The following is a 144,179-nucleotide window of genomic DNA, read 5'->3' as shown; positions in this document are numbered from 1 at the left end:
CATCCAAAATCAATACCTCGTTCCAGCTTTTTCCACATATCCCTTGATTCCGTAAGCCCTAAGAGCTTTATTATTACAAAATACTTCCAATGTTTAAGTGGGGTCTTGCTAAGAAAAGGGTTGGAAAGTTTTGAGTTGGGCGTTGTGACTATACGTTTAAATTCAAATAATCTCAAAGGATGACATCTCATTTGCTTATCATTTGCTTACGTGGGTTATTGGTGGGGTGGGTACCACTCTCGGTACAGTCAGAAACCTTTGGGTTCTCAGTCCACTCCAGGCAAAACTCTAGGGCTGGTGTCTCATTGCAATAGCAAGCCATTGGAAGTGCCACTATTTTTAAGCAGAGGCTGTAAATGATTTGTTGTATTATTCCATAGAAGAGTTGGCATGCAATGAGAAAATAAGATATATAACAATGCGGTTGTTCCTTGTCAAAGATAATTATGGGTAGGCGTTTTTAAGCTTGTCCTGGCCTGAGAGCAAAAAAAATGTTACTGAGCCACATTCTTCGTTACATTGAGTAACCGAAAGCCATTCTTGTAACAAAGTGTGTGACATCAATGGTCTATTACTGTAAATTTGCAGCAAATTAGATGTGGAAAAAGACAGTTTATCACCATTGTCGATCACTACACTTAATAAACAAGGGGAAGGGCAGTGAAATGCCTCAAACTCTTTCATAAAGGTTTGTAAAGAATGGGTGACGCCTGATGAGTCTGATGATGGAATGTGTAGGAAGGAACTGCAGTAGACACAAAATGCTGGGGTAACTCAGCGGGGCAGGCAGCATCTCTGGAGAGAAAGAATGTGTGACGTTTCGGGTCGAGACCCTTCTTCAGATCCAGGCCTGATGGAATGTTTTGAAGGGATGATAAAAGTAACAGACAGGAAATGTCCACAGATGTTATACGTGTAGACTTGCAATGACTTTGATATTGTCCCCCATAGGAGACGGTTTGCTAAAGCTGACTTACATTAAATTGGAGGCATGTTAATGATGAGGGAAACCGACTGAAAGGTAAAAGAAAGGCTGCAGGGACAATCTGCAGTCTGAAGAGAGGTTCCAACTGAAACATCACCTTGTAGTGGCGCCTGCTGGCGCATACAGGTATCGAACCCGGCGTTCGGAAGCCGCGGTCACGTGACTCGGGAGGGGCTGCTAGTTTTCGCGCGGTTTTGCTTTCGCGCGGCAGTTGAGTGGTGGCCAAATGAGTTGTAAGAACCTGTGAGCTAAGAAACTATTTTGAGAATAAAATACGTTACAAAACTTAGTTGTCGTTCTTGCGACCACCAAAACCTATTATTTTTCTCCAGAGATGCTGCCTGACCTGCTGAGTTACTCCAACATTTTGTAATAATAATAATAATAATACATTTTATTTATGGGCGCCTTTCAAGAGTCTCAAGGACACCTTACAAAAATTTAGCAGGTAGAGGAAAAACATGTAAGGAGAATGAAATAAATAGTAGAGACATGACTAGTACACAAAGTAAAGACAGAATTCAATACAAAACACAATATGAGACACAATATTTTGTGTCTATCTTCTGTAGGGATAATGGCCAGGTAACCAAATTGATGGGATGTGACCTGTTTCCTGAATGGATCTGTGTTGATGGAACTATCCACTCAATTAATAAACAGTTTAGATGCCAAGATGGAAAGCCATTGTTCTAAGTTTAAGTTTAGGTTTATTATTGTCACGTGTACTGAGGTGCAATGAAAAGCTTTATTTTACATGCTAGCCAACCATGCCAGTTATTAGTAGACATAAAGACAATCAAGCCAAATCAAGTACTATTGATAGTGAAAGGAAAGATAGAGTGCAGAATACAATTCTCAGCATTGCAGCACAACAGTTCCAAAGACAAAGTGTAATGTCTGTAGTGAGGTAAAGGAGCATTGGACTGTACCCTAGCTTGGGGAAGAAGGCTGATAACGGATGGGAAGGAGCAGTCCTTAGCTGGTGGTATGTGCTTTGAAGCTTCTGTATCTTATTAATCATAATCATTATCATAAACATAATAGTACTTTATTAGCCAAATATATTTTGCAGCAAACAAGGAATTTGATTTGCCATACAGTCATACCATTAAAGGGCAACAAGACACCCAAATAAATTTTAACATGAACCACAGCAACTCCCCCACATTCCTCACTGTGAGGGAAGGCAAAAAAAGTTCAAACTTCTTCCTTTCTTTGTTCTCCTGCGGTTGGGGCACTCAAACCTTCCGTTGTCAGGGCGATCTTGGCTCCCGCAACCGGCGGTCAAGCCCTCCGCACCGGGGCAATCAAGCTCCCGCATCGGGGAGATCTCAGCTCCCCCGCTCCGGGTGATCGGACCCCGGGTCGGGGCTAGTTGAACCTCGTGTGGCTTGGAGCTTCCTGACATCGGTCTCCACACTAGTTCACACCCATCACAACTCTCCAAGTTCACCCTCATGTCTCACAATTTGCATTCACTTGCTGCTATTCATCTGTAGCAGGCACTTTGGTCAAAGTCATTGCAAGGCATTTACTTCTCCGCTTGTGGAGTGTAAACACACTCGACACAATCAGTGTGGGAAGCGGTAGACTGGTGGAGGGGGAACTCTCCTCGGGTTTTGAGCCCAGGATCGGGCCCTTCAGCCCACCTAGTCTGCACTGACCAGCAATCCCCACATTTAAACACACACACTAGGGACAAATTTACATTTATACAATTATACCAAGTTAATTAATCTACAACCCTGTACTACTTTGGAGTGTGGGATGAAACCGAAGATCTCGGTGAAAACCCACGCACGTCAGGGTGAGAACGTGTAAACTCCATGCAGGCAGCACTCGTAGTCAGGCTAGAACCCGGGTCTCTGGCACTGTAAGGCAGTAGCTCTACCGCTACACCCCCGTGGCAGTAGTTGTCCTTCACCCTGACAATACACTCTGACCTACAAACAGTTGACGCTTTCAGTCGTTGCATTATCATAAGTTGCTACACCTCTTACATCCTTCCATTTGTTGGTGTTCACAAGTGGTTCAATTTCATCATCTTCTATCTTTTTATCAAAATGTCTATACATAACTAAAACTCTGATCTTGGTATCTCCCGGTTTGGCGGTCATTCTATTTGCGCAAAAACGGTACGTGATAGCGCTACGATTTTTCGCCAGCTTACTCACCGTTCTCCTGCACTGCGATTGCTCTGATCGGTGGAAGCTGGTAAGAGTTATCGAGGTTTCAAAATCTTAAAAACCGCGGGTTCGCAGATCGATTGCCTGTCCTGCCATTCAGCGGCGCGCGGATTGGTCCCTTCTACTGTCACTCCGTGGTCCGCCCCTTCCTGCGCCATCGCATCTTTACTGCCGCTGCAGGAGGCTCTGAGATGGCCGTTGGAGGTCTCCAAACAGACACAATTTTCGGAGGGAGGGACCGGAAACGGCCCGACCAAGCCCGACACGCAGTCGGAGATGGCGCCGAAGTCGCCAAACGGAAAGCAGAGATTCTGATCCCGGCGGAGGAGTGCGACGAGCGACCAGCGGCCAGCGATCAGCGACCGCTGTGAGCACCCATCATATCGCCAACCCCTTCCCCTCTGGTCCCCCTCGCTGGCTCCTGCCCCCCTCCACCGTGATGCTGCACTCTTCCCCCATGGCTCTTCCCACGTCTTTTCTCCAGGCTCTCTCCCCCATTCCCCCACACCCCTCCACCCCACCCACACACCACTCCCCCCTCTTCCCCCCACCCACACACCACTCTCCCCCACAATGCTGCCCCCACACCGCTCCCCCCCTGCTCCCTCCACACCCCTCCCTCCACACCCCTCCCCCCACACCCCTCCCCCCACACCACTCCCCCTCCACAACTCCCCTGCCCACACACACACTCCTGCCCACACAATCCCCCTCGCACACACCCCTCCCTCACACACACCCCTCAAAACCCTCCCTCTGCCGACACACACCCCTCTCCCACACACCCCTCCCCCACAACCCCCCTGCCCACACAACCCCCCCTGTCCCCCACAACCCCCTCCACAACCCTCCCCTCCCCCCCACAACCCACCCCTCCCCCCCACAACCCACCCCTCCCCCCACACACCCCTCCCCCCCACACACCCCTCTCTCTCACACACCCCTCCCTCACCCACAAACCCTTCCTCCACAACACCCCCTGCCCACCCTCCCTGCCCACAACCCCCATCCCACATCCTCCCTCCCTCCCACACCCCACCCAAATACACCCCCTCCACTGTCCCCCACATCCCTCCTCCCCCCCTCGCAAACCCCTCCTGCCCACATACACACCTCACCTCCCACCCCACACACCCCCTAAGTATAACAGTGCTTAGTCAAGTTCAGTATAATAGTGCCCATAGCAGTGAACTTGCATGCAGAATGTCATTGCAATTCAAACTATTTCTTAATAGAAACTGCCAGCATTTCAACATAAAATGCTGACAAGTGTGCATTCCCACTTCAACAAAAAGTTTGCAAGATGTTTTGATTGTCAGATAATCCTCCCTCCCAGGGCCTGGTTGCCACTAGCTGCTGCTCTTTGTAGCATTGTTGAACCTGTAGTTTAGCAACTGGACCTGTGATGTTCCACAGTTAAATCATCAGCTTCAGCCTCCTGAAACTCCTCAGCTGATGCCTGTACCTGTGATAGGTAACACCATCCACTTCTTCACCTCACAGGACATAGGTGGCAACAGCTGTCTGATTTCAACCATTTTTCTTGCTGGTTTTGTGGTTGATCAACCATTGAAAGAGTCATAGAACCATAGATTCGTACAGCATGGAAACAGGCCCTTCAGCCCAACTTGCCTCAGGAGCCAACCTGTCCCATCTACACTAGTCCCACCTGCCTGCGATTGGCCCATATCCCTCGAAACCTGTGATATCTATGCACCTGTCTAAATCTATCGATCTTCTTTATATATATATATATATATATATATATAATCTATCTATATACTATTCAAAGTCATGTTGTGTGTGTGTATGTCTGTGTGTGTATGTGTGTGTACGTGTTATTGTATCTTCACCCAAACGGTACATGGTAGCGCTGAAATGTTTGCAGAACCTTACTCAGATTTTTCCCATCGTCGATCTGATCAAGTTTACTTCAGATTTGAAGTTATATTTCAAAAGTTATTGATATTTAAAGTTTTTAAAAAGCCAACTTTGAAAAAAATAACTGCCTTTGACACGGGGACTCTTCCAGCAGCTTCCAGTGATGATGTCACAATGCCACCTCATAGTCGTCCAATCACAATGGGATCTCATTTACACAAGCTGCCGTGAAGATTCCGAAAATTGGAAATGACATCATGATATGATGTCTGCTGCTCTCTGCTGCTGATCTCTTGTGTAAGGAGAGGGATGTAGTGGGGGAGATTTAAACATTTAAAAGTGTAATATAAAAGTTGGATTTCTTCAAATCTGCACTGGCAGTTAGGCATTTATGATGTCACAATACCCTACCAGCTACAATGTTTCTATCCCAGTATACTGAATCCTTCACAGCAAATGTCCTTCAGACCACCCCCCCCCCCCCCCCGCATTGTGGGACGGGTCCAACGGTTCGCACTTGGTCTAGCATATCTATATTATTACTAAAAGTCTCATCTTGACCACTTCCTGTCTAGATTGTAAATACATTTTAGAATAAATGCTACCCTATATCGCTATGATCTTTTCGCCATCTTACTTACCGTCCTCCTCTCCTCCAACCGCCCCAAGGATTTTTCCGATCGGTGAAATTAAAAAAAAATGTTTTCAAAAATCGTGAGATCAGCATTGGTCTTCTCGCCTGTCAGTCACCATGATGAAGATAATCCCCCTTCCGGGGGCCAGGAGAATAATGCCCCAGAGGCCGGACGTGAGTCAGTCACCCCGGAAGACTGTGAATGAGAGTTGAGTCCAGAACTGTGAGTCTACGCCATGAGTGAACTGAACTGTGAGTCTGCACTGTGCTGCTTGAACTGAATTGAAGGGTTGGTCTGCACTGTGCTGCTTGAACTGAATGTCGCACTCAGAGGAGAGGCCGCGCTCAACCGCATGAGTAGATTCAACATTGAAACATAGAAATTAGGTGCAGGAGTAGGCCATTCGGCCCTTCGAGCCTGCACCACCATTCAATATGATCATGGCTGATCATACAACTCAGTATCTTGTACCTGCCTTCTCTCCATACCCCCTGATCCCTTTAGCCACAAGGGCCACATCTAACTCCCTCTTATATATAGCCAATGAACTGGCCTCAACTACTTTCTGTGGCAGAGAATTCCACAGATTCACCACTCTCTGTGTGAAAGAAAATGTTCTCATCTCGGTCCTAAAAGACTTCCCCCTTATCCTTAAACTGTGACCCCTTGTTCTGGACTTCCCCAACGTCGGGAACATTCTTCCTGCATCTAGCCTGTCCAACCCCTTAAGAATTTTGAAAAGATCCCCCCTCAATCTTCTAAATACTAGCGAGTACAAGCCGAGTCTATCCAGTCTTTCTTCATATGAAAGTCCTGCCATCCCAGGAATCAGTCTGGTGAACCTGCTCTGTACTCCCTCTATGGCAAGAATGTCTTTCCACAGATTAGGAGGCCAAAACTGTACGCAATACTCCAGGTGTGGTCTCACCAAGGCCCTGTACAACTGCAGTAGAACCTCCCTGCTCCTATACTCAAATCCGTTTGCTATGAATGCTAAAATACCATTCGCTTTCTTCACTGCCTGCTGCACCTGCATGCCTACTTTCAATGATTGGTGTACCATGACACCCAGGTCTCGTTGCATCTCCCCTTTTCCTAATCGGCCACCATTCAGGTAATAGTCTACTTTCCTGTTCATGCCACCAAAGTGGGTAATCTCACATTTATCCACATTATACTGCATCTGCCATGCATTTGCCCACTCACCCAACCTATTCAAGTCACCTTGCAGCCTCCTAGCATCCTTCTCACAGATAACATTGCCCCCCAGCTTCGTGTCATCCGCAAACTTGGAGATATTGCATTCAATTCCCTCGTCCAAATCATTAATATATATTGTAAATAGCTGGGGTCCCAGCACTGAGCCTTGCGGTACCCCACTAGTCACTGCCTGCCATTCTGAAAAAGACCCGTTTATTCCTACTCTTTGTTTCTTGTCTGCCAGCCAATTCTCTATCCACATCTATCCACATCAAATATAAGACATCCACTGGTTCTCCCTTACCCACTCTTCTAGTTACATCCTCGAAAAATTCTATAAGATTCATCAGACATGATTTACCTTTTGTCCAATGATTTCACCACTTTCCAAATGTGCTGCTATCCCATCTTTAATAACTGACTCTTGTATTTTCCCCACTACCGATGTTAGACTAACTGGTCTGTAATTCCCTGTTTTCTCTCTCCCTCCCTTTTTAAAAAGTGGGGTTACATTAGCTACCCTCCAATCCTCAGGAACTACTCCAGAATCTAAAGAGTTTTGAAAAATTATCACTAATGCATCCACTATTTCTGGGGCTACTTCCTTAAGCACTCTGGGATGCAGCCTATCAGGCCCTGGGGATTTATCAGCCTTTAATCCATTCAATTTACCTAACACCACTTCCCGACTAACCTGGATTTCACTCAGTTCCTCCATCTTATTTGATCCCGGTCCCCTGCTATTTCCGGCAGATTATTTATGTCTTCCTTAGTGAAGACAGAATCTCCTTCGCTCCATAGATGCTGCTGCACCCACTGAGTTTCTCCAGCATTTTTGTGTACCTTAGTTATTCAATTGGTCTGCCATGTCCTTGTTCCCCATGATCGATTCATCTGTTTCTGACTGCAAGGGACCTACATTTGTTTTAACTAATCTTTTTCTCTTCATTTGTTTTAACTAATCTTTTACTCTTCAAGAGAATTTTACTGTCATATATATGGTGTGTGGGAGTGTGTGATGAATGGTGTGAGTGTGTGTGTGATGAATGGTGTGAGTGTGTGTGTGTGAGAGATGATGTGTGTGTGTGTGTGTGTGTGTGTGTGTGTGTGTGTGTGTGTGTGTGTGTGTGTGTGTGTGTGTGTGTGTGTGTGTGTGTGTGTGTGTGTGAGATGGTGTGTGTGTGAGATGGTGTGTGTGTGTGTGAGATGGTGTGTGTGTGAGATGGTGTGTGTGTGTGTGAGATGGAGGGTGTGTGTGTGTGTGTGTGTGTGTGTGTGTGTGTGTGTGTGTGTGTGTGTGTGTGTGTGTGTGAGTGTGTGTGTGTGAGTGTGTGTGTGTGTGTGTGTGTGTGTGTGTGTGTGTGTGTGTGTGTGTGTGTGTGTGTGTGTGTGTGTGTGTGTGTGTGTGTGTGTGTGTGTGTGTGTGTGTGTGTCTGTGAGATGGAGTATGGATGTGTGATGGAGGGTGTGTGCGTGATGGAGGGTGTGTGTGTGATGGAGGGTGTGTGTGTCAGCTCACCAGCCATGAGTGAGTCAACTGCCAACCCACCAGCCGTGAGTGAGTCAACTGCCAGCCCACCAGGCCCAAGTGGCTGAGCTGCCAGCCCACCAGGCCCGAGTGAATGAGCTGCCAGTCCACCGGGCCTGAGTGACTGAGCTGCCAGCCCACCAGGCCAGAGTGACTGCCAGCCCACCAGGCCAGAGTGACTGCCAGCCCAAGAATCCATTCAGCCCACAATGTCCATACTAGCCATCTAGAAACCAGTCCTTTCGGCCCACAACAACCATACTAGTGCTCCAGAAAGCCCCAACCCCCCCCCCCCCCCGCCCACCCCCACTGGCCACCAATATTGGAATTGGTGGAGAGGTGGAATATTACATTGGGGGACCAGCCCTCCTGTGTGAACATGGGACCCAACGGATCCCACTTAGTCTAGTATATAAATAAAACTCTGATCTTGTTTTCTTCCGGAGGTAGACAAAAATGCTGGAGAAACTCAGCAGGTGCAGCAGCATCTATGGAGCGAAGGAGATAGGCAATGTTTCGGACTGAAACTCTTCTTCAGGGTTTTGGCTCGATACTTTGCCTATTTCCTTCGCTCCATAGATGCCGCTGCACCCACTGAGTTTCTACAGCAATTTTGTCTACCTTCGATTTTCCAGCATCTGCAGTTCCTTCTTAAACACATTGTTATCTTCCGGTTTGCATGCTTTTTCTATTTGGACAAAAATTGTACACGATAGCACTATGATTTTTCGCCACCTTACTCACCATTCTTCTGTGCTGCAAGCACACCAAGGTTTGTTCTGATCAATGGTATATTTCAAAAGTTATTAAGGTTTAAAAATCATTTAAAAAAACGCACACGCACAGATTGGTCTCCTCTCCTGTCAGTCACTGCCACGGCCGGGACTGCGATGCCCCTTCTTGCACCATCACCGCACTGATTTGCCATGTCCGGTGTCAGTCACCGGCAGCGCCCACCTCGCCCGGAGCCACTGGAGGACATGGCCAGCAGCGAGGAGAGTATTCCAATGTAAAAGGGAAAGGCGGCACCCGCCTCGCCCATCGTTTCAGTCGGTCAGCAGCAGCCGGAGGGGATAATTACAGTTACTGGAGGGCACGGCCACAGCCACAGCCGCAGCCGCCGGAGGACGCGGCTCGCAGCGAGGAGAGGGATAGTTGAGCGAGGGATTGGGAGAGGGGAAGAAGAGGACGGGTGAAGAGGAGGGGGGAGGGAGTACTAGGGGAGGAGGGTGAATATAGGGAGAGGAGGGGGGAGTGGGGGAGGTAGGTAGTAGAGAATAGAGGGAGAGGAGGGCAGTGGGGAGGTGATGAGGGATAGTGGGGGGGAAAGGGGGAGGTGAGGTGTGGGGGAGGTGGGGGATAGAGGGACGGGGGGGTTAGGGAGGCGAGAGGAGTTTTAGATGGAGGGAGGGCGGGAGGGAGGGAGGGGAGGGAGGGAGGGAGGGACTGAGGGTAGGGGAAAGGAGGGAGGGATTGGGGGAGGGGAGGTGGAGAGGTGAAAGAAGAGGGAGGGTGAATAGGAGGGGGGAGTGCTGGGGAAGGAGGGAGAATAGAGGGAGAGGAGGGGGGGAGTGGGGGAAGTAGGGAGTGGGGAATAAAGGGACAGTAGGCAATGGGGGAGGTCAGGAGAGATAGTGGGAGGCGTAGGGGAGGTGAGGAATGAGGGATAGAGGAATAGGAAGGGGTAGGGAGGGGAGAGGAGGGAGGGTGATTGAGGGTAGGGGAAAGGTGATGGGGGGAGAGGTGAGGGAGGGATTGGGGAGGGGTGGAGGAGAGGGAGGATTAAGAAAAGGGAGGATTAAGAGGAGGGGGAGGGAGTGCTGGGGGTTGAGGGTAAATGAGCCACGCCTGCACAGTTGGAAGCTATGGGTGAGTGGTGGAATATTGTGTTGGGGGAACTAGTTGCGTTGGGGGAACGGGTGAATGGTGGAATATTGCATTGGGGAACAGGTTGTGTTGGGGGACAAGGCCTCCCATGTGACAGGGATCCTACATAGTGTTTCTTAAACATTGAGATAGTACCTGCCACAACTACATCCTCTGGCAGCTCGTTCCGTACACCTACCACACCTTTGTGTGAAAATGTTACACTTCAGACACCTATTAAATCTTTGCCCGCGTCACCTTAAACCTATGTCCTCTGATTCTCAATTCCCCTACTCTGGGCAAGAGACTCTGTGCGTCCACCCTATCTATTCCTCTCATGATTATATACACCCCTATAAGATGACCCCTCATCCTCCTGCGCTCCAAGCAATAGAGTCCTAGACCGCTCCCTAGAGCTCAGGGCCTAGAGTCCGGGCAACATCCTCGTAAATCTTCTTTGCACCATTTCCAGCTTGACAGCATCTTTCCTCTAACATGGTGCCCAAAACTGGACACAATACTCTAAATGCGGCCTCACCAACGTCTTATTGAACTGCAACATGACCTCCCAACTTCTATACTCAATGCTCTGACTGATGAAGACCAATGTGCCAAAAGCCTTTCAAGAGAGAGTTACAATGCCCTCCATAATGTTTGGGACAAAGACCCATCAATTATTTATCTGCCTCTGTATTCCACAATTTGAGATTTGTAATAGAAAATATCACATGTGGTTAAAGTGCACATTGTCAGATTTTATTAAAGGCCATTTTTATACATTTTGGTTTCACCATGTAGAAATTACAGCTGTGTTTAGCGCAAAGTATGGAGGAGTGGAGGAACTGCCCAAGATCCAAAGCATACCACCTCATCTGTGACACACAGTGGTGGGGGTGTTATGGCCTGGGCATATATGGCTGCTGAAGGTACTGGCTCACTTATCTTCATTGATGATACATTGATGATGCTATTGATGGTAGTAGCATAATGAATTCTGAAGTATATAAACAAATCCTAGCTGCTCAAGTTCAAACAGATGCCTCAAAACCCATTGGCCGGCAGTTCATTCTACAGCAAGACAATGATCCCAAACATACTTCTAAAGCAACAAAGGAGTTTTTCAAAGCTAAATAATGGTCAATTCTTGAGTTGCCAAGTCAATCACCGGATCTGAACCCAATTGAGCATGCCTTTTATATGCTGAAGAGAAAACTGAAGGGGACTAGCCCCCAAAACAAGCATAAGCTAAAGATGGCTGCAATACAGGCCTGGCAGAGCATCACCAGAGAAGACACCCAGCAACTGGTGATGTCCATGAATCGCAGACATCAAGCAGTCATTGCATGCAAAGGGTATGCAACAACGTACTAAACATTACTTTCATTTACATGACATTGCTGTGTTCCAAACATTATGGTGCCCTGAAATGGGGGGGACTATGTATAAACACTGCTGTCATTTCTACATGGTGAAACCAAAATGTATAAAAATGGCCTTTATTAAAATGTGCACTTTAACCACATGTGATTTTTTTTTTTTCTCTTACAAATCTCAAATTATGGGTCTTTGTCCCAAACATTATGGAGGGCACTGTGGATTTAGCTCTTAGGGCTAAAGGAATGAAGGGATATGGGGAAAAAGCAGGAACAGGATACTGATTTTGGATGATCAGCTAGATGATTCGGCTCCAATGGCCGAATGGCCTACTCCTGCACCTATTTTCTATGTTTCTACGACCACCCTATCTAACTGTGATGCCACTTTCAACAAACTATGCACTTGCACGCCTAGATTCCTCTGTTCTACAGCACGCCCCAGAACCTGTATAGGTGCTGCCCATGTTAGTGCTCCCAAAATGCAATACCTCACATTTCTCTGAAAAACATGACAGTCGTAAGGCAATGGCTAACACTAAGGGTATGAATGTTAGAAGCAGCAGCAGTAATATGTGCTACTAACAGTCTGCAAGTTCAGTACAGTCAAGTATGTGCTAATTTCTTCCCATTTCCCTGAAGTCGATTAAAAACTTGAATCTGTCCATTTTCTTTCCATGAAGGGTTCAAGCAGGTCCCAAAGGCTTTGACAACCTTTTTCATTGTCTCATCAAAAGACAAATTGAAAGACTTCAGTGTCACATTGTTAAACCGGTTAAAATAGCATCTTAAATTCTACTTACTGCTCTTTCAATATTCCTTCTTCCAATATTATCACTCATTTGGTGAGTTACTTGCATCTATGGCCCTGGCCCTTAACTCCAAGAAGACCAAGGAGCTCATTGTAGACTTCAGGAAGTCCAGGGGCGGCATGCACACCCCCATCCACATTAACGGGACGGAGGTGGAACGTGTTTCTAGCTTCAGGTTCCTGGGAGTCAACATCTCCGATGACCTCTCTTGGACCCACAATACCTCAACTCTGATCAAGAAGGCTCACCAGCGTCTCTTCTTCCTGAGGAGACTGAAGAAGGTCCATCTGTCTCCTCAGATCCTGGTGAACTTCTACCGCTGCACCATCGAGAGCATCCTTACCAACTGCATCACAGTATGGTATGGCAACTGCTCTGTCTCCGACCGGAAGGCATTGCAGAGGGTGGTGAAAATTGCCCAACGCATCACCGGTTCCTCGCTCCCCTCCATTGAGTCTGTCCAAAGCAAGCGTTGTCTGCGGAGGGCGCTCAGCATCGCCAAGGACTGATCTCACCCCAACCATGGACTGTTTACCCTCCTACCATCCGGGAGGCGCTACAGGTCTCTCCGTTGCCGAACCAGCAGGTCCAGGAACAGCTTCTTCCCGGCGGCTGTCACTCTACTCAACAACGTACCTCGGTGACTGCCAATCACCCCCCCCACCCCCCGGACACTTATTATCACTTATTATTATTTATTCAAATCATTTGCTATGTCGCTCTTCCAGGGAGATGCTAAATGCATTTCGTTGTCTCTGTACTGTACACTGACAATGACAATTAAAATTGAATCTGAATCTGAATCTGAATCTATCCTACAGATCATTGATAGACAATAGGTGCAGGAGTAGGCCATTCAGCCCTTCGAGCCAGCACCGCCATTCAATGTGATTATGGCTGATCATCCCCATGATGAACTAACTAATGGAATAAAACCCACATTGTTGTTGGCTGCCTGTCTACAATGGACTACCTAGCTCTTATACCTCGGCTGCCAGTTCCTTCCTCTCGCACAAGAAACCTAAAATGTGTTTCTTTCAAGCTTCCACAAATGCCATTTTTTCCCACAAGAGTGATCCATGTCTCAGAGGCAAGGCAGTGTTCTGAGAAAAAAACATAAAGTGTTTAGGCCCTTTCAGACACCACACTGCATTATGTCGCCATCAGTAGCGCAGCCTTCACAAATTCCTCATCGTCATCTATGCCACGTATAAATGTATGAACTTGTGAACTGATGAATGTGGCCAAGATACAGGCTAGTCTGTCCAAACAGACTATGCTGGGATTTATTCTCCACTCAAACCTCCTCCTGTCTTGTCTAAATGGGATTAGCATAGGATTTGTGTAAATGGGCAGCTGAGAGTGCGCATGGACTGGAGGGGTCATGGAGCCTATTTCTCTGTCTCTTGACTATATATCTATCACTATCTCAATCTCTTCAATTCACCCTCACATGTTTTGTATGTCATTGGAATGTGGGAGGAAAACAAAGCTTTCGGAGAAAACTCACGCCGGTCAGGGGGAGAACGTGCAAACTCCATACAGACAGCACCCATAGTCAGGATCAAACCCAGGTCTCTGGCGCTGTAAGGCAGCAGCTCTACCACTACGCCACCGTGCCAGTAGTTGTCTCTGGCGTACAAACAGTTTACGCTTACAGACGTTGCAATTATCATGAGATGTTGCATTATGAGAAGTTGCAACACCTCTTACATCCTTCCTTTTGTTGTTGTTCCCAAATGGTCCAATTTCATCATTCAATATAACAGTGTCAATAACAGTATTCCAATAAACCCCAATGAACTTACATGCAGAAAGTCAATGCAATTCCAACTATTTCATAATAGAAACTGCCAGGCATTCAACATAAAATGTTGACAAACGTGCATTCCCACTTCAACAAAAAGTCTGCAAGATGTTTTGATTGTCAGATAACCCTCCCACCCAGGGCCTGGTCGCCACTAGCTGCTGCTCTTTGTAGCATTATTGAACCTGTAGTTTTGCAAATGCTGGAGAAACTCAGCGGGTGAGTCAGCATCTATGGAGCGAAGGAAATAGGGAACGTTTCGGGTCGAAACCCTTCTTCAGACTGATGTGAGGGTGGAGGGGGCGGTAAGAAGAAAGGAAGAGGTGGAGCCAGTGGGCTGAGGGAGAGCTGAGAAGGGGAGAAGAAAGTAGGGACACCCTGAAATTAGAGAAGTCAATGTTCATACCGCTGGGGTGCAAACTGCTCAAGCGAAATATGAGGTGCTGCTCCTCCAATTTACGGTGGTCCTCACTCTGGCCATGGAGGAGGCCCAGGGCAGAAAGGTCTGATTCAGAATGGGAGGGGGAGCTGAAGTGCTGAGCCACCAGGAGATCAGGTTGGTTATTGCGAACCGAGCGGAGGTGTTCGGCGAAGCAATCGCCAAGCCTATGCTTGGTCTCACCGATGTAGATCAGCTGACATCTAGAGCAGCGGATGCAATAGATGAGGTTGGAGGAGGTGCAGGTGAACGTCTGCTGCACCTGGAAAGACTGCTTGGTCCTCGAGGGAGTCAAGGGGGGAGGTATCTGCAGTTCCTTCTTAAACGTTTTGCAACTGGGCCTGTGATGTTCCCTCTGTTAAACCATCAGCTTCAGCCTCCTGAAACTCCTCAGCTGATGCCTGTTCCTGGGACAGTTAACATCATCCACTTCTTCACCTGACAGGATTATAGGTGGCAACAACTGTTTGATGACTGAAGATTTCAACCATTTTTCTTGCTCGTCTTGTTTTTCAATCTCCATTTATATGTGTCTATACTACTCACCTCAACTACTCCCTGCCACAAGAAATCCCTCCTTCTCAATGTTCTTTGCGTAAAAAAGCTTCTGCCGAGTTCATTGTTGGATTTGTTGCTGACTATTCCATAGTGACGTTGTCACAAGTAGAAACATATATGTCTACTCATTCTGAGCAAAACCATTCATAAAATGGGGCAGAATAAAAACTAATTGTTTCTTAAATTTCATTGATCAGTAATTGTTTCGTAATTTTGCAAATACACTGTACATTATAACAGCAGATCCCCCAACCCAGAATGTGATATTACAATACGAGACGCAGCGTAGGTTCTAATGTATTAAACAAAGTGCATTTATATCTGATAATGACCTGAGCAGACTGAAAGAACACGGTGAAAGTCTCAGTCTGCCCGACTATTATATTGAGAGATAAGCAATTCAACAATCAGGAGGGCTAGGCTGTGGAACGTTGTGCTGTCCATTTAATACGGCTTGGCATTCAGAAACAAGAAGAGGGATAAACACTGTTCCAGGGATAAATACTGTTAGAAAGTGCTGGACACCAACACCACATGAGGATCAAGCAAAGAGCTGTGAAGTTGAGCAATGCTAATTACACATCAGTGTTCTTTGTTGAAAGGCATGTGCCCTGATATCTAACTGTGGTCAAGAAGTATTCAGCATGTTTATTTCCAGTGACATCCATTAGTCAGGGGTATTAATTATCTTTACACAGATAACATTCACAGAAGAACAACATAATTCATCAGAAGCGTCAGAAGAATTGAGTTAAATATTTTGTGGGTTAGTATAAATTCAGACATTGAATGTAATATTTTATAAGCTCACAGTGCCCGCTGGACACCCCATTAGCAAGGAAAGAAGAATCCATGCTATTTGAATACCAATAATGCCGATAGCTGGAATTTGTTCATGTCAAAATTCTTCTCCATAAATAGCACTCTGTTGTTATATGATTTTGGATTAGGCACCAGTAACTTCAAGGCCTGTGTATTTCAGGCCTCAGGTCCTGCTTATTCTGAGAGGGACGGTGATGAGGAAAAGGACAGATCCTGGTAACGCTCCACTCCAATGCCAGTGGTCTTTTAGTAGAAGAGTCCATGAAGTTTTTGTTTTCAGTTGGAACAACAATGATGCAGGCAGGCAGCTATCCAGCTATTTCTTTAACCCCAACCTTTCTTTTATGCGTTGTTATCAGCTGGGACGATGCGATTTGGCCAAAACTGGGACAACGGTGGTGTCTTGGGCTGGGATCACCGGGACAACAGTCATGAAGACAGAGTTAATTATGGGCTTGGAGTTTGATCGTTCAAATCTCGATTGCATCTAACTGAAGCATCTAAATTATTTTTTCCTACATTTCTTTTGTAACTCTGAATGAATTAATACTTTATTGTCACATGTGACAAGTCACAGTGCTATTCTTTGTTTTGCTTACCCAAGGTATGCAAAGAGTCACCACATAAAGGACGTCGACAAAGTTACAAAGTATCCCGCCCCGGATACTCCTTTGTTCTTCCTGCCCCCCACTCATGGCAGCTCCCCCACGCCAGGTTCCGCCACATCATTTATCCACATCAGCACATTCTTCAGATTCATGCTGCTTCATGCTCCTTCGGCAGCGTATTGGCGCAGCAAAAGAATTGCTGTATCACAATGCCAGACCCGGTTTGATCCTCACCTTGGGAACTCTTGAACTAGTGAGAACAGGTGATCGATGTTTGGCATGGACTCAGTGGGCCGAAGAACCTGTTTCCATGCTGTACCTCTAAACTAAACTAATTAAATATGCACGAGCCCTGGGGCGGGACCAAGCACCCTGACAACGAGCAATTTCTGCCCGCGATGCTCCTCCCCCAAACTTCCCCCAAACACCCAGCAAAAACTCGGCACTGAAACAGGTTCCTGATGGCTGTGACCTTGCACTGTGCTGTCCATCCTGCAGGAAGCACCATGCCCTGCTCCCAAAAATGCTTTGACATTCAGCGGAGCTACACATCCTCAGGCATATGGGCTGTCAAAGATATATAGATAGACACAAAGCGCTGGAGCAACTCAGTGGGTCAGGCAGCATCTGAAACATATGGTCGTAAGGAATAGTAGAATTAGGCCAAGGTACACAAAAATGCTGGAGAAACTCAGCGGGTGCAGCAGCATCTATGGAGCGAAGGCGATAGGCAACATTTCTGGCCGAAACCCTTCTTCAGACCATTAGGCCATTCGGCCCATTGTCTACTCCGCCATTCAATCATAGTTGATCTATCTCTCCCTCCTAACCCCATTCTCCTGCCTTCTCCCTGTAACCTCTAATAAATGTTACGTATTTACATATTTTACTTCCCTACCCCTGTTCCTCCACCCTAGTTGTCTAACCAGTTCCACTGTTCACCACATAATCCCTCTTGAGATCACACCCATCCCTAGCCAACAATGGGTTACTGGGGCGCCACCCTGTCTGAGGTCATTTGTTGCAAACCTGAATGCTCCTGGTCTCTTCTCGCCTCCAGTTCTTCACACTTGAACATTATTACAAAACTATTATAGTGTAAACCTTCAGAAAAATCACAAAAATTAAATTTATAAAATCCAGTTAAAGAAAATTAAACATCAAAACAAAATTAAACACAAAATCATGTAAATATGTTTAAATGGATTCAACTAATACAAAAATTATGACATAGGAGGGTGATTCTTCAGTAAGGGGCCTGTCCCACGAGCATGCGGCAAGCGCGACCAAACCGGAAGCGGGGTCCGCGCCGGTGCCGTGCGGAGGTCGTGTGATCCCCGTATAGGGCCTGTCCCACCAGCATGCCATTGCATGCGGCGAGCGCGACCAAACTGGAAGCGGGGGCCGCGTGGAGGTCGAATGATCCCGTACGAGTTAACGTGAAGTTCGAACAAAGTCCGCGATAAGTTTGCTCTAGGCCTACGCCTTCAAGACGCTGCGTACGGCGTCGAGACAGTGCATATGGCGTCGAGGCGGTGCGTACGGTCTCAATGCGGCTGCAGGCCTGCAGGCCGTGGAATGTGTGGAATTTTTGAACAGTGTCAGTTTTTCGGAGCCCCGCGTCATGTCGGGACAGCTCAGCACAACTCCATACGGCTCCAGCGATCGAAGTGGGACCGGCCCCGCGAGGCCGTACGGCTCAAGCGACCACGTTAGGTCGCGCTTGCCGCATGCAGTCGCATGCTCGTGGGACAGGCCCTTTAGTGTCTACTTTGGTGTCCTGCTACTTTGATGCTGTATATAAGGAAAATCCGTAATTCTATCCCATTTCTTCTTTTTCTATATTGTTAATAAACATTATCCTCATAAATAAAGATTAAACCCAAAATTAATAAAGTGTTATTTTTTTATTTTTACCCGATGTTCAATCCCACCCCCCGAAAACCAAATAGTAACCCGATGGTTACTATTGAAATTTCAAGTCGGCCTATTTATTTAATGGGTGATCTAACTGAAATGAAAATACTTTTAAACGTTAGGTATTAATAATGAAAATATTAATCATCCTTAACAAAATTCCTCTATTCTTGACAAAATTATAAATCTTAACGTTTTTTTCAAAACTTTCTTCTCCCGACAATTGCAGTCATTTACCATCACGCACCTTTGTTGAGCCGTCCCACATGGCTATAATAGAATAGACGAGAACTACCGACCTGTAAAGTCCGCGGAATTCGAAAGTTACCCACTTTGTGATTCGCGGGACGAGAAGCGTGTGTAAACTCTGCTTTTTGCTGCATAGCGGGTACATACTTTTAATCAGCACCACCTCCGAACGGTGCTGATCTCTTAGAAAATAAAGAAATATCGGTCTTTTTTGATTTGTTCTGGAGAACAAATCGTGCCAAGTGCCATTCGTCCAAACTATATGGCCAGGCATGGCCTTCCATTGAGGCCATCCTGGGCCACCATGCCCGTCACAGCCACCTCCATAAGTTAACCCCCGATCTCCATCTAGCTCCAGCTCCAGCTCCATCTCCGGACACAAAGGCCCGTTGCAGCCGTCGCCTCTTCCCATGACCCGATGTCCCTCTCCACGCCCGGCCCTCTTCAGCCCTTGCTCCCCGGTGGGGGCTGGGAACAAGGGCTGAAGAGGGCCTTTGTGTCTGGCTGGAGCTGCCAGAGATGGAGCTGGAATCCAGGAGATCGAGGGTAAGTGATGATACCTCCCACAGCCGGCCTCGATGGCACGGATGATAAGATCCCCGGGTCTTCTCACCGGGCCCTTGTGCAGCATCTGCCTCCGTCCATTTCTGCCTCCGTCCTAACCCTAAACCTAGCCCTAGCCCTAACCCTAACCCTAACCCTAACCCTAGCCCTAGCCCTAACCCTAACCCTAACCCTAACCCTAGCCCTAACCATCAGGTTACCAATCTCACCTTCCCATAAAGGTGAGGGGGGGGAAGATTTAATAGGAGCCTGAGAGGTAACCTTTTTGCACAAAGGGTGGTAGATATATGGAACGAGCTATCAGAGGAGGTAGTTGAGGCAAGAACTATCACAACGTTTAAGAAAAGTTTAGACAGCAACATGGATAGGACAGGGTTAGAGGGATGTGGGCCAAACGCGGGCAGGTGGGACTAGTGTAGCTGGGACATGTTGGTCAGCGTGGGCAAGCTGGGCAGAAGCAGTGCCGGATTTACGTATAAGTTAAACAAGCTATAGCTTAGGGCCCCCACTTTCTAGGGGGGCCCCCCGAAAAAATTGGAAAAAACAGGGTGTACATTTCCAAAATATAAGATAAAAAGGAACTAAAATCAGGGCCGGATTTACCTATAAGGTAGACAAGCTTAAGCTTAGGGCCTCGAGGTCTAGGGGGCCTCCGGCCAAGGCAGAACACCTACCGTTCAACTCTGGGCGGCCCCCCTCTCTATCTCTCTATCTCCATCTCCCCCCACTATCCGTGTCCGGGCCGCCGGGCTCCGCTCGCTCCTCATCCGCCGGCACGGCAGGCCGCCTTGCACATGCGCACAACCACGGCCAGCGCATCATCGGCCGCCCTGCGCATGCGCACTGCAACGGCAACTGGTCGGCGCTGGGCACTTTCTCCCTCGCTTTGAATTGTGGGAGATTTGGCCGCCATGGCTGTCCGGTCGCTGGGGGCCTCACAAGTGGAACAGCTTAGGGCCTCTCTTCATCTAAATCCGGCACTGGGCAGAAGGGCCTGTTTCCACACTGTATGACTATGACTCTAAATAAATGAGATGTCTGGTACAGGTAGGTGACATTTCCCTCACACATTCTGTGTGAAGATACAGGTTACAAATAACTTTTGGGCAGTTGTGTAAAGAGGCAACACCTTCGCATTTTGCATTCAATCCCTAATTTTATTTTACAACTATGCTGCTTTCCAAAATTAAATCTATGCTCATGTTTGCTGTGCTGTCCAATCTCACAGCCCAATGTCGGCGAATGGGGAGAAATCCTCGGTGAGAAAAAAACAGCTGAATTGTCATTTGAAGTTGGGACTGGAACAACAGGAGCACGGCAATGAAAGCCTTCTGGCCAGAGGCTCCTTTGGATGACCCATAAACTTGTAGCCATGAGTTCTGCTGTAATTCAACCCAGCGACAGACTGCAACAGCTGAGGTGCTTATGACACTTCAAACATGTGCCTGAGGTCAAAGATGTACAGCGTATTTAGCAGACTGTGTGATTACTATTCCTGGAAATACAGGAGGGAGATACTTCCCTGTGGCCGGTTGCTGCATAGCCTTGATATTTAACCTCCGTTGGAATGCCTAATGTCATCAGACTACTTGTTTGAAAGAATGGAGCGACAGTGCTTGTATACACTGGAATTTAGAAGGATGGGAGAGGATCTCATTGAAACATATAAGATTATTAAGGGATTGGACACGCTAGAGGCAGGGAACATGTTCCCGATGTTGGGGGAGTCCAGAACCAATTCAATTCAATCAATTCAATTCAATATTTATTCCATGTCATTTGAACCTGAGTGAGGCTCAAACGAAACTCCGTTTCTACAGCCATACAAACAAAACAATTCCTACAAGACACACAAATAATTCAATTCACACAAACATCCATCACAGTGAATCCCCTCCTCATTGTGATGGAAGGCAAAGTCTTTTCTCTCCCCTATGCACCATTTTTCTCGCTATGTTGAAGCCCCAGGCGGGCGATGGTAAGTCCCACGGCTATTTAAGCCGCGCCGAGCGATGTACGGCCCCGCTCCGGGTCGTTCCAACCCCCCAACATGTGCTGGAGAAGTTGCGTTGCGGGAGCTCCGAAAAGCGGTCTCCCACCCGAGCCTGCGAGCTCCCGATATCACAGTCCACAGGCCTGCAGCTGGACCCTCCGAGCCCCGGAGACGATTCGTAGCAGCGAGCCACCACCACTCCCCACGCTTCGAGGCCGGCCAGCCCCACGATGGTAAGTCCGCAACTCCGCGACTGGAGCCCCCAGATCGTTCCGGTTGGAGGCCGCTCCACGGTGCTAGGCCCCAACGACAACTTGGAGATCCAACAGGGAAAAGGTCGGGTCTCCAGTGCAGGGAAGAGATTTTAAAAGTTTCCCCCGCCCCCCATATATACACAGGTAAAAACAGTATTAATAAAACACGACAACTTCTTTTAACTAGACCAAAAAAAAAAAAAAAAGACAGACCACTGCAACGTGAGTCTCGCCGCCAATTTATCAGGGGCCACAGTTTAAGAAGGGTTATTAACCAGGGGCCACAGTTTAAGAATAAGGGGTAAGCCATTTAGAACAGAGATGAATTGGAATAAAAGTGAAATTATGCCAATAAGGGAACATAACAAACAGATAATACAACAATTTCCATTTAAAATAGTAAATGAAAAATTTAAATATCTAGGTATTTATGTAACTAAGATATATACATCATTATTTAAAGCAAATTTTCCCCCATTACTGAACAAACTACATAAGAATATTCAATACTGGAAAACACTTCCTATCTCAATGGTTGGCAAAATTAATGCCATAAAAATGATTTTTTTACCGCAAATATTATACCTTTTTCAGACAATTCCGATATATCTGGCAAAAATTTTTTTTTTTTAATTGGACTCTATTGTTAATGATTTTATCTGGGATTATAAGAATCATAGGATAAACAAAAGACACTTGTGTAAATCAAAAATAAATGGAGGCTTGGTTTTACCTAATTTTTTGTTTTATTTCTGGGCAGTTAATATCAAAAATATGAATTTCTGGTTGGAAGAAATAGATCATCAACCAGACTGGTTAAAAATGGAAAAGGAAGATTGTTTACCTTTTGATATCGGTTCGATATTATTTGCTACGTCTAAATTAAACAAAAAAATTTATAGGGAAAACCCTATAATATTTAGTGCTATACGAATTTGGAAACAATTAAAAAAGACATTAAAATTAGATAATTTATCACTTTTTCTTCCAATTGTGAATAATCCTTTGTTTAAGCCTGCATGGTTGGACAGGGGTTTTACACAATGGAAGAATTATGGAATTAAAAATATGGGACAACTTTACAAGGAAGGCACTTTTCTGACATTTCAGGAGTTGCAACAGACTTATGGACTTCGAGGAAATGATTATTTCAGATATCTTCAACTTAGAGATTATGTAAAATCGAACTCTCAAAATTTTCGAATTAGAAATTCAGAAATTCTTGATGAATGTTGGAACAAACATCCTAATACAGAAAAATTAATATCTTATATATATAATATCTTATTAGACAGTGACATTCCTTCGACGGACTTACACAGACAAACATGGGAAAAAGAATTAAATCAAGTAATAACGAAAGGTACTTGGGAAGAAAGTTTGCAACACATACATCAGTGTTCACTAAACGCCAGACATTCTCTAATACAATTTAAAGTAATACATAGGTTACATTATTCAAAAACAAAACTACATAACATTTTTCAACATATCTCACCTATATGTGATAAATGTCAACATTTAGAAGCTACATTATCTCATATGTTTGCAAACTGTATAAAAATTAAAAAATTCTGGGTAAATATTTTCAGTATAATATCTAAAGTAACCAACACACAATTGGACCCAGATCCAAAATTAATAATACTCGGAATATTAGAATTAAATCAAACATTTAGAACAACACAAAGAAACTTTATTGATTATAGTTAAATAACAGGAAAAAAATTAATTCTAAAATTTTGGAAAGGCCCTACGGCCCCCACAATCAAAATGTGGATTATAGAAATGACGGAGACCTTAAACGTGGAAAGAATCAGATTTTCCCTGTTGGACAAACAGGAATTATTCGTTGGAACATGGTCTCCTTTTATTGTTTACAATAAAGGGTCAGAATAGTTCAGCACAGGAACCTGACTAGCACTCGGGCTAAAGAATGGATGAAATGCTATACTTTGAAATGTACGAATATATCTCGAATGAAGTTTTTTATTTTAATAAATTTTTCCATTCTTCTTTAACTATCTTTTTCCTTTTTTTTTTTTTTTTTGTTTTTGTTTTTGTTTTTCTTCTCTTTCTTTTCTTTCTTTACTTCATCTATCTCTTTAGTTCTATCTAGTTTAAAAAAAAAAAAGGCAAAAGGTATTGGAGACAATGTAATAATAATTGACAATATTATCAATTTAAAAATGTATGACTGTAATGATGTAATAGGTTATGTACCTATCTCCAATAAAAAATATTTTCAAAAAAAAAAAAGAACAGAGATGAGGAAAAACGTTTTCACCCAGAGAGTTTTGAATCTGAGGAATTCTCTGCCTCAGAAGGCAGTGGAGGCCAATTCTCTGGATGCTTTCAAGAGAGAGTTAGATAGAACTGTTAAAGATAGCGGAGTCAAGTGATATAGGGAGAAGGCAAGAACGGGGTACTGATTGTGGCTGTTCAGCCATGATCACAGTGCTGGCTCGAAGGGCCGAATGGCCTACTCCTGCACCTATTGTCTATTGCTACCATTCAGACATTTGTCTTGGTCATGCACACATTCTCTTCTTCTTGCTTACGTCCTCCACAAGCCAATCTTAATTTGCGACACTGAGTGTTGACCAGCATGGCGGGCCATTTCCGCCGAGACATTCCTGCTATCAGCCCTCCATCAGGTACACACACACTGTGCCATGCTCTGAGCAGTGGATATCAGCTGGATCCCCAGCCGGCTTCCTCTATTTCCTGACGCTGGAATGGCTGGGACCATTGCTAAATCTCCTTGGTGTCAGTTTATTAACTCCGGTCGGTCTGGATCATTGCTGCACCCGGCATTGCTTCTAGCAGGAGAGCTGCTGAACAGGGCACTTCCCAAATTGTTTGAGTGAAAGAAACAAATCCAATATTGGGAGAAAAGATCAAGTCATTCAGCACACAAATGGACCTTTCCATCCATGTTGTCCATCAAACAAATCCTTACACCAATTCCCAAATGTAGAGGCAAAGAACTGCAGATGCTAGTTCATACCAAAGACAGACTCCAAGACCTGGAGTACCTCAGCAGGGCAGGTAGAAGGAGGGTCCCAACCCACAACGTCTCCCATCCTTGTTCTCCAGAGATGCTGCCTGGCCCGTTGAGTTACTCCAGCACTTTGTGTCTACCTTGCACTGATTCTATTTGATTCTCCTCAATTTCCCATCAACCCCTCTTCACATTCACACAATCATCCACATATTAAGGACTATTTTATGAGAATGATGTCTGGATTAGGGGGGCATTAAGGGCTTGTCCCGCGAGCATGAGACTCCATGCGGCAAGCGCGACCTAAAGGGCCGGTCCCTCCAGCATGCGCCTGCATGCGGCAAGCGCGGCCTAACATGGTCGCTTGAGCCGTACGGCCTCGCGGGGCCGGTCCCACTTCGATCGCCGGAGCCGTATGGAGTGTGGTCCCGACATCGCGCGGGGCTCCGAAAAACTGACCGTGTTTAAAAATTCCGCGCGGCAACGGCCTGCAAGCCCGCAGCCGCCTCGGCGCCGTACGCACCGCTTCAACAGGCATACGCAGCGTCTCGACGCCGTGTCACTCACTCGACCTCTGCGCGGCTCCCGTTTCTGGTTTGGTCGCGCTTGCCGCTTGCAGGCGCATGCTGGTGGGACCGGCCCTTTAGGTCGCGCTTACCGCATGGAGTCGCATGCTCGTGGGACAGGCCCTTTAACTACAGAGCAGACTTGGATTGTTTTCTCTAGAACACCGGAGGTTGCGAGGAGACCTGATGGAAGTTTCTAAAATTATGAGAGGAATAGATAGGGTAGACAGAATCTTTTTCTCATGAATAGCAAAATCAAATACTAGAGAGTATAGTTTTAAGGTGAGAGGAGGAAAGTTAAAAGGAGATGTGTAAGGCAACTTTTTTACCCAGGGAAGCTGGGATGTGCTGCCAGGGGTGGGGGTTGAAGCAGATACATTAGTGGCATTTAAAAGGTTTTGGATAGACAGATGGATAGGCAGGGAATGGAGAGATATGAGTTATGTGCATGGAGATAAGTGATAGTCTTGGCATCATGTTCGGCACAAACATTGTGGGCCAAAGGTCCTGTTCTGATGCTGTACTGTTGTATGTTATATGTTCTATTTCCAGTGGTCAATTAACTCCAAACCTCACATCTTAAGAATGTGGTATTACTTCCACCACCCACCTGCCTCATCCTAACCTCCAGTTTATGCTGCATTAGTCATAGAATGTATCCTGTGTTTTGTGAAGGGGTGAATTTAAACTTCCGTGCCTTTTTCAATGGGAAGGAGTCCTCACCACCCAGTGATGACCCCTTCTCCCGTCTCCACCGGTCGCCCTCCTCTTGGCCTCCCCAGAACGGCCTTCTACCCTCTCTAGACCTCTATTTCTAATTGTCGGCATGACATCAACCGTCTCGACGTTTCCACTCCCCTTACCTACTCCAAGCTCACCCCCTCTGCAGCAACCCTGACATTATTAAACCCACCGACAACAGAAGTGCCGTGGAAGTCTGGAGCGCTGACCTCCTACTTATCCTTGGACCATGATCCCACAGATGAGCACCAGGCCTGAATCTCAAACACCATTACTGATTTCATCACTCCTGGCTGTCTGCCTTCCACAGCCTCCAACCTTATCATTTCCCAGCCCCGCACTGCCCGTTTTTACCTTCTCCTGGCAGACCCATTGTTCCTGCCTGCTCCTGTCCCACGAAAATGATTCCCACGTACCTCGACCATCCTATCCCCCCTGGTCCAATCTCTCCCGACCTATGTCCAAGATACTTTGCATGCCTTTATCTCTTTAATGACTTCCGCTTTCCAAGCCCCCACTTTCTCATCTTTACTATGGATGTTCAGTCACTCTCCACCGCCATCCCCCACCAGGAAGGCCTTAGAGCCCTCCACTTCTTCCTCGACCGCAGAACCAAACAATTTCCCTCTACTAACACTCTACTCTTCCTAGCGGAGCTGGTCCTCACCGGCAACAACTTCTCCTTTGACTCCTCCCACTTCCTCCAAGTCCAAGGCGTAGCTAAGGGCACCCGCATGGGCCCCAGCTATGCCTGCCTCTTTGTAGGATACATTGAACTATCCGTGTTCCAGGCATACACTGACCCTGTCCCAGAACTCTATCTCCGTTACATCGATGACTGCATTGGTGCTACCTCCTGCACCCACGCAGAACTCATGGACTTCATGAACTACAACACCAATTTTCATCCTGCATTCAAATTTACTTGGCCCATCTCCGACACCTCCCTCCCCTTTCTTGATCTCCATCACAAGAAATAGACTATTGACTGACATCTATTACAAACCCACTCTCCCATAACTAGCTCAACTACACTTCTTCCCACCCTGCTTCCTGCAAAGACTCCATCCCCTACTCCCAATTCCTCCGTCTACACCACATCTGCACCCCAGATGAGGTGTTCCATACTAGAACATCCGAGATGTCCTCATTCTTTAGGGAACGGGGCTTCCCCTCTCCCATCATAGATGAGGCCCTCACTCATGTCTCCTCGGTACCCTGCAGGTCTGCCCTTGCTCCCCCTCTCCCTAGTCCTTACCTTTCACACCATCAGCCGTCGCATACAACACATAATCCTTCAAAATTTCCACCACCTCCAATTTGATCCCACCACTAGCCACGTTTACCCATCTCCACTACTTTCCGCCTTCCGCAGAGACCGTTCCCTCCCTAACTCCTTGGTTAACTCATCCCTTCCCACCCAAACCACCCCCTCCCCAGGTACCTTCCCCTGCAACTGCAGAAGATGCAATACCTGTCCCTCTACCTCCTCCCTCGACTGTCCAAGGACCCCAACAGTCCTTTCAGGTTAGGCAGAGGTTCACTTGCACCTCCTCCAACCTCATCTACTGTATCCATTGTTCAAGATGTGGACTCTAATACATCGGTGAGACCAAACGCAGACTGGGCGATCTTTTCACGAACACTTTCACTCAGCCCACGTGAACCAACCTGACCTCCCGGTTGCTGAACACTTTAATTCTCCGTCCCATTCCTACACAGACCTTTCTGTCCTGGGTCTCCGCCATTGTCAGAGTGAGGCTAAATGTAAATTGGAGAAACTGCATCTCATAATTCGCTTGGGCAGCTTACAGCCCAGTCGTATGAATATTGATTTCTCTCACTCCAGGTAGCCCTGGCATTCCCTCTCTCTCTATCCCTCCCCCACCCGAGTCGTACTAGCTTCTCATTTTTACCCTACAAACAGCTTACAATGGCCTGTTTCCTTTTTCATCGTTACTTTTTTGCATATCTTTCATTCATTGTTCTTTATCTTTCTACATCACCGTCTATATCTTTCATTTCCCTTATCCCTAACCAGTCAGGCCTGGATCTGAAGAAGGGTCTTGACCTGAACCGTCACCCATTCCTTCTCTCCAGAGATGCTGCCTGTCCCGCTGAGTTGCTCCAGTTTTTTGTGTCTATCTTCCTGGATATTGCTCCCTCTGCTGAGTGCCAAGTGGAACAACTTTCATTTTTTTTGGACAGCGGGCAGCACAGTGGCGCAGCGGTAGATTTGCAGCCTTACAGCACCAGAGACCCAGGTTCAATCCTGACCTCAGGTGTTGTCTGTACGGAGTCTGTACGTTCTCCCTGTGACTGCATGGTTCGTGCAGATTTGTAGGTTAATTGGCTTCAGTAAAATGTCCCTAGTGTGTAGGATAGAAGTTGTGTATGGGTGATCGTTGGTTGCCGCGAACACAGTAGGCCGAGGGTCTGTTCCCACGCTGTATTTCTAAACCTCCACATAAGAGAAAAACTACCTGGAATACAAAATGAGATTGGAACTTAAGTAAGAGATATCATGGAGGGTGGTTGGCCTAAAACTTAATCAGAAGGATGACGTCCAGGGAGGCTCTTACTTAAATGTAGGCAGACACAAAGTTACGCTGAAGGAGGGAAGGATGCACAAGAGGCTGAACTCAAGGGGACAGAGGATTTATAATGAAGGAGGAGTCAACACCAATGATCTGAAGGAGGTTACAAAGCAAATCAGAAGAGGCTCTAGAGGGATTTAAACTTTGGGCCAGATCACTACCCCAAATTCTAAATGATGCCCATGACCCTATCCTAACTATGTATCAAAAATATATCTCCAGTACTGTTATTATTACGCATGGAGAAACCTACTTACAATTGTCATGAAGAAGAGTTGTCTTATAGTTTGGAAAATCAATTTAAGAACAATGTAGATACTGAACGACACATCCTCATAGGTCAATGTTTAATTTAGCATCAGCAAAGAAGAAACTTGCATGTTCCAGGAGATTTAATCTTGTGATCATTGGTCATGTGATATCTGTTCATGATTTACAAACACTATTGGGAATATTGCAACTGAGCCGTTGAACATCTTTGACCATCACAACTTTCTGTGGAATCACTATTTTGCTTTGTTCTTTGAGAATCATGGCTGCACTGGACTGCTTTAATCCCAAATCACCTATCTTTTTTCTCCAGAGATGCTGCCTGACCCAATGAGTTACTCCAGCACTTTGTGTCTATCTTTGATAGCTCTCTTCCTCCCTTCTTGCATTTAAAGATCTTAAAGATAGCGGAGTCAGGGAATATGGGGAGAAGGCAGGAACGGGGTACTGATTGGGGATGATCAGCCATGACCACATTGAATGGCAGTGCTGGCTCGAAGGGCCGAATGGCCTACTCCTGCACCTATTGTCTATTGTCTATTGTCCAACGATGCTGGATGACTATTTCCAACATTTTCTGGTTTTAAACCCCTGGGTGGAAGTCAGCTTGCTGTCTTCTCTTGGTCTGGCATTTCAAGGTCAATGTTGTAATATTAGTTGACAGGGCATTCACATACACTTTATTCTAATTGAAAATTAAGTATCCAAGGACCCAGGGCAGAGAGATTTCAGTCTTATCCTGTTGATGGCATGAATGAAACCTGGCATGGTAATAGCACAAGAAATAAATGAGTACCGGTTTGTATTTTTCCGTTCCCTCAGCACTTGTTCTTTTCACTCATTAAACATCATTAAGCAGAAAAAACTCACCATCTTTGCCCAATTGGCAAAACAGATCAGAAGTAACTATGTGAACATAGTGGGTTAAATGTATGACTAAAAAAAATACATGAAGTTAATGATTGTACTGTAGCTATGGTTTGCCTTCAATAGATTATACTTCTTTCTTTGTTTGACTAATTCTATAAACACAATGTTGATGTTTCAAAAATTTCCACTTACTGTAGATTCAATTTTTCAAGGAATAGCAAGTTAACTTCAGAAGATGTATGGTGTCATTTATGAACAATGCGTGAACTTTGGATCTTAAAACTACTGATAAAACATTTGGTTCCATGTCAAATAAACAACTTAAATAACATGTCTCACTGGGAATTTGTAATGTTTTAAATGCAAGAAGAAAAATATATTCCTTTGGTGTATGTCTATTTTTTCTCTCACGACAAAATGGATGAAATCAGGATCAAACTGAAGCTAATGGGATGGATTTTGTGAGGAATTGCCTACATTTCCATGTGTAATTTATGGCAGTGCAGGGTTCAGGATTTTCACTCTGTCAATCTCTTCCACAAAGAGCATGGGACAGGGGGGGGAAGAAAGAAAAATCCTGCAACACTGTTGGAACTAAAAGGGATTCACTGACATAAAGCTAAAGGCCACACATGGCATGCAGGCAGACTTCCATAGGTCTATCTGAAGGCCACGTGGACCAAAACAAATGGATGGGAATGAAAAGGCATATAACGGAAATATGTAGAGGCTGCAGCAAAGCCAGGAAGGAGCTTTTGTTGCATGGGAGAATGGAGATGCTGCTGTATGAAGAATGTTGCCTTGTCCGCTGCACCAGGCATCATTCCCAGGGCAATCCTGTACAACCCGCAGATGGTGGCAGCATGGTTGAAGTACTCGCAAGAGCTGGGAACAGATGAAGATGATGGCAGACTTTACAGCCAAGATATGACCGTAATCCCGACAGCAGGTCTAACTATGAAATGTTGCCATCAGCTACTCTATATTTATTGCCTGTACACAGAAAACTATCAAACAATGTGACAGCACTTTCATTGCTTAGCATGTATACTTGTGAGAACCAACTGTGGTTGTGGCTTGGATTTAAACTCCGACTATGCATTGTAAGGAACACGGACACGGGAGGCATAGGCTGTCATTGACACGTCTTCATGCAGCAAAGTCTCCTCAACCTTTCAAATTAAAAGACAGGTAGTACAGAGGAAGAAATCCAAACAAGAGGATGATCAGTAGTTACAATCCTTTAGATCCCTTCGCTGATGGGGAGGTGAGTACCTGTGATGGACCGGGCAGTATCTACCACTCTCTGAAATTAGGCCATGATGCAACCAGTCAGTGTTTCTCCTGGAGTGTTGACTAGAGTATCGTTCAACATACTGAATCTCCTCAATCGTCTAAGGAAGTAGAGGCGTGCTGAGCTTGCTTTGTGATTGCATCGTTGTGCTGGGTCCAGGGTAGATCTCACACCCAGGGTCTTGAAGCTGTTGACTCTCTCCACTGCTAAACTGCCAATGAAGACAGGTTTGTGGATACACGGCTTTTCCCTCTTGAAGTCAACAATCATCTCTTTGGTCTAGCTGACATTGAGAGCAAGATGAATGGAATGATGTGATTGCATCGGAGATGGTACAGAGGAGTTTGTGGGATTTTGAGAGGTAGGGAGACACAATTGACTGCAGCTTCCGGAATTTAGAGCAACAAGCTGGAGGAACTCATCTGGTTGGACATCACATGCGGAGGGAAATGGATGGGCAAAGTTTCTGGTAGGGATCCTTCACCTTGCTTCCCCTTGACCAGTCTACTCCCACCGATATCCAGGATGGATGGATGAGGCCCTTTGGCTCACCAAGTTTACGCTGACCATTGATCACCCATTTACACTAGTTCTTTGTTATCCCACTTTCTCATCTGCTCGCTGCACTCTAGGGGCAATTTACAGAGGCCAATGAAGCTACAAACCCGCACGTCTTTCAGATGTGGGAGGAAATCAGAGCACACAGAGGAAACCCGCGTTGTCACAAAAAGAACGTGAAAACCCCACACAGACAGCAGTCAAAGTTAGGATCGAAACTGGAGCTTTGGCGCTGTGAGGCAGCAACTCTACCAGCTGATAAGAATTAAAGTGGCATTATTCAACCTCACCTAGCTCAAGGTTAATGGTGATGCAGGCCCATATCTCACAGAACCCATTTGTTTTTTCCTCAGTTCAGCTGGCAGGCACATAGCTCAAATAATGTCATTAGTTAATAAATCTCATGCAGAAGAAAGGTAAACATGCTGAACAAATTGCTTTTCATTCAAACATACTTCATATGTAAATAATCAAGATGAGTGACCCTTGATACAAACAGTTAATTCTTAATGTTTTACTTTATTGTTTGTTTTGTTTTTGTTTTTGTCTTTTGCTTTTACCTTGTTTGGGATGTGTTTACCTTGTGTTGGGACAAAAGATGGAAATTAGCTACTGGCTACAATCTTGCATATTACATGCAAATGTTTATTAATATGCACTGTCCCTAATAAAAATCAATTCAATTCAATTCAATTAAAGGTTAAACAGAGGCATAGGCTTCATTTTTTTCCACCATCTGGCCTCTAACCAAATTTCTTCCTCAAAACGAGACACTTTCCATCCCCACCTAACTATTCACAGGGGCAAGCGAAGCAAAATAACATCTTGTTGACTATACCTTTGCATATCTCTGCAATGGATCAAATTTAAATGCCTCCCTCTCCTCCCCAGGAGCTAAAAAATATGAAACACTATTAAAACAAAGAGGAGACTCAAGGAACTGCAGATGCTGCAATCTCGAGCAAAGCACAAAGTGCTGGAGTAGCTCAGTAGTAGCTCAGGCGGCATCTGTGGAGGCAATGGGACCATTCAAATACATATCACAGATCTGAGAATGTCCATCAGCTTGCGTTAGCTCCAAGAAACTGGCAATAATTCACACAGGCAAGATGCTTACAAGTTCTCTGAATCCCAGATGAAAAGTATTCCCGTTGCCCCTGCAACTTGGAGTGTAATCTGGTACAAATCCTGGGGGTTAGATCAAATGCAAGGGCCATTCATTAAATGGTTTTGATGTGGCAAGGAGGGAGGATGTTGTGTGCAATGGCACTTCTACTCGGTTTCCAACAACACGGAATAGATACACACACCATAGTATTAGCGTTGCCAGGTAACATGTGATTCAGAAGTATAATAACGTGAAGCCAGTGACAACAAACTCCAGAAAAACATGATAGACACAAAGTGCTGGAGTAACTCAGCAGGACAGACAACATGTCTGTGGAATTCTCTGCCTCAGAGTGGAGGCAGGTTCTCTGGATACTTTCAAGAGAGAGCTAGATAGGGCTCTTAAAAATAGCGGAGTCTGGGGATACGGGGAGAAGGCAGGAACGGGGTACTGATAGGGGATGATCAGCCATGATCACATTGAATGGCGGTGCTGGCTCGAAGGGCCAAATGACCTACTCCTGCACCTATTGTCTATTGTCTATTATCTCAGACATCTCATTTTATTCCGAGCACAGTGAACTTCTTCAGTTTGGCAGGAAAAGTAAGGAAATGCTTTTGATACAATGGTAGTGCTGGATACAAAAGAAGCAAGATCTGTAGGTAGGGTGTGGTCCTGGTAGGGTCCTGGAGAGTGTTGAGCAGAGGGATCTAGGATTGCAGGTGCATGGTTCCTTGAAGGTTGAGTCGCAAGTAGATATGGTGGTCAAGAAGGCTTTCACCGCATTGGCCTTCATCAGTCAGAGTATTATAGACAATAGGTGCAGGAGTAGGCCATTCGGCCCTTCAAGCCAGCACCGCCATTCAATGTGATCATGGCTGATCATCCACAATCAGTACCCCGTTCCTGCCTTCTCCCCATATCCACTGACTCCGCTATCTACAAGAGCCCTATCGAGCTCTCTCTTGAAAGTATCCAGAGAACCGGCCTCCACCACCCTCTGAGGCAGAGAATTCCACAGACTCACAACTCTCTGTGTGAAAAAGTGTTTCCTCTTGAGTATAGAATATATTGAGTATAGAAGTTGGGAGGTCATGTTGCAGTTGTATAAGATGTTGGTGCGACCACATCTAGAGTATTGTGTTCAGTTCTGGGCACGATGTTATAGGAAAGATGTTGCCAAGCTGGAAAGGGTACAGAGAAGATTTACGAGGATGTCGCCAGGACTAGGGGATGTTAGCGATAGGGAGAGGTTGAGTAGGCTGGGACTCTACTCCTTGGAAAGCAGGAGGATGAGGGGTGATCTTATAGAGTTGTACAAAATCATGAGAGGAATAGACCGGGAAGATGCACAGAGTCTCTTGCTGAGAGTAGGTGAATCGAGGACCAGAGGACATAGGTTTAATGTGAAGGGGAAAAGATTTAATAGGAATCTGAGGGGATAGCTTTTTCACACAAAGGGTGGTGGGTGCATGGAACAAGCTGCCAGAGGAGGTAGTTGAGGCTGGGACTATCCCAACATTTAAGTAACAGTTAGACAGGTAGGACAGACATGGAGGGGTATGGACCAAATGCAGGCAGGTGGGACTAGTGTAGCTGGGACTTGTTGGTGGGTGTGGGCAAGTTGGGCTGAAGGGCCTGTTTCCACACCGTATCACTCTATGACTCAATGGTAGATTTTTAAACAGTTGCAGGTCAAATCGAGAAGTATTTGAAAAATATAGGAGATCCTTAACTTTAAACACAAAGCTCCAATCAAGCAAGTTGCGCTACAAACTACAGGTTAGATGTAACCCGGAGTACACCAACCAATTCTGGACAGCACAGTGTCAGAAAAATGATACCGTCTTGAAGAGGTGCGGAACAGAATTCCCAGAAGGACACAGGGTTGAAAGAACTCCGTTATGTGTGAAGCTGGAGTAGGTAACTGAGAAAAATATCAAGCGGAGATTTGATCGAGTGGTTTGGAAAGAAACTCTTTCAAGGGACAGAAGGTAAATGACCAAAGGCCACTCACTTGGAAAATGAACCAGAAGCAAAATAAGGAAGAAAGTATTTACGCTGTAGATTGTGAATATCTAGAATGTTGACAGAACAGTAAAAGCGGAGTCAAATAATGATGCTCTGAAGTAAAAATTAAAAAGCAGCGAAGAAATTGAAATAAATGCCAATCTGAAGACCAAAACACAGTACAAATAAATTAGGGTGACTTGGGGTGCCATCTAGTGGTACATTCCCATAAATGCATAACTTTTTTTTTTTTTTTTTTTTTTTTTTTTTTTTTAGGGTGACGGGTATGATACATCGTGTATGTAGATCAATGTAGATTAATGCAAATTATTTTATTTATGGGAGAAAGGTAAACTAAATGGAAGCAACTGTAATCTGATCCTGTGACATATTATTATCCAAGGAGGAACGAAACATGCAGTCAGTTTCCATTATCTCCAATTTGACTTCAGTCCCCGAGTCAAGGCTGTTCCCAATTGTATATTTTGTGGATTCAACAACAGTGGCAAGATGGCGTCAGAGCGAGGTGACTCCTTGCGTGCTGGTCCCAGAAGTGGATTTACTATCATCTAAAATGATATTAAGTCTCTATTCCACCTGGAAATCTCTGCACTTACCTTATTTTTTTCTTTGCTCCATCCATTGTACTTGTGTGTGGCTTGATTATATTCATGTACAGTTTTATACCTTTTAATTTGATAGCATGCAAACAAAAGCTTTTTACAGTAAATCGGTGTCACGTGACAATGATAACCCCAATACTGTTCTGGATTCCAATCACCGTATGCTGAGATACAAGTTAGGATTGGTTTCCTTCATAATCTCCAATGTCTGCCTTCCCAAGAGATGGGTTTCCTGTGTTTCTATCCCAACGTTCAGCTCTCACATTCTTTATACGGATAAGGGAGAACCAGTGGATGTGTTATATCTGAACTTTCAGAAGGCTTTCGACAAGGTCCCACATAAGAGATTAGTATACAAACTTAAAGCACACGGTATTGGGGGTTCAGTATTGATGTGGATAGAGAACTGGCTGGCAGACAGGAAGCAAAGAGTAGGAGTAAACGGGTCCTTTTCACAATGGCAGGCAGTGACTAGTGGGGTACCGCAAGGCTCAGTGCTGGGACCCCAGCTATTTACGATATATATTAATGATTTGGACGAGGGAATTGAATGCAACATCTCCAAGTTTGCAGATGACACAAAGCTGGGGAGCAGTGTTAGCTGTGAGGAGGGTGCTAGGAGGCTGCAAGGTGACTTGGCTAGGCTGGGTGAGTGGGCAAATGCATGGCAGATGCAGTATAATGTGGATAAATGTGAGGTTATCCACTTTGGTGGCAAAAACAGGAAAGTAGATTATTATCTGAATGGTGGCCGATTAGGAAAGGGGGAGATGCAACGAGACCTGGGTGTCATGGTACACCAGTCATTAAAAGTAGGCATGCAGGTGCAGCAGGCAGTGAAGAAGGCGAATGGTATGTTAGCATTCATAGCAAAAGGAATTGAGTATAGGAGCAGGGAGGTTATACAGCAGTTGTACAGGGTCTTGGTGAGACCACACCTGGAGTATTGCGTACAGTTTTGGTCTCCTAATCTGAGGAAAGACATTCTTGCCATAGAGGGAGTACAGAGAAGGTTCACCAGACTGATTACTGGGATGTCAGAACTTTCATATGAAGAAAGACTGGATAGACTCGGTTTGCACTCGCTAGAATTTAGAAGATTGAGGGGGGATCTTATAGAAACTTACAAAATTCTTAAGGGGTTGGACAGGCTAGATGCAGGAAGATTGTTCCCGATGTTGGGGAAGTCCAGAACAAGGGGTCACAGTTTAAGGATAAGGGGGAAATCTTTTAGGACCGAGATGAGGAAAACATTTTTCACACAGAGAGTGGTGAATCTCTGGAATTCTCTCCCGCAGAAGGTAGTTGAGGCCAGTTCATTGGCTATATTTAAGAGGGAGTTAGATGTGGCCCTTGTGGCTAAAGGGATCAGGGGGTATGGAGAGAAGGCAGGTACAGGATACGGAGTTGGATGATCAGCCATGATCATATTGAATGGCGGTGCAGGCTCGAAGGGCCGAATGGCCTACTCCTGCACCTATTTTCTATGTTTCTATGTTTCTATCCCCTTTCCTTCCACTGGCTTGGTGGATCCTGCTGCTTTTCTTATCCATACACGCTACTAATACAGATAACCTGTGTGTTGTCTTTAGACGAAGACACTAGGACAGGATGTCCATCATCAGTACGTTCTACACTGTGTTATGAAAGTGCCAGATGGTTCAGCATTAGCAAACCTATCTGTGCCAGAGAGCCTCCGAAAATAGATTGCCAAAGAATGCTCGAGGGGCCGAATGGCCTACTCCTGCACCTATTTTCTATGTTTCTATGTTTCTATCCCCTTTCCTTCCACTGGCTTGGTGGATCCTGCTGCTTTTCTTATCCATACACGCTACTAATACAGATAACCTGTGTGTTGTCTTTAGACGAAGACACTAGGACAGGATGTCCATCATCAGTACGTTCTACACTGTGTTATGAAAGTGCCAGATGGTTCAGCATTAGCAAACCTATCTGTGCCAGAGAGCCTCCGAAAATAGATTGCCAAAGAATGCTCGAGGCTCCTTGTGAAATTGAAAGCCATTTGGGTGGGAAAGCTGCTGGCAAAACTCCATAACAGGGTTTGATGCCGGGGAAAATGACAGGTGCAATGACAGGTGTGAAGGGGAGCAACAAGAATTGAAATGATGCTGACAGTGGAGAAATAGGCACTGTAGTTAAAAGTAAAAGAAAGGGAAAAGGTGAATGAAGGAGGCACAACGCAAGGGTGAAAATCGAAGAATAATGAGCAAAGAACAGAAACATGTACAGGAGGCCTTCTGATCTTGGATCAACTTTTACTGGATACAATGCCAGATTATGTACACAGCATATAATTTTCCATCACCAGGAACCTTGCTACTGTTCCAGTGGCCAAATTAGCTGGCCCTTTCTGGGCATAGAGAGTCATAGAGCACAGAAATATGCCCTTCAGCCCAATACGTCCATGCCATTCAAGATGTCCTGTCTGAACGAGTTCCATTTTCATGTCACAAGTTGAAATAATAGCATTAATTATATCTTAAACTTGCAGGCAATCCCAAATCCACAATAGAACAGTTCAAAGCACCAGGAAGTTTTAGGAATAAAGACATTTAATGTCCACATTCAGTCAGACACCAACTGCAGAGGAGGAAACAGAATTAACATTTCAGAATTAACATTGAACATTGAATTCTCCCAATTTTGATAGTCCTTGCTGTCTCCTCCCCTTCCTCAGCCCTCCTGCTGTCTCCTCCCATCCCCCAGCCTTCGGGCTCCTTGTCCTTTTCCCTTTCTTCTCCCCGCCCCCCCACCCCCAATCAGTCTGAAGAAGGGTTTCGGCCCGAAACGTTGCCTTTTACCTTCGCTCCATAGATGCTGCTGCACTCGCTGAGTTTCTCCAGCTTTTTTGTGTACCTAACATTTCAGTTCAATGGCCTTTCATCAAAACTGAATAAAAAAGTTGGGGAAATGTTTTATATATTTAAACAATGTACTTTTTTCATACTTTATATCACTGTCACTGTCTCATTTGCACTGCAATATGGAGGAGTGCCACAACCCTCATCATTATTTAAACAAACTTCACAAAGATAAAACAGCAAGTTTCATCCCTAGAGTCCAAGAATTAAGTACTTGATGCTTATGAAATTAAATAAAGCAATATTTTTGAAGTAGCAAATTGTTTAAGATTTCTTGTTAAGCACCTCATGGTATTCCATTACATTGGGTGCCGGGGTAACTGTTGATCATTTACAACAGTCAAAGACACCGTTGACAGGAAGGCAAAACAAGTTGGTAGTTATGAATGATAGCCATTGGGTTAAGGCACTAGAAGAAGGGTCTTGACTTTCCATGTTCTCCAGAGATACTGCCTGACTCACTGAGTTACTCCAGCACTTTTTGTCATTTTTTTTGTAAATCAGCATCAGCATCCTTGTTTCTATCATCTCAATGATACTAATTTTTATATATTTATTATTTTTATACAACCCTTCTGTTTGCCTTCTTCTTAAAGATATCAAAATATTCTCAATTTTAACTTTGGTTGGTCTAAAGACATCATCTTAGGTCTCCAGCACAAAAATCGTCTCTTTGTCATGAAATGCAACTTCCCCACATGACCACGTGTTTAAGACTATTTGAGTGTCTAAAACCTGACTGTCCTTTTCACTCAAGAGTTAATTTCACAATATTGCATTCCACCCAAACTTAACAATTTACTCACAATTTTGATGTCAGGCCACCCCTCCAACCAGACCAAGCACAAGCATTTCTGCTCTTGCTAAAACAAAATCCCAGACTTCCTGAAGATTTAAGTGTAATTTTAATCCTGTATTTCTCATTTCACCATTTATAAGCCAAAGGAAAAGATGTTGTGGTCAGCAGTGAACTTTCACACTCACATTTTACACCGACACTCCATTTTGCAATCCTTGTTAAAAAAAGATTGAGATTATTCCATATGGCAAGCCCTCTGCTTTGCAGGGGATCTGATTGCTTAAAAGGGCAGCCCAACCCAACAAAAATGGGAAAAGTGCTTCCAGGCTTAACTGTAACTGTTGAAGGCCTAAATCTTGTTTTAAAATTGAATCGTTATTTAAGTTTGGGTTTCTAATGCAAACACTAAAAACCCCTTAAAATCAAATATTGGGAAGATGCACAATGTAGTTTTAAACTAACAACTCACCGGGAAGTCTTTATGTTAATATGCTCTTAACAGAGCTGCACAGTGGGGTAGTGGTAGTGTCGCTGACTTACAGTGCCAGAGACCCGGGTTTGATCCTGAGCTACAGGTGCTGTCTATACGGAGTTTGTATGTTCTCCCGGTGACCACGTGGGTTTACAGCCGTTTCCTCCCACACTCCAAAGATGTACAGATTTTTAGGTTAATTGGCTTCTATAAAATTGTAAATTGTCCCTAGTGTGTAGGATAGTCCTAGTGTACGGGGATAATTGGTCGGCATGGACTCGGTGGGCCGAAGGGCCTGTTTCCACGCTGTATCTCTAAACTAAACTAAACTCAGTCATGACCTTAATTTAAGATCACTGCAATCTTTGAACCATTCTGCATTTGTTGTATTCATCATCACTGTTTACTGTCCACTCTATGAGGCTCATGCGAACAAGGAATTTCATTGCATCTTGGTGTGTATGGAAACTAGTCGGAAACTGGTAAAATTATCTGTGGGCCAAGAGCGTAGGTGTTGGTGAATTAGCCCAAATTTCACTTCCTTATTGAATCCAGTGGCTCACCAGACTTTCTCAAGGGCATTAATGAATGGACAATTGTTGCTTTCCGACAGCACTCGAATCCCACAAATTAAGTAAGAGCGATCCATGAAAAACATTTGATACCTGATGACATTTAGAGCCTTGGGGTGCCATCTAGTGGTACATTCCCATAAATGCATAACTATTTTAAAACGCATTTAGTGGTAAATTCAAATTGAAAAAACATTGCATCCAAATAAAAAACATTGTTTAGGGAGTCTAGCCCGGGGTAAAGTTGCGGGGAGGGCAGGAACATTGTGAAGGAGGGGATCGGGGCCAGTAACCCACTTGCGACGCTCCAGGCACGGAGCCACCGCATTGTGGCCGGGGAGTGAATTAGCTTGGGTGGCTGCGAGTGGCTGCCGGGACCGGACAGCCCCTTCTGCTGGCCCCCGCTCCCCTCTGGCAGTGCTCTCCGTCTGTAAACATCTCTCCTGCCGCTCGCCGGCCTCACTCATGTCAGCCGCTTCCCGCAAATCCTTAAGTTCCGACAGCGAGTTCAAGGGACCAATTGAGGTTACTCGGCTGTGGGAATTTAAGGATTTGCGGGAAGCGGCTAACATGAGCCAAGCCGGCGAGTGGAAGGTGAGAGATGTTCAGATGGAGAGCACTGCCAGGGGTAAGCGGGCCGGCAGAAGGTGCTGAAGTGGCGGGCAGTTCAGCTGTCGGGTCCCGGCGGCCGCTCGCAGCCACCCGAGCTGCTTCCCTCCCCGGGAGTGGTGGCCAGTTCTGCTGTCCGTGCCCGGAGCGCTGCGGCAGTGGTGAGTGAGTGAGTTACTGACATAATCCCCGACCCCCTCCTTCTCAACACCCCCGCCCTCCCCGCAACTTTACCCCTGGCTAGACTCTGCACACGCTGTGAAAGGAGCTCTCCTCCCAATTGGTCACTTGAACAAGTATTGTCATTCAATAAGATGACAATTGATTCTACTAGTCCCGGTGTGCTCCCGTTTTTCCCACCATCTCTCCACTTGCCTTCATCCTCCGTCCCCCACCCATTCAGTAATTTAAAAAATGAAGGAGATTTGGAAGTCTTGGGCAAATTGAATTGTTACTTGTAATTTTTTTAAATTTTTACGGAGAGAACAATCTGAGCATGCGCGGTTTAAGATTCTTTTTTAAAAAGCCGACTGACTGCCTACCCTGAGTAATCACTCACGGCACGTGCCTGGTATGACGTTACAAGCTTGGCACACCTGTATTTGGGTAATTTCTCCCATTCTTCTCTGCAGATCCTCTAAGCTTTGTCAGGTTGGATGGGAAGCGTCGATGCACAGCTATTTTCAGGTCCCTCCAGAGATGTTCGATTGGGTTCAAGTCCGGGCTCTGGCCACTCAAGGACATTCACAGACATGTCACAAAGCCACTCCTGCGTGGTCTTGGCTGTGTGCTTAGGGTCGTTGTCCTGTTGGAAGGTGAACCTCCACCCCAGTCTGAGTTCCAGAACGCTCTGGAGCAGGTTTTAATCAAGGATCTCTCTGTACTTTGCTCCGTTTATCTTTCCCTCGATCCTGACTAGTCTCTCAGTTCCTGCCGCTGAAAAACATCCCCACAGCATGATGCTGCCACCACCATGCTTCACCGTGATGAGCGGTGCCTGGTTTCCTCCAGGCACCCGAGTGACCATCGGGTTCTTAGTCACCTCTCTGACCAATATCCTTCTCCCCCGATTGCTCAGTTTGGCCGGGCGGCCAGCTCTATGAAGAATCCTGGTGGTTCCAAAGTTCTTCCATTTAAGAATGACGGAGGCCACTGCGCTCCTCGGGACCTGCAATGCTGCAGAAATTGTTTTATACCTTTCCCCAGATCTGTGTCTCGGCACAATCCTGTCTCTGAGGTCTACGGACAATCCCTTCGTCTTCATGGCTTAGTTTTTGCTCTGATATGCACGGTCAACTGTGGGAACATATATAGACAGGTGTGTGCCTTTCCAAATCATGTCCAATCAATTTAATTTACCACTGGTGGACTCCAATCAAGTTGTAGAAACAGCTCAAGGATAATCAATGGAAACAGGATGAACCATAGCAAAGTGTCTGAATACTTATGTAAATGTGAAATTTCAGTTCTTTCTTTTTCATTACTTTGCAAAAAATTCTAAACACTGTTTTCGCTTCTTCATTCTGGGGTATTGTGTGTAGATTGATGATAAAAAAAGTTAATTTAATCCATTTTAAAATAAGGTTGTAACTTTAAAAAATGTGGCAAAAGTGAAGGGGTCTGAATACTTTCTGAATGCACTGTACACACTGTACACACTCGCACATATACGTACACTCAAAAAACAAACAATAATAGTGCAATAATAACAATAATAGTCTATTATAGTTCAGAGCTGGGGATCATGACAGAAGCCTCCTCGTGGCGACCCCTGGAAGCGACGACGAGATGCACTCTGTGACGCCTCGGGCGACAATTCTGTCAACGCGTTGGACGACGACAGAAGCCAACAGCGAGCTACATCGTCTGACACGAGCGAACGATAGTTCAGAGCTTATTTGAGGTTCTAGTGTTTAATAGCCTGAACGCTTTAGGGAAGAAGCTGTTCCTGAGCCTGGACATTATAGTTTTCAGGCTCCTGTACCTTCTTCCCAATGGCAGGAGTGAAATGAGTGTGTGGCCAGGGTGGTGTGGGTCCCTGATGATGCTGGTTGCCTTTTTGAGGCAGCGACTCCGGTAAATGCCTTTGATGGTGGAGAGGTCAGAGCCATTGATGAACTGGGCTGCGTTCACAACTTTTTGCAGTCTTTTTTGCTCCTGGGCATTCAAGTTGCCGAACCAGGCCACGATGCAAGCATTCAATATGTTCTCTCATGTGCACCTGCAGAAGTTCAAGAGATTCCTCTCTGACAAACCAAATCTCCACAATCTTCTCAGGAAGTAGAGGCGTTGATGTACTTTCTTTATAATTGCATCAGTGTGCTGTGTCCAGGAAAGATTTTCGGAAATATGCATGCTCAGGAATTTGACGTTTTTGATTCTCTCCACCATATAAACAGGATGTGGGTCCTCATCCTTCCTCTTCCAAAGTCCACAATCAGTTCATTGGTTTTACTGATATTGAGAGCCAGTTTGGTGTGCTGGCATCATTTAGTCAATCGGTCGATCTCACTTCTATACTCTGACTCATCACCATCTGTAATTCATCCAAAAACAGTAGTGTCGTCTGCGAACTTGTAGATGGAGTTTGCACTGTGTCCGGCTATACAATCATGAGTATAGAGTGAGTAGAGCAGGGAGCTGAGCACACAGCCTTGAGGTGCTCCCGTACTGATTGTTAATGAAGAAAAAGTGTTTCTGCCAATTCGAACCGACTATGGTCTGTGGATGAGGAAGTCACAGATCCAATTGAAGAGGAATGCACAGAGACCCAGTTCCATGAGCTTGGTAACCAGCTTGGACGGGATGATGATATTGAGCACCGAGCTGTAGTCTATAAACAGCCTGACGTAAGTGTTTTTATTGTCCAATTTACCTACACATAATCCATACCCCTCCATTCCCTGCATATCCATATGTCTCTTAAATGCCACTATAGTATCTGACAACCACCAAACCTGCAGTGCGTTCCATGCACTCATCACTCTCTGTGTAAAAAAAGGTGCCCTTTAAACCTTGCCCTGAACGCTATGCCTTCTTGTATTAAACTATCTAAACTCGTAACTAAAATTAAAAAAAATTAAACTGAGGTATTAGATTTTTCCATCCTGGGAGAAAAGTTCTGACTGTCTACTCTATCTATACTACTGAGGGGCTTTCATACAATCCCACGAGAGTCCTTGCACTTTTCTTATTTCTAAGCTTTATCCATATTGCCTCAGCAAACAAACTTTCCGGGATGGTGGGACTGTCATTTGCTGAGAGAATGGAGCAGCTGGGCTTGTACACTCTGGAGTGTAGAAGGATGAGAGGAGATCTTATTGAAACATATAAGATTGTTAAGGGTTTGGACACGCTAGAGGCAGGAAACATGTTCCCGATGTTGGGGGAGTCCAGAACCAGGGGCCACAGTTTAAGAATAAGGGGTAAGCCATTTAGAACGGAGACGAGGAAACACTTTTTCTCACAGAGAGTGGTGAGTCTGTGGAATTCTCTGCCTCAGAGGGCGGTGGAGGCAGGTTCTCTGTTTGCTGTCAAGAGAGAGCTAGATAGGGGTCTTAAAGATAGTGGAGTCGGGGGATATGGGGAGAAGGCAGGAACAGGGTACTGATTATGGATGATCAGCCATGATCACATTGAATGGCGGTGCTGGCTCGAATGGGCCGAATGGCCTACTCCTGCGCCTATTGTCTATATCCTCTCTGAGTGTTGCTGTGACAGTCTCCCTGGTTGATAGCGCAACTCCTCTACCTCTTTTGCCTCCCCCTCTATCACATCTGAAGCATCAAAATCCTGGATTATTGAGCAGTCAGCCGTGTCCCACTAACAACCATGTTGCTGCAATGGCCACAACATCATAGCCCCAAACACTGATCCAGGCTCTAAGTTCATCGCCTCTCTCCACAGTACTCCTTGCATTAAACACACCTCAGCCCATCAGCATTATCATATTCTTTCTCCTTTCCCTGCCAGTAATTCCTATGAGAAATAATGGTCCTAATATCTACCTTTTCATCACTCCTTCCAGTTTCTGACCTACTACTCTGCTTCATTGCCCCCTGCCTCTCTCGTTTAAACCCTGCCAAGTAGCACAAGCGATCCTCCGTGCAAGGATATTGGGTCCCTTCCAGTTCACATGCAGCCCATCCCTCTTGTACAGGTCATCTCTGCCGCAGAAGCGATCGCCAAGGTCTAAAATTCTGAACTCCTGCCTTCCTGCACCAACTCATAAGCCTCACACATTCTCACACATTCATCTGTCCTATCTGCCTACTCCTACCCTCACTAGCACATGCCACCAGCAGTAATCTGGAGAGAGTGAATGTGTAGATGATGTTTCCACTAGTGGGAAAGTCTAGGACCAGAGGCCATAGCCTCAGAATAAAAGGACTATATTTAAGAGGGAGTTAGATGTGGCCCTTGTGGCTAAAGGGATCAGGGGGTATGGAGAGAAAGCAGGTACAGGATACTGAGTTGGATGATCAGCCATGATCATATTGAATGGCGGTGCAGGCTCGAAGGGCCGAATGGACTACTCCTGCACCTATTTTCTATGTTTCTATGTTTCTATGACATCCCTTTAGAAAGGAGATGAGGAAGAATTTCTTAAGTCAGAGGGTGATGGATCTGTGGAATTCATTGCCACAGAAGGCTGTGGAGGCCAGGTCAATGGATATTTTTTAGGGTGGAGATTGACATATTCTTGATTAGTACAGGTGGCAGAGGGCAGGAGAATGGGGTTGAGAGGGATAGATAGATCAGCTATGATTGAATGACGGAGTAGACGCGATGGGGCCAAATGTCCTAATTCTGCTCTTATAACTTATGATCTTATTTCTACCTTTAGCTCCTACTTTTACATTTTCTGCCTAACACTCTATATTCACTTTGCAGGACCTCATCCCTTTTCCTTGTACCAACGAGCATACATTTTCGGCGACAGTGGGTTGACACCAATGAGCGTAGCTTAACTTCTCCTGACGTAGGTTGTCGCCAGGTAACGTAAGTTGTCGCCGGTGTCGAGCGGTGAATTCCATTGGCGACTACCTACGTCAACCGGCGACAGGTACCGGCAACTGAATTGTCTTCAGTTGCCTTCAGTTGTCGCTGACAGGGTCGTAGCTTGTCGCAGGTGGACGTAGGTTGATTTCAGTTGTTGCCTGTGTGGTCATAGGTTGTCGTAGGTGTGGTCATAAGTGGACGTCCTAATGGGTCGCCGGTAGCTTGATGGTAGGTTGTTGTAGCTTATCGTAGACATTCTCGTGTGGGGGGGGGTCCAGTCACCAATTTTTCAGAGACCTGCTACGACTTTGTGGGTGGGAGGGGGAAACAGCCCTAAGGGATTCCCATTCTGCCTATTTCCTTTCTTGGTGGTCACCCATCTACTTCCTACCAGTACCTTAATGGCCTGTCCCACTTGGGCAATTTTTTCAGCGACTGTCATAGTCATAGCAGGTCGGCCTGAAAAAGCGATGACTGTACCCCCCCCCCCTAACAAATGAACAATTGGGTGGGGTCTCAGAAGCCTCTTGAGCCAAATCCAGTGTTGCACTTCCCAAATCGTTTGGCAGGTATCTTGCTAAAATTATCTACCAGGTTTCACTCAACCATCATTCTTGTAGATTTTTAGAAGGAAAAAACATAGTAAAACTATACTGTTCCCTTCTGGGGATAGGCATGATTATTCTTGCTACAAGGCTTCGCTCCACTCCTCTACATCTAATCACATCAGCAAAAATATCCATGCCATCTCCCTTAAAATTTTATATTAACCCCCCAATCATCTGTCCTGAAGATGGCCACATGAAGCTTGCATTAATAAACTCAGTTCAGAGGTAGATTGCAGGAGGTGACTCAACTCCAGGTTTCACCTATAAGCCAGGAGTGTGATTGAATCCTCAAGCTTTGACCTGGTTAAATGTAGCAGAACATGGTCATCACCCCGTGAGTGATGTGATGTGCGGAAAGGATTTAGAATTAGGGCATGCAGAAAAGAACTGCTGGTTTAAATCAAAGATAGGCACAAAATGCTGGAGTAATTCAGCAGGACAGGCAGCATTTCTGGAGAGAAGGAATGGGTGATGTTTCAGGTCGAGAGAACGTCACCCATTTTTCATCATCTGAAGAAGGGAAACATCACCCATTCTTTCTCTCCAGAGATGCTGCCTGTCCCACTGAGTCACTCCAGCATTTTGTGTCTATCTTAGAATTAGGATATAATAGCAGAGGAATGTGTCCCCTTGACTTGGAATATATTTGATTTCCCTTTGTCATAGAAGAAACCTTCAGCATATGGACAGCAGAAACTCAAGAGGGAAGCTTAACACCACTTGATGAAGGACAATGAACACTGGCTTTACCGGGGGTGTCCACATTTCATGAATGTATCTTTGGAAGGTCCGTTGGCATGTGTATTCCATAATTTAACCACCGGCAGTTTTGATTTATTAGCAACCCTTTTAAATTTACGGCCCAGTTTTACTTTTCCACAGAAACTGAAAATGGTGATAATACAATTTTACTTCAAGAGAAAAGCGAGAATAATTTCCATATTTTGTACTTTTTTATGACACGAGGCAGCTATCCAGCCAACCAAATCTCTGCCGGCACTCAAAGCAATCCCACACATTCATCACTTTGCACCAGATTTGCCTATCACATGTCTATACCAGGGGCATTTATGGTGGCAAATTCACCTACCTTTGGGATGCAGCAAAAAGACCACCCACATGAGACCAAATAGTTACAGAAATATGCAAACCCCACACAGAGAACATCAGGGGTTGTGACAGAAGTCAAGGTGCTCAAGCTGAGAAAAGCACATCATGTAATGTTTTATCGAAGGTAGTCACAAAGTGCTGGAGTAACTCAGCAGGAGAGGCAGCATCTCTGGAGAGAAGGAATGGACGACGTTTCAGGTCGATACCCGTCTGAAGAAGGGTCTCGACCCGAAACGTCGTCCATTCCTTCTCTCCAGAGATGCTGCCTCACCAGCTGAGTTGCTCCAGCATTTTGTCTCTACCTTCCATTTAAACCAACATCTGCAGTTCTTTCTTACACATGTAATGTTTTATCCTATTCACCCACATTCTCCCCAACATTGGAAATTACATACCTTTTGGATGAAAACGTTTTGTATTGGACAGCAATAAGCAGTGGGAGGTTAAAGTAACATTTCAAATGGGAATAAATATTGAACAAACTAAATATATATATATTTAGCTTGTTCAATATTTACTTTCAATTCGGTAAATAGAATCAGAAAGCTGAAGTTGTATGAAGGCCACATTAAGATTAATAAGCATTTGATTCTGCACTCTGCTTCTCTTTCCAAGATATTCATTTATAAGCAAAATTCTTTGTATTTCTTTACAATTTTCCCATTACAGATGAGCTCACAATTTTTTTTTATTCAAATGACTGAATATCTGACTGACTGAAAGTTATAATTTCACACTAACTACAGGGACCTCTTCTATCACGTCTATTCTATTCATGTACAAATTCAACACCAGTGTAGGGTGGGAGATTGCAACCTTCGTGTGGTCCACCCTGTTTCAACAAATGCAATCAACCTGGCGTGCACAAACAGAAGATCAAACAGAACAAGTTGTCTTACAACTTTAGGCTGTGCACGCCATACGCAAGAAGAACACCAGTGTCACTTGTCTGCATTCTCTGTTTCTTGAATGAACTGCCAGAGGAAGGTTTAGAAGATTTGTACAGATATAGATAAGAATGGTTCAGATGGCTATGGGCTGAATGCAGGTCGATGAAACTAATCCAAAATGTGAAATTGGTCAACGAAGTAAAGGTGGGCCAAAAGGCTTGGTCCTGTGCAGTACTGCTTTATGACAATGACTATCATGAAAATCAAACTAGTGTGTTTTAAAGAACTGGATGGCAACCAATTCAAGCCTTTCATTCCAAAGCAGTTTCACAAAATCAAAAAATCAAATATTTAAGTTATCAGAATTCAACTCTGCAATTTTATTACGAAAGTGTAATGCTCAATCCACAATTCTGCCTGCGCCACAAAGCAACTTTTGACAGGCAATAATTTTAATAACAATTCTGTGAAATTCATGAATAAACCCATCAGAAATAGGTGATTAAAAAAAAGAAATGCAATATACCAAATTACATTATTTCCTTGACATTTGTAGAAGTTATTGATGCCTGCCAGTCAGTGGTAGTGCAGCAGGTAGTACCCTTGCCATGAGCCAGAAGAAACGGAGTACAAGTTCCACTCCCGTGACATGAACACATCATACTTGCGAGCACCTGTGACACCATCATTTGACAAGGCCATTAAACTCTTAGGTGGACAAACAGTCCTATTATAAATTGAAAAGTTTCACTGGTATCCAAGCAATATTTGTTCCTAGACAATTGACACCAAAACAGTTATATTCATGTTAACATTGGCATTTAAGTGCCCTTCTGTACAGAACTGTTTTCCTGCATTAACAGTTCTTCATCAGAACTTAATTGAACTTACAAAGCACTTTGGAATATCCAGAGATTAGGAAGGGCATTGTACAAATGATGTTTTTTTAACTGGCAACTGCAAAACCACAGACTGTGCATGCAGACTCTACAAATGATGGAACTACATTTGGTTTAATTATCAATTAAATTCAGTAGCTAATAAAGCTACATCACCATAGTTAACACAATTGTTGTAGAAACATATTTAATGTTTTCTTTACAAATGTGCACGCTCAGATCACTTTTCTTAAAATTACAGTTTTCAGTCAATTTTCTCCATTCCATGAATCACACCTTTGGCTCTTCATTAAATTAGCCCATCAAGTAACCTCTGGAAAGAAACAAACAAAAGAATTATACACCATAGGATTAGCATACTCAGTCCTAAAAGGCCAAATTTGATCAACCTTTTAATTTTCCCGAAGGTCAGTACAAAGAGAAATATACATATATATTCACCATGAAACACATCCATAATTTTATTCATGTTGGAAGGAAGCAGAGGGTGTTAGTGAAAGGCTGCTTCTCGGACTGGAGGCCTGTGACTAGTGGTGTGCCTCAGGATTCGGTGCTGGGCCCATTACTGTTTGTCATCTACATCAGTGGTTCCCAACCTTTTTTAGCTCATGGCCCCCTTGGGATCTTTTAATTTTTCTGTAGCCCCCCCTGACATTATTAGCGGAAAAAAGTACTTCAATATTATAATACCTTCCATAAAAATATCAGTGTCTATTAATTGCACATATATTCTCTTTTACTCTATTTCACAAACATCAAAAATATTTCAACTACATAGATTTAAATTTATTAGAACTGAAATTTAGGAGGCAACAGGGTGGTAGCTCTGTGGCCCCCTTCATTGAACCTGTGGCCCCCTAAATACCAAAAAATTTCTGTGGCCCCCCTGAAATTTGCCATGGCCCCTTTAGGGCCATATGGCCCCAGGTTGGGAATCACTGATCTACATCAATGATTTGGATGAGAACATACACAGCAAAATTAGCAAGTTTGCAGATGATACAAAAGTGGGTGGTTTTGCAGATAGTGAAGATGGTTGTGAAAAATTGCATCAAGATCTTGATCAATTGGCCAAGTGGGCTGAGGAATGGTTGATTGAATTTAATGCAGAATAATGTGAGGTGTTGCATTTTGGGAAGTCTAACATGGGTAGAATCTACACGGTGAATGGTAGGACTCTAAGTTGTAGAGCAGAGGTAGAGCAGGTAGATCGAGTGGTCAAAAAGGCTTTTGGCACATTGGCCTTCATCAGCCAGAATATTGAGTATAGCAGTTGGGAGGTCATGTTGCAGTTGCATAAGACATTGGTGAGGCCACATTTAAAGTATTGTGTTTAGTTCTGGGCACCGTGTTGTAAGAAATATGTTGTCAAACTGGAAAGGGTACAGAGAAGATTTACAAGAATATTCGGCTCCAAGAGCCTACTCCTGCACCTATTTATCTGTTTCTATGTTGCCAATGCTAGAGGGTCTGAGCTATAGGCAGAGGTTGAGTAGGCCGAGAATCTATTCCTAGGAGCACAGGAGGATGAGTGGTGATCATAAGATCACAAGAGGAATAGATCATGTAGATGCAGTCTCTTGCCCAGAGGAGGTGAATCGAGGATCAGAGGACAAAAGTTCAAGGTGAAGGGGAAAGGATTTAATAGGAATCTGAGGAGTAACGTTTTCACACAAAGTGTGGTGGATGTATGGAACAAGCTGCCAGAGGGGTAGCTGAGGCAGGGACTATCCCAACATTTAAGAAGCAGCCAGACAGGTACATGGATAGAAACATAGAAACATAGATAGGATAGGTTTGGAGGGATATGGACCAAATGCTGGCAGGTGGGACGAGTGTAGCTGGGACATGTTGGCCGCTGGTGCAGAAGGAATAAACAAGTTACTTTTGGTTCAAGATGCAATGACCAGTAAAACTTTACACAGACCAGCACTGTTCACAATCTATGAATGGGAAGAGTTAATCAAGTGTGCTACAGAGCGATGTACACAGACAACTTGGATTTTGCCCACAATTCCCTGCAAGTGGCAACGCAAGGAGATAGAGAAGATGTATAGTACGCTTGAGTGCAAGAGTGTGAATAACTGGTTGAAACTGCTCGTTGGACCAACTTTGTCTAAAATCTCGATAAAGATTAAATTCCAAACAGCAATGAGAATAATTTTGTTAGGAAAAGATAATTGGCCTTTGTGCAGATTTTGGAATGTACTGACAACTTGAAATTATATCTATATATAGTTCCACCCAAACTCAATGAGATCATAGAAATGGCCTCAGAAGGAAAATAAGATTCGGATCACAGGGTGCAGGACATAAAAGTTAATCACAAAAAGCTGGAGTAACTCAGCGGGTCAAACGGCATCCCAGTAGAAAAGGAATAGGTTACGTTTTGTGTCGAGACCCTTCTTCAGACCTGCAGTTCCTTCCTACATATAAAAGTTAGTCCCTATTAAAGCCTGCTATGCTAAATGCAATTTACATGTTCTTTTTCATGTTATTAATTCACAGGGTATTATTGATACACCTACCTGCACTTGTGTTAGGACTAAAAAAGACAAAGTGCTGGAATAACTCAGTGGGTCAAACAGCATGTGTATACAGGGCTCTCGCTTAACTTTTTTCCCTGTTGCCAGGCAGGCAACCTTGGCAGCTTTTTAGGTTGCCAAATGACATTTTAGGTGGTCATTTAAAATGGCTTGCATGACGCATGCTCGGACGAAGTGCGTAGTTACCAGTCGGAATTATGCTCAATGAAGCATTCACATATTATTTCTGCTTCAAATAAAGTCACAAACTAACATATTCACCAATCAAGACATGATATATACCACAATGACATGCAGCAAAATTATAATACGGTATCTCAACTCTTTTTACACATTGCAATTATTGCAATTTTTATTATTTCTTTCCACTTCCAAACAAAAATGTGGTTGGATTATTCAGCGTATGATCAACCTGTGTCAATAAATCCTGGACCTTGATCACATATATGCTTAACTATACACACTACAGATTGATGCAAGCATGTTTTCTGTGAAGGACCGAAAATTATCATGACATGGCCATAGCATGGCTCGTTATTGCTATTGGTACAGAAACACTCTCGCTTCCCACATAATTTATCCACAACAAAATATACAGGTTGCAAGGAATTTTCTAAAGGCATTTTATGCTAATAGCTGACAAAACGGACTATACCCATCTGACAGGTTAAACATTACACTAACTAACAAGAGATGGCCAAAGGACATAAATGCAGCAAATGTTTGGTAATATATTTAAAGGTGTCAAGACGCCACATTACCAGACATTCAGATTAGATGTATGTGACAATGAAGATACCCAGTAAGCACCATTTTTTTTTAAAATTGTTGATAAACGCTTTTTCCTTCATTCCCACCAGAATTAACGTTAAAATTTCAACTGAAATATCTCCTGACCAAATTTGTGATGTATATGACTGACTGTAGAAGTAAAACCTGGATAAATCCAACGTATAGTTGTGAATGTTGCTCATTAAATAACTACAGTACTGATACTCCATATTAACAGCATTGATTTGCCATTAAAATGAATTCTGTAATAACGTGTCAGTGACAATCGAACAAAGCGGTTTTAACGTGTTCAAAATTTAATTAATCCATCTTTATGGATTAAAACAAATAATAACATTGGGAATAAAAACATATTTGATTGCATTCCGTTATCAAACATAGTCAATGTTAGCTCTGAAGACATTTCCAGCACAATAGGGTCGGGAGGGGGGTAAGGGGGGGTATGAATCAGTGCAGGATGGATAGATGGTGGTGGTGGGGGGGGGGGGGGGCTTGAGAAGGCATTCGGTGTGGATTGGATGGATTGAGGCAGGGGAATTAGTGAGTGTTGGTTGTAGTAGGTAAAATTATGAGGGGAGAGCGCGGGGGATGTCGGTGGGGTTGAATGGGAGGGATCTTGTGCAGGATGGATGGGGGAGCAGTGCAGGATGAAGGGGTGAGCAGTGCAGGATGGATGGGAAGGGGGGTCAGTACAGGATGAATTGGGGGACCAGTGTAGGATTGATGGGGAGTGGCAGGAGAATTAATGCGAGGTGGCTAGGGAGATCAGTGCAGGATGAATAGATGGGAGGAGGGGGGGGGGAGGGGAGTGGGGAGCACAGGGGATGTCAGTGAGGACTGAATAGAGACAGGAATGGGACAGGAATGGGGATCAGTGCGGGATGGAGAGGAGGGGTCTCAGGATAAGGGGAGTGGAGGGGGGCGTATGAGAGAGAGAGAGAGAGAGGGAGAGAGAGGAAGGGGCAGAGGAGGTGGGAAGGAAGGCCAGCGCTCCTTGGACAACACCTGTCAAGCACGGAAATCGCAAATCCAAAATATGGAGGGGACCGCGGACAGAATATCTTGGCGGCTGCGCGCGCATGTGCACACTCACACACACGCGCGAGGCTTCGGAGGCTTCTGTGAACGGTCATTTCAGCTCAATCCAGCGCTAAATGCAGCTCAACTCTGCCTGTCTCGCCTACAGCGCTGTCTCAATCCAGACAGGGCTGTTGGTTAATCTGGCGGGACAGGCAGAGTGAGCTGGGTTTTGCGCTGGCTGCGGGCCTGGGGGCACAGCGCCCGTCTGACTCCCGACGCCTCTGGCCATCCCCGGGCGTGGGGGGCACTCGAGCGGGGAATGGGATGGCCCAGTGGCGGTTTGGCAGCGATTGCAGCGCCGGAGACCGGGATCGGTCCTGGCTGCGGTGCAGAGCTGCCGAGAGTGTTTTGGCTCGTCTCCCTCCTCCAAGCACCCCCCCCCCCCTACTCTACTTCCGCCTCTGACCGACACCTCCCTCCTCCAAGGGTCTGTTTTGAAAGCGCCGTTGATGGAGTGGCAGCAGTGCGGGAGGAGGAGATGGAGCCGTCGCCGCCGCCACTGCTGCTGTGCGGGGCCCGACATTCGCTCTGACCCTCCGTCACGCCACACTTAGCATCTTTCCCACAACCGTCGCCGACACAAAACGTCACATTCCTTTTCTCCATAGATACTGCCGGACCCGCGTAGTTACTCCAGTTTTTTGTGTCTATCTTCGGTATAAACCAAGTTGCCAAGCCGGGCAAAATGACTCACCATTGCCCGGCGGCACTTTGAGTGGTCATTGGCACCCGGGCAACCGTTAATTTTGATCCCTGGTAGAGGTCCTACTGCAGTTGTACAGGGCCCCGGTGAGACTGCATCTGGAATATTGTGTGCAGTTTTGGTTTCCTAACTAGAGGAAATACATTCTTGCTATTGAGGGAGTGCAGCAGAAGTTCGCCAGGTTAATTCCCAGGATGGCAGGACTAAGATCTGATGAAAGAATGGGTCAACTGGGCTTGTATTCACTGGAATTTAGAAGGATGAGAGGATATCTTACAGAAACATATAACATTCTTAAGGGACAGGCTAAATGCAGGAAAAATGGTCCCGATGTTGGGGGAGACCAGAACCAGGCGTCACAGGTTAAGAATAAGGGGTAGGCCATTTAGGACTGAGATGAGGAAAAACTTTTTCACCCAGAAAGTTGTGAATCTGTGAAATTCTCAGCCACAGGAGGAAATGGAGTCCAATTCATTGAATGTTTTCAAGAGAGAGTTAGATTTAGCTCTGAGGGCTAATGGAATCAAGGGATATGGGGCAAAAACAGGAACGGAAAAAATGATTTTGGATGATCAGCTATGATTATATTGAACGCCAGTGCTGGCTCAAAGGGCCGAATGGCCTACTCCTGCACCTATTTTCTATGTTTCTATCGCTGGAGAACAAGGATACGTGACGTTTCAGGTATAGATCCTTTTTCAGCCTGGTTGCAGTAGGGGGAAAGAAAGCTGGTAGAGAGGTGGGGGCGAGATAAAGCCTGGTAAGTGACAGGTGGAAACAGGCGAGGGGAGATTGAAACATGGTCAGACAAAAGCCTGAGGAATATTGGGGGAGGGGGGTAGAGTGGGAGGGGAAAAGGGGGAAATGTGCCAGGCCTATTCATATAAAGTCGCTGAATAACATTATTTGAATGGAAATTGTCCATTTAGGTTAAAGTCTATTCAATTTTCAAAATATTTGTAGTACTTAAGATTCGGATATGCATGCAACAAGAACAGTATTTGTAACAGATTGAAAGATTACTTACGGCAATTTCATTCTCATGAAGACTCTGGCCATGAAAAAGCTCAACAGGACACTGACAAAGCCAATGAACAGAAGCAGGAATCTATTCAGTTTTGGAATATTGGGTGCATTTGAGCGATCCAAGATTATAAACCCTAGGCCTCCCATTGTAAACAGAAAACTAGAAGCAAGACCTTCCATGATGTACTGGCCATTCACTCTATAAGCAAAAAGAAAATAGCATCAGTTCCAACTTGCTGTGGCTACAAAGTAAGGAACACAGTAAAGTACAAACCACCACAAATGTTCAAGCTGCTGTGCTCCAGCACTTTATTGAAAGGTATTTGTCTATAAAATAGTCACATCCAATCCCAACTGAGAAGATCTTCGATTACATAACACAATAGATTAATTCCTCCTAATTACAATGGGTACACAGATCTGCATGCTACAATAAGATGGCCAAAACTATCATGTATCTGGTATTTATGCATCCAAAATTCCCCCAAAAATAACCAGAGTTCGAAGAAAACCAAGCAATTTAATAAATGTTTTCAAAATGTAATTGACTTTGCTGAGCCGAGCGTTGATGCAGCTTTTTCCCATTTATGTGCTATTTCCCATCAGCCTACAGTACAACAGCCTACCCTCTCTCATTTGTGTTTATAAATAAAGACTACATCAAGTGATGTTAGTTCAAGATAACCCACGTGTAAATGTCTATCATAGCCTGCGTGAAAATATAATTTTAGTTTATTTAAGTGTATACATTGGGGCAGAGTAGTCACAGGCTGATAAGTAGCAACACGCACTTGGAAGATAAGGCACTTTGTGGGATGCAAGCATAGTCACCCATTTATATTTTGTGTATTTTATATTAATATTTTTGTTTAGTCCTAAAATATAGAACTGCAGTGTAAAAAAAAGTTATTTTGAAAGGTCAAGATAATATCGTTCAATAATGTTCTCATAGATTTATGCATGGAGTACTAGAGTGTGACATACAGTAATTGTTTCGTGCAATTCTCATGCCGCCAGCATATTCATGCAACCAATCCTTCCCACTCCCTACAGAAAGTCAGTATATCATGGCTGAGAGTATACTATACAAAGAAAACATTACAGATCATAAATCTCTCTTACAAAATAATACTTGGCTTAATTCTGCATGCTTCAGTTGTATTATATTCCAAAAAATATATATTTTCATGCACATCAATTTTTATTTTTTTAAATGCAAACAAGATGTGTGGATAAAGGGAAATCAACCGTTCAGATTCTGCAACAAGGTTTAGTCCAAATGACCCACTGGTTTATAAATACCCGAACTTTACAAATCAAAAATAGTGACAGATTTTACCACTGGGAACCACAGAGCTCTGTACCCTCAGCTTTTTCATTGCAATTCGAGTTAATCAAAATAAGGCATATGGACAATTCCATGCAGGGCAAACCAGACATCATTATATGATCTCAGAGATAATGTAATAGTCCTGCTGTTACATGCAGAAAAGCAGCACGGGACAGACAGGTGCACAGTAAAGAGAGGAAAGACCGGTGGATTAAACTATTTATTTAACAGGCAAGGCAGATGAATTCAGAGTGTGGATTGGCTCAGAGAACTGGGATGTAAACAGAAACACAGCTGAGAGATGGGCAGGATGTTGGCTCAATATTCCAGTGTATAGATGCAACAGACATGATAGAGACACAGGGTGGTTTTTAAGCCCACTGATAACTCCCTAGCGCCTGACCAAGTGCATACTCGGAAGCTAGGAAGGAAATTATGCAGACTCATGCAGGGTTCTTTGCATCATCTTTAGCCACAGCTGAAGCTCTGGAAGACTGGAGGGTGGCTAGTGTTGTACCGTTATTTAATAAGGGCAGCAAGGACAACCCGGGCAATGACAGGCCAATGTGCCTGACATAAGTGGAGGAAAAGATGTTGAAAGGTTTCTGAAAGACAAGATCTACCAGCATTTGGATAGGCTGGGACTGATTAAATATTGTCAGCATGGCTTTGTGCATGGGAAATGGTGTTTCACAAATCTCATTTTGTTTATGAAGAGGTCATTGAGAAGATTGAGGACAGTGAAGGTACTCGAAATGGACTTTAGCAAAGCCGTTGACAAGGTCCTGTATAGTAGGCTAGTCTGCGAGGTTAGATTGCATGGGATCCAAGGTGAGCTAGCAAATTGGATTCAAAATTGGCCTGGAGGAAAGAATCAAAGGATAGTTGTGGAGAGTTGTTTCTCTGATTCGAAGCTTGAAATCAATGGTGTGCCAGAGGGGACAATGTTGGGTCAGCTGCCATTAGTTATATACATAAGCTTTGCAGATGTCAAGTTAGGTAACATTATTAGTAAATTTGTAGCTGACATCAAAATAGGTGGTACAGTAGACAGTAAGGAAAGATATCTAAGTTTATAATAGGATCCAGATCAGTTGGGAAGGTGGACCAAGGAATGGCAAATGGAATTTAGCTTTGACAAGTGTGAGGTGTTGCACTTTGGTGGATCAAACCAGGGCAGAATTTAGAGTAAATGACAGAGCAAAAACAGTGTGATTGATCAGAGATCTGGGCATACATGACCAGAAAGTGGCAAATCTGGTGGAGTGTGGTAAAGGCAGCATTTGGCACGCTTGCCTTCATTGGGATGGGTACTGAGTACAAAAGTTGGCGCATCATGAATCAGCTGTACAAGTCATTGGCAAGACCTTACTTGGAGCACTGCGTGCAGTTCTGGTCACCCGGCTATAGAAAGGATATCATTAAGTTGGAAAGGATGCAAAAGAGATTCACCAAGATATTACCTGGGCATGCAGGCATGTCGAGTTATAGGGAAGGTTGGAAAGGCTGGGACTTTTTTCAGGAGTCTTATTGAGATGTACAAGATCATGAGAAGCATGGAGAAGGTGAATGGTCACCTTTTTCCGAGGGTAGGTAATGCTAAAACTAAACAGTATTGGCTTACGGTGAGAGAGGAGAGATTTTAGATGGATGTCAGGGGCAAACTTCTCACTCAAATGGTAATCCATATCTTGAATGATCTGTCAGAGGAAGCTGTAGAAGCAGTTACAATTAAGACCTGGAAAAGACATTTGCACAGACTTCTGAATAGGTGGGTTTTAGATGGATATGAGCAAAGCGCAGGCAAATAGGACTAGCCCAATATGCCAACTTGGTCAGCATGGACAAGGTGGGGCAAAGGGGCTGGTTCAGTAATGTTCAGCTCTAGGACATTAGAGCATGCCAAAGCTCAATTCTAATGTGGTTAAGTTAGAAAAAATAGCAAAACCATGGTTATGGATAAGATATATTTAATTCTTGGAACCATAACCCAGAATAAAGACCACTAATCCACTAATAGAGAAGAAAGGGTGTAAACTGGTGAGAGAAAGCAAAGCGACACTAGTGCTGTTCCTGTCGTACCTGTATGCCAAGAAGGCCACAGGTCTCTGATGACCATGTTCATCTGTCATTGATCCCACACTTGGAGGCTCCACTATTACATCGTAAATGATACCTGTAAATACGAAAAGCATCTTAAACACAGGAGCAAATATGAACTCTGCAGCACTCCTCGTGTCATTACTACACTGAATATCATCAAATTATCTTGGAAAACCAGGTTCATCATGAAAACTTCAGTATAATTTAGAATATCAACTGTTTCAAGTCATGACAATACTTTCCCCTCTGAAGGTCCCTTTACCTTCATTACTCCTCCGTTATTCTTCATTACCAGGGTACATACAAGGATGCAAAAACACCCATTGATCAGAAAAGCAGCCAAGCTAAATATTTTCCCAAAGAAAGGTCACCGATCCAGAATGTTAACACGTTTCTTTTCCCTCAGATGTTGCTTGACTGACCGTGTACTTACAGCATTTCTGTAATTCCTGAACACCTTCAGACCTTCAGGAATTAAGCATAGGGCCGCAGCCTAATTTACACATATTCCAGGCTGGTTTTGACTTGGAAAATAGAAAAATCGACCGCAGGCGTTGCAAATCTGCAATAAAACAGATTGTCCGTCCCGGCCCGGCCCGGCCTCCCTCCCCTCCCTCTCCAGCTCCAGCCGCCGTGTTTCAGAACGGGAATCTCCAGCCCTGGACCCGCACCGGGAGCGCACTCACCACCGGTGATGAGGAAGTAGGAGATGATGACCAGGGCGTACACGGTCATGGCGGACGGCATGTGCAGCCATCCCGGCTTCTTCAGCTTCACGTTGGGGCACTCGAGCAGCGCGAAGGGCAGCGCGAGCAGCGTCTCCATGGCCGCGGCCGCGACGTGTCCCGGAAATACCAACCGGCCAGCGCTTCCGGTGCGCGGCGCCACGTCTCAACCCCGCTGCCATTGGCCACACCCGGCGCCCCGCGTCACATCGCTACGTCCGGCGTCCCATCGCGGCGCCCCGCGTCACTTCGCGACGTCCGGCGTCACTTCGCGGCGCCCGGCGTCACATCGCGGCGCCCGGCGTCACATCGCGGCGCCCGGCGTCACATCGCGGCGCCCGGCGTCACATCGCGGCGCCCGGCGTCACATCGCGGCGCCCGGCGTCACATCGCGGCGCCCGGCGTCACATCGCGGCGCCCAGCGTCACATCGCGGCGCCCAGCTGGCATTCCTAGTGACGTCATTGGTGGCCGGAATTGGGTCAAGGCCGAGGGTTGGAGGGCAGATGCAGTCACGGTGGCGCAGCTGTAGAGTTGCTGCTTTAGGGCCTGTCCCACTTGGCGACTTTGCCGGCGTCATATCAGTGTCTCTAAAAGATTTTGAACATTTCAAAATCCAGCGGCGACAAAAAAACACCGCGCATCATGCGTCGTCACGCCGCGTCATACGTCGTCACCGCCTCATCACATATTTTTCGGTGACCTGATACGTCAGTCAATGTTGCCGGCAGTCGCCGAAAAAATGGCCAAGTGGGACAGGCCATTGACAGCAAAATGCAGCACCGGAGACCCGGCTGTCTGTACGGAGTTTGTAAGTTCTCCCCGTGACCTGCGTGGGTTTTCTCCAAGATCTTCGGTTTCCTCCCACATTCCAAAGACGTACAGGTTCGTAGGTTAATGGGCTTGATAAATGTGAAAATTGTCCAGTATAAAATTGTCCAACTTCGTTAGTGTTGTCATTGATTAGACCCAATGTCAGTATTGGTAGTCAGTCAAGATCAATGATCAGGCCCAAAGACTGAGGTCAGTCGCCATGGTTAATTGTAAGTTGATGAGTAAGATTAATGGTTTAACTAATAAGGTCAATGGTTAGATTCAATGAACTGTATCAATTGTCAAAATCACTTATTTGGGTCACTGATTTTACAATCAAATTAATGAATCAGCAAAAATGCATAATTAAAAAGTAATATTTGTACTTTTTTAATTTTAGAAAGATTGCTTATTCAATTGAAATTAAAGAAAATATTTAATTTGTATCCAATAGAAAGAGGGTTGATTGAACTCAGTTTTCAGATGGACTCTGGACTGTTCCGAAAGAGTTGCAAGAGCCTTTATTTATCTATTCATGGCACAGTTTGAAGCATTCTCCTGACACACTAATACTGTGAAGGTGATTTTCAGAATATGGACAATACAGCTTAAATGTAGTGCTAAAGTCCATTAATACTTCTGTGCTGTTGTACATGTGGATATACAACTAAACTGGAGGAGAGCATTTTGTGGAAGATTATATTAAAACTTGTTTATTTTGGTAGAGTATGGCCTACATTCGTTATTATAAGAATTTAATGTAATTCATGTAGGCAGAGCTTTGGCAACAGAGCCCTTGTGTAGATGATTGTGTAGATGATTGCATATTCTAGATGATTTTGTACAAGGAATGCTGAAGAGTGCTGTCCAGACAATTCCACTGGAACACCACATTTTTGAGATTATACTTTTAGTTTAGTTTAGAGTCACAGCACGGAAACAGGCCCTTCAGCCCACCGAGTGCACGCCAACCAGCGATCCTTGCACACTACCAATATCCTACAGACAGTAGGAACAATTTACAAGCCAATTAGCCTACAAACCTGTACGTCTTTGGAATGTGGGAGGAAACCGGAGCTCCCAGAGAAAACCCACATGGTCACCGGGAGAACGTACAAACTCCATACAGACAGCACCCATAGTCAGTATTGTAGTCTCTGGCGCTGTAGGGCAATAACTCTACCGCTGCGCCAGGTTTTTTAATATTCTAAATTTGTCATTTTTATTAAGTTATACTTCTTTTTACTGATAACATGTGTATTCATCAGCTTACGTAAAATATGGAACTGTTGCCGTAACATATTCCTATAGACTGGATTACAGCAATGACAGCAATACTCAATTGAGTCACTTGCCCTTGTAATCTTCACCTAAAGTTCAACAGATAAGGAGCATGCTATGGATCATGACAAATATAAAATCTTCTAATTGGAATACTTGGCAAGAACAGGAAGGCAGATTATTATCTGAATGGTGTCCAGTTGGGAAAGGGGGAAGTACAACGAGATATGGGGATCCTCGTTCATCAGTCACTGAAAGTAAGCATTCAGGTACAGCAGGCAGTGAGGAAAGCTAATGGTGCGTTTGGGACTCACAGCGGGTGCTGGACGCTTTCCTCTATAAGGGATCAGACTCTCCGCTTTCAGTTTGGCAACATCTCCGACTCCGCACGGGGCCGCTTCTGGTCCCTCCAAAAATTGTGTCGGGTTGGAGACCTCCGCCAGCCACCCACAGTATCCCTCAGCTCCAGTAAAGACGCGATGGCACAGGAAGGGGCGGACCGTCACGGGGGGTGACAGGAGAAGAGATCAATCCGCACGTCGCTGACTGGCAGGAGAGGAGATCGATCTGCGCAGCGCGGTTTTTAAGATTTTTAAACCTCGCTAACTTTTACAATATACTACTGATCGGAGCAAAACTTGTTGCACTTGCAGCACAGGAGAACAGGGAGTGAGTAGATGAAAAATTGTAGCGCTATCGCATACCGTTTGTGCGCAAATAGGAAAACCGCGCAAACCGGAAGAGCACAAGTTCATTGTTTTAGTTACGTAGAGTTATCTTATCCCTCTTGTCTGCTTGCATTTTAAATTCAATGCAAATTATTTCACTCATTCACTATCATTTTCCTCTTTGATGAAAGTACTCAGTTTAGACAATTCAATTTTGTTATAATTGAAGTTAAGATGAAAAAAAATGTAACTTAGCACAGCTCAATCTTCCAAGGACAGTTCATTTTCAGCCCTGGTATTTAATTAAGTTTCAAGGTTTGAAATATTAATGCATGTATCCAGTCCACATCAGCTTTGGAAAATGGCGCCTCAGTAATGGTGAAGAGTTATCTCCTGTTCATAAATACAAATTCTAAATACGACTCCAGACTGCAAACATGCTGAGGTTTGTATGTAATTAATACAAAACATTACTCACTATTTCAAATGTTAAATCAGCAACATTGATGATAAAAAAAGTACCACAAAAAAAATTAACTAGAAATCAAGCATGACTGGGTGATGAGCGGCAAATCTTTAGCACTGAGCAGCGAAGAGAAGAACACTGAAGGATAAAGAAAATATCTAATGTGAAAATACCACAGGATTCAGCTTCACTATTTACTCCCACTGGTGACCCCATTAATTTCCTACGACCAGGACTTCATTACACCATTCAATATCTAAACATGCAATCCAAGTGGTGGCATCTTCACACGTCAGTTTTGTTCCAGGCCACTGTCTCCCCGTGTGTTGTTAATGCCAAAACTCCTCATTGTTTGCCTTGAGGGTGCATTAATTTCATTTCTTCATTGACGAGGCAGGTATACGGCAATGGGCTTGGTATTCATGCATCAGGCATAAGCAGAGAATACCCACTCCACCTCAACTGATGTGGGATCATCAAGGCCTTGATGCCGAAGATGTCGGCCTCCATGAACTCATTCACATAATTGGAGCGATCTCCTAGTTCATGGGGTTTCTGAAGAAAGTGCAGATGCTGGCAATGGAGAGGGGTTTGGAGATGAAGAAGGGAAAAAAGAGAGATGAAGGAGGGGAAAGGAACTGGGTGATGGAGGCGGACGGGGGAAGGAGGGGAGTGGAAACAAAGGTGTATGCATGGAGCAGGGAGGAGGAATTGGGTAGATAAGAAGGGAAGGGATCTGGGGGTTACTTGAAAGTGGAGAACTGGGTAGGTTGTAAGCTTCCCAAGGAGAAAATGAGGTGCAGTTCTTCAGTTTTTGTGTGCCCTCACTGTCAGTGAAAAGGTCGAGGCAGAAAGTCATTATAGGAATGGGAATTTAAATGGCCATCAACCAGATGATCCAGCAGGCTTTGATATCCATCCCACCCCTCCTACTCCAAATCCCCTATTTTTCCTCCCAACCCCATTCCCTATCCATCAGTCTTCCCTTCCTCTGGTTCTACATTTCACTCCACACCTTCCTTATCAGATTACAACATCTTAACCTTTTGCATTCTCTACTTACAATCTGTAACCTTTGCTTACTATCTCACCTCTTCCGCACCTGACTCATGTGCCAAGCAACCCTTTCTCATCCAAATCCACTGTGGCAGCAAGGATGACACCGGGTTCAACAGTGACCACACTGCAGTAGGGTGAACTTACATATATTTCATTTACAGCAGTAAGTAAGTCCAGGTCCACATGGCGGCACCATCCCTCACCATCTGGGCACATGTACAGTGGCATTGGCCAGCCCCGCTTGTCCCGGCAGCTCAGTCCAGGTCTCGAAAAAAGAGGCATGGTGATCTCCGGCTTCTGCTGTTTGGACACGCTAGAGGCAGGAAACATGTTCCCGATGTTGGGGGAGTCCAGAACCAGGGGCCACAGTTTAAGAATAAGGGGTAAGCCATTTAGATGAGGAAACACTTTTTCACACAGAGAGTTGTGAATCTGTGGAATTCTCTGTCTCAGAGGGCGGTGGAGGCCGGTTCTCTGGATACTTTCATGCGAGAGCTTGATAGGGCCCTTACAGATAGCAGAATTAGGGGATTTGGGGAGAAGGCAGGAACGGGGTACTGATTGGGGATGATCAGCCATGGTCACATTGAATAGTGGTGCTGGCTCGAAGGGCCATATGGCCTACTCCTGCACCTATTGTCGATTGTTTATTGTCCATTCCAACAGTTCACTCTTGTCTCGAGAGGATGCCTGGTGGTCTCAGGTTTATCCAGGCATTTCAGCTTTGGGTCTGCAAAGGCAGTGCTGGCGGTCTGTGAATTAGCCTAGAGTTGTTCAGTCTTTGCCTCTGTGTGGGTGCAGTCCCTCATTCTCCATGGGCACTGGCGTCTAAAGGCTTCTTCCCAGCAGCCCAGTCTTGACCACTTGGTGGCGCTGGTGGTCTTGGGTTTGTCCCAGTGGCTCAGTCTTTCTTGAACTTGAACAGGTGAACACAGCTAGTAGGGAGGTTCCTCACTTTCTCTCCCTTCTTTATTTTTCCGCCCTTTCCTCAATGTTCTTCCTTTTCTTCCCCCCTCTCTTACTTTTATAGGGAGTAGGCTGACAAGATTCAAGGTGCCAACCAATATCAGATAATCGGACCGCTGTTAGCAATGAAGCTGGGGATTGGCCTCTCCTGGCCTGTCAGCCAAATATGGATCGGAGCGGCAACCGAGGGAGGTGGCCATGTCACACCACCTAACACTTGCCAGCTCTTGCCCCACCCCTTCCCCTCATCTCTTTCTACCAGCTGCCTCCCCTCTGAAGAATAGGGTCCCTACCCAAAAGTCATGTTCAGTACATTGAAAAGCTTTTGTTGCGTGCTAACCAGTCAGCAGAAAGACAAAACACGATTACAATGTATGGATACATGATAAGGGAATAACGTTTAGTGCAAGGTAAAACCAGCAAAGTCCGATCAAGGATAGTCTGAGGGTCATCAAAGAGGTAGATAGTAGTTCAGCACTGCTCTCAGGTTGTGGGTAGGATGATTCAGTTGCCCGATAACAGCTGGGAAGAAACTGCCCCTGATTCTGGAGGTGTGCATTTTCACACTTCTATACCTTTTGCCTGATAAGAGAGGGGAGAAGACGGAGTGGTCAGGACACGACTCGTCCTTGATTATTCAGCTGACCTTGTAAGTGGAGTCAATAGAAGGGAGTTTGGTTTGTGTGATGTCTCTGTCTCCCATTCCTTTGTCTCCTTGGGTTTGTTTGCTATCCATCAGTGATTCCTCAGCTTGGAAAGCAAACTTTGCTCAGCCCTTCTCATTAAAAGGAGGATTTCTAACAACTGTGGGCAGAACTCCCGCCTTGTAGCAATAACCAGTTGGAATCAGCTGCAGCGCTGGCAGATGGGGAACTTACTGAAGGGTGGAGAGGATGCACTGCAGCCTGTGGGCAAACCTACCCAGTGTCGTAAACACCTGCCGAGCAGGCGGAGCCTCACCTGTGTCCCCGTTGCCATGGTTGTACTCAGTAATAGGCTGTACCTGCACCCATACTCCATTAGCTTCAGTGAAAGGAGGAGGGAAAGAGCTCAGCGCAGCTCTGCTTACAGGCTGCCCTTGGGTGAAATTTTGGTAACCCGAGTTAAATATTAAACAGCAGTTTCAACATTTTTTCTTCCATCGCACTAATTTGAGAGAGTGGGGACTGCTTCACAGACAGCAATGGTAAGTTTGGGGCATATTTTTGTTAAATATCAAAATGTCTCTTGGTGAGGACTAAATTTGGCTGCAAATGTCTGACAATTTTCAGCGCACTGTGCAGGAAGCAGGAGATTTTCTTCAAAGATTGAAGCCGAATGCAACAAAGCTTTGTCTGAAATGGCTGTTTTTGGCACTACTTTTCTCTTCCTCTATGCTTGGCAAAACTTTTTCACCGTCTTCGTTCTCTCGTAAAGTTCAAATCGACCAACATATTTGGTCTCCACAGAGACAAATAAGTCAGCAGAGTTGTGGCTGAGAAAGTTTGCTTTCTGCAGCTTGAACCCTACCGAAGCATTAGTGAGTCATTAACGCTCTCCCAAGATCCTCAGAAGCACAAACTCAATCAGACTTTATTGATCCTTGTTTTAACGCCGGAAACAGTAAACACGGTGGTTATAACAGGAGTTGTTACTTTTGCCCACCTTTGTTTCCCGAGGCTATATATTGGCAGTGATTTCCATGGTCACAAGGAGTAGGTGCAAGTGGGCATTCCTGTTCACAGGGGATATCGACGGCCTCTTTGTTTTGTTGGAACAGCCGTCTTCAACCCCGAGTGTGTTTTGGATGTGAACTGTTTTCATTACCAACCTCTGGAGACATTGGTGCCGCTTGTCGCAGCTCCCCTCCTCCACACCCAGTTTAGATCAGCCAAAGCACAGTTTGACAAAGATCACTCTGACTGTACATTCTGGTATTTTGTTACAAGGTGAGGTCACCACAAAGCCAAAGGAGGGGTCCAAGAACTGAATCTTTATATGCGACTACCTACTTTTTATTTGATTTTGATTAAGCAAAACTGCAGTCAGTGTTTACAATTGTGGAATCAAATCATCAGAAATGTAAATATGGTTGAAAGCAGAGAGCCTCCTTGTCACATAAACCATCGCACACAACTGGATTTTATTCTGATTATCTCTCGCGAGACTTTCTTCCTCTCTTTCTTCCCACATTTAATTTGTCCTATTTTTTGGTTTCTTTGTGGTTTATTTTGGCTGCAAGAATTAACAACATAAAACTAGATCAGAAAATATGTGTTTATAGGTACACGATAAGAAAGATGTGGTTAGGCTGGAGAGGGTACAGAGGAGATTCATCGGGATGTTGCCTGGATTGGAGGACTTTAGTTTTGGGGAGAACTTGTTTTGCTGAAGTGAAGGAGGCTGAGGAATGCCCTGCTAGAGGTCCGTTAAAATTATGAGAAACAGATAGTGTGGACAGCCAGAAGCTTTTTCTATGAGCACAAAGGTTTAATGTGAGAGAAAGGAATTTTAAAGATCATTTCAGGAAAAATATATTACATTAACAGTGGTTGATATCTGGAACTAATTGCTAGAGAAGGTAGTGAAATCAGATGCATCGCCATGTTTAAGAGACACTTAAGGGGCTGTCCCACTTGGGCGACCTAATCCGCGAGTTCTGGCGAGTTTGCCCTAGACTCATACTTGCAGCATGGTCGACACGAGGTCCTAGGAGGTCTTTGTAACCCCACTTTTTAAAAAGGGAGGGAGAGAGAAAACGGGGAATTACAGACCAGTTAGTCTAACATCGGTGGTGGGGAAAATTCTGGAGTCAGTTATTAAAGATGGGATAGCAGCACATTTGGAAAGTGGTGAATTCATTGTTTATATTTAAGAGGGAGCTAGATGTGGCCCTTGTGGCTAAAGGGATCAGGGGGTATGGAGAGAAGGCAGGGATGGGATACTGAGTTGGATGATCAGCCATGATCATATCGAATGGCGGTGCAGGCTCGAAGGACCGAATGGCCTACTCTTGCACCTATTTTCTATGTTTGTAATCTCCTTCATGCTCGAGAATGGTCCCCGCGTACTTGAGGCCTCAGTTAGGTCGCGGCATATTTTTCAACATGTTGTAAAATGCCCGCAAGTTAAAAAAGGTCGCCATGGAAAAAATCGATACTTTTTTACTCGTAGGTTTAGTCGAGGTAGGTCATGGTAGGTCGTAATGCTATCATAGGTAATCAAAGGTAGTCGAAGGTAATAGCTCCTTGAGAAAAAAAAGGTTAGTATAAAAAAAAAGGTAATGTGAACAGCAGCACGTGATGCCCTGTCATTCCAGGGCATGTTCATTCATAGCTGGAGAGTTTTTTGGAGGAGACACTTGTTTAGAGATGGCACCAAAAAGGCAGCAGCGTAGGGGCAGGGCACAACCCCAAAAAAAACCTGCCATGCAGGTGTTGCCCACCCAGGAGGAGGAGTGGCAGGAGGAGATGCCACAGGAGGTGAGAGTGCAGGAGGAGGAAGCCCTGCATGAGAGCTCCCTGGAGGAGGAGGAGGAGACAAGGGAGGTAGACAATGTCCCCACCACCACCCCATCCTTCACTGCCTCATTTGAAGGCAGCAGAACAGCCCCTACTGCTGTGTCTGACACAGCATCAGAGGCAGATGCCCCATTGGTGGTGAGGAAGGGCTGGAGGAAGGTTATACCCTATACCTTCACGGGCAGCAGGAGGTAGACCTTGTGGAATGGTTCCAGCAGAATGCCATCCTGTACGATAAAGAAAACGAGGAGTACAGGGACAGGGACAAGAAGCGCAGATTGTTCGAGGAAAAGGCGAAGGAATATCCTGACATTTATCAGGTTCTCATACTATCCAAGCCTGAATCTTCAGTGCGCTTCACCCACTGAGACCTCTTCTTGTGCTTCCTCTTCACTCTTGTTCTTGCCCTTCAGCCTTTAGGCTGCAGAAGCAAAAGGGCTGCTGCCAGCAGCAAGAGTTGTATTTTTACTGCCATCCTCCCTTGCAGTTCCTTCTTTGCACGCATGGCTCGGAATGATTTTTTTAAAAATCTGGCAGGCATTTTATAGAACAAAAAATGCAAACATGACGTCATTTTCTAAGGTGATCATTTGAGCTGTAGCCATTCGTCGTTATTCGTAGTTGGTTTTCGGTGTAGTCGACTGAGGTCCAAAGGGGTCGTCCTCACTCTCCACTATTCGGGGTCCAATTTGCCAGAGATCCTCGAATAAATCGTACATAGTCGAAGCTAGTCTTCTACATAGTCGAAGGAGGTCTTCAACATAGTCGTAGGAGGTTCTATACATAGTCGAGGAAGGTCGTAGGAGGTGTTCTACTTCGGCGAGTCAACACGACCATGACACTTTCTTTTAACTCGCCTAAACTCTTCTACACTCGCGGATTAGGTTGCCCAAGTGGGACAGCCCCTTTAGACAGGCTCTTGAATAGGCAAAGCATAGAAGAATACGGATCTAATGCAAGCAAAAATATTAATGCAGATGGATTTAAACATTGGCATGGACCATTGAGCCCTTTCCTGTGTGCTATAACTCTCTGACTGTAGCTCTCTACCCTTCGAGCAAAGGAGTGTACAAGTAATTAAACCAATGAATACTCTATCATTTATTGCCTCACAAAGTACATGACCAAGAAGTTATGAATTTTCAAGGCAGTGCGGGAGTTCCACGGTGTTAATGGCACAATCTCAAAGTTTGTCCATGTTTGTTGCAAAAGTTAGCAACTGCTGGAATAAGGGCCACAAGCAGGATGAAAACAAGCGTTCTGTTCTGTGTTCTCGCTGTTAGCGCTCCACTGGATTGCAGCGACACACATTGTCGGGCACAGGTGTGTGAGCGGGGCATCGTAAACAAGAATGTCCTCAGGAAAAAATGCCTGTAAGGTATTTCAGTAAAAGAATGGGAACAGCTTTGTGTAACAATGGCAGATCTGGCAACTTGCATCACTGCTTTGTGAGTTTGTGAACACACAAGCAATATTGTTTCCTCAAACCCTTTATCACTCAGAGTGCATCTCGAAAACATGTGCTGAGCTGAACACCTTTCACCTCGGAATCACGGAACACTCAACATAAATCATTGGATAGATTGCAAAACAAGCAGGGCATAGGTTTGTGAGATGAAAAGATTTCATAGGAACCCGAGGACCACTTTTTCAGAGTGATCAGGTTTACAGGGTGGTCGGTATATATAACAAGCTGCCAAAGGAAGTAGTTAAAGCAGGCACAAGCATGTCAAAAAAGACTCTAGTCAGTTCAAGGTTGAAAACAAAAGGATACAGAATTAAATACTGAAATCTTTTGTCTAATTTTCTTTTTGTTTCGCATTCCCCCTTTACAAACCCTCATTTCCCATCCAAAGGTGCCCGATGGAGTTGACCTCTCAGTTACGAAGGAAGCAGAAACCACGGAGTTACTCATGGCCTTTCACCTTGACCCTATTCAGTCCCCACGCACATTAGGGAGTGGTTAATCTTTCAACACTTCCCTTTCATGGCACATCAAAGTGACTCCGTGAGGAGTTACGCCATGAGGAGCGATGGGTTGAGGCAGTAACTTGTAAACCATGATCTTTGGTGGGAGTTGCCTTTTACTAGCAGCAGCAACAAAGTCCAGAAGGTATATTCAGACCTGACGTCAATCCTATTCACAAGATGTTCTGACAATTTGAATAATTAATTTAACTACACGTGACATCACTTAACCTACCTGCTGAGTGGATGAAGACTTAACTTCCAATTTAAAATAATATGCACTGTATTTTTTAATTCATTTTTGAGATCTGATATTGCTGACAAAGCCTGTATTTATTACTCAACACTAATTGTCCATGGGAAGATTATGGTGGAGCACCTTTGTGAACCTCTCTGGTGCTTCAAGCTCACACAGTGCTGTTGAGGAGGGAGATCCGCTGACCCAACGGTGATGAAAGAATGGGAAGTAATTTCCAAGTCAAAATGGCATTCCACATGGAGGAGAAACCTGCAAGTGGTGGGGATCTCAGGTTTGGAAAAGGCTTTCGGAATAGCCTGGGCGAGCAATTAGATTACACTGCAATGTTGGAAGGAAGGAAAAATTAAAGTGTCATGGAGTCATTGAGCTATATTGCATGCAAGCTGACCCGTCCCCTCCACCTTGCCAATGCCAACAAAGTTGACATCCTGGGCTGGTCCCTGAGTATGGCCCTTGCCCTCTACATCCCTCCTATCCATGTATCTGACAAAATGTATTTTAATTGAATTCCTATCCAGTTGGATTGTTACAGCTGCACCTATCCAGGCAAGTGCAGAGCATTTCCAAATTGTGTTTAGTAGATGGTGAAAAGACCTTGGTGCATCAGGAGGTGATATCACTGGATAATCAGCATCTTTGGCTGCACTTGGAGTATTGTGTTCAGTTTTGGTCACCCTGCTAGAGGAAAGATGCCATTAAGCTGGAAAGAGTGCAGAGAAGATTTCCGAGGATGTTGCCAGAACTCCAAGCCTGAGCTCTAGGGAGAGGTTGGACTTTATTCCTTGGAGCACAGAAAACTTGGCGTGATCATACAAAGCTGTATAAGATATTGAGGGGAATAGTTAGGTTAAATACAGATATTTTTTCCCAGATTAGGGGAATCAGGAACTAGTGGGCATAGGTTTGTGAGATGAAAAGATTTCATAGGAACCCGAGGACCACTTTTTCAGAGTGATCAGGTTTACAGGGTGGTCGGTATATGGAACAAGCTGCCAAAGGAAGTAGTTCAAGCAGGCACAATAACAACATTTAAAAGACATTAGGACAGGTACATGGATAGGAAGGATACTGGCCAAATGCAGGCAAATGGAACCAGCTTAGTCAAGTCAAGTCACTTTTATTTTTATAGCACATTTAAAAAACAACTCTCGTTGACCAAAGTGCTTTACATTGGTGGAGATACTAACGTTATACAACAATGGTTCATAGATTAAGTACATACATGAATACATACATATAGCCCTCCCTCAGAGGGATGTGCAGTAACCCCAAGTCAGCCGATCTGAGGGACCTGGAGGTGGTGTGGTGGGTAAGCAAACTTTTGATGTAGGTGGGGGAAAGCCCATTAAGAGCTTTGCAAACATAAAGAAGGATCTTGACATTTATTCGGAACCGCACAGGGAGCCAGTGGAGAGAGGCCAGAATCGGGGTGATGTGGTCCCTTTTTCGGGTGCCCATCAGGAGTCTCGCTGCGGCATTTTGGACCAGTTGCTGGCAGGACAGGGAAGCTTAGATGGGGCATCTTGGACGGCACGGACCGGTTGGACGGAAGGGCCAGTTTCCATATTGGAAAACTCTGTGACTCTGACTGCTCTCAAAGTCGTATTATTTATGTGGCTTGTCCAGTTATGTTTCTGGTCATTGGTGACCCCAAGGATATTGATGGTGGTATACTCAACAACAATAATGCTATTGAATATCAAGGGTAGGTGGGTAAACTCTTTATGGATGGAGATGATCATTGCTGACAACTGTGTGGCACAAATATTACTTGCCATTTATGGGCCCACATCTGAATCTTGTCTAAGTCTTGCTGCCTGCAGTCCGAGTTGCTTCATTCATGGGAAGTTGCAAATGGAATTGGCTATTGTGACATCATACACACTTCTCACCTTATTTCGGAAGGAAGGTTATCGATGAAGCAGTTGAAGATGGTTGGGTCCAGGACGCTGCCCTGAGAAAGAGCAATACAGCACTGGAACACGTCCTTCCACTCATCATGCCTGTGCTGACCCTGATGCCAGATCTTGCCATAGAGGGAGTACAGAGAAGGTTCACCAGACTGATTCCTGGGATGTCAGGACTTTCATATGAAGAAAGACTGGATAGACTCGGCTGGTACTCGCTAGAATTTAAAAGATTGAGGGGGGATCTTATAGACACTTACAAAATTCTTATGGGGTTGGACAGGCTAGATGCAGGAAGATTGTTCCCGATGTTGGGGAAGTCCAGAACAAGGGGTCATTGTTTAAGGATAAGGGGGAAATCTTTTAGGACCGAGATGAGAAAAACATTTTTCACACAGAGAGTGGTGAATCTCTGGAATTCTCTGCCACAGAAGGTAGTTGAGGCCAGTTCATTGGCTATATTTAAGAGGGAGTTAGATGTGGCCCTTGTGGCTAAAAGGATCAGGGGGTATGGAGAGAAGGCAGGTATAGGATACTGAGTTGGATGATCAGCCATGATCATATTGATGGCGGTGCAGGCTCGAAGGGCCGAATGGCCTACTCCTGCTCCTATTTTCTATGTTTCTATGTTTCTATCAGTAATCCCAGCTCTCTGCACGTGGTCTATATCGCTGTGATCTACTTCGTGCCTGTGCATGTGATGGTTTATGTGCCTCTTAAAGTTTGTTGTTGTATCCCACTTCTACCCTCTCACCTTTATGCTCTGCCCTGTACATTTGACAGTTCCATCCTAGGACTCTGACTGTCTATCCTATCTATGCCCGTCATATTATTATAAACTTCTATCATGTGGCACCTCAACCTTCGACGCTCCAGAGAAGACAATCCTAGTTTGTCCAATGCTCCTTATAGCAAATACTCTCTAATCCAGGCAACATCGTGGTAAAACTCTGCTTCACTCTCCGCGCAGCCTCCACATCTTTTCTGTAATGTGATGACCAGAACTGCACACAATACTCCAATTGTGGCCTAACCCAAAGTTTTATACAGCTGCAACATAACTTCCTGATTATTATACTCCAATGACGTCCTACATTTTTAATCTACAGAACTATTTGCACCCGTTATTGATACGTCGTCATTGTGCATTCTAACCAAGGATATATTTGCTAAGTTAAGGTCGTAGCAACTCTCAATCAGCTAGATTGAGCAGGCCACATTATCAACAATCCCAGTATCAGACTCCCGAAACAGCTGCTCGATTCCGAGCTCTGCCGTGGGAGGAGATTACCAGACGGACACAGAAAAAGATACAAGGATGTATAAAGATCCTCCTCGGTGAAATGCAACATCCCCACTGACCCCTTGTGAGTCTTTAGCCTGTGACTACTCAAAATAGGTAAGGATGATGCCAGATGATATTGAGAACTTGAAGCTGTGCATTGGGACTATATAGACATCCTGAGTAAATGGTGGAAGGAGGAGACCTTGTCATGAACTCCCATACCCCCACACTATCAGCCATTCCCCGGTCTATCTATGGAAGTCTACAGTTCCACATTGGCCTCCTTGGGCACCTTGGAAACCACAAAACCAGAGTGGAGTAAGTAATGTAGAAACAAGGAACTGCAGATGGTGGTTTACAAAAAAAGACACCAAGTGCTGCAGTATCTCAGCAGGTCAAGCAGTATCTCTGGAGAATATGGATAGGCAACATTTTGGGTTGGAATGCTTCAGATCAAGAAGGATCCCCACCGGAAACGTCACCTACCCATGTTCTCCAGAGATCCTCCTGACCTGCTAAATTACTCCAACACTTTGTGTCTCTTTTTGTGGAGCAGGTAATCCCTGATCCCAAGTAACTGCTCAACTTTAACTATACACCAGTTCCCCTATCACTGACACCAAGGGGCAGAGCTCGATATAATAACCTCTCCATTTTTATCATGGATGGAATGTTTGGAATTCTAAAATTGATGACATGTTGACACAATGCAAATATTTAAGCAAATGGAATTTGGTAAATGAATGAAGACAGCACAATGTCCTGTATTGTATAACCACATACAGTATCTAATGGTTAAAATAATGCACTTCTTAAAACCTGCCTTTTCTGGTTGTCTCAATATTTCCATTTATGCTTTAATGTCAAATATTGCTTGAAAATGCCTCTTTAAAGCTTCTAATATGTCAAAGGCACTATGTGCATTTAGTGATTCGGTATGCCCATGGATAATGACGAGCGTTATACAGTTGCATATGTGTTGTTACCCTTTCTTAATTAACCAGACTCTTATAGGGCCCTTAGGAATCTTAGGAATCATTGACACGTCAACACCAATTGCTGCCGTAATCCAATAAAGTCATTTGACAAGAATATCCAGATTCTACAGCCGGTCCAGCTCAATTGCAGTAATTACATGTTGTTGATTGAACAATTCCCCAACCCCAACCACAATCCTTGAAGTAACCTGCCAACAAATCTCCACTCACACCACGTGAAGCAAAGAGAGAAAGTAAATTTTCAACACAATCAGAATTGGAAAAGGACAATAACAATCACTCCCATATCTGCAACATTGGGACTGTAATTATCGACAAATTCCAAACTCCAAAATTATCTCTCCACCACATCCATAGCTTTGGTTACACAGCATTACAAAACCATTAAACCATTTACGGATACAATTCAGTCAATTATGAGGTCAATGGAGTCAAAGGCATCAGTCCTGTTGAAGAGTAAGCCAGGAAACTGTTCATTTGTAGAAACGAGGAACTGCAGATGCCGGTTTACAAAAAAAGAAATAAAGTGCTGCAGTAACACAGCAGGTCAGGCAGCATTTCGGGAAAAGATGGATAGGTGATATTTCGGGTTGTGACCCTTCTTCAGGCTGATTGTAGGGGGAGGGAAGAAAGCTGGGAGGGGCTGGGCAAAGCCTGTCAGGTAATAGGTTGATACAGGTAAGAGGGGAGGGGGGGGTTCATAGAGATGGATGGACAAAGACCAGAGATGAAAAGACAGAAGGCGTGAGACAATAGGATTGAAGAGGTGAATTGTGAAACTGGAGGAAGGAATGTAAGTGGAAGGAGAGGGGGAAGGGAGAAATAGGTACGAGTCCAGGTGGAGCTTTGGAGAGAGATCGGGGGGAGGATGGGGTGGTGGGAAGAAAGAGAATGTGGAGCAAGAAGGGAGGGGGGTGAGGTTCGATTTACCTACAATTGGAGAATTCATTATTCATACCATTGCGTTGCAAGCTATGCAAGCGGAATATTTACTTGTCACGTTCACGTGGTTTGCCATTTGTGACTTTTGAGAAGAGCTGTTTTGGTTCTGTGGCACTATGGAAACCTTACTGGAGGGATTTGTAAATATTGACCTTGTGATCAATGCCCACACCCTATAAATTTGAAAAATGATAGAGGATTAAATAGCACAATTTAGATGACAATCACACTTAGGAACATTGGAAAAGAGGTGAAGGTTGGTGATTGGGACAGCGGTATGAGAGGGCAGTCATAGTGAAAGTGAAAGAACAGCAGTGTAAATGATAACAATGGGAGGGGACAAGTTGGAAAGCGGGCTGTACCGCAGGGAAGCGGGAATGGGTGTGAGGGAACAGGAGGGTGGTCTTGTGTGCAGGATCAACTATGATGGGGCATGAGTGGAGATGGAACAAAAACCATCTATAAACAATGGCACAAGAGAGGAAATGTGGATCCATGGAGCAAGGAGATGTTTGGGGTCATCAGGAAGCCTTTCCTCCTGGTAAATGAGAGTTTGAGCCATTATTGATGTGAGCCTCTAGATGAGGAGAGAGGAGTTTTGGTGAAGAGTTTCCAGTAGATAAAACAATGTAGAAACAAGGAAGTGCAGATGCCGGTTTAAAGAAAGTAGAGACAGACTGCTGGAGTAGCTCAGTCGGTCAGGCAGCTGCAGGGATCACATGCATAGGCAACGTTTCAGGTCGGGACCCTTAATCAGATTAATTGTCCCCAGAGGAAACAATGAAAAGACAGAAGTCAAACAATAGATGACATGTGACTTGTCCTATCAGAATGGGAGTAAGCGAGTGCTCTGCTCCGCTCTCCCCATGATCAATGCTCCTTGTCTTGTTCCTACCCAACAACAGTGCACAGGGAGGAGCAGCGCCACCCACTGTCAGACAGCTCTTGTTACCTCACATACTTCCAGCTGGACAAATGCAGAATCTGGCCTGGTCCGCTACTCTTTCAAGGATTAACATTTTCATTGCATAATTCTTTATTTTTCAGAAAACTATGCTCCACACTCCATCTGCTCTGTTTGACCTGGTACTGCCATAATTCAGTAGCTGCATGGTCAGACAGGGACTCAATTTCCATAACCACAGCTAATTATGTTTTAAAACCAGTTGTGAGACGATTCATGAGCTACCATGGTTGGGGAGGTGGGGGGGGGGGGGGGGGGGTGTATTGGAGGAATGTACTTTTTAATTATTTTAATATCAATAGCTGACATAGTTTGTGTAGTAAGGAGACACAAGGAACTGCAGATGCTGGAATCTTGAGCAAAACACAAAGTGCTGGAGGAACTCAGTGTGACAGGCAGCATCTATGGAGGAAATGGACAGGCGACATTTTGGATCAGAACCCTTCTTCAGACTGGATTTCAAATTCCTGTATCTTTTTCCCAATTGTAGCAGTGAGTCTGAAGAAGAGCCCGGACCCGAAATACCTGTCCATGTCTTCCACGGATTTTGCCTGCGAAGTGTTTTCAGGTGGTCAGCGTGGACTCGGTGGGCCGAATGGCTGTGCTGTATCTGTGCTGTATCTCTAAACTAAACTAAAAAAAGTACCATCTCCATTTGTAATAAGACTTGCAGCTACCCCAGCAGTGTGGAATGTCACATCATGATGGCTGCACCAATTTCTGCGTATATCCGACTCCCTATCATGCAAAGCTGTGCAAACAATGACTACGAAGCAAGAGCACAGTTATCTCTGTAACCTTGCTTTCCATTTCACCTTAGTGCCAGTTGCTGATTAATGTGCCAGATAATCTCTTATTTGCCCATTTCTTTTCTCCTACATTTTCCGAGCTGCTCTCATCAGGAATGACTCCACGGATGTGGAAAACCTTCATTACCTTTTGCAGGTGGCCTTGCATCTCACAGAAGCCATGGCAATGAATGTGCACAGTATCACTATCTTTATTGGGTGGTGATTCATCCTTTGGATGCTCATCGTGAACTGAATGTTATGGACTTAATTACAGCAAAGGGAGTTAATGTCTCACTTAATGTCTCTCCCAGTGTTCGACTAATATAATGGATGGCAATTGTAAATATTGAGAACAGACGTTTAATTTTCACCTTCACCTTCTTGACACTACCCCTCCAATACAATTTTGCTGCTTCTCACCACATGGTGCAAAGACCAGATCAGGATCTTGCCCTGACACAGGTTCAGAAGTTCTAGGCCATTCGGAGTGGCCATACCCGACTGCATATGGAAATACACAGTTACTGAGTCCAAAATAATGGAGTGGCCATACCCAACATACCCATAACTGGTTATGTCAGCCTCGGCTTTCTTCTGTGCCCAAAGCCACTCTCTTCTTCCACTAGCTCTGAGCATTTCTGTTTTGATGGAAAGTGAATGCATAGAGTGGTTACGAAGGAAAAAGATGAAAGAGGTAGTTTGCCTAGCTACCTTACCTCACACTGCTTGTTAATGGCTACCAAAGGGTTAATATAAGATAACTCTTCTGGCTTGTTATATTCTCCAAAAGGCCGCAGGTTACATTATCAAGCAACTTACAAACAGGAAGAATGATTGGGTGAAGTACAGGAACAATACTCAACCTTGGCATGGTAGTATATGGTGAATGATGGGTCTGCTCTTTGATACAGATTACTTTTCTCTCCTTTTCACTGTAAAGTAATACTGGGAAGTGTATAACCGGCAGAGGGGTTAAAAATGCTATTGTCTGACTGCTCAGACTTCCTGGTGACCCATGACTCAGCATATGAAATAAAAGGTGCATCATTCAAGTTTCACAAGTTCTATATATATACCTGCCCTTTCATGTAATAAAAGCATTTATTACTCAGGAAATACTCAGCAGGTCAATCTAAATTTGTGGGGAGATGATAGATAACATTTCAAGTTAATGATCTTGCATCAGAACTGAAAATAAGCCAAAAATTAAATATGTGAAGAAAAAGAGAAGAAGGGGAATGTCCATGATAGGGTGGAGCCCACGATTGAGTGAGTGAATTAAAACAGGAGAGGAAAATAATGGAAAAGATTCAATGCTGGGTAGGACTTGAACAGTAATGGGTAGAGCTCCGGAGAGTGTTGCACAACTTGGAGATCTGGGAGAACATGTGCATGGCTCCCTGAACAGATGAACGGTGTGGTAAAGAAGGCATTTGGCGTGCTTTCCTTCATTGAAAAGATATTGAGCCCAAAATCGGGTCAACACGATGCAGCTGTAAAAGTCATTGGTGAGACCACACTTGGAGTAATATGTGCACTTCTGGTTGCCAAGCAAAAGGGAGGATGTGTTAAACTGGTAAGAGTGTGTAAGAGATTTAGATAAAGTTACCTGAACCTGCCGGCTTGAGTTGTAAGGAGAGGATAGATAGGCTGGGGCAGTTTTCTTTAGAGTTTAGGAAGATGAGGTGTATTATTGAACAATACAAAATCACGAGAGGTATGGATAAATTAAAGCTCGCAATCTTTTTCCCAGTGTAGAGGATTCAAACATTAGATGGCATAAGGTTAAGGTTAGAGAGAAGAGGTTTAAGTGGGATCTCAAGGGCAAGTTTATCAGAAGGTAGTTTGTATCTGGAATGAGTTACCAGAGGAAGCTGGTACCAGAGGAAGCATGTAAGAAGGAACTGGAGATGCTGATTTAAACCGAAGATTGACACAAAAAGCTGGAGTGTCCCTGAAGAAGACAGACAATCTGAAGAAAGGTCTTAACCCGAAACGTCACCTATTCCTTTTTTCTATAGATGCTGTCTGACCCGCTGAGTTACTTCAGCTTTTTGTGTCTATCTCCACTACAGAAGCGGATGGAATTACAACTTTCAAAAAACATTTGGACAGATATATGGATAGGAAGGATTTGGAGGGATATGGGCCAAGTAGGAGTGCTAACGCGTCATGTTTCCTGTACTATAATTCTATTGTCTTTGAACCTGTTCACCAACATTTCTGGGCTTTATAGCTCAACATGCATGCATCTCCATTTAACTGGTCAATTAACACTGCTGGTTTTGAAATTAGAGAATTTGGCTCTCATTTCTTTACAGCAGTGGCTTCAGGGCTTTCGGAAGAATGAGCTATATTTTTTTAAATGTGGATGTTCTGTTTTTCATTTCAGGCCAGCTACAGCGTGGATCCAGGCCCTGAAAGTTTTTCAAATCTCCAGAGCCAAGTGAATGATGTAAAAGGAATCATGACACAGAATATAGAAAAGGTTCTGGACAGAGGAGAGAAGCTGGATGACCTCATCATTAAAACAGATGATCTCCAAGCTACAGTCAGTATCCGAGGGCATTATCAATAAATAAATAGCCTGATTATTGAATGAATTCCCACCATTGTCCTTCCCTTTGATTGCCTTAATATAAGGCTGATCATGCTGATCTCTAGTAATGTCTCCATGCCTTTACGTGAGAGGAACAATTATGGTGATAATTTATAACAAATGACTAGACCAAGTGCAGACCCGTTGGGTCTGTTCCCCCAACCTGCGGTTGTGGGGGGGAGGCGGCATGCAGCGTCACACACACTAACTATCCCCCCCCCCCCCCCCCGCACTCATGGGGGAGAGAGGGGGGGAGAGGAGAGGATTGAGGGGGGAGAGGAGAGGAAAGGGGGGGGGAGAGGAGAGGAAAGGGGGGGGAGAGGAGAGGAAAGGGGGGGGAGAGGAGAGGAAATGGGGGGGGGAGGAGAGGGGGGGAGAGGAGAGGGGGGGAGAGGAGAGGGGGGGGAGAGGAGAGGGGGGGAGAGGAGAGGGGGGGAGAGGAGAGGGGGGGAGAGGAGAGGGGGGGAGAGGAGAGGGGGGAGAGGAGAGGGGGAGAGGAGAGAGGGGGGAGAGAGGGGGGGAGAGAGGGGGGAAGAGAGGGGGGAGAGGAGAGGATTGAGGGGGGGAGAGGAGAGGAGGGAGAGGAGAGGAAAGGGGGGGTGATGAGAGGAAAGGGGGGGGAGAGGAAAGGGGGGGAGAGGAGGGGGGGGGAGAGGAGAGGGGGGGAGAGGAGAGGGGGGGAGAGGAGAGGGGGGGAGAGGAGAGGGGGGAAGAGAGGAGAGGATTGAGGGGGGGGAGAGGAGAGGATTGAGGGGGGGAGAGGAGAGGAAAGGGGGGGGAGAGGAGGGGGGGGGGAGAGGAGAGGGGGGAGAGGAGAGGGGGGGAGAGAGGAGAGGGGGTGGAGAGGAGAGGGGGGAGAGGAGAAGGGGGGAGAGGAGAAGGGGGGGAGAGGAGAGGGGGGGAGAGGAGAGGGGGGGGAGAGGAGAGGGGGGGAGGCGGCATGCAGCGTCACACAACTAACTATCCCCCCCCCCCCTGCACTCACGGGGGAGAGAGGGAAAAGAGGGGGAGAGAGGGGGTGTGCTGAGAGGGGAGGGGGAGAGGTGGGGAGCAGGGAGGGGGAGGGAGGGTGGAAGGAAGGGGGTAGGGGTGTGTGGAGGGAGGGGGTTTAGGGGAGGAATTGTGGGGGAGGGGATGGAGAGGAGAAAAAGAGGGGAGAGAGAGGGGGGGAGAGAGGGGAGAGGAGAGGGGGTGGGAGGAGAGGGGGGGAGGAGAGGGGGGGAGGAGAGGGGGGGAGGAGAGGGGAGGAGGAGAGGGGGGGGAGGAGGGGGGGAGGAGAGGGGGGGGAGGGGAGAGGGGGGGAGGGGAGGGGGGGAGAGGAGAGGGGGAGGAGGAGAGGGGGTGAGGAGGGGGGGAGGAGAGGAAAGGGGGGGAGAGGAGAGGGGGGGAGGAGAGGGGGGTGAGGAGAGGAGACGGGGAGGGAGAGGAGAGGGGGAGGGAGAGGAGAGGGGGAGGGAGAGGAGAGGAGGGGGGAGAGGAGAGGGGGGAGAGGAGAGGGGGTGAGGAGAGGGGGGAGAGGAGAGGGGGGAGAGGAGAGGGGGGGAGAGGAGAGGAGAGGGGGAGGAGGAGAGGGGGGAAGAGGGGGGGGGGGAGAGGAGAGGGGGGGAAGAGGAAAGGGGGGGGGGAGAACCTAAAAAACATTTTAGAACCAAAAAAGACACATTCTGCAAGCATTGTAGAACCAAAAGAGACACTTTTTGCAAACATTTTAGAACCAATAAACACTTTTTGCAAACATTTTAGAACCAATAGACACATTCTGCAAGTGTTTTAGAACCACTAAGGACACTTACATTTGAGTAGACATGTGTTCAGTGTTATTCACAGCTCAGAGAAACGTGACCTTCTGCCTTCCTCCAGCTTGCAGACACTGATTGAGGCGCACCACTTCCTGGTTTTATAGTCCCTCCCCCCTGCTGCCAGCAGGGGCAGCAGAGAGAATGGGGAATTTTGTAAAATCATTAATATCTCTGTCATTTTTCATCGACGGGAAAAATCCTCGGCACACATACGACGGAGCGGGGCTCTGAGCAAGGTGGCCAAAAATGACGGCCGTAGGTGGCGGCGTTCTCTCGGAAATCGCAGCACAGATGGCCAAAACCGGTCAAGAACAGACTTTTAGTGATATAGATATAGATAGATAGATTTACAATAAACAGCAGGGATTGTTGAATAATTTTAAATCAGTGTTTTGTGTATTCAACAAGGAAGGTGCCATGCTGGATTGTGTTCTGTGCTGGGATAACATGTGGGATATGGGCTTCATTACCTAATTAGACACCGATTGAAAATAGACACCGGCTTCTTTTTAACTAGAAATTAATTGCAGTGAGGAAGAAAAGGACCTGATGCTGATTAAGTAGATGGTGCATTCAGCAGCCAATTTATCAGATGTTTAAATAGAGGGTAGTCTATAGATTCGTGGCAGTACAATGATCAAGTACAACTGAAACAGAACCAGCCTCCAAATATCTCCCTAAGGCAGATCAGAATAATTGACTACACCTGAACTGATTGGTGGCTGACAGTGTTTAACCAAGTGTGTATGGTGAAATGATGCTGGGAACAAACTGGACTTGGTTACACTGTTTTACATAACATAGGGTGGACAATATTTCAGGAACCCACTCCTGCTGCCCCTGCACAATACATGAGGAGCATCGTGACAGTTTATCACTTTTCAGGGAACTAGAGTGCTGAGAAGTGGATTAGATATTGCATGCAGACTATGAACAGCCTGATAAAATGAGGTTGTATTTCTGAATTTTTTATGGAGCCAGGATCGGAATCGTATTGCGCGAGAGAGCCGGTGGGAGGGGAGGGGCGCTGACTTTGATGTCGAGCCCGAGCCCCTCCCCGTGGGAGCTCTTGAGAGGCGGCAATTAGGTGTGAGGTGGGAGGTTTAGTCGAGGCGAGATTTAGTGAGTTGAGGTTTAAGTGTGAGGTGAAGTTTAGTCGAGGTGAAAAACCAGATTCATTTCAAGGAAAACAAAAAAATCGGAATTCCGATTTAAATCGGAACAATATCTGGACTAAAATCGCTTCTGGGGCCTTCTGGCTCCATAAAAAATTAGGGGCCCTGAAGCTTAAGCTTCATTAATTTCATAGTAGATCCGCCCCTGGTACTGGGTGATGGGGGGAGTAACGTGAGATGAGTGGAAAGTAATGTGTGCATGAGAGCACCTTAGTAGATAAGAAAGAGGTGGTGATGGTGGGGGACCTGAAATTTGAGAATTCGGTGTTCATGGCGTGGGGTTGTAGGCTACCAAGTGGAATATGAGATGCTGTTCTTCCAGTTTGCTGGTGGCCTCACTCGGGCAGTGGAGGAGCCTGAGGCTGGACAGGTCGGTGTGGGAATGGGAAGTGGATTGCAACCGGGAGCTCCAGCTGGCCCTACAGACAAAGCCCTTTCAGTGTGTTCTTCTTTGCAGGAAGCTAATTTATAGGGGCCTCTATCCCGACAGGTTTCATTTGTAGCTCTACTGGTTGTACCGGTCTGAAAGTGAGCTAATTTTCTACAGCAGAAAGATTTCAATAAGCAAGACTACAAGGTTCAAGTTCAAGTGAATTTATTGTCATGTGTCCCTGTATAGGACAATGAAATTCTTGCTTTGCTTCAGCACACAGAACATAGTAGGCATTTACTACAAAACAGATAAGTGTGTCCATATACCATAATATAAATATATACTATTAAATCCAGCAAAAAAAAGCTGAGAAATGTGGGTGGGTTAGATAGAAAATATCTTGTGTAAATAAACCAACCCACCAAGTCGAGCTAACGCTTTCCTTAAAGCTCTACCAAATGAACTGTGATTCAGACTGTTCCAGCTGCTACGGTCAGGCAAACGCCTCCGTTGCCATGCTGTAAGAACGGAGAGGTTGAGAAGGAGTTTCTTCCCAGAGGCCATTCGGACTGTAAATCTCACCAGGGACTAACTTTACTGAATGTTTTTCCTTCCAATATTTAATATGTAAAAGAATATAATAATAATAAATACTTTATTGATGCCCTCAGGGAAATTCAGATGTCCAGAATATGTGTGTGTTTATGATTGTTTATAGTTTGTTTGGTTGTTTGTTTGTTTGTCTTTTTGCACAAAGTCCGCGAGCATTGCCACTTTTCATTTCACTGCACATCTCGTATTTGTATGTGACGAATAAACTTAACTTGACTTGATCATACTCCATACATTTTACCAGACCAGGAAAGAAATTGCTTTATAATTCAAACCAAACTTTGTCTCCTCATTTCAGTTAAGTTAAGGAAATGGAACTGCAAAAGGCACAAATATCTGGCATTTGTAAAAGCCAGGTGCTTTTGTTGGACCTCTGCATCTGGATATTGTACAAATTGGTAGAGAGGAATGTATCCATAAAGATAAGGCACCCAGACTAATTGCAAAAAGGCACAACTATCCCCAACTGGGTATGGACAGTAGGCACAAATGTATAACATTAACATTGATTATTCCACATGAGCCGGGCTCCTGTTTACCAGAGGCATTGCCTGAGGGGTCACTCAGAGGATTTTTGTTATCTCTCCATTTTGCTGAAATGCAAATCCCAAATTATCTGTTCTGAGGATGAATGTGATGAGGCCATCTTGGCACATTCTACACCAATAATCTGAATTTCCTATCCTCTTTGTTTCAGGCTGATTCTTTTCAGAAAACATCCACAAAAATCGCAAGGAAGATGTGGTGGAAAAACACAAAAATGATGATTATCCTTGTAGTAATCGTGGTTATAATCGTCATCCTCATCATCCTCCTTGCTACTGGTGTTATCCCAACATAAGTCTGCCTGACTCCCACTGCCAGGACTAGTTTCAATCAATTTCATTGTGTAAATATATAATGCATTTTTTTCTCTGGTATGTGTATTAAATACTATAAATTATCAGCTTTCCAAGCTGATGTATGTAAAATATTTTTTTAATGGGTGATACAACTACTAATATTTGAAATAACATTCCCAGAAGTGTAGATAGCTTTATCAATATTACGTACTGTACATGCCATTTGAAATCCTTGTAAGACCTATTGTCCCTTCTCCCCGTGTAAATTTCCTTCTCAATGATTCAGATACTTTATTGTCACATGTACCTAGTACAGTGAATGCATAGAACTTGGTAAAATCACACAGCAGACCTCTCCTTGGCAGTACACAAGTGTCTGGCGCCGACAATTTCCTCATCAATCTGCATAATTGTATTACTGAGATAAATGTTACAGTGCAATTGAACTACAGTTTTCATTTCCACACAGGAGTATAGCATAGGCCCAGTCATCATGATATCCCTTGGCAAGCACTTTCCAGTAGGGAGCATTGGAAAGTACACAAAAGCACAGAAAAGATATCAAGCACAATTGCTGCAGCCTAATTTCTAACCCAGTTAAAGTCAATTGAATTTACAGAACATGCCTGTTGCAGGTCTAGGGAGGAAAACATTTTCATTCATCATATCCATGAATATTGTTTTTTAGAACTGTTTCTTTCTCTTTACCCACTGAGATGTATAATAGCTGATTTCTAGTGTGTTGTTACAGAACTGGTAGGTGGAAGAGATATGTAAAGAGAAACAAGAGTAGCGAAGGAAGAAAACATCCAGCAATGATACATTATAACTTTGGATCAAACCTCGTGCAGGATCTTACCAAACAAATATGAACTTGGCTTCATTGTTTCAATAGATTTCTTGGCGTAAGCAAAATGGAATTAGGAAGGGGAGATAGTAAACAGGAAGAATAATAAAAAAATAATCTGGAAATGTATAACTTTAAATAGATACATTATAATCCAGTTTATTTAGCCTACTTGTTCAGTCACCTCATTTATAAAATAGATTATTATTGTAGAGAAGATCTTAAGGGTTGCTTCAATGTCAAATAAATCTTAAGAACAAGTTCAAGTTCAAGTGAGTTTATTGTCAGGTGTCCCTGTATAGGACAATGAAATTCTTGCTTTGCTTAAGCACACAGAAAATAGTAGGAATTTACTAAACAGATAAATGTGTCCATATACCATGATATAAATATATACACACATGAATAAATAAACTGATAAAGTGCAAATAGCAGAACAAGTCACATAGTTTGTGGATGGTAACTGAAGTGACTTTAATAAGTGTTAAATCCGTATCTGGGTTGAAAGATGTTCTCAGCCTGTAACATGACAAAGCCATTAAATCAAGGACGAGGCGCTCCTCGGCCACTACCTCGCCCATTTGGCAGAATGTATAGAAGTGTGAAAACAAACACCTCCCCATCAGGCAACTGAGCCATCCTACCAATGACTAGAGCAGCCCTGAGCTACTATCTATATTAGTGGAGATCCTCGGACTATATTTGACCAAACTTTACTAGATGTTTTTCTTGCACTAAACATTATTCATGTTATTCCCTTTATCATGTATCTGTACACTGTGGATGGCTCGATTGTAATCATGCATTGTCTTGCTGATTGGTTAACACGTAACAAAAGCTTTTCACTGTACCTCGGTACGCATGACAATAAAATAACTTCAAAATGGAAATGCAAACATTTTGAAGCAATATGCTACAATGGTACATATAAGATAATACCAAGTCAAAACGTCAGCCCACATTAAAGCTATGTAAAAATACATGCATCACATGGTAGCTCAAACTCTCGCGGTCAGCATTACTATCCTATTAGTGTTGTTGGATCCCAAACAGTTAACCTGTTAAACAGCAAGCAGGACACAGGTACTGTAGGAATGTTAAGCAAATATTTCCTATTACTAGATTTCTATAGCAAGTTACAGTATCAAATCTGTGTATACCAGCTCAGCATGTAATCCTTTTCCCCCACCCTATGGAAACAAGTGTGTAATTTTGTAAAAGGTGGTGATCATTCCACTAAATTATGTTTCATTAATGGAGAACATCTTGCTCTTGGTACCTCAAAAGAACCTATCCAATTACTTAGTAAATTATTTCCCAAATAGTCCTGCTTCATGTCCATCTAAATTCCTTTTGCTTCCATGGTTTTAGGCAGTGCATTCCCAATTCATTATTGCTCACTGCATAAATGTATTTTCATCATGCCTTTGTACTGTGGATATGTAGTCTATGGTTCACTTCCATACCCACTTCTTATTTAGATGTATTTTGTTTTTGATCAGCTTCATTAAAATGCCACGGATCCATTTGCAACTTTCTCAACTGATCTGCAACATTCAAAGATTTGTTCGTCTCTATTGCATTTCCCCTTAAAAAATGTGGTGTTTACTTCACATTGACTCAAACCATTATTTTTATTGAACTTCTGACCAACAGGTACATCTAGAGATCACCAGGTCAATAAAATAAAAGCACAATAATTGTCGTAGTCTGTACTTTCTTCAAAACATGGTTGGCCTATGGTGAATTTACACGTTCCAACTATTGATCACCCGATGACACTAGCTCCATGGTTTCTAGATCTGCTGATTAACAATCTTCTTGATTGAATACTTGGTGTAACATTGGTTTAAGCAGTTTGCTTGCCTTCTCTGGTTAGGTAATAGATACCAAGTAGATAGAAGAGAAAACTGCTTAACTCTCACTTCACTCAATCATAACCAGTGACTTTAAAAAATAAAAAATGTTTTTATTGCATCTGTACAAATCACATACTGCACAAAAATGTAGCCAGAAAGACATGCACTTTGACCCCACAACCTCCCAAAGGATCGTTAAGTTAGACTTATTGCCAAATGCACAAGTATGGTTGCTTGAGAACACACAACCAATAGGTTATCCATGGCAGAGGTGGATGTGTTAACTGCTCTGGGGTGCCCTTGCCTCAGAAGAGATCGGAGGGCATAAGTACCACTGTCAAAAACTAGCCAGCTGCGATAGGTACATCTGTAGCAGTTTCATGCTCACCGATGCTATGCTGGGAACCTTGATCCTTTTTCTGTACATAACCAAAAGATGACCTGCAAGGAAATGAATTTTATCAATGTATTTCTTTGTCTGAAGACTAATCCGAACTGGGTTCTCATTGTGGATCCATGTAATCACAGCCAATGCTGTGTCATGTGCACAATAGGTTAGGAGGCATTGCTTTCAGGACGCATAGTGTAAGGGGACATTCTCTCAGTAAAGAACTGGCGGTTTACTGGGGCGTTGAAACATTTTTCTTCACTAGTTCAGCAGATAACACACTTGTTTTAGTGTCCACCTAACACCATTTGATTAGTCTTAAACCATTGAATTGAACAATCTCTAATTTGGTGTTTCACCTCCATACTTCCCACCCCCTAACTGGGAGTATACATCTTCATAAGATAACAAAATCATGTGATAGGGTTAATTAGGCCATTCGGCCCATCAAGTTACTCTGCCATTCAATCATGGCTGATCTATCTCCCTCCTAACCCCTTTCTCCTGCATTCTCCATATAACCTCTGACACCCGTACTAATCAAGAATCTATCTCTTGCCTTAAATATATCCACTGACCCCTCCTTTCAGGCCTATTCTTACAAGCTCAATGCTTGACAAAAACAAAAGCCTAGGTGCAGTCTTCAACTCTTTCGCAGGTCACATAGTTTGCAGACACTCACTGGACCCTCCTCACAAACTAGCAGTCAACATGCCAATATCTACCCAGAAATTAAATTTAGCCCAAATAGCCACTAGATAAATTTGAGAATGCATTTGGAGCGTACACATTTTCAATTTAAACCTCAGGCACTTTCAATTATTGAAAAATGACAGTCATTGCCATTAATTACATAGAAGAGGCGAAACATTTATTATACAAAAAGTTTTATTAAAAAACCAACAATCCAATAGGGTACTTGTACCATATCTAAATGTCATCACAATGAATTGAACACATACGCATTCAATGTAACAATCCATATGGGGAGCCAATGTACAAAATAAATGGTTGGTCACAGAAAATACATCTACCAGGTAAAAATAACAAAAGCAATATACTGTTTTTAAAGTCAAAACCAAATTCAATGAGATGGGACAGGTGGCAGCAGTTCTTGTGTAGATGGCAGGGGTGGATAGGAAGAGGGATTGGCGAATGATACAAAAACAAAAATGTACTGGACAGTTAATTGCTGCTTTAGATGCCTAAACACCACTTCCTATGAATCTTCTATCTGGAGTAAAATACTGTTCCTTCACCTAAAAGAAACCAAACAGAGAATGGATGTTGGAGATGGTCAGATTCAACAGATCAGCAGAGTACAAGAATTACAATACACAAATACCCACCCATATATACCTTGAGCTTTAAATTCAACAGTTAATGCAACCACCAAAATATTTACTACATAAAATCTATAAATGCTGAATAGTCCAGGAACTAAAAATCCAGAGAAACTTGAAAACTTGTAGGCCGAATTATACTTTCCACACCCTTTACAAAAGACAATTGCGTTTAATGAAGTGAGTGAGTATACTAATGTTAGCTGTTAAAACCCCCCCAGAAATATTTTGAGTGTGCTGTGTGCAGTAGTCTAAGCTTCCCCAAATGATCAGGTAATAAAAAGTCTCAGGAATTGTCTGGGTTTAGCACATGGACTATTTGCAATTACGACTACAGGACTATTAAAATGGGGGAGGGAGGAAAGCAAGCATTTAATAAACTGGATTTAGAAAATATATATTAATACACTTGGAAAGTCCAAAGACAAGCTGTATCCATAGAAGAATGAATTATTCTGTAAGCAGTCGTATTTAACCATTACAGGGGCCTGTAAAAAATGCATTAAATTACATTAATATAATAAGCAAGAAATAAGTGAAGGCAAAGCTTGAAGTATCCATTTTATTTTAATGCTGATACAGGATGTTGGAAGAGACCATACCAAACGGCAGCATTCGAGAGCGCGAGCGTCTCGTACTCTGTCCGCATTGAGCGGGCCTGTGAGAATCGTGTGGTCAGGGTGACACATGGCCTGCAATGAAGTTCCCGCTGGCGGGTACAAACAAGGTATAATGTCAGTTAGCAGACAATGGCTTTCTTTTTGTCTTGAAGTGTCCTTTATTTGTACCCATTAGCAGTACTTTACCTGTTTAAATTTACAAACTTGTTAAAAAAAAGGGCAAAAGCCATAAAGCTTCTTACAGCATCTGCATTACAAAACTCCAAGAGTGTCTACTTTTTAAAAAAAGCACTTGAGTGCTGTAAAATTTTAAAATATGTAAATTAATTATAAATATAATTTTAACGAAAGTTAAATAATGTTAAAATGAAATTTAAACGAATAGCTAACATACCTGCTTCCAATGGGCTGCAGGGACAAATCTTAGTATGGTTTGTAGCTATTCTGATGACCTCCACGTCGTGGTGCTTTCCCATAACCACTCTGTTGATCTGTAACATTTTTAGCATTTACACAAGATGCTCAATGATCCATTTCACACTCAACCAAAAAAAGTTCACATATGTAGCCTGGAAAATTTGATTTTTTTTTTTTATAAAGACCCTCACCAAAAAAAGATCTTCATCCTAGACAGGCTTTAGGTGAGCTGATTACTAATAATCCTTTTGGGTTATATGGGGTTATTTAAAAACTCCATCAAGATCAAGCACAATCACTGTAGCACTACATCACTGATTGTGGGATTGGCATCTTCTCCTTGTGTTTTATTGGTTTCTCAAAGGCACACGCATGAAATATCAATTTGTCTAAAAACACCACTGACCTGCTGATTGATTATTTTTATGTTGGACCTGCAATACTTGGTTTAAATCTTTTAATTTCATATTCATTGTTGGGTTTTTTCTCAGTTATTGGCCAGGCCTCTAAGTGAGAACAGTGCACTAACAGAGCACTCGTGTCACAATGGGAAAGAGGGGCCCACAGCAGGAACAAGTAGGCCAGTTCCATCCCACAGGAGCACACATCCTTATCAGCGGACCAGAAAGGCCCCCAACCCCTTCAATGATTGCCCCACCCTCTTTGCAAGAAAAAAAGCATGGAAGGGAAAAGCAGCAGAAAAATTAAGATGGAACATGCAGTAATCCAGCCTTTGCATATCATGCCAATTTGTTTTTCAGGTCATGCAGTGCTCAAAAACAATTTAACAGTCTAAAGTTAAAAATAAAGAGTTCATTGCATGCAATTGTGTTTGAAAAAGTTGAACAAGCACTTACTGCCATAGTCACCATATCCATAGTAGTTATTATAAGCAGGATAGTCATAGCCACCATAACCTCCATAGCCCTGGCTATTGTAGCCATAGTTATAGCTGCCATAGTTTGGATTCCAGTAGTTATTATATCCTTGGTTCCAGTTCTGGCTTGGGGCTGAAAAGTGCAATGAAGATTTTCATCAACTGGAACAATTACAATTTAACCCCACAGTACATCAAGAATGTACATTACCTCCAGCACCTGTCCCACCGCCTCTCCCACGGCTTCGACCTGCAAAAGTACCTCGTCCAACTCCCCACTGCTGCTGCTGCTGATAGACTTCCTTCGACATTGCCACCTTGATCTCACACTGTCAAATAAGAAACAGTTTCAGCTTTTCCTCACTATATTATCATGGGTTCTTCCAAATCTAGAGGCAAAACTATTAATTTAAAGTCACTCATGCACAAGAATCCACAAAATACATCTAGATCATATGCACTTTTTGCAAATACACAATCCATTGGACACAGATTTAAGGACCCAAACTAGCATTAACCAAAAGCAGTTACTCATTACTCGGCCAGTAGTCAGACACCATGCCATTCCGTATTTACAATTAAATTAAATCCAATTACAATCAAACTATTCATATCACCAGGTTATTCCTGGTATTGCATTAATTTCAGCACAACATACCTTGCTAAGCCCAACATTATGGAACTTCTTTTCAAGAATCTTCTTAACTGGATCCTCTTCCTTGAAAGTTATGAAACAGAATCCACGTCTCTTATTTGTTTTGTTGTCCATAGGAAGTTCTATTGATTCCACCTACATTTTATGAAACACAATTAAAATTCTATGTTCATGCTCGACTATATCAGTCAGAATTCATATTAGACCAGCAGATGCACAACCCATTCCTACTATCAAAGCAAAACAAAAATCAGGACATTTCATTTATATCCACACTCAAGACTTTGCAAGCCACAATTAAAATCGCCCAGAACTGATAATGCACCAAACCCATGAAAGGCAACAGCAAATAAAGGCCTGTCAATCCTAGCCATTTATTAATTCATTTGAAGCATACTTTTCACATGTCATTCCACCTCACCGATCCCCATATCTTACAATTTGAACTGGCATTCAAAGATTAACTACATTTTTGTCAGTAACTTGAAAGATTAAGATGTAATATACATACTTCCCCAAATGCCCCAAAGTATTCTCTGATCTTCTCTTCTGCTGTATCAGGTGAAAGACCTCCTACAAAAATTTTCTTTACGGGTTCCTTTTTCATTGCCTTGGCTTTTTTGGGATCTATCACCTTGCCATTTAATTTATGCTCCTTCTGTTCCATAACCTATATGGAAACGGAACAAAAATATTCAAAATATCAATCAGAGAAAACAGATACTGAAACTTTATTTCATTATTAAGCCATTATCTTCTGAACCCACTTTTTAAGCCCAAGGTTTATGATCAAATACCTTATCCACACTGTCAGCCTCTTTAAACAGGACGAATCCAAATCCTCTTGAACGCCCTGTAATGGGATCCAACTTTAATGTGCAATCTACCACCTCTCCAAATTTAGAGAAATAGTCCTTCAGATCTTTCTTTGTGGTATCCCAGCTGAGGCCACCCACAAACATTTTTCTGCAGAAACAGTGAAGTATATACACATCAGTAGCCAAATCAAAAACTTAAGCTGCCTCACACAGTAACCATGTTCCTGGTGCACCTTCATCAAGAATACATGCAAAACCCCATTTGGTGGATAAATTAAGCAATTTTATTTTCAAGACAACATTACAGTAGATGCACAGCAGGATTAATTTTAAGCTATTCATTACATAGATTGGGGCCTTGTATTTTACCAGAAAGTATTCCAAAACTAATCAAGATAAAACTCTATGCAAAATGTTCATAAGACTGAACTCCTGCCAAGAGTCCTGGACTTCTCATTGTAGAAACTAAATACCAGCATCCCACAATGGATAGGTTTACCTGCCTCAGGGCTTGAGGCCACTCTACGAAAGTATCAATATTAGTTCTTGGCCCTGATGAACTCGTCTAAGTTTTTACAGTATAAACCTCCTCAAGCATTGAATAGTTTGGAACTTCCACATTTACAGATTTAAAATTTTCTCGGTTCAACCAAAATTTCTGAGCGTAAAGTGATGCTGAAAGTACATCGTACTAGAAGAAATGTCAAATGGAGGATAATGATAAAAGCTAACCAAAACCCAAACAGAGCAATAAGGCCTAGCTAGAAGTTACCAAGTTGAGCCAAGGGTACTGCTTTAAATATATTGAACGTCAAATTGCATTATGTTCCAAATTTACTGAATCTGATTAAAAACACCAAGCATTAAATATCTGAACTGGACAGTAAGATCTATAATCGGCAACAAATCTAGACCTTGGACATATTACCAACACAAAACTGTACTCTGAATTCACTAAACTCGCCTTTGCACCAATTTCTGCCCAAAAATGCATGATGGTTCTGGCCACGAGCTGTCCACAATAATAATAGTAGGGGGAAATTTTAATTTGGTCTAAAATTGATCTTTTACTGGGTATGGGGTCCTTGCCCCAATGACTATCCCAATATCTAAACTTAATTGGGAATGTCAATAGTTTGACCACCAAATTCCTGATTGCAAACATTAGGTTAGGCTTTCACAGGACCAGAAACCGACATCAGACCTTTCATCACTCTTTGAAAAGAACTAAAAGGAACACACAAAGCACTGTCCTGTCTGTGAAAGCCTAACTTTATCCAACAGCAGTAATATAACCACTGCCATTTCTGGTTTTTAGGAACCAGTACAATGTCTCATAGGTTCCCATTGGAAACAATTCTCAAGATTTAAACTGGATTGTTTTTTTGGCAACATATGGAAATTGTGGAGAAAAATAAAAGGGGCACTTCCAATACCAAAAAAAATGACATAACCTTTCTGAATGAAAGCAAGTCGCTACACATTTAGGACATCAGTAGTGCTGTAGACACACTAGACAAACCATAAGAATCCCACTGTCGATTGCTGTAGGTAAGAATCATTTCAGACAGATCGCAAATAACTTCCACAACTGACCAAAACCAGATTAAGCTTCAGAACAGTTTGATTTTCTGTAATCAAACCTTTGTATGAGTCGGGGATTAACAAAATTGAAATAATACAAATAAATTTTGGAATAGCTCCATTCAAATTAAGTCTACTCTTCATAAGGGTAATATCGGGTTATTTCACAGGCGGGCAATTCCCTCCGGCAATCTTATAAAACAAATCTTACCATAACAGCATAACCAATGTTACATTTTAACATTAACGAGTATGGTAATAAAATCCGACCAGCCTGCACTATGGTGCAAATCAGGGGAACGGGAATAAAGAACACTACCAGTCGATTTTCTACAAAAAGGGAACACTCTTTATGAAGGTTACCCACTCTCAAAAGGGAATTGTAAATGTTTAAAAGGAAAACAAAAAACTTCCCGCCACAAATGATCGACGCCATTGAGCGAGATGAAAACAATCTGCCTCTGCCCAGGGGGGCACACGAGTGGCAAGGGTGCTGGGTAAAGTGAGATTTGTGAACGAGACCGCGCGAATGAATGTGTGTATTTTCATATGGCTCCGAAAATGTCGGAACAATTTCTGCAGCTTCACTTGATCCTTTACTCGGAATAAAGTTTATTTTGATTTTTATTTAAATCTGCCTCTGCCCATTGACACGGTATCCGCGGGAAAGACGGGAGGAAGCACAAGGGAGAGGGAATATGGCCGGGAGTGAGTGCAGGCTGCGCTCTCCCCACCCCCCCCCCCCCCGCCTCCGTCACAATGGTCCTCACGTCACAATGGGGCCCGCGACCGGAAGCCGAGCCGGGCCGGCCGGGTAGCGCGCGCCACCGATGAATGAACGGCCGGTCGGGCCTGGAGCGGGTGGGTTGGTGGGCGGTTCGCGGCCGGAGCGGAGCCGGCAGACAGACAGGCAGCGGGGAGGGGGATGGGGAGGGGAGGGAGGCCCCGACTGGGCATCGCCAAGGACACGGGGGCAGACATGGCCTACTCTCCCTTCCCGTCTTTCCTCTTCTCTCGCCACCTCCTCCTCACCCTTCGTCTTCCTCCGTTTTGCTTGCGTCGATCTTGGCCCCCTCGGTCTCGATGACCGCGACCAAGCCGTCGCCACCCTCGCCTGCCTTGGCCTCCGACGTCGCGTCGCTCAGGCCCGCCGCCGCCACCGCCGATGCCTCGCTCTCCGCCGCCACCGCTCCCGGGCCTTGCTCCGAAGCCTCGATCTCGGAGAACTGCTCCGCCTCCGACATCTCTGGGGCAAACCGGGAACCCGCCGCCGCCGCCGCCACCGCCGCCCTGATCAAAGGGGGGAGAGACAGACGCACGCGCGCGCGCGCACACACACAGAGTCCGCGCCGATCGCAGCACCGCCGCCGGTAACAGATCCTCGATGAAGGAAGAAGTGGAGGAAGCGGCGGGAGCCCGGGTGCGGATCGACGGGTGTGGAGCCGGGTAGGGAATGCGGCCGCACACGCCCGCTCCTCTCTTTAAATAATGGTGTCCTCACAAAATGGCCGCCGCGACCGGGAACTGGGCCCGGGGCGGGTCACGTGAGCGGGGCGGCAAAGGCAGCCAATGGGCAGCAGGTGGGTGGGTGCGCGTCGCCGCCCGCGGTGGGGGGGGGGGGGGGCTGGAATGTTACCAAAGAGTCTCGTCAGGCGGCTCCGTGGGCAAGAGGTGACTCCATCTGCTGGGTGGCGGCCGCGGAGGAGGAACAAAGCAGGCATTGTGACGGCAGGTGGAGGAGTCCTCCCGCAGGCTGTGTGTGTGTGAGAGAGATTTACCAGGATGTTGCCAGGACTCGAAGGTCCAAGTCAAAGATCCCATAGCGAGCTATAGGATCTTTGGTCTAAACTATAGGGAGAGGTAGAGTAGGCTGGGACTATTCCCTGGAGCGCAGGAGGTTGAGGGGTGATGTTAAAGAGGTGTATAAAATCATGAGAGGAATAGATCGGGTAGACGCATAGTCTCTTGCCCAGAGTAGGGGAATCGAGAACCTGAGGACAGTATTGGGGTGTGGGGGGGGGGGATTTAATAGAAATCTGAGGGGTAACCTTTTCATACAAAGAGTGGTTGGTGTATGGAATGAGCTGCCAGAGGAGATATTTGAGGTAGGTACTATCGCAACGTTATAAAAAAGATTTCAAGATCAATTTATTGTCACATGTACCAATTAAGGTACAGTGAAATTTGAGAGTCAGTTGGACAGGTATATGGATAGGGCAGGTTTGGAGGGGTATGGGCCAAGCGCAGAGAGGTGGAACTAGTGTAGACCCAAAATACTGGAATAACTCAGGCAGCATCTCTAGATAGAAGGAATGGGTGATGTTTCGGGTCAAGACCCTTCTTCGACTAGTGTAGCTGGGATGTTGCCAGTGTGGGCAAGTTGTGCCAAAGGGCCTGTTTGCATGTGGTATGACTAAATGCTCATCACTGAATGTGTTGCAATGTTAAGGAATTCCTTTCCTGTGTTGCCCACAAAATATTTGTGCAGTGAATATGTAGCTGAGAAACTGGGTAATATGCATTGACACAAAATGCTGGAGTAACTCAACGGGTCAGTCAGCAACTCTGGGGAGAAGGAATGGGTGACGGTTCGGGTCGAGACCCTTCTTCAGACGGATCCAGGTTTTGGCCGAATATCCTCATTCTCCTGACCAACTCCTCTTCGTCCCACTAATTCATTGCCCCCGACCTCTCTATTTTAATTTTTATCTGAATTCTACCTCTCTTCACCATACAGTATTGTAGTTGATGGAACTATTATAATGTGAGGCACATTTTACTAACTGTTGCAATGTAATGTTTGCCTGACCCCAGTCCAGTCTAATATTGGGTATGGAGACATATGTAACTGCAGTTGTTGGAATCTTGAATAAAGCACACATTGCTGGAGTAACCCAGTGGGCCAAGTTGCATCTCTGGAGGATATGGACAGGTGATGTTTCAGGTTCGGATATGCTTCCTTTGTTTAAGATTATTATGTTTACTGAGGTACAGTGAAATGATTTGTTTTGCATGCTATCAATCAAATAATACTGTACATAGAAAATAGGTGCAGGAGTAGGCCATTCGGCCCTTCAAGCCTGCACCGCCATTCAATATGATCATGGCTGATCATCCAACTCAGTATCCCATCCCTGCCTTCTCTCCATAACCCCTGATCCCTTTAGCCACAAGGGCCACATCTAACTCCCTCTTAAATATAGCCAATGAACCCGGAAAACCCAGAAGTGGCGGCGCTGCCTTGCAGCTGCGGCTCACCTGCAGTCCGTTTGTCTTTTCTGTTTTTTGTTTTCTTTTGTCCCGTTGTTGCAGTTTATTTCGGTTTATTTAGTTGTGTATGTGTGGGGGGTGGGTGTGGTATGTTTTTTGACTCTTCCTTCGGGGGGGGAAATGTGACCTTTCCTGCCGTATCCCCCGTCTCCGTGTCCGTCTGCGCTGAGGCCTATCACGGAGCTGGTGGCCTCCAACTGCGACCGACCTCGAGGCTGCGGAGGCAGAGCCAGGACTTACCAACGCGAGGCTGGCCGACTTCGGGGCTGTGGTTGCGGGGCGACCCAACTTCCGACCCGACTTTGGAGGCTCGGCCGCGGGCCAGTGGACGACATCATCGGGAGCTCACAGGTCACAGGTGGTGACCTGTTTTTCCGGAGCTCCCGCAACTACAGCTGTGTCCGCTGGACTGGAGGGCGGCAGCTTCGACCGCCCCGGGCCGCGGAGTTTGAACCGGCCCGTTTGCGGAGCACGGATTCAGCCGCGGGACTTACTTACCATCACCCGGCGGTGCCACAACATCGGAGGCTTGGATTGCTTCAGCGCAGAGGGAGAGCAAGGAGTGAAGAGACAATGACTTTGGGACTTTAAACTGTGTTGAGTGTTTGTTATTTATTCTATGTTATGACTGCAGGCTAAACCATTTCGTTGCACTGAAAAGTGCAATGACAATAAATCAAATCAAATCAAAACTGACCTCAACTACCTTCTGTGGCAGAGAATGCCACAGATTCACCACTCTGTGTAAAAAATGATTTTCTCATCTCGGTCCTAAAAGACTTCCCTCATATCCTTAAACTGTGACTCCTAGTTCTGGACTTCCCCAACATCGGGAATAATCTTCCTGCATCTAGCCTGTCCAACCCCTTAAGAATTTTGTAAGTTTCTATAAGACATAATTCAATGCATAGATCCAATCAAACTCAAGTATCAGACTTTACATAAATACAAACTTGAGTACAATAGGTAGAGCAAGGGTGGTGGGGTGTAGATCAACGTGATTACTCAGAACTCCACTTACTCAGTTAATGGTGGTGCTAAATAAGTCACATTCATCAACATTGAAATCCCCGTTGCAGAACGTTCAATGCATTGTGACTCTTTCAAACTTCCGACTTCCCAGGAACATACTGAGACAAACTCAGTGCAGCCAACACAAAGGCTCTGTGGGGAAAGAGCCACTGACTTGACAATCAAGAGTGTTAAATTGTCACAATGGAACAGTTACATTTCTACTTGCAGCAGCATGTCAGGCCTGGAAGCACAACACACAGATAATAATGTTAGAAGCAAAAAATCTAAATTAGTCGCCCTAACACTAGTACCAAAAAGTCTGAAGTTCTTCGTACAACCAACGACAGTCCACAGTTCAAAGGTGGGGTTAGTGTGGTCAGGAGCCTGCTGATTGTTTGGAAGAAGCTATTATTGAACCTGGTTTATAGACTCCTGTACCTTCTTCCTGGTGGTTCCCAGTCCCTCCATCGTCGTTACCGACAGGCCACCACCACCTTCTTCCTGGTGGTAGGAGTGAAATGAACTCACGTCGCAGCGGCCTCTGCAGTCCGTCTGTCTTTTTGTTATTTTTTGTCCCGTTTTAATGTAGTTTTTATTTTTTTTTGATGGGGTGTGTGTGTGGTGTGGGGGGGGGGGGGACTTTTAAAATCTTTCCCCTGCACGGAGAACCCAACCTTTTCCCTGTCTGGTCTCCGTTGTCATTGGGGCTGCAACGTGGAGCGGCCTCCGGCAGGAACGACCTAGGGCTCCAGTCGCGGAGCTGCGGACCTACTCACCATCGTAGAGCTGGCCGTGTTCGGAGCGGTGGTGGTGCGCTGCTGCGACCCGACCCTGGGGATTCAGAGGCTTACCGCAGGTCCGGTGGACAGTGACACCAGGAGCCCACGGGTCCCTGCTGGGAGACCGCTTTTCGGGGCTTCCGCAACGGCGACTTCACCTGCCCGAGTCGCGGGGTCGAGGAGTGCCTGGAGCGGGGCCTTACATCACCGCCCGGCGCGGCTTCAACGGCTGCAGGACTTTGCTAACGCCCGCCGGGGGCTCCAACAACAAGACCCGGAGCAGGGCGTTGCATCACCCGGCGCGGCGTTAATGGCCGCGGGACAATTGCCATCGCCCGCCGGGGGCTTTGACTCTGACATCGGGAGGGGAATGGGGAGTGCAGGGGAGAGATAAGTTTTTTTGCCTTCCATCACAGCGAGGAGGAGATGCGCTGTGATGGATGCCTGTGTAAATTGTGTTGTGTCTTGGGTCTTTTTTTCTTGTGTGTATGACTGCAGAAACAACATTTCATTTGAGCCTCTATGAGGTTCAAGTGACAAATAAATTATATTGTGTATGAGAGAGCGGCCAGGTTGGCGTGGGTCTTTGATGCTGGCTGCCTTTTTGAAGCAGGGCTTCCAATAGATCCCTTTGATGGTGGGGAGGTCAATACCTGTGACGGACTGCGTGGGTTCCACTACCTTTTATAATCTCCTTATAGTCCCAGGGTTTTTTAGTTGCCAAACCAGGCTGCAATGCAACAAGTCAATATGGTCTCTTCCATCCATCTGGAAAAGTTCAAGAGAATATGAATTGATTGTAGTAAATCTCCTCAATTTTCTAAGGAAGAGGTGTTGATGGGCTGTCTTTATGATTGCATCAATGTGCTATGACCAGAATAGATCTTCGCAGATATGCATGCCCAGGAACTTGACATTTATCCACCACCAACCCACAATAAAGACAGGTTCATGGATCCTCGGTTCTCCCCATCTAAAGTCAACAATCGACACCTTTGTCTTACTGATGTTGAGTGCAAAGTTATTGTTCTGACTCGTTTCAATCAGAATTTAATTCTCCCTCCTATACCCTGACTTGTCATTACTTGTCATTTAATTCTCCCTGGAAAAATGCATCCACCCCAACGCTTAAAATGTGGATCACAAGCATGTCTGAGACGCTACATCTTGAAGATATGAGACTCGTCTTAGCAGGAAAATCAGAGCAATTTTTAAAGACATGGTCTCCTTTTATTGATTTATTCCAAGTATAGTATGGTGCAACACAACTCTGGAAATAAAGCGATTCACGAACTGGGTGATGGGTGTGGTGAGATATGAAGCAGGTATATCCCTACACAAGGGTCCCTTTTTTCCCCCTTGTTTTCTGTTTATTTTCTTTTTTTTTTCTTCTTTTTAAAAATAATTTTATGGGTTTTTGTCTCTATTTTTCTACAGGCTATCACTTGTTCACCCCTGGACTGCCCATCGGGTACTCTAGGGGTTTACACATCACTACTTCCTTCACTCTTCACTCTTTCTTGTTCTCGCTCTCTCTCTCTTGCTCTACCTTTTTCTTGTTAAATTTAAAAGAGAAGTTGTACACAAAATGTATTTTGTCATATGCCGCGGTTTATACTACTGTACATTGCTTCTAATAAAAACACAAATTAAAAAAAAACAAAGAATTTAATTCTCCCTCCTATACCCTGACTTGTCATTACCCGTTATTCATTCAACAACCGTGGTATTTACATTTACATGCGTTTTGATAACAAATTGGATATAACGCGTGATGAATTAGGGAACACTATTTACATTATGCGGTCCTTAGGCGGATGTTGTCAATTTGGGCATCAGTATTCAGTGATTGTATCATAGGAAGAAAAAAAAGTAACCAATACCCTGCTGTATAAGATTTGTGATCTTCAAATCATTCAATATTTGGATTACTGAAATATTTAATACTAATTACAAGGACAAATGTTCGCCCACAAAACATAACATCCAGAAGTTTATTTTTTAATTCTAAATAAGAATTGGTTAATGTTAATATTTTCTCTATTTTTCTAATTATGTCTTTTTTATATGCACTTAGTTGTGACATTAAAGGGCCTGTCCTACTTTCCCGAGTTACTCACAAATTCTACCGAGTTTTCCCCTTGATTCAAACTCGGAGAATGTCCATAGGAGTCCGTAGATATATTGTAGTGGCTCGTTAAGCAAGCCGTAGGTATTCGGGGCATCAGGTAAGTCGGGACGTTTTTTCCAGCATGACAAAAAAGTCCACGAATAAAAAGATAGTCGGGAGGAGAAAAATTGCAACTTTCGTAGATCACAAAAATCTTAAGGTCCTTTCAACTCGGCAGAGGACTCAGGAAAGTGGGACAGGCCCTTTAACCTCGCCCATCCTTATTCTTTTTCTAAGTATTCTTGTTAAATATCAATGCATATAGAAACATAGAAAATAGGTGCAGGAGGCGGCCATTCGGCCCTTCGAGCCAGCACCGCCATTCATTGCGATCATGGCTGATCGTCCCCAATCAATAACCCGTGCGTGCATTCTCCCCATATCCCTCGATTCCACTAGCCCCTAGAGCTCTATCTAACTCTCTCTTAAATCCATCCAGTGATTTGGCCTCCACTGCCGTCTGTGGCAGGGAATTCCACAAATTCACAACTCTCTGGGTGAAAAAGTTTTTTCTCACCTCAGTCTTAAATGACCTCCCCTTTATTCTATGACTGTGGCCCCTGGTTCTGGACTCGCCCAACATTGGGAACATTTTTACTGCATCTAGCTTATCCAGTCGTTTTATAATTTTATATGTTTCTAAAAGATGCCCCCTCATCCTTCTAAACTCCAGTGAATACAAGCCCAGTCTTTTCAATCTTTCCTCATATGACAGTCCCGCCATCCCAGGGACCAATCTCATGAACCTATGCTGCACTGCCTCAATCACAAGGATGTCCTTCCTCAAATAAGGAGACCAAAAATGTATGCAATACTCCAGATGTGGTCTCACCAGAACCCTATACAACTGCAGAAGAACCTCTACACCTATACTGAAATTCTCTTGTTATGAAGGCCAACATTCCATTAGCTTTCTTCACTGCCTGCTGTACTTGCACACCAACCTTCAATGTACAACGACACCGAGGTCTCGCTGCACCTCCCCCTTACCTAATCTAACCCCATTGAGATAATAATCTGCCCCCTTGTTTTTTCTACCAAAGTGAATAACCTCACATTTATCTATATTATACTGCATCTGCCACGGATCTGCCCACTCACTCAACCTGTTCAGGTTACCCTGCAACCTCCTAACATCCTCTTCACAGTTCAAACTGCCACCCAGCTTTGTGTCATCCGCAAACTTGCTAGTGTTGCTCCTAATTCCCTCTTCCAAATCATTAATATATATGGTAAACAGTTGCGGCCCCAACACCGAGCCTTGCAGCACTCCACTCGCCACTGCCTGCCATTCTGAAAAGGACCCGTTCACTCCTACTCTTTGCTTCCTGTCTGCCAATTAATTTTCTATCCATGTCAACACCCTACCCCCAATACCATGTGCTCTAATTTTAGCCACCAGTCTCCCGTGCGGGTCCTTATCAAAGGCTTTCTGAAAGTCTAGATACACTACATCCACTGACTCCCCTTCATCCATTTTACTTGTCACATCCTCAAAAAATTCCAGAAGATTAGTCAAGCATGATTTTCCTTTCATAAATCCATGCTGACTTGGACTAATCCAAATGCCCCATTATTACCTCTTTAAATAATTGACTCCAGCATTTTTCCCACCACCAAAGTCAGGCTAACTGGTCTGTAATTCCCCGTTTTCTCTCTCGCTCCTTTCTTGAAAAGTGGGATAACATTAGCTATCCTCCAATCCACAGGGACTGATCCTGAATCTATTGAACATTGGAAAATGATCACCAATGCGTCCACTATTTCTAGAGCCACCTCCCCGAGGACCCTGGGATGCATGAAATGAGCAGGACTTTTGGACTAAACACAGTCGGTCCTAATAAAGCGATTTTATTCCTTCCAAACACAGTCAGACCTAACAAAGCATTTATTCTTTCCAAACACAGTCGGACCTAATAAAGCATTTATTCCTTCCAGACAGTCGGACCTAATAAAGCATTGCAGTTTCAAGCACAGGCATGGCAGCAGGCCAAACAACTCATGGCATTGTCATTTCATTTCCAATTAAGCATTGCACTTTCAAGCACATGCAGGGCAGCAGGCCAAACAACTCATGGCATTTTCATTAAAGGCTAACAAATCATTTATTGCAAGTACATTGCAGACTCACAGTTCAGTTGATTCACAGCTTAGAATGACAGTCGTGGCCTCTCCCTCATGATCTTGCAGAGTGACTGACTCATGTCCAGGCATCTGGGGTTTTATAGTCCTGCCCCTCCCCCCTCCCAGGAAGGGCAGTTACCTTAATCGCAGTGATTGACAGGTGAGAGGACCAATCATCTGATCAAGGTTTTTTTAAACACTCATAATTTTTCTATTTTTCATTGATGGGAAAAATCCTTGGGGCTGGCGCAGCGGAGGAGGACTGTGTGAGTAAGATGGCCAAAAATCACAGCGATACAGGGTAGTGTTTTTTCTAAAATATACAGCGCAGACAGGAAGTGGTCAAGATGAGACTTTTAATTATATCGATATCTTCCCACCCTTTACAGTGATACTTCCGAGTTGACGATCACAGCTGCATCTCAGCATTTCATATCTCTCAAGAAATGTTCCTAATGCATGATACAATTTCTGTGTCATGGAGTGGTTCTTTGTGATCTTCAAATAATTTATGTAACCTCTTGAAACTCAAGATGTTCAAAATAGGTCCCAACCCAAAACGTTATCTGTCCATTTCTCTCTACCAATGCTGCCTGACCCACTTAGATCCTCCAGCCTTTGCTTAACATTCCAGCAACTGCAGTCACTTGCATCCCCGTTTTAAGAGAGTTTAATTGTTATATTTAGCAGGATCGGGACAATTAAATTCTTACTTGCTGCATTTTTACAGGCCCTTCAACGCAATAATACAAAACAAATGTTTAGGTTCATTATCACACGTTCTGAGGTACAGTGAAAAGCTTAATTATTCATACTATCCATACAGACACCAGTCATAGATATAATTAGTTCAATCTCAAGCACAATAGGAGGAGCAAAGAGGAAGACACATAGCGTAGAACTAGACTAAGTGGGACCCGTTGGATCCCATGTTCACACGGGAGGGCTGGTCCCCCGACGCAATATCTGGTCCCCCGACGCAATATTCCACCTCTCCACCAATTCCAATATTGGTGGCCGGGGGGGGGGGGGGCTTTCTGGAGCGCTGGTATGGGTGTTGTTGGCTGCAGGGACTACTGGTCTCCAGAGAGCTAGTATGGACATTGTGGGCCAAATGGATTCTTGGGGCGGCAGCTCAGTCCCTCAAGCCTGATGTGCTGGCAGCTCACTCACGGCTGGTGGGCTGGCAGTTAACTCACGGATATTCCTTGAAATTCAATTTCAAGCAGAGTGCAAGGCCACCAAATTCAAATCCATTTTCCTACCATTTCAAGCAGGGTGCAAGGTGGCGGCGCTGCCTTAGCAGCTGCGGCTCGCCGGCAGTCCGTCTGTTTTTTTTCTTTTTTGTTGTTTTTTTGTCCTGTTCTAGTTAATCTTTGGTTTATTAGGTTCTGTATGTGTGTGGGTGGGGGGAGAAACATGTTTTTAGTCTCTTCCTTCGGGGGGGGATGCGACTTTTCTTGTCGTATCCCCCGTCTCCGTCTCCGCCGAGGCCTAATAGCGGAGCTGGCGGCCGCGGAGCTGGGGCAGCGTTCCAGCGGCAGCGGTCCGACTCCGGAGCTGTGGTGTTCCGACAGCAGCAGAGATCCGGCCTTGGAGCTGGGGCAGTGGCAGCGGCGACCCGGCCTCGGAGCTGGGGCAGCGGCCACCCGGCCTCGGAGCTGGGGCTGGGGCTGGGGCAGCGGCCACCCGGCCTCGGAGCTGGGGCAGCGGCAGCGGCGACCCGGCCTCAGAGCTGGGGCAGTGTTCCGGCGGCAGTGGCCACCCGACCCGCCTGCGGGCCCAGTGTCGGGAGCTCGCAGGTCACAGGTTTCGGACCTGTTCTCCAGAGCTCCCGCAACAACAGCTGCGTCCGCTGGACTGGAGGGTTGCAGCTTCGACCACCCCGGGCCGCGGAGTTGAACCGGCCCGTTCGCGGAGCTCGGATTCAGCCGCAGGACTGACATTACTTACCATCGCCCGGCTGGGTCACAACATCTGAAACCTGGATCGCCTCGGCGCAGAGGGAGAATAAGAAGGGATGAGACAAAGACTTAAGACTTTTGCCTTCCATCACAGTGAGGAGGTGCCTGGTGAACTCACTGTGGTGGATGTTAATTTGTGTTTATTGTGTGTTTTTGTCATTTTGTACTATATGTAGGACTGCAAGGCAACAAAATTTCGTTCAGACCGCAAGGTCAGAATGACAATAAAGGCTACTTTGACTTTTGACAAGGCCACCATATTCAAGTGCAGTTTCATACCACTTCAAGCAGGGTGCAAGGCCACCGAATTCAGGTTCAGTTTCCTACCACTTCAAGCAGGCTGCAAGGCCACCGAATTCATGTGCAGTTTCCAACCACTTCAAGCAGGGTGCAAGGCCACCAAATTCAAATGCAGTTTCATACCACTTCAAGCAGGGTGCAAGGCCACTAAATTCAAGTGCAGTTTCATACCATTTCAAGGAGGGTGCAAGGCCACTAAATTCAAGTGCAGTTTCATACCATTTCAAGGACGGTGCATGTCCACCAAATTCAAATGCAGTTTCATACCATTTCATGCAAGGCCACCACATTCAAATGCAGTTTCATACCTTTTCAAGCAGGGTGAAACCACCATAAAAATCACCATAAAACCACACAAAACACCACACTCACAGTTCAGTAGACATTCAGTGTGTTCAGTTGATTCGCAGCTCAGACAGTCGTGACCTCTCCCTCCCCTATCATGCAGAGACTGAGCCACACCCACACTTCCGGGTTTTAAAATCCTTCCTCCCCCACCGGAAAAGGTGTGGCCTTCATGGCATGATTGACAGGAGAGAGATTCCCAACATTTTTAAAACACTAATAACATTTTGTTTTTCATTGATGGGAAGAATCCTCTGCATCTGGTGAGCAGAGGGGGACTGGGAAAGATGGCTAAAAATCACAGCCGTAAGTGGTAGCGTTTTATCTAAAATCAATATAGTGCAAATAGGAAGTTGTCAAGTTTAGACAAACAACCATTTGCATGCAGTGCCTTTTCACTTCAACTCAAACCCCCCAAACAACCATTTGCATGCAGTGCCTTTTCACTTCAACCCAAACCCCCCAAACAACCATTTGCATGCAGTGCCTTTTCACTTCAACCCAAACAACCATTTGCATGCAGTGCCTTTTCACTTCAACCCAAACCCCCGAAACAACCATTTGCATGCAGTGCCTTTTTACTTCAACCCAAACCCCCCAAACAACCACTTACATGCAGTGCCTTTTCACTTCAACCCAAACCCCCCAAACAACCATTTGCATGCAGTGCCTTTTTACTTCAACCCAAACCCCCCAAACAATCATTTGCATGTAGTGCCTGTTTACTTCAAACCAACCATATTTTCATTTTCAAACCACATTGAGGGCACTCGCAGTTGAGTAGACATGTGTTTAGTGTTATTCAGAGCTCAGAGACACGTGACCCTCTGGCTTCCTCCATCTTGCAGAGACTGAGTGAGGCACACCACTTCCGGGTTTTATAGTCCCTCCCCCCTCCCACCAGCAGGGGCAGCAGAGAGAATTGCAATATTTTAAAAAACATTAATATCTCTCTGATTATTCATCGATGGGAAAATTCCTCTGGTCCAGGAAGGCGGAGGGGGGCTATGAGCGAGGTGGCCAAAAATGACGGCCGTAGGTGGCAGCGTTCTCTCCGAAATCACAGCACAGTGAGCCAAAAGCGGTCAAGATCAGACTTTAGTAATCACCTGTGTCCGGATCAAACCTGGGACTTCGGCTCTGTAAGGCAGCCTCTCTACTGCTGCCCACTTCTGCCTGATGGGAGCAGGGAGAAGAGAAAATGATGTGAAGTGTAGATGGAGTCAATGTGGGAAGTCTGGTCTGTATGATGAACTCAGTTACATCTACAACAATTTATTTCATCCTTGGACAGAGCTGTTCCCAAACCAAGCCGTAATGTAACCTGAAAGTATTCTTTTTATGGTGCTCAAAATAAGTTTTGTCTAAACATTGCAAAACCGCAGCTGAAAATAACATGTACACGATAGAGCATGTACTTGCCTACAACCATGTCCAGTGGAAACATCGATTTTAAAGACCATTTGTTGAATGTTTCTTTCCAAAGATCTCAAGGTGAAGTGCTTTTGAGACCGTCCCTGTTAATATGTGAGGACATTTGGTCGCTATGAGGAACTTGCCTGATGTTTACTGTGGGGATAAATGATCGGCTGGATGCTATAACAATATTCTGGGAGTTTAATTTCTCTTGAACCATGCAAGCATGTAAACAAAAACTTGGTTTAAATCTCAGCTGAAGGATGCAACATGAACAAGTAGAGCTTTGTCAGTACCGTTCTAGGCACATAGAAGTACAACTGAACTTTATCTACCAACAGCGGTAAGTGTATTTTCAATACAGCCAGACTGATAATTATTAAACAATATATTTTTAAGTTACTTTGGCCTTGTTTCAATTCCTCATTTCATTTATAGTGCCCATTTGCTATCATCAGTTTTCTCGAAGATTCCAGCATCTGCAGTCTCGTCTAGCCATTTTCTATTATGTTCTCCCATTCCTTCCTGAAGCCAGAAACACATCTTGGATTTCAGCTCAATGGGCAGCAATAGACTTCCTGCTGGTGCTTCCAGATACCCGTGTAAAACTTGTGATTATTGGTAAAGGAATGTCTGATCTTGTTTGTGAACAACATCACAAATATCGATTTAGCACTGATTGCAGTCTGTGTATACAAAGCAGAATACAACTCCTATTAAATTTTTAAGACGAGCAGATGTTTTTGATGAAAGAGTATTGGAAACTCTTCAGACGCTTTGGAAGAGACCGTTGCACTGTTTTTCCAGAATTTCAGCCAATCTGTAGAAGCTCAAAGTGCCTGCGTGAAGAGAATGTTTTCTGACTGAGTTAATAGGAAAGTCAAACAGTTAGGTTATTGACACAATGCCATCCCTGTCTCGTGGGCTTTGTTGGTCCTTTCCATTTTATTATTTTTGGGTTGATTTTGGACTTTCTAATTCTACTACACCCCACCCTCAGAGAGAATTGGAGCAATGATTAGCAAATATTTACTACACTATGCAGTCAGTAGATGGGGTTAGTGGGACAAACCATGACGTTCTACTATTTTTATTATGCATAAACATTTATATTATAACTAGACCAAGTGCCGACCCGTTGGGTCTGTTCCCCCAACGTGCGGTTGTGGGGGGGGGAGGCGGCACGCAGCGTCACACACACTAACTATCCCCCCCGCACTCACGCTAATTACCCCCTTGATATTATATTAATATTATTAATTTGCTCCTTTTACCCCATAACACCCTATCTACTGACGCATAGCCCCCAACTTGCAGTCACATCTAGAGAGGGGGGGGGTGGCGGGCGGGGGTAGAGAGTGAGGGCAGAGAGAGAAGGGGCAGAGGCAGAGAGAGAGAGAGACAGAGACACAGAGAGGGAGGGGGGAGGGGGGGAGAGAGAGGGGAGTGAGGGGGAGAGAGGGGAAAGGGGGAGAGAGAGGGTGTGCTGAGAGGGGAGGGGGAGTGGTGGGGAGCAGGGAGGGTGGAGGGAAGGGGGTAGGGGTGTGTGGAGGGGAGGGGGGAGAAAAAGAGGGGAGAGAGAGAGAGAGGGCGGAGTGGAGAGGAGAGGGGGGGAAGGAGAGGGGGGGGGAGGAGAGGGGGGGAGGAGAGGGGGGGGAGGAGAGGGGGGGGAGAGGAGAGGGGGGAGATGAGAGGGGGGAGAAGAGGGGGAGAAGAGGGGGAGAAGAGAGGGAGGAGAGGAGAGGAGGGGTGAGGTGGGGAGAGAGGAAAGGGGGGGGAGGAGAGGGGGGGGAGGTGAGGGGGGAGGAGAGGGGGGGGAGGAGGAGAGGGGGAGGAGGAGAGGGGGAGGAGGAGAGGGGGAGGAGGAGAGGGGGAGGAGAGGGGGAGAGAGAGGGGGGTGAGAGGGGGAGGAGAGGAAAGGGGGGGGGGAGAACCTAAAAAAACATTTTAGAACCAAAAAAGACACATTCTGCAAGCATTGTAGAACCAAAAGAGACACTTTTTGCAAACATTTTAGAACCAATAAACACTTTTTGCAAACATTTTAGAACCACTCTGCAAGCGTTTTAGAACCACTAAGGACACTAAGGAGAAACGTGACCCTCTGCCTTCCTCCAGCTTGCAGACACTGATTGAGGCACACCACTTCCTGGTTTTATAGTCCCTCCCCCCTGCCGCCAGCAGGGGAAACAGAGAGAATGGGGAATTTTGTAAAATCATTAATATCTCTGTCATTTTTCATCTACGGGAAAAATCCTCGGCACACATATGGCGGAGCGGGGCTCTGAGCAAGGTGGCCAAAAATGACGGCCGTAGGTGGCGGCGTTCTCTCGGAAATTGCAGCGCAGATGGCCAAAACCGGTCAAGAACAGACTTTTAGTAATATAGATAGAAGATAGATAGATAGTAAACCCTCCATGATCTGTGCAAACATATTACTTGAGCTTTATAATTGCAAGCAAGGTTGTACACCTACTAAAGAAGCACATTCCAGTAGTTGATGCAAAATTACTTCTGCCTGCTTCTAAAACAATATATTCTGGAAATCGTAATCAAATTTGCATTGATAAAGTATCTATAACACAACAAAAGGTTGCCAGGTAGTTCAGGAGATTAATTAACCATAATTTATACTAAGCCTTAAAAGTGACGTTAAATCAGGTAATAAAATGACTGATATGGGTATTAGAAATGCAGAGATTTTTGGAGAAGGAATTATCAAGTTTAAGACTGGCTGCTCCCCCCTGCAAACTATCAGGCCTTAACATCATTCGTAAAATGTGTGTGCCTTTAATTAAATGGAGTTCTATTGCCAATAGGGTATTTTGCCTTGGGATAGAGATTGCAAAGGAAATTGGGTACAAATTAAAATGTGATCTGTCCCCTGGCAGTCTTGCTGTGTTGAGCTCTGCTTAACAAATCACACAGCTGCATCACAGCTTGGTTTGGGAGCAGCTCCATCCAAGAATTTAGGAATAACAGGCAAGCCATTTAGAACGTAGATGAGGAAACAGTTTCTCACACAGAGAGTTGAGAGTCTGTGGAATTCTGCCTCAGAGGGCGGTGGAGGCTGGTTCTCTGGACACTTTCAAGAGGGCTCTTATAGTGGAGTCAGGGGATATGGGGAGAAGGCAGGAATGGGGTACTGATTGTGGATGATCAGCCATGATCACATTGAATGGCGGTGCTGGCTCGAAGGGCCGAATGGCCTACTCCTACACCTATTGTCTATAAGACCACAAGAAATTGCAGTGAAATGTGGATGCAGCCCAGACCATCGCACAACCAACCTCCCTTCTATTGACTCCATTTATACCTCACGCTGCCTCAGCAAGTTCAGCAGCATAATCAAGGACGAGTCACACCCTGGCCACACCCTCTTCTCCCCTCTCCCTTCAGGCAAAGGTATAGAAGTTTGAAAACAGCACACCTCCTGATTCAGTGACAGGTTCTTCCCAGCTGTTATCAGGCAAATTAATCATGCTTCCACAACCAGTGCTGAACTGTCTACCTCATTGATGACACTCGGACTATCCTTGATCGGACTTTGCTGGTTTTACCTTGCACTGAACGTTATTCCCTTATGTATCTATACACTAAATGAACCGATTGTAATCACGTATTGTCTTTCTGCTGACTGGATAGCACACAACAAAAGCTTTTCACTGTACCTCGGTACACATGACAATAAACTAAACTGACATAGTCTGTGGGCCGAGGAGATTTTTTGTGCAAGTTTGTGACCCAACTCACGGAACATTAAAATTTAACATAGTGTAAAAATATATAAACCATCCCTGAAACTCGTCAAGAACAAAACCTGCACATTTTTAATAAATTTGAGAAAAACCTGAAATTTTTCGAGTAGCTTTTGTCCAATAAACGCACGTTTAACATTGAGTCAGACGCCAATTTGCCGATCACATGCTTTGTGTCAGGCCAGCTAGGCAGGGAGCACACATCATGGCTGAGAGGACTTGTACTGATTGAAACATTGTGAATCAACTGGAACTGAAAGGTAAGATCTAAAGTCTGAATTTATGAAAATTAATCTGTATGGATTTTAATTAATTTAATTGCACCATTTTATAATTTGAAAAAATGAGATTTGGATGCTGTACATTCATTCATTATTCATTCATGAAGTTGAGGGCCTAAACTATGTGTTTCCACAACAAAGTAAATTAAAAATTGTCACTAATACCAGCTTGTTGAAGTTTAATAAGTGTTCTTTAACATCTAATCTCAGAGCTGCCTGCGATCACTTACCGAGAAAAAGTGCTCCAACCGCGGGGCCTATGTACTTAACATAGTGAAGCCGTGGTCTCCGTTAAGAAGCGGCCAATTTGCAAACGCAGAGCCGCGGAGTGTGTTCGGATCATCTCCGTGGGGGTGAGGCTGTAAATAGTGCTGTCTGTAGTGGCAGTTTCCAGGCCCCGACCACGGGAGAACGGAGGAATATTGACTGCACTTTATTGGCTTCCATCGCAGTGAGAAATGGTTGATGTTTATGTTGAAATCAATTGGTGTATGTGAACTTGAACTAATTTATGGTAGTAACTTAGTAACGTAATCTCATTTACATTAAGAAGAGGTTGACAATTTATGAATTGAAGTACATGCAGACTTAATGACTATGAGATGGGTGTTTTTTCTCTAGCCTCTGCCCTTCCACTTGAACTTGAACTTATCTATGGCAGTAAATTACAGTGTAAGTCTCATTGACATTAAGAAGAGGTTGACATTTTATGAATTGAAGTCCATGCAGACCCAAGTACTATGAGATGGGGTTTTTTCTGTAGCTTCTGCCCCTCCACTCTTCAGAGCCCCATGCACATTCACACGCAAAAGTGTTTTGTGTGGACATGCACTGTGCCATAATGAACACTAATTTGATCATTTGCTGACTTGCCATCAGATACTCAAACAATGCAACACTTTGACAGATACTCAAACAATGCAACACTTTGGGGGTTCTTTTAGGTTAAAGGTAATAGCCCTCATTTGCAAAGGACCTCTGCAGCAGTCTCATTCAAAAAACACACTCACAATTATATTAATTATATTATTTTTATATAATAGAAAAAAAACGACATGTGGTTAAAGTGCTCATTGTCAGATTTTAATAAAGGCGATTTTTATACATTTTGGTTTCACCGTGTAGAAATTACAGCAGAGTTCATACATCGTCCCCCCATTTCAGGGCACCATAATGTTTGGGATACAGCAATGTCATGTAAATGAAAGTAGTCATGTTTAGTATTTTGTTGCACATCCTTTGCCTGCAATGACTGCTTGAAGTCTGTGATTCATGGACATCACCAGTTGCTGGGTGTCTTCCCTGGTGATGTTCTGCCAGGCCTGTATTGCAGCCATCTTTAGCTTATGCTTTTTGGGGGGCTAGTCCCTTTCAGTTTTCTCTCCAACATATAAAAGGCATGCTCAATTGGGTTCAGATTGGGTGATTGACTTGGCCACTCAAGAATAGCCCATTTTTTAGCTTTGAAAAACTCCTTTGTTGCTTTAGAAGTATGTTTGGGATCATTGTCTTGCTGCAGAATGAGTTTTGAGGCATTTGTTTGAACTTGAGCAGATAGGATGTGTCTATACACTTCAGAATTCATTATGCTACTACCATCAGCAGTTGTATCATCAATGAGGATAAGTGAGCCAGTACCTTCAGCAGCCATACCATGCCCAGGCCATAACACCCCCACCACCATGTTTCACAGATGAGGTAGTATGCTTTGGATCTTGTGCAGTTCCTTCTCTCCTCCATACTTTGCTCTTGCCATCACTCTGATATAAGTTAATCTTCGTCTCATCTGTCCACAAGACCTTTTTCCAGAACTCTGGTTGATCTTTTAAGTACTTCTTGGCAAACTAACGGGGCCATCGTATTTTTGCGGCTAACCAGTGGTTTGCATCTTGCAGTGTAGCCTCTGTATTTCTGTTCATGAAGTCTTCTGCAGACAGTGGTCATTGACAAATCCACACCTGACTCCTGAAGACTTTCTGATCTGTCGGACAAGTGTTTGGGGATTTTTCTTTATAATAGAGATAATTCTTCTGTCATCAGCTGTGGAGATCTTCTTTGGCCTGTCTGTCTCTCTGCGATTGGTAAGCTCACCAGTGCTCTCTTTCTTAATGATGTTCCAAACAGTTGATTTTGGTAAGCCTAAGGTTTGGCTGATGTCTCTAACAGTTTTATTCTTGTTTCTCAGTCTCATCATGGCTCCTTTGACTTTCATTGGCACAACTTTGGTCATCATGTTGATAAACAGCAATAAAAGTTTCCAAAGGTAATGGAAAAACTAGGTGCTGAGAGCTCTCTTATACCTGCATTAAGGAGGCAATTATTATGCACCTGAGCAATTACAAACACCTGTAATTTCAACATGGTGAAACCAAAATATATAAAAATGTGCACTCATGTGATTCTTTCTATTACAAATCTCAAATTGTGGAATACAGAGGCAAATAAATAAATGAGTCTTTGTCCCAAACATTATGGAGGGCACTGTAATACTCTAGATGTGGCCTCACCAATATCATATATAACTGTGACATGACTTCCCAACTTCCATACTTAGTAGAAGTATGTAGTGCACTCCTAGATCCCTCTGCTCTACAATCCTCCCCAGACCCTTGCCATTCAATGTGTAGGTCCATGCCATGTTAGACTTCCCAAAATGCATACCTCAAATTTCTCTGTACTAAATTCCATCAACCATTCCTCAGTCCACCTGCCCAACCCAACAGGATCCTGCTGCAATTTTTGACAATCGTCTTCACTATCTACAATATCACCCACTTTTGTGTCATTACAAACTTGCTAATCATGTCATGTATGTTCTCATATAAATAATTTATATAGATGACAAACAGCAATTGGCCCAACACAGAACCCCAAATAACTCTGTATTTATTTATGCCTACTATATTCTGTTGTGCTGAAGCAAAGCAAGAATTTCATTGTCCTATCTGGGACACATGACAATAAACTCATGAATCTTGAACACCAATAGCCACAGGTCTCCAGTCTGATACCTTCCACCATCACCCTCAGATTTCTTCCATTAAGTCAGTTATCTTTCCATTCAGCTATCTCTCCTTGGATCCCATGCAATCCAACCTTCCAGAGCAGCCTACCATGTGGCACCTTGTTGAATGCCTTGCTGGAATCCATACAGTATATACAATGTCTACAGCTCTGCCCTCGCCAACCTTTTTGGTCACATCTTCAAAAAAACTCAAATTTGTGAGATCCAACTTCCCATGCACAAAACCATGCAGACAATACCTAATCGGCCTTTGTCCATCTAAATGCATCGGGACTTCTCTTCCTTTAATCCGGGACATTGCTTGCAAACGTTGCTTGTCCAAGGCCAACAGCATTATAAAAGATCCCACACATCTCCATCATGGACTGTTCACTCTGCTGCCCTCGGACAAAAGGTATCGCAGTATAAGGAGCAGAACGGCCAGGTTCTGCAACAGCTTCTTCCCCCGAGCCATCAGACTCTTGAATTCCATATAATGTGCCGCCACTATTATCTATTTTATCTTTTTATCTATTTTATCTTTTTATCTATTTTATCCTTTTGTTATTTTATGTTGCACCGTGAGCCAGATGCAATGAAATTTCGTTCAGACTTGCATTTGTTGGTGTATTTTTGAATGACAATAAAGTCTTTGATTGATTGATTGATATATATCTTATCCCTTGGAATACTCTCTAGTAACTTCTCGACCATGGCTGCAGGCTCAGTGGCCTGTAGTTCCCAGGCTTTTCCCTACAGCCCTTCTTGAATATGAGGCACAACATTAGCCACCCTCCAGTCTTCCAGCACCTCACCCGTATTTAATGATCTCATAAATCTCACTCAGGGCACCTGCAATTTCATCTCTAGTTTCCCAGATATATCTGATCTCGGCCAGGAGATAGGTCTAACTTCATAGGAGTCAGGACCTCCAGTATCTTCCCCCGTCCTCCTCTCTTTCTCCATAGTAAAACAGAGGAGAAATACTCGTTGAAGACCTTACCCACCTATTGTGGCACCACACAGAGTTGACCGCTTTAATTCCCGTGGGGTCCCATTCTCTCTCTGGGTACCCTTTTTCCCTTTATGTACATAAAATCTCTTGGCATTATCCTTAATACTATCTGCCAGAGCTATCTCGTGCCTTATGTTTGGCAGAGGCTTTGTGGGCTAAAGGGCCTGTTCTTGTGCTGTGGTGTTCTATGTTCTCTTCCTTTTGAACCGTTGCAATTAACTGAAAAACTAAGAATAAACAGTTAATTTCACAATGAATAAAATCCAAAGAATAAAAGATGGATGGTTTGGAGGAGTCAGTCACACAACTTGAAGAGACACTGTCACTTAAGGCACAAGAGAAGCTGCAAATTTACTTCACATCGAGGAACAGAATCATTCAGTTACATCCTACATCCTACATCTTATTCCATCTGGAGTACAGGATGAATTCACCATTCTTCCAGTACAGATTTAACATACAAGTTACAACCTTTGCACTCACCATGCATTTTCACTTTCTCTTGTGCTATATGTTAAAACTCACATAACATTCACACACTTCAATCACAATACAATTTTCACCCCAAAGTCCAAAGAAAGAGTAAAACATAATCACACACACCTCACAGAAATCGTTCTTTCCCTTAAGACTTTGATACACAAGAAAGCTGGAGGACATTGTTCATGCAAAGACACACATTTAATCAGCCCCATATCAACCAAAATTCTATGGCTTCTAGTTTCCATTAGCAATTACAAATAGTGAGACATCCTGGTCATTTCCTCGGTTTCTATTGGGTTGACCTACATTCTCCATTTCCCACAATTAAAATACATACCCTCCAGTTTATGGTTTCTTTCTTCCAGGCTCCCATTATTCACCACCCAATACTTCTCTATGGTTATTGCATAGTGTATGACTATTAGAATAATAGCCATCCTTTGAATAGTCAGACTAGTGTTAGAGATGGATATTCTCAACCAGTTCCTAAGAGTACCTGCATTCAGCTGGCCCTGCCGTCCTGGTTCATAAACTGCTCTGTAATTCATCCAGTCACAGCTGTAGAGTTGCTGCCTTACGGGGTCAGAGACCCAGGTTCGATCCCGACTACGGTGCTATCTGTTTGCAGTTTGTAAATTCTCGCTGGGGTTTTCACCAGGTGCTCCGGTTTCCTTCTACACTCCAAAGACGTGCAGGTTTGTAGGTCAATTGGCTTCTGCACATCCCTAGTGTGTAGGATACAACCAGTGTACGAGTGATTGTTCGTTCAGCGCAGACTCGGTGGGCCGAAGGGCCTGTTTCCACACAGTATCTCTGAACAAATCTAAACTGAACTAAGGTGAGTTTCTGGCTGTTCCTCCATTCCCTGCCAGGACTTAACTGCTATTTTTACCTTTCCTTTTTGGTTCTATGCCATGACTGCAACTGTAATAACTCCTTAGTCAAATGAACCTTTTCCTTGTCCTTGCAACCAAGCTTTTTGTTTAGCGAGGCATGCTTCCAGATCGTATCCACTCTGTCACTTTTTAATTCATTTTTTATTATAATCCACCACTGTTTGTACAATAGATCCCTTGGGTCCCCATCTTATGTCAGTGCTTCTCTTATCAGTAGTCATCATCAGCATCACCATTTACCTACCAATATATTGTGTTATTTTATACCATCTTCAGGTTTCTCCCCAACATAAGCTACCCTCGTGTCATATTTCATTGTATCAATATTTAACACCTTACGTTTTTGCCTTGGTACCTAACGTCTTGCCCTTGGTACCTAACGTCTTCCCCTGGTACCTAACGTCTTGCCCAGCAAAGTTATCCCATGTTCTTTCTCTTTAGATTTGTTCTATTTGCATTTCAATCTACAGTCGCCTGACAACAATATGGGACTGTCTGCTCTAACAATGGGTAGGAAAATTAAACATACTCACCTGACTAGGAGCCACATTGTTGATGGCCATCCGGTGTAGTGCCCTGCTCACAGCACCAGTTGGAGGAGGGATTTGGCTTTTACATGGGGCCTGGTTGTTCTCTTAATTTTGGTTTGGATTGGGACAGCAGACAAAGAAAATCTCACAGTGCACTAGTGAGTTTCCCAAACAAGTTGGTTTATTCAGGCCTTGAGGACTCAAGTGCTTTACCAACTCAAAACACTCAAAGCATTTTATACCGTGTGTTTACTATGAGTGCATGTGGATTTTACATTCCTGCAATAATTTACCAGTCACCCACTTGTCTTTGTACTCATTGATCGTTGTTTTACAGTATCTATGCAGAAATTGCTTCTAGCTATCTGGTAGCCAGGGCTTTTCTTCCTGTGCTTAGAAAACCCTTCTCCCATTTGCTCTATTAATTGGTAACATAAATTGATTCTCCTCAGCTGAGTTTACAATCATCCTACGTTTATTTTTGCTCCAGTTTGCCATACCTTGCAATCTAAACACTTCCATAATCTATTTACTGCCTTTGTTAATGTGAGGTTTACATTGCCTTCACTATGTTGGCCTCATTTTCCATTGTGCTTCTCCAGTACGTAAGGCTCTTGGACTAACTATATTACAAACTTGCCCAATTTTCTGATAATTTCCAGTAGTTCGTACATTACCTCCTCAGCTCCCTATCACAGAACCCAGAATATATCCAGTCTGATAATGACACGGGAATGAAAGCAATAGAAATAGCCAAGACCGAGACAATAAGCCATCCATTTTGCCATAGATGCTAGTATAGCTGCAACATTGGTAACTTCCAAAAATGCAGAGGTACATGAATACCTCTTTATCACAACAAATAGGTCAAATCCAATTAATATCCAATTAGCATAGGGAGGAACCGCAGATGCTGGATTAAACCGGAGATAGACATAAAATGCTAGAGGAACTCAGCGGGACAGGCAACATCGCTGGAGAGAAGGAATGGGTGACATTTTGGGTCGAGTCTGAAGAAGTGTCTCAACCCGAAGCGTCACCCATTCCTTCTCTCCAGAAATGCTTCCTATCCCGCTGAGTTCCTCCAGCATTTTGTGTCTACTATCCAATTAGCTTAATCTCAATAAACAAAGATGCCTTTGAAAGTGTTATGAAACAGCCAGCTAATGAAAATAACCTGTTCACTACCACCTTTTCAAAAGCATTTAAAGAATGGGCATTAATGTTGGCCTAATGAACATAGCTGACAATCCTCAAAAGACATTCACAGTTGTTCGCACAAATGAAAGAAGTTCAAGAATGTACAATATAACATTACTTTAGACCACAGGTAACAATAGATAGAATGCAACAGGAAGGGATATTATTTGACAGCAACAGATAGGTTTCAAAGTAGAGAAGATGATATTGTTAAAATTAAGGACCATTAAAATCCACAAAGCATTTGTAACAGAGTAGATGAATTGGTAAAACAAAGATGAATGGGTTGCCAGGACAGAACAAAAGGCATGGTAGTCATAATCTATATTACTAAATCTCTGTTCTTGACCGCTTTTGGCCTTCTGTGCTGCGATTTCTGAGAGAACGGCACCACCTACGGCCGTCATTTTTGGCCACCTCGCTCAGAGCCCCCCTCTGCCGCATGTGTGCCGAGGATTTTTCCCGTCAGTGAAAATGACAGAGATATTAATGTTTTTACAAAATTCCCCATTCTCTCCGCTGCCCCTGCTGGAGGGAGGGGGAGGGACTATAAAACCAGGAAGTGGTGTGCCTCAATCAGTCTCTGCAAGTGGTGTGCCTCAATCAGAGCTCTGAATAACACTGAACAAATGTCTCCACAGCTGTGAGTACCCATAATGTGGTTTGAAAATGAAAATATGGTTAGGTTGAGGAAAAAAGCACTGCCTGCAAATGGTTGTTTGGGTTGAAGTAAAAAGGCACCCTCTCTCTCTCTCCCCTCCTCTCTCTCCCCACATCTCTCTCTTCCTATCCCTCTCTCTTTCTCTCTCTCTCCTCTCCCCCCTCCTCTCCCCCCCCCCTCCTCTCTCCCCCACCTCCCTCCCCTCCTCTCTCCCCCCCCTCCTCTCCTCCCTCCTCTCCTCTCTCCCCCCTCTCTCCTCCCCCCCCCTCACTCTCTAACCCCGCCCCCCCTCTCTCTAGATGTGACTGCAAGTTGGGGGCTATGCGTCAGTAGATAGGGTGATTATGGGGTAAAAGGAGCAAATTAATAATATTAATATAATATCAAGGGGGGTAATTAGCATGTGTGGGGGGGGGGGGGGGGGGGGATAGTTAGTGTGTATGACGCTGCATGCCGCCTCCCCCCCCCCCCCCACAACCACACGTTGGGGGAACAGACCCAACGGGTCTGCACTTGATCTAGTAGGTCCTATTTTTACAGTTCTCTCCTGCTGTAGAAGGGTATTCCTGCCCCTTATGTCTTGTATTTGTAGCACATGGTTTCTCTCAAAGTTGGCCTTACCCCAATTTAGCATTTTAATACGTGGTCCTTCACTGTCCCTATCCATAACTATCTTAAGCCTAATCGAACAGTGGCCTCTGGTCCCAAAAAGCTACTCCACAAACACATCATTCAAATCAAATCAAATCAAATCAACCTTTATTGTCATCTTGCAAGCAACAGTTGTACAGTGCAAAATGAAAAGACGTTTCCCAGGGAATAGCGGAGCATCGCACATGAGATTTAAAACGTTTCACACATAATAACACTAAAAACAATCCAGTCCCTGATGGAACAGTATAAATAGTTAAAAGCAGGTAAAACACAATGTTAAAATACAATAAACCAATCATAAAAATGTCCGGGGCAGCTGATTTGAGTGGCCAGTGCCAGTTATTAAAGTGGCCAGTGCCAGTTATTAAAGTGTCCGTGCCAGCCGCAGAATCAAGTGAATGTGAGTACAGAGTGACTGTTTAGCAGCCTCACAGCCTGTGGTAGGAAGCTGTTTAGCAGTCTTGTTTAGCAGGCTTTGATGCTTCGATATCTCTTGCCTGATGGCAGGAGATCCAGGTGTATGTGGAGGGGGTGCAGTTTGTCCTTAGCAATTCTCTGAGCTTTTTTCAGACAGCGGCTCTGGAACAGTTCTTGTACTGAGGGTTTCACTTGCCCTTTCCAATTTCCCAAGACCAGATCAAGTGTTGCCCTCTCATGTGTGGGGCCCACTACATATTGCTGGAGAAAACTCTCCTGAACATCTTTGTAATATTGCAACCCATCTAAACCTTTCACACTATGAGTTTTGCAGTCAGTATTAGCTATGTTAAAATCCCCCACTACAACAACCTTATTTGACCTGCAGCTGTCTGCAATCTCCTGGCATATTTGTTCTTCTAATTCCCATTGACTATTTGGGGGTCTGTAGTACAGACAAGGTGATCATCCCTTTCTTGTTCCTCATATAGCCTCACTAGATGGAGCTTTCGTAATGTCACCTCTCACCAATGCCCTGGTGACCTCCTTAACAAATAATGCAACCTCCTCCTCTTTTACCCTCACCATCATCTCTCCCGAAGCACGTACACCGGAACATTGAGCTGCCAGTCCTGCCCCTCTCTTAACCGGGTTTCAGTAATGGCTACAACGTCCCAGTCACATGTACCTATCCATGTCCGAAGCTCATCTGCCTAAAGTGTTAAGTTATAGGAAACATCATTATTCTCATCTGAAAATAGCAGGGTATTAATAGTCAATTTGTTCATTAAGACCAGATGAATTGTAATTCCCAGTGAGTAATGCAATCTCCTTGGCAAGGGAAAGATCAACAAGAAGAAGAAAGTGGCCAACATATAAAAATAAAAACTTTTACATTTAACCCTGTTTACAAACACCTTCCAAAATAATCACAAACAATCCAAATTATACAATGGTGCTCATGACAACTTTAAATTACTTATCTTTGCCTGGTGTGTCGTTACCCATTCAAGAACTGGTAGTTTCCTTTAAGTCCGCAAAGTCAACACAGGATTGATATGCCTGCTATTAAAATTGAGGTTGAAGGTGTCAAGAAGTTATTGCTCAACATCAATACAACAAAAGCTATTGGACCAGATCAGAAACAGAATCAAGCCCTCAAGATCGCGGCCGAAGAACTGGCTCCTGTTTTTCAGTTCATTTTCCAACAGTTGCTTGACTCAGGTGATGTTCCGCTGGATTGGAGGAAGGCTAACATCAATCCTCGTGGAGATGGCCACACACGCCGTCTCCACAGCCACTTACTGATCCAGCCCTGGCTTGCACCGCCTCCCTGGCCACTCGTGCCACTTCCAGGCCGGACCTTCTGCCACCACCGCTGGCCCACAAAGCTTCCTCAGCCGTTTCCAGGCAGCACCTACCTCCGCCACCACTGTCCCTTACCTGTGCTCTGTCTGCCTGCAGCTACTTACTTACTGCCTATTATGCCTCCTGGCATGTAGGGCAGCAACGAAGGTCCTCCACTCCTGTCTGTTCTGGGCCAGCTTCTGGACACTACCCCAGGTCAGGTCCATTGTTTTAATTTCCTCCTCTACAGTTCAACGCCAGGTGGTTTTGGGTCTCCCTCTTTTCCTTTTCCCTTCCGGTGTCCAGTGCAGGGCTATTCTTGGGATGCTGTCTGGTTCTCTTCACCATTGACATTCATCGTAGCATCTGTCGATAGCCCTGGAAGTCCATCACGCCCAGTAGTGTTGATTCCTCCAGTTGCTGTTTCCGTAACATATTTGTTTTACGAGACAGGGTTGTTAGCCCTGTGCTCAACCTCCAACCTAGAGGACCAGTGGATCGCTCTTCGTCTCGCCTCTACCCTTCAACCTGTCCAGCATGGGAGACCGTAACAAGAGACGAATCTCCCGCTGGCATAGCTCCAGGGGTCACTGAGCCACACAAGCTCCCCGACCACAAGGTTGCAATCCAACGGGGAGACTACCTGCAGGCCACGACCATTTACTCCGCTCTCCCTCGGTTGCCAGCAGGCCAGGACTGCCAACTCACCAGTTCAGGCCCAAGAGTCTGAAGAAGCGTCTCGACCCGCAACATCACCTATCCATGTTCTCCAGAGATGCTGCATTACTCCAGCACTTTGTGTCCTTTTGTGCATTAGCCAGCAACTGCAGTTGTTTATTTCTCTACTACTTATACAATGATAATACTTTACTCGGTTATAGCAATCGGCAATAACGGAATCTATTCCCACCTGCAAATATTGTAGTGCATAGAAGATTTCACCAAGGTAGACACAAAACCTTAGTAGACACAAAACAAAGTAATTCAGCGGGACAGGCAGCATCTCTGGAGAGAAGGAATGGGTGACGTTTCGGATCGAGACCCTTCTTCACCAAGGTAGTGCACAGTCATAAGATTCTGGCACCATCTTTTGCCCTTCAAGTTCTTAAAATAGTCTTATCTGAGTCTTAAAGGACCGTTGTCCTGGTAGGTGCTGCGGAGGTCAGCCGGGCCAAATGATGCTGTTGCCGTCCTCCACCACTGCTTCGTGCCACCCCTCTCATCCCAGGAATTACCCTTTCATCATTTTTATATTCCCACTTTCAAATTACTTCTCCATCCACGCTCGTCTAATCAGAATCAGCACTGTAAAACTGAGCAGATAAAACTTCTTTAAACCTTTTAAGGCCACTGTAATCAGATAAGGATAAAATTATGGGTAGACAAAAGTGCTGGAGAAACGCATTGGGTGAGGCAGCATCTATGGAGCGAAGGAACTAGGCAACGTTTCGGGCCGAAACAGCACTTCAGGATAAAATGATGTTGATTTGGATAATTAAATGTACCCATTCCCCTTGCAGCGACTATAGACTCACTGTATTTGCCCTGAATAATTATGCACAAACAAACCTTGATCCTTTAAGTGCTTTCAACATAGCTTCCCCGCAAGTTTTTACTGGTCCTGTCTGTTGACATTTTACTAATGTCTAATTAAAATATTTTGACATAGTTTTACTAATTTCCCCAAGTGTATGTAAGCAGCATTTTCCAAACAACTGCACCCCTCTGGTTTTAACATTCATTTATTCTCACAGCGCCTGCCAAATAGCCGATGAAACAAAACAGCAGCATCCAGGTAAAGAAAATATGCACCACAAAACCTCAATGCTCACAAATAGCTTCTCTCCATGTTAATTACAACTTCCCAGCAATGTTTCTGTGTAAAGGGTTGGACTAATTCTCAATCAAATATGACTATTCCACTTCTCAGGTTTATAACTGATGTATCAACTGCTGCAATGTTTTTCTGATAATCCAGGCTGAATGTCAACTATTTACTTGCCAGATGAGGGTTCTTCTTGCAAACGTTTGAGTTTAGTTAACTCTCATGATAAACGAGGTACAATGAAAAGCTGTTCAAGAAGGAACTGCAGATGCTGGAAAATCGAAGGTACACAAAAATGCTGGAGAAACTCAGCGGGTGCAGCAGCATCTATGGAGCGAAGGAAATAGGTAACATTTCGGGCCGAAACCCTTCTTCAGACTTTGTTGCGTGCTAACCAGACAGCAGAAAGACAATTCATGATTACAATTGAGTCATCCAGTGTAGATACATGACAAAGGGATAACGTTTAGTGCTTGATAAAGCCAGTAAAATCCCATCAAAGATACCCTTAGGGTTTCCAATGAGGTTGATAGTTCAGGTTTGCTCTCTAGTTGTTGGTAGGATGGTTCAGTTACCTGATAACAGCAGTGATTATTGATCAGCTGCCAGAAATCCCTTGCCTCATAATTTTCTGAGTTTTCTTATTCCCAGAAAAGTACCTCAAGATCTTCCCTACTACTTTGTCAGACTTCTGTGTCTGTAGTTCTTGCATCTAATCTGTTATGTACAAGCCAACTTCCAATCCAAATTCTAAGCGAAGATAGGTGTTCATAACAACCTTGAGCCGATGACATATCTACCCAATGCTCCATTCATTGAAATTTCCTACCTCTACTCCCTGAGTTCTGAAATGACTGAGGCCAATGTGGGATTATCAGATTCTGACACAGCTGGGGCAAGAGTTGGTTGATAGGATAAATAAATAGGTAGTCAAAGAAGAGGCACAAAGTGCTGGAGTAAATCAGCAGGTCAGGCTGAATCTCTGGAGAACAGAAATGTAACATTTCGGGTCCAGACCTGAAACGTCACCTATTCAATTTGAAACTTCAATCCTTTTTCATTTCTGGCCTTTGTCCAACCATCTGCCTATCAAACCTTCCTCCCCTGTGTTCACCTATTATATACTATACTTTGGCCTGCCCCTCTTCTCTCCCAGCTTTCTCTCCACCTTACAATCAGTCTAAAGGGCCTCAACCCAAAACATCACCTATCTATCCTTGTTCTCCAAGGTTGTTGCTGAGTTATTCCAACATTGTCTTTTTTGCCTCTGCATTAGTTTGATGATTAATGATGTTGGTTCTGGAGTGGAACCTTATGGAGATTGAACAGTTTCCTGCGCATTGTGTAAATTAGCTCCCTTCCAGTAAGATGCTTGGTGGAAGCTGGGTGTGATATTTCAGTGGGGGGGAAATCAAGCATAAGCACAAATATCCTTACTTGACTGTCATTAGAACTGTTGGTTAAAAATCAGAACTTGCATAAATACAAATTCACATGAAGTTAAATATATCAAAATTATGCCATCATTTATAAAAGCAGTTTCTGCCTACTTCATTGAAAGGCAAGGCTGTTGCACTTGCTCAAATTGTCACCTATTTCAATGGGAAGCTTAACTACCTAATTAACAGAATACCATAAATGTTCTGTTATTATAAATTTCCTCAATTACAAACGTTTCAAAATGCAACTCAAAACTATTTTTTTTAACTCATCACTATAATCCTCATTTCCAGTACCCAGTTTAATATTGGGCAGGATTCTTTCAAAGCAACTTTTAAGTTCAAGTATAAATTTTCACAAACCTTCCAACTAATTTACATTTTCTTTGAGACTGAGCACAGGATTTCAGATTACCAAGAGTGGCCTAAAGACACTTGCATTTGCCCATGTGGATCTTAAATTCCATTTTACCATCTGCCATTTCTCTACCATGATCATATACAGCTTTCAACTTACAGCTGCATATTAGCTTTCAAAATCAACACCATAGAAGTCAATAGTATATTAATGCTGTATATTAGTGAAAACGATACAATACTCGAACGGCCTTATATAATTGGTTATCTTTATTCCTGTACGCAAACCTTCAATAAAAGCCAGTATACCATTTGAATCCTGAATGGCAAGCTATATCTGCACATTGGTTATCGTTGATTTGTGTATGGCACTTGGGTAAACTTTGAACCTTACTCACTATTGAAAAACATTTGTGCATAGAAGTGGTTAACATTTTTCCACATTTCACAATCACAATAATACTTTATTAGCCAAGTATGTTTTGTAACATACGAGGAATTTCATTTGCCAAGTCTGTCATACTATAAAAAGCAACGGAACACACAAAACACATTTTAACATAAATGTCCACCAGTAACTCCTCCACATTCATCACTGTGATGGAAGGCGAAAAAAAGTTCAATCTTTTCCCTTTGCTCTCCCACGGTCAGGGGCCTCGAGCCTTCCGTTGACTGGACGATCTTGACTCCCGTAGCCAGCAGCGTTTTGGCCCTCCGAGGCGATCAGCTCCTGCATCCGGGCGGGGGGGGGGGGGGTGGAGGGATGTCCGCTCCCTTGCAATCGAACCCCACGTCGGGGCGGATCGAGCATCTGCGTCGTTGGAGCGCCCGACTACCCTCTCCCGAGACTGCGAGCTCCTGATGTAAAGTCTCAGGCAAGGGATCGACTCCGATGTTAAGTCCACCCCCCGCAGTGGGTCCCAAGGTCAGTCCGAGGCCTCCAGCAGAGCAACCGGAGACATGACCCGAAAAGTAATCGCATCTCCGGCAGGGTAAGCACTGATAAAAAAGTTTCCCCCTCCCCCCACATAAAACAAACAGAACATTTACACAAACTTTTAACACACACTAAAAAAAAACAAAAAAACATACAGACTGTTGCCAGGGCTGCCGCGCCCCTGGTGGTAAGCACATCTGTGATGACCTTGCCCACTCTGACCATTTATCCCCATGAAATTTATTTTACTCTCCTCCCTACTCAATCCCCAATAGCTTTGTGTCAGCAAGTTTAGAAACGCATTCTCATTCCCTCAGCCAAATCTTTGAAACACATCATGAATAGCTGGGGCCCCAAGCATCAATGACAATACTGTATTAATCACCAATTGAAGATTCATTCCCATATGTTCACTAACTTATTCACAATCCACATCGATGTATTAACCCCTCCCCAACTCCGTGTAAATCAATCAACCTCCTGTATGGGTCCTTGCTACTAGTTATAATACATCCCAGCACAGAGGGATACAAAACTGCTGACATATTTGTAAAGCAGGAGATTGGTTTAATCGTCAATTTACTGTTTGCCTTTAATAGAAGTCTATGCCAACACATTGCATCTTTCCTGGAAAAGGTTACAGCTCAGGCCACAGGATCATTTCACATTTAAAATAAACATTCTTCCTTAGGCTCATCCTGCCACGGAATCAAATTTTCAGCTTGCAAACCTGAAGCTTTCAAATGTTGATTAAACAGCTATGACTTGTAGAAAACACTGATATCAATGCATTTATGCTGCAGGTATTTTTCCATGCATATTTGCAAGAGATTCTTCAATTTGCTTTAATTTTATCAAGGTTGTACGCCAGTCACCCAAATGGTACGCATTCTTTTTAGAAATCCAATAAACTAACCTAATCCAAGCCAAAATGACATGGTATCAAAAGACACCACTGGAGTAACTCAGCAGATCAGGTAGCATTTCTGGAGAACATGGATAGGCGACATTTCAGATCAGGACCATTCATCAGACTACATGGCATTGTATCAACTTGGGCTAATTCAATCAATTTCCTAATATATTTTCATGGAAAACCTAATTCATCAGAACAAATTATTCAATAGTTACAATTAAAGCCTGTCCACAGTTGGTTTAACAGAATGCAAAATCCATTCATAAAAATAAGTCAGTAATCATCACAATACCCTCAAGGTTTAAAGTCAACAAATGTAGATCATGGTAGTTTAATGAAATCAAAAGCAAGACCAGTATGTCGGAGGCAAACCTGTCAACACCCCACTCCACATCAAAAAAAAGGCTGCAATCATGTAGATAAGATCCTATTCAACAAACTTGACACCAGCCAGGGAATAATAGCAAAGGTTTTAAATCTTTCCAAAATTACTCCGTTTATGGGGGGGGGGGGGGGGGGGTAGACTAGACCAATACGCTGGAGGAAAGCAGCTAAACCTAGAGTAACTTTCAGATCTAATGCACAATATTTTTAGATTGTGGAATAATACCAACATAAAAACAGGATAAATAAATTATATATTTTCTCCTTCAGACAAGGCCAAAATACAACTGTCTTCAGATAAGGAATCTCCAGTTACTGTATCTATAGCCAAAAGTTACCTCTATACTGTCAAATTATGAAGCAAACCAAAAGCCTTTTTTTTCTCCACCCAATAATCCACTTAACATCTGAGCATTCATACTCATTTATTTCAGCAACAGATGCAATGCAGCACATACAACAGTGTACGCCAACAAACAAGTGTTGCATCACACCAGTTAGTAGCAACTTTATTATATACTATCACAGTACACAGAGGTTAAGGAATGCGTTTCAAGTCGTACAAAGCAAAGTAACTATAACATAAAAATGTTTAGATGCTATATACATTTGGGACACAAAAGATGTCGACTTCAGATTTCATGTGGTACAAAAGTCCCAAAGGAAAACACAGATGCTCTCAGGTTTAACATTTCCTCTTCACATGCTCTTCTGCTATACTGATGTTTATACCTCCGTTTCTCCACCTAGGAGAAAGCACAAATGTTTTAGAACCAGAAAGTAGTTTACAAAGTTTCACATATTATAACACACACTGGCCAATACTTCAAGGTGCTGCACAGGAAAGAATTTTACTGCAGCAGATCTAGAAACATCAGACCTGACTTTATCAAGTCTGACACATTTAACCCAGGCAAACCAAAATATACTACAGCTTGCTTGATGTTGTTTGGTTATCATTTGTATCAGAGCTATGAAGAAACAAAACAAAAAACAGCATTGTTTAAATTTTTTAATAAAATTACCACACTGAAGATCCATAACTGAAATACAAGATGTTACCAAATAAAGAATACTGAATTAATTATGCAGTAAGACATTATCGATTAAAAAAACAAATGCCTGTAAGAAATGTTTATCCAATGTTATATATTTATATATACACAAAGATGACTGAAGACAAAGTCTGAAGTTTTCCAGTTTATCTTTAACGTTGATACATGATGTTGGAAGAGACCATACCACAGGGCAGCATTTTCACGAGCACACCTCACGTTCTGTCCGCAATGCGCGGCCCCAAGAGAATCGTGTGGTCAGGGTGACACGTGTCCTGCAATGAAGTTCCCGCTGGCGGGTACAAACAAGGTATAATGTCAGAGTTAGAAGGAAACTTTTTCGTTTGTCTTGCTGGGTCCTTTATTTGTACCCATTAGCAGTACTTTACCTGTTAAATTTACAGACTTGTTAAAAAGTGTTAATCCCTCAGACCTTTAACACCTCCTGTTACAAAAAGCTGCAAATCACTTGAAGTGAAAACTAAGGTTACCTGAAGTTCAATGCTCAAAGCAAATTTTAAATAATAAAGCCTGTCATTTTACATTATTAAAAATGTACACTGGCATATTATTTAAGTGTCTTTTTCCTCCATTAGCTGCAATAAGATATTACATACCTGGAGTGAAATAACTATATCAATTTTTCTTTAGTATGGTTGGTAGTTATTCTGGTGACTGCCTGCACCTCTAGATGCCTTTCCATAGCTGCTCTGCTGACCTGTCAAAGCGATTGGATTTCACAAGTTTAACATGCAATTTGCATATCTACATTTACACATTTTTTTAAAACACACCAAAGTGGCCATTAACAAGTTTCCAACAACATCTTTGACCTAACTTAGTAAAACCTGGACAAAAATAAGAATTCCAGCACCAAACTTTGATTCTCTGCTGGTTGCAGAAAATGGGCAAAAGCTCATTGTGATTTACGGCTTATCCTATTCTCTTCTTTCACCCCTATAATTTTACCCACCTGGCCACTTGCCTCTAAACAGCCTCCTTCAGCAGAGAGGGTGAGGCAGTCCAGGCCGCAGACTTCTCCACGACCATCAATGCCGTTCCTTGATTGACCATCAGGAGGCACATTTGCTAAGAGGAGATATGAGCAATGTTAGTTTTTCCTCCTCTCCAAGATGGAACGCTCTGTTACCTGGACAAAAGCTAGCTAAATACTCCCCTTATCATGGGTAATAAAAATCCTCCAAACATAAAACAAGCTGATTCCACTACCTTATTCCTTTATAGAAATTTAGGCACAAAAGTTTACTGGCCAATTGAAAACTATCTACAGATGAAGCACCTTGAAGGACACCAATGTGGTGTCATAAGAAATAACACACACAATTTCACTTGGTTAAATAAACAGTAAAGCTAAAACGGTGTCTAACGGCACCAAAAGAAAACAGACATCAGATGGGCTAAAAAGATTTAATTACCCTTATTTGCTATTTAACATTGTCAATTTCTTTGTCAATACTTCGAGCAAATATATACAAAGAAACCTCTTATTTATTAACATTTCACCAAAAATCTTACCACTTCACAAAAGTGTATTACCAGCCAATTAGCCAAATGCTGTAACTTACTATTGTAGGTATCATATTCTGGAGCATATCCGTAGTTGTTGTAGTTATACCCAGAGTAATCATAACCTCCATATCCATTGTAACCTGGATTGCTATAGCCATTGTTGTAACTACTATAACCTTGATTCCAGTAGCTGTTGTATCCCTGGTTCCAGTTCGGATTTTGTCCTAAGAAAAGATAGCAATACAAACAACTTTGGAGTTTGTTCTGAAGCACATTGTAACCCAAATTGTCTGCGAGAGGAAACCAGAGATCTAAAACTCAGTGGGGAAAAAAGCCAAAATATTCACTGCGTTCTCCGCCATAATCCAGAAACGCCAGAAGAATTTGCCACTAATAAAAGGAAATTGAAAGCCCACACAAGGGAATCCAATTCTACCATGTTGTGTATACAATGCCAGATAACACCATATTGTTTTTACTTAAGAGTCAATATCAGGATGTCCACATATGCAAAATAGGGAAATGCCCTCATGTGTACTGCACAACTGACAAATTTAGGAAAATACAGAGGATCGCAAATATCTATGCAATGTGATTTTGATTACAGCAATATTAAATCGGGCAATTTGACAATGGAATTGCTCAAATGAAACATTTCTTGCCAAAAGCAATAATCTTCAAAATGTAAGTATCTAAAAGTTACCTAATGGATGTCATGCAGCATAACAAAAGCCATAATTATATTCTACAGTCCATCCATTTGCCAACAACTAACCCAAACACATTGAAGTGTTAAAAGAGAAAGACCAGACAGTCTTGGGTTACACAAAATGACCATCACTGAGATGAATTGCTGGATGAGACAATTACCATTAGTATCATCCTATAATTGGTGATTCAAATCTTTCCTCCACTATGGTAAAAGGGCAATTCTAATAAGCAAACATAATTTACCCTGCTCCTCAGAAACAATGAAAACAATATCTGATATATGGACAACATCCTTCAACATGTTCTATTACCAACCATAAAATTGCTAACAAGTTGCTAAATACTCCACAAACCACCAGATCATATTGTTAAACGGATATAGATCAAGACATGACAATCATTTACTTAATCTCATCCTATTCTTCCACAAACCGTGTTTTAATCCTTTCCCAACCAATAAACAGAACCAGATAATCTCCCATGGAACAAGTGGGGGTAGGTTAACCAAGTAAACAGATAATTACCTAGCCATGCATTTCTTTACTGCTCCAGTAAAGAGACCATTTCACGGTCTAAGCCCACTCATCAGGAAATTAACTTACCCCCTCTACCGCGACCTCTTCCACCAAACCCACCTCCACCTCTGCCTCCTCGTTGCTGCTGCTGCCTGTAGACTTCCTTGGGCTGTGCCACTTTAATTTCACACTATTAAAAACATTTAAAAATACAGGTTAAAATACAGCCACAAAATTCAGAAACATTACAATTTACTGTGCAAATATTTTGGACGACTTAGAACTGTAAAGAAAGGCTTGATTCATATATTACACAATCAATTTGTCAATTAGAGATTTGTGTGCAATGGTTCTGGATCTCTACATCGTCCAATCACCCAAACAATTCTCCTCAGTAGATGGTTGAGGCAAATGTCTGTACTGAGAGTAGGAAAGAGCTCCTTACTCCAGGGAGTTACGAGGGCCAAAAGTGGTAATTAAGTGACAATGGCAAGGCATTGTATACATACTGTAGAGGGTAACTAACAAGAGGGAGCATCCTAAGGGTAGGGAAGGAAATGTATGCCTGGAGCCAGAGCTGGACGAGGTACTAAACATGTATATTGCATGAGTATTCACCAAGGAGAAGGATATGGATAATGTTGTGTAAGGGATATGCTAATGTTCTGTGGCATAAGACCAAGAAGATCATGGTGTTAGGTCTATGAAAATACATTAACGTGGTTAAGCCCCCTGGGATCATCCCCAGATTATTTAGACAAGAGGGTTCCAGAGTTCTGATAAAGATCCTTCCATTGTCTCTAACCAGACAAGTTCCCAGAGAGTAGCCAATATTTTTCCTTTAATGGCAAGCAAATCATAGGCTAGTGAGCCTTATATCAGTGGTAGGAAAGCTATTGGACCCCCAGGGTTAGGATTTACCTACATTTGGAAAAAGTATGGGCTTTAGGGATAGTCAGCATTACTGTGCGGGACTGGCCATGTTTAAAAATAGTTTTTGTGAGCTGGTGATGAAGATTGATGAGGGCAGGATAGTAGATGCTGTCTACATGGACTTTAGTAAAGCATTTAACAAGGTACCTCAGGGTAGGCCAATGATCCATGGTGACTTAGTAGAGTGGATACAAAATTGGCTTGGCCATGAAAGACCGAGGGTGGTGGTGGAGGGGCGTTTACCTGACTGGATGTCTCTGATCAGTAATGTTTCACAGAGATGAGATCTCTTGTATGTGATACATATATAAACTTAGGCAAAAATGTAGATGGGACAACAAAAATTGACAGAGTTGTTTATATTAAGGAAAGTTGTTAAAGGATATGATCAAAAGCACAGGGAAAGTATCCCTAAATGTCAGTACACTGAATATAAAAATCAGGAATTTATGTTGTAGCCATAGTCACATTTGGAGTACTGTATGCACTTTTGGTCACCACATTAAAGGAAGGCTTTGACGTGAGTGTGAAGAGGTTTATCTGGATCCTGTCTGATTTAGTATTAGCTGAGGAAGAGATTAAACAAACATGGATTATGTTCTCTGAGGGACTGGAGACGAAGGGAAGACCTGATACATGTTTATAAAAGAACAAGAGGTATAGATTGCCAATCTTCCACCTTCCCTCACCAAAGATAGAAATGTCAAATATCAGAGGGCTTTAATGTCGATCCATTGAACAGCAGAGTTGGGGTCAGTCTAGGTGAGCCATAGTTTGATTGATTCAAACATACAGCATGGAAACAGGCAGTTCAGCCCACCGTCCACACCAGCCATCGATCACTCTTTCACACTAGTTCTATGTTATTTCACTCTCACATCCACTCCCTCCACACTAGGGGCAAATGACAGGGCTCAATTAATCTACAAACCCACACATCTATGGGATGTGCAAGGAAACTGGGGAAACTCATGATTACAGAGAGAACATGTGAACTCCACGCAGGCCACACACAAAGTCGGGATCAAACCTAGGTCTCTGGCACTAGAACGCAATGATAGAGGAGTATCATGAAGTAAATGAACTTAAAGCCTGTATGAACTTTTAGTGTCAAGCTCTAGTTACCCTCAAGTAGGCAGTGGTTCTAATGCAGTCATGGTGTATATAGTGCTCTCTGGAAACAATTCCAAGACATTGCCCTCAAGGATCAGCATTATTGTTCTAATTGAGGAATTAATTTGAATTGCAACCACTCAAATTAGCCAATTTCTTCAAAAGGTCCCAAACATTGCAAAGAAATAAAGCTGCTTTTGGAACTAGCTGAATAGGTATTTGCACATTTGCATCACTGGGCTTAGATGAGATGCCAAAAAGAGCAAAAGATAACCTCAACTCCCAAATGAAGATTGGTCATTCAAATCAGCCCATGACCAAATGAAAATAAGGGAAGGTCCAGATTTACCTAGAGCCCTTTTTTAATGCAGACACGTCTAATCAGGAGATAAGATAAAGAAAAGACCTGCCATAGGATAGATAGCTTTCAAGAGATGGACAACCGTCCAAGTATCTGCCAGTTATTTAGTCAAAGAACTACCAAGATTGATCCTTAAAACATTCCAATATATTAAGCGACATATCTTTAGTGAAACAAGTGAACTGACACACTCAAGGTGTCATCTGGAATTAGAATTGAGACAACTTGTAAACATGCCAGTGTCCTGAAAGTGATGAGTAAGGAAGCCAAAGTTGACACAAAGTCAGATCATACAACATGAAAATGGGTCCATTGGCCTAGCCTTTGCCAATCATCAAGCACCTACACCAATTCATGTTTTGTTCTTTCTCCACAACTATTAACACTCCTTCTACCAAAGAAGCAATTTGCACTGGTTAGATTAGCCGACCAACCCTCATGCCCATGGGATGTAGGAGGAAACTTATAGTCACATGGAGAATACGCACACTTCAAGCAGCAGCAATTGGGGTCAAGATTGAACCTGGGCCACTGGATCTGTTAGTCTAGCATATTGTGCCTCTGTTGGACTAATCGGGACAAGGGTCAGATCAAACTTTGGAAGATGCAGCAGGAACATTTGTGCACGTTTAGATTAAAAGGCAGTCAATGGGCACCATCATATATGAAATATTAAAATGAACACCACAGAAGTTAGCTTGAGCGAATCAGTCCATACATTTATAGAAGGTTAAGGCAAGAAAGAAAAAAACACGCAGTATATTAATCAATTGCCAAGGTGTTAACAGGCTTTGAGTGATTTACTTGGGTATTTCCAGATATGACAAGTTATTCATTGAACAATTTCAAATATAAATTACAAGCATCCAGGCAGTTTGCAGTTTATCTTAAACATGAGTAATCCATCAGGGAAGATGCAAAAGGGTTGACTTAATTTATTGGCAAGTATTACTAACATCTAGAAATGGAAAGACACAGGGGCAACAGACACAGAATGTACCAAATCAACCTGCCAGTGGCTTAAGAAACAGCAAAGACCCAGGTACAAAAGCAGTAAGCAATTAACAGGAAACAGGTTCAAGAAATTCTGGAGCTCCAGGGATTCCTATAAAATCTTTCCTTTCTCACCCTAAAAATTGAACTGTGGTTCTTGATTTCCCTACTCTGGGTAAAAGACTGCATCTACTCTATCTACTCCCTCATGATCTTATACACACAAGATCATCTCACATCCTATATGCTCCAACGAATACAGTCCCATCTTCTCTGCACTCTTTCCAGTTTAACATCTTTCATATAGCATGGTGACCAAAACTGAACACAATACTCCCAACCTTAGCCTCACCAGCACCTTGTACAGCTGTAACATAACATCCCAACTTCTATACTCAAAACCATGACTGACGAAAGCCTTCGTGACCACCGTATCTGCCTGTGACACCATTTTCAAAGAACTATGTACCCGCACTCCTAGATCTCTCTGCAAGACTCCCCAGAGCCCTGCCAATTACTGTGAAGGTCCTGCCTGGGCGGGACTTCCCAAAATGCAACACCTTACATTTATCTGAAACATGAACTTTCTCCCACCATTAGATATTTCTGACCTACTGAGCACTACCAATATCTGGGATATTCTGCCTTTGGTTGTATTAAAAATAAAAATATACAAATACTGTTACAGCTGTTGTAAAGGAGCTTTATTCCCAAAATAATCACCTCTACATTGTAAAGAATTTTGGCTGGACCTACCTTGCTTGAGCCTATATTGTGATACTTATTCTCCAAAAGCCTTTTCACTGGTTCTTCTTCCTTGAATGTGATAAAGCAGAATCCTCTCCGTTCATTCGTCTTGTTGTCAATGGGAAGTTCAATGCCTTCAATCTAGATGAAAACCAATTTAAGAATAATTTAGGTATTTTTGCATGTTGTTTCAGTCTTAAGGAAGCTGTAGTCTGCTTCTACAAATTGGCAATTGCACTCTTCATAAAATTAGAATCAACTTTTAAATTAAGCATCATTACATCAAAGTAATCACTTAATGCATACGAAGGATAACATAAATCTTAACTGAGTTCATAAAGCACTTCCACATTAAACTAATCACAAATCTGAATTTTCATTTCACGTGTTAAAATGACAACAAATAAACTTGTATGCTGGCCTAATAGCAAATCCGTAGAAAATAAATTGCTAGGTTTTTGAGAAGGCAATAAACAGAGGATAAAGTAGTTGCATATTTGGATATCAGTCAGGTATTTTAAGAATGCACCACAAAGTGTGCAGGATGGCAGGGCGTTGATATAATGGTATGAACAAGGTTAATTTTCAGATTGGCGATCACTAACCAGTGGGGTGCCACAAGAAGCAAAGCAGCAGTCACAACCGCTAATGATTTGAATGAAAAGTGTATAGGAGCTGAATTTGACATGATTAAAGTAAGATGGGGAGGGCTGAGCTTTGTGAGAGTTACGTCTTGCATTAATTTGGAATGCAAGACAAGCAAGTTGTGAATACACCACGTCTACAAATGGATGCAATGGTTAAATTTTGGATAAGTTACAAGATGGAGTTTAAAGTAGGAAAATTAGGTTATCTGATTTGAAGACAAATATTTGAAGACAAAAACAAATATTTAAAGTGTAAAATGACTAAATGTTCTGGAACAGAGGGATCTTAGTGGCCTGGTGCCTGAAACAATGTAACCACTCTAGCACAGCAAGTAATTAGAAAGGCTGATTGAGGTTGCCTTTATTGTAAAGGATAGAATATAAAAATAATGGTTTGATGCAACTCAAGCTTTATTGGAGTACAGGGTACTGCATACAGTTTTGATCTTCACATTTAAGTTATCTGGAGATTATGCAGAAAACGTCAATTTGCTTAACTTCTGGGAAGAAGTTACTGACATAAGAGCAGTTGGACCTATACCTAGAACTTAGAAGACAATGCAGCTCCTATTGAAACATTGATACGGAGGGGGAGTGACAGATGCTAACAAGCTGATTTCCCCTGGTGATGGTATCTAGAGCTAGGGGCAGTCTCAGAACAAAGGGTCACAGTAATGAGATAACTTTCAAGTTACAACCACAAAGGAGTTGATAGGTATGGAAGAGCAAGGAAGCAGAGTTGAAATCAAGATTCAATCAGATTGAATGGTGGAACAGGCTCAAGTGTTCCACTCCCCAGGCTCTTCCATTAATTTGGAATGCACAATAATGTCATAGTCCCAAGTAGAATATACTTATTACATTTGTCTTCTGTACTGTATGCATTGTCTTATAATTGGTGTTTACAGGACTGAAACAAGATAAACATAATAATAATAATAATAAATACTTTATTGATCCCCTCAGGGAAATTCAGATGTCCAGAAGCTCCCAACCAACAAACCCACAGATTCAAAACGAACGCAGACAGAAAATACATAGAATACAATGTGGACACTACCTGAGAGCAATAAATACTTAAAAAGACCAATAATTAACAGTTAAAAATTAGTAATTGCATTCCCCTAGTACACTTTAATATACTAGATATAACACAGCCAAACTGTTATGTACAGAAAGATCAGATAAACACTATTCACATTAATCTCAAAAGCAGCACCTCTCAAAGTTAAAACTTACCTCTCCATATGCTCCAAAATAGTCTTTAACCATTTCTTCGGGCACATCAGGACTTAGGCCACCAACAAAAACTTTCTTAGCTGGCTCCTTGCCTTTTATTGCCTTTGCTCTTTTGGGGTCAATAAGCCTCCCATCAAGCTTGTGTTCCTTCAGTTCCAACACCTAGAAGAGATGAAGGACAGTTTCTGTACAAAAGATTTTCAGCAGCAACCTAAACTTATTCAGTATTGAAACAAAAACTGTCTAAACATAATTTAAATACTTGGGCTAACATTGTGATTACAAAAGTGTGACCAGGCAGAGGAAAATGAACTCTTATCTTCTGAAGTTTTTTTCATTCTACTCAAATCTCAGCTTTTGAATACAATGCTATCAGTCAATCGCAACACACACAGAAACATTAGCTGTGTTACTTATCTGGCTCTACAATAAAAAAGGCCAATGAAATTTGGTATTAGTGTGACCAAATTATATCTTTAGATAAATTCACGAATTAAAATTTTACCCCAATTATTTTAAATGGGAACAGAACAGTTTCCAAAATTTAAATAAATTTCTGGTATAAAAAGCCAAGAAGATATTTAAACTTCTGCAGCAGAGGTCAAATTCAGGTGCATGGAAACTCTTACCTCAATCCAATATATTTTTCCCAGCGGGGATCAATAACAAAAAGCACATTTTGTGTACTTAAAATGATCACATCCGCTCTTTACTCACCTAGCTTCCTGCCAATTAGATTCATGACCTGGGGTGAAAAGCAGAGGTCAGTGCCACAAGAACACAAACTGCACGCTTCTTGGTATCATTCCCTGCTGACAACAAATATCTTCAAAAATGGATTGAGTTTTGAACAAAATTTTCACAACTATAGATCATTTACATAACATGGATTTACTGCAGTCTAACACTTCAGTCAGCTATCTGTAAGCCAACATATATATACAAACCACAGATTTGATTTAATTTGTTCAAAGTTGCTTTTGGAACATTCATTCCATGGTGTCCTTTCCTTAAAAATTATGCAGTAGCATCCAAGAAATGGAATTGATGCAAATGACTAAATGGAGGGATACGGATCTTGTGCAGGCAAGGAAAGTATTTTAACTTGGCATCATACTCGACAGACACTGGTGGCCAAAGGGCCCGTTCCTGTGCTGTACTGTTTTGTGTGACATTTACCCAATACCCCTCTAACCCACTACTAAATAGGTCAATACAACTGTTACTTACAGAATAGCACGAATGAAGTTACATACCAGAAATGTGTCCCAATTAGACATTCTAAATATTTATGAAAAGAAACGTAACAATTTCACTAAACATTGTACCCAAAAGGAGGAAAATTAAAATTCTCTTGTTTTGTGTCACAACAGGATATTCAAATTTTCTAAGACTTGATATCCATTTATAACACAATTCTAAATATTTCCTTTTTTTAATCTGTGGGCGCACAAACACATCTGTTTCAATATGATCGGTATCAGTATTAGAAGTTTGGATATGATTTACCCTGTCCACACTTGCAGGTTCTCTGAATAGTACAAAACCAAATCCTCTTGACCGTCCCGTCACCGCGTCCATTTTTATGGTACAGTCCACTACTTCACCGAACCTGGACAAGTAATCTGTCAAATCCTTCTTGCTTGTATCCCAGCTAAGGCCCCCAATGAACATTTTTCTGTGAACATAAAATGTATAACATGATCTTGACCTCCTACTGTAAATTTTGAGCTGTGCAAAACTAAACAATGCACAGGGCAAATTAAACATTGTTTTTCCATGTTATCTAAACAGGTCATCATGCTTGTGAATTTGTTACTTGGATTTCATGCTTGGGAGGAGGGGGACGGGGAGAAAGCATTGCTTTTTTTTAAAATCTCAAGTGCTCATTACGGTGTATTTATAAGTTATCGAAAGCCAAGTAGATCTTCCCACCAAATTGTTTCCTAAAATTTCAATTTTAAGTGACATTTTTTATTTATAACCAACCAACAGCAGCTTCAGTGCCAGTGTAATAATCTACACGATGTTATTTTGAGGGCGGTGCGAACAAAAAAGAGAATGCCAATAAAAAAATCCCAACACGCCAAGAAAAGAGAAAAATGCAGCAAGAAGAACAATTTCGTTCAGCAATTATTTGATTTCACCGGGCCACGGGTGGAAAACGAAAGGCCAAACTAAAAACAGACAGAAGAAAGAGAGGAGGTATCAAAACTAGGTCACACACCACAAGGCGCCAAGGCACGTAGGGATACAAAATCAAGCAGAAGGGAAGAAGCCTGCACTCCTTTCCCCCAGAGCCCCGCCCGGCCGACACCCACCCCGCCAACTAAAGAGACTGGACAACATGAACACGGACTGAGCCAAGAGACTTGGCCGCAAAGTTAAACACAACCGGGGACGATCACCACAGTCAGAGGAGCCCCAGGCTGCCCCCCCCCTCCCCCCAGGTTTTGTTCAAGTGTCGCCCCTACACCTCCTCCCCGACCCCGGTCCCACTGCAGCCACCACCGCCCCTCCCCGGGCCAGGCCGGGCCACGCCGACCCCCACCCGGTTCCTCCCCTCCGCACAGGCGTGGGAGCCGAGCCGAGCCCGGGCCGCACTCACCCTTCGTCCTCCTGGTTTTTGCTGGCGTTGATCTTGGCTCCCTCGGGAAACTCCTCGGAGCCCGCGGCCACCATGGGCTGCTCCATGAGACTGACGGGCGGCGGGTTGTAGGCGTACGGCGGCTCCACGGTGGCGGGCAGCGAGCGGCAGGTGTGACGGGCTCCGTCCCTGCTAGAGGCGCGATAGCGGGCTGGTGTCGATACCACCGACTGACCTACAGCTGCGGCTGCGGCTGGGAGTGAGGGAGGGAAGGTTGCAAGGTGACAGTGGACCGGCGCCGCCACCGCCGCCGCTAATGCTCGTCTCACAGCAACAAAATGGCGGCGCGGGGCAGGGAGAAGCCCGGGAGCCGCTCGCACGCCTTATATAGGCGTCACGTGACCCGCCGCCACCCAATCCCCGCGCGGCTCTTTGTGTCGCGGCTCCCGCCGGCAGCACGCGCGCATGCGCCAAACGCGGGGACACCGTGCACAATGGAAGCGCCCGCCGTGGAACGTTGATGCTGTGTGGCGGCGGGAAATGTGCAGCACGAGAGGAAATGACAGGGGGAGGGAGGGAGGGAGGGAGGAGAAGTAGGGTGGATGGGAAAATGGAACATGAGTAAATATGGGTGGGGGGGAAGGATGAGAAGGAGAAGCCGGGGAAGGAGGGATGTGGAAAGAGGTTGGGTAAAGTGAGGGGAGGAGGAAAGAGGAAGACATCGCGTTGGCATATGTGTTTCATCTTTCTTGGGTGGCAAAAGCAAAGATCATAGAGTGGAGCTCGATGATCTTTGGGCATAAGTAATTAATTGCCTGCCCTGAACGTCAGCCTCCAGTTTAAATTCCATTTGGAATATTTTTGGTGGAACAAGGAACAAGCTGTCCCCAGTCAGGGACAGGTCCAGAGGTGTTTTTGCAAGTCCATTTGCTCTTAACCTGCTAACTAAGGTCAACGAGAGACTTTCAGGTTGTTCAGAGGAATTGGAAGTCGACCAGAGGGAGAGGATGTGCACGGGCAGAGTTACCACTAAAGAATATAAGGCAGAAGGGGATACATGGAACTGCTGGTGCTCATTTATTGATGCAGTAATTCAGCAGGTCAAGCTGCATCTCTGGAGAGCACGGATAGGGGACGTTTTGGGTTGGAGAGAAAGTGGTTTGGGTGGGAAGGGATGAGTGAACCAAGGAGTTGCGGAGGGAAAGGTCATTGTGGAAAGGGGTGGAGAAGGAAAGATGTGACTGGTGGTGGGATCACGTTGGGGGTGATGGAAATGTCGGAAGATGGTGTTGATTGCGGAGGCTGGTGGTGTAATTCACTTGAACTATTTGACACCTCTCTCCCCTTTCTTGACATGGCCTCCATTGTTCTGTAGTTCTACTCTCGCTTGCCCCACCAGGAGAACTCTATAATAATAATAATAAATGTTATATTTTTGGGCGCCTTTCAGAAATCTCAAGGACACTTACAGAGATTAACAAGAATAATAAAACATACAATCAGAATAAAATAAATAATAAAGACATCACAGAAACACAAATTAAAAACAGAATTCAGTCCAAAAACAAAAAAAATCAAAAACACAGTGTGAAGAGAGAGCAGCGGCAGCTAAAGCGCGCCAGCGTCCACTCTCCCTTCCGACAGCCATCTTGGACAAAGACTAACAGGTTTACTTACAGACAAAAAAATCATCCCCCCACAATGGATTACCACTGTGAGGGAAGGCACAATGTCCAGTCCCCATCCCCAGTTCACCCAAAGTCAGGCCTATTGAGGCCACCACAATTGCCTCTACGGAGGCCCGATGTTCCTGGCCGTTCTCACCGGGTGGTGTTGACCCGGCGTTGGGAGAGTCCTCTCAGCGGCTGGACCACCTGGAACGGCCGCTTCCTGACTGGGGACCGCGGCTTCCGACAAGGCCGCGCCGGTTTGGAGTACCCAGGCTCCCGATGTTAAAGTCAGCGCCGCCCGCTCTGCTCCGCAGACCCGCAGCCCGGAGGTGTTGATCTCGGCGGTCACAGCTCACAGGAGTTCCAGCGCGTCGATCCAGCGCGGCGACCCAGGCAAGGCATCGCCCGCTCCGCTCCACGATAGCGCTCCAGCTCTGTGCCGCCACCGAAGCCGAGGTGCTAGGCGGTCCCCGCCAGGAAACGGCGCTCCAAGCCCGCTGGTAGGCCACGAGGACGGGTCAACGAGCAGCCCGGAGAAAAAGCTGCCTCACCGACCAGGTAGGGACCTAGAAGTAGAATTGCCCCCTACCCCCCACATTAAAAAGTCAATTTCTCCAACGGACGAAACACAGGACTGCCTCAAAACCTTTTAAAAAAAGCAAATTAAACGGACGGCTGCTGGTTAGCAGCCGTTCCCCAAGATGGCTCCTCCTCCTGACTCTATCCTTGTTCTGTCTGGGGGCGGGGAGGAAGCTAGAGCTGAACTACAGAAAACAGGAGACGTGGATGAGGGAGTCATCTATGACAGCAGGGGGAAATCCAGGTTTACTAAAGAACAAGGACATCTTGGATGTCCTAGAATGGACATGTCAGATCGAGAACCTTCTTCAGACTAGTCGGCGAGACCAAATGTAGACTGGGCGATCGTTTTGCTGAACACCTTTGCTCAGTCCGCTTGGACCTACCTGATCTCCAGGTTGCCAAACACTTTAATTCCCATTCTCACACTGACCTTTCTGTCCTCAGCCTCCTCCATTGTCAGTTAAGTTCATCACAAATTGGAGGAACAGCATCTCATATTTTGCTTGGGCAGCTGACTAGTGGTATTAATATTAATATCTCTAACTTAAAGTAACCCTTGCACACCCTCTCTCTCCATCCTCTCTTCCCACCCGTCACACCAGGTTCCCGTTCTCACCTAGCAAACAGCTAAGAATGGTCTGTTTCCTTTATCATCGTAACTTTTTTGCATATCTTTCATTCATTTGTTCTATATCTCTACATCACAGTCTACATCTCTTTTTTCCCTTTCCCCTGACTAGTTTGAAGAAGGGTCCCGACCTGAAATGTCACCCATTCCTTCCCGCCAGAGATGCTGCCTGTCTCGCTGAGTTACTCCAGCATTTTGTGTCTATATGCCAAAAATCTATCTGTACAAGCCTTTACTGAGACTGAGCAGCCAAGGTCCCCGAGGAAGAGAAATTATAGGTTTCACAACCCTTGACTTAATTGTAAACAAGTACTTTGTTTCTTTATTTTTTTCCGTACTTTATTTTTGTATGGATTGCAGCATATCTGATCTACATGCCTATCACTTCCTTGGTATTGGTCTATTGTCATGTGCACTTAGGTACAGTGTAAAACATTTGTCCTATCTTCTGGAATAATTGTATTGTGTTTATAATTTGTTCTTGTATTTTTCACTGTGAATGCTCTAGTAAGCTGATGATAAGACAAAATAATTCTGTCAATTCTGTTTTTTGTCTAATGTAATCATAAATAGTACTGGAGCTGTACTTTAGCTTGAACTGGTTGTACCACGCATGGTATATCTGATCTGTTTGGATAGCATGTAAAACAAAGCTTTTCATGTACCTCGGTACAGTGGACAATAATAAACATAAAGATAATATATTGTATCATGCAAACGTGAGTTTTCATTTTTTAAGCCATAATCTCATTTTTGACATGTTTAATACAATCAGCATTGCAGACACTTTCAATACCCTTTTCGCTTTAAGTCATCCATCTGCAGTTTAGGTTCAGCTTTTGTCTCTCCATCCGTACAGCCTGGAGTATTGGGCATGTCCCACAGCCCTTTATCAGCAAAACATAATACAGCCAAAGCAGTATAATTACGCAGCAACTGCCCTCATCGATCAATATGACCTCTATCACAGACGTTACCATGTTCTATCCATCCCTCCCATCATCTTCCCTGCAACATTAAATTACATTTTTTTAATCTCTCCCAGTAACGCTCCTTCACAGGAGGACTGGGAGTGAATGAGCAGGAAGGGTGGTGTGTCCTTTGACAATACAAACAAAGTTTTGCCCATTTACTACCAGTTCTCCTGTAGAGGAGGAGTGTTACTCCACAAAGGAGGATGAAGACCCTGAGCCAAACACTTCAAAGTACCAGCTCAACTAACAGTAAACTCCCTGGAATA

At 44.1% G+C, this 144,179-nt stretch overlaps 4 protein-coding genes across 19 annotated transcripts; 1 reads left to right on the top strand and 3 right to left on the bottom strand.

The window, feature by feature from the left end:
* Positions 1-48,614: 48,614 nt before the first annotated feature.
* Positions 48,615-59,629, bottom strand: ostc (oligosaccharyltransferase complex non-catalytic subunit). Its single transcript, XM_033025289.1, has 4 exons — positions 59,430-59,629; positions 58,723-58,816; positions 55,312-55,509; positions 48,615-49,476 (listed from the first exon to the last, which is right to left on the bottom strand). Exons 1-4 carry the CDS (start codon positions 59,566-59,568, stop codon positions 49,458-49,460), a joined length of 450 nt encoding a protein of 149 aa, XP_032881180.1. The 5' UTR covers positions 59,569-59,629; the 3' UTR covers positions 48,615-49,457.
* Positions 59,630-65,719: 6,090 nt separating this feature from the next.
* Positions 65,720-87,281, top strand: LOC116975899 (vesicle-associated membrane protein 8-like). The gene is made up of 3 exons (XM_033025278.1): positions 65,720-65,906; positions 79,727-79,885; positions 84,590-87,281. The coding sequence occupies exons 1-3, from the start codon at positions 65,904-65,906 to the stop codon at positions 84,731-84,733; spliced, it is 306 nt and encodes a 101-aa protein (XP_032881169.1). The 5' UTR covers positions 65,720-65,903; the 3' UTR covers positions 84,734-87,281.
* Positions 87,282-88,698: 1,417 nt separating this feature from the next.
* On the bottom strand, positions 88,699-95,659 carry LOC116975889 (heterogeneous nuclear ribonucleoprotein D0-like). Of its 6 annotated transcripts, XR_004412803.1 has the most exons (9): positions 95,175-95,651; positions 92,538-92,706; positions 92,252-92,410; positions 91,744-91,875; positions 91,297-91,414; positions 91,066-91,218; positions 90,186-90,282; positions 89,774-89,880; positions 88,699-89,087 (listed from the first exon to the last, which is right to left on the bottom strand). XR_004412803.1 is itself a non-coding variant. In XM_033025225.1 (8 exons), exons 1-7 carry the CDS (start codon positions 95,384-95,386, stop codon positions 90,215-90,217), a joined length of 1,011 nt encoding a protein of 336 aa, XP_032881116.1. In that variant the 5' UTR covers positions 95,387-95,659; the 3' UTR covers positions 88,699-89,087; positions 90,186-90,214. The 6 variants fall into 6 exon arrangements, 4 of the variants coding, with proteins under 4 accessions (XP_032881116.1, XP_032881129.1, XP_032881140.1 ...); XR_004412804.1 differs by lacking the exon at positions 91,066-91,218 and having other exon boundaries at positions 95,175-95,652; XM_033025225.1 differs by lacking the exon at positions 89,774-89,880 and having other exon boundaries at positions 95,175-95,659.
* A 29,987-nt stretch (positions 95,660-125,646) lies between these two features.
* LOC116975850 (heterogeneous nuclear ribonucleoprotein D-like) lies at positions 125,647-140,469 on the bottom strand. Of its 11 annotated transcripts, none has more exons than XM_033025150.1 (10): positions 140,081-140,439; positions 138,982-139,150; positions 137,473-137,634; positions 135,596-135,727; positions 131,527-131,629; positions 130,270-130,437; positions 129,669-129,772; positions 129,301-129,401; positions 128,871-128,975; positions 128,035-128,374 (listed from the first exon to the last, which is right to left on the bottom strand). In XM_033025150.1, exons 1-8 carry the CDS (start codon positions 140,164-140,166, stop codon positions 129,315-129,317), a joined length of 1,011 nt encoding a protein of 336 aa, XP_032881041.1. In that variant the 5' UTR covers positions 140,167-140,439; the 3' UTR covers positions 128,035-128,374; positions 128,871-128,975; positions 129,301-129,314. The 11 variants fall into 11 exon arrangements, with proteins under 11 accessions (XP_032881094.1, XP_032881041.1, XP_032881022.1 ...); XM_033025131.1 differs by having other exon boundaries at positions 129,657-129,772; positions 140,081-140,438; XM_033025168.1 differs by having other exon boundaries at positions 129,657-129,772; positions 131,560-131,629; positions 140,081-140,436.
* Positions 140,470-144,179: the final 3,710 nt, after the last annotated feature.

Source organism: Amblyraja radiata, chromosome 1, assembly GCF_010909765.2.
Source record: "Amblyraja radiata isolate CabotCenter1 chromosome 1, sAmbRad1.1.pri, whole genome shotgun sequence".
Lineage (NCBI taxonomy): Eukaryota > Metazoa > Chordata > Chondrichthyes > Rajiformes > Rajidae > Amblyraja > Amblyraja radiata.
Note: the sequence above shows the minus strand (reverse complement) of the source record. Positions and strands in the feature narration are given on the sequence as shown.

Coding starts and splice junctions, on each gene's coding strand:
- ostc (XM_033025289.1), bottom strand. CDS start 59,568: ATGGAGACGCTGCTCGCGCTGCCCTTCGCGCTGCTCGAGTGCCCCAAC. Junction 58,817..59,429: donor CTACTTCCTCATCACCGGTG/GTGAGTGCGCTC, acceptor TCGTATTTACAG/GTATCATTTACGATGTAATA. Junction 55,510..58,722: donor GTGGCCTTCTTGGCATACAG/GTACGACAGGAA, acceptor TTTTGCTTATAG/AGTGAATGGCCAGTACATCA.
- LOC116975899 (XM_033025278.1), top strand. Junction 79,886..84,589: donor CAGATGATCTCCAAGCTACA/GTCAGTATCCGA, acceptor TCTTTGTTTCAG/GCTGATTCTTTTCAGAAAAC.
- LOC116975889 (XM_033025225.1), bottom strand. CDS start 95,386: ATGTCGGAGGCGGAGCAGTTCTCCGAGATCGAGGCTTCGGAGCAAGGC. Junction 92,707..95,174: donor AAAACGGAGGAAGACGAAGG/GTGAGGAGGAGG, acceptor CTGTTTCTGCAG/AAAAATGTTTGTGGGTGGCC. Junction 91,219..91,296: donor CGGTGGGACAGGTGCTGGAG/GTAATGTACATT, acceptor TGCACTTTTCAG/CCCCAAGCCAGAACTGGAAC.
- LOC116975850 (XM_033025131.1), bottom strand. CDS start 140,166: ATGGAGCAGCCCATGGTGGCCGCGGGCTCCGAGGAGTTTCCCGAGGGA. Junction 135,728..137,472: donor ATTTTGGAGCATATGGAGAG/GTAAGTTTTAAC, acceptor GTTTTCATCTAG/ATTGAAGGCATTGAACTTCC. Junction 130,438..131,526: donor AAGAGGTCGCGGTAGAGGGG/GTAAGTTAATTT, acceptor ATCTTTTCTTAG/GACAAAATCCGAACTGGAAC.